Source organism: Miniopterus schreibersii (assembly GCF_964146895.1).
Source record: "Miniopterus schreibersii genome assembly, chromosome: 8".
Lineage (NCBI taxonomy): Eukaryota > Metazoa > Chordata > Mammalia > Chiroptera > Miniopteridae > Miniopterus > Miniopterus schreibersii.
The window spans coordinates 17248477-17390503 of record NC_138109.1 but is presented as its reverse complement, the minus strand read 5'-3'; the positions used below and the strand labels follow the sequence as shown (position 1 = coordinate 17390503).

Sequence of the window (142027 nt, the reverse complement as noted above, 5' to 3'; positions counted from 1 at the left end):
CCTCTCCAAGATGATAATAACCATAGCTCCCATTTGGAGCACGCACTATATATGGCAGTATTGGGCAGGGCACTTTTTAATCTTCCCAACAGCATTATGAGGGAGGCAGATGGGGAGACAAAGGCACAGGAGATTGGCAGGTGTCCCTTCAACATCCCCTATCCCCAGGCCAGCGCAGCCAGATGGAAATCTGGTCAACTCCTAGGAAACTCTCCCTCCCCCACCAGGAAACAAACTCTTCCTGGCCAGAGACCCCGCCCAAACCTTGATTTCATTGGACAGGAAGGGATCTCAGGGACTAGCTCTAGATTCCCCATCGTGCACGCATGCACACACACACACACACACACACACACTTCACACATGGGGAAATGGAGGCCCAGAGAGGGCAAAAACTGTCCAGGGACCCAACTCTACAGCCTCTCTGTTCAGATATCACTCTAAAAAAAATGGCTATAAAGTAAATCTCTAGATCCTACAACTCCCGCTCATACACCCCCATACATACACACACACACACACACACACACACACACACACACACACACACACACACACACACACACACCAGGGACAAAGGAAAGCAAGTCCTGAGATTCAGCAGCCACCAGACCCCCTCTTCCTCTCGGCTCCTCTTTGTGTGGGGCAAAGGGGGAGGGGGATGCCTGAATGAACCTCAGATTCCATGAGGGGAAAGGCAAAGGAGAAGGGGCCTCAGCTGGGGTCTGGCTGAAGCTCCTCCCCTCGGCTGGCTGCAGCCCCAAAACAGAGGCTGGCTGCCCACCAGGTCCCTGAGCACAGGCAACCAGGTACTCTCTCCCCCCACACACCCTAACCTCCCTCAACTTGGGGGCCTTCTAACCAGAGCTGCGCCCAGCAGAGGCAACCCTAACAGAGCTCACTCAAGGGTGTTACACAAAGGCACTCGGGGGCTTCCTCCCTTCTCTCCATTTCGGCTCTGGGGCCCCGAGGGGAAGGGTCTGGGGCTCCTTGGAGAAGTGCCCAGGAGTTAGCCGGAGCCAGACGGAGTGAGGCAGAGACTAGGACGCACAGAGACACACTGGACAGGCGGACAGGCGGACAGACCCCAAACTGTGGACAGACAATGACAGATGAAGAAGCCACAGACGGACAAAGACAGTTGGACAAACGAACGTACAGAGACATATATCAGACAAATACAAATGAACAAACTGAGCAGACGGGCAGGGGCGGACACACCGGCGGAGAGACCGCGGGAGGAACGGAGAAGGACCCGCCCATCACGGAGAGGTGCAGGGACCGGGCAGGCCACACAAAGAGTCAGGGCGTCCGGGGGACACGGGAAAGGCGCAGCCCCACGACGTCTCCACGCTGGGCGCGGTGGGGCCGCAACACCCACCCCCGCCCCGCACGCTGGGCCCCGTCTCCCCAGTTCCCGGCGAGCGCCTGCCGAGCGCGTGCCCCTCCCCCGCCCGTAACCCGAGCCCCGGAAAGCAGCTGTCGCCGTGGCCTGCGGGCACCGGCTGGAGTTTGGGGGGCGGGGAGGACCGAGTGACAGGGGGGCCGAGGGGCGAGGAGGCGGGGTGCGGGCCCAAAAAGACAAGTTTGGAGGAAGGAAAATGAGGAAAGTGTTCGGAGGAAGAAGACGGGACGAAAGTGCGCGGGCGGCGCGCGGCGCGCGGGCGGACTCACGCAGCTGAGCAGGGAGCAGGCGCCCAGGCAGGCCCCCATGGCGGCGGCGCGGGTCCGGGCGCGGGTCGGGGCGCGGCGGCGGGGCGCGGGCCGCGGGATCCCTTCGGGCTCCGGGCGCCCCGGCACGGCCCCGCCCCCGCCCCGATGCCCCGCCCCGGGCCCGCCCCACCTGCCCAGGCCGCTCCCCGCTTTCGGGCGGCGCGCGGGGCCCCGGGGACTCACCTAGCGCAGGTGCGCCGGGCGGGGCCTGTGGGCAAGGGGGTGGGGTGGCCGTTCCCGCGGCTGCGCGCCGCGCCCCCGGACTCGACCCTGGGAGCGCGTGTCCTGGTCCCAAGGGAGGGTTGGGAAACGCTAAGACCTGGGTTCGAGTTCCGATAGAGCCACAGTGTGACCGCGCAACGTTGCCCCCTGCAGGGGTCAGAAGTCAAGAGGCGGTCACCCCCGACTCCTCTGCGCGTGGCGTAGAGCCTCTGCCCAACACATGGATGTTGAAGGATGAATGATGGGATCAAGACACAGACAGGTCACTACCCCTCCCTGAGCCTCAGTTTCTCCACCTGTAAGGTTAGGATACCTACCTCACAGGGCTGTTAAAACGCATGGTAGATGCTTGACAAATGTGAGCTCCCTGCCATCCCTGTTTCATCTAAGACCCGGCCTCGCACCCTTTCAGCTGCCCTCCCCTCTATCCACCTGTGCCTCAAGCTCTACTGACTCCTTGCCCCCAGAGCCACCCTGTTCAGTGGCTCATCGCTCTGCAAAATGCCAAACCCTGGTCCCCTGCAAAGGAGGTCAGAGAGGGTGGGTGGGTCCATTCCTGGCAGACTGACCAGTCCCAAAGGGGTAGGTGGGAGGGACGCAGAAACGGGCTCTGTAATTATTCAAGATTCACTCTCCAGCCCTTCCCTCACTCAACGCTAGACAGGACAGTGTTAGGAAAGGAAATCTAGGCGCCACACAGATGGCCCCCCGGCTAAAGATCCTGCCTGACTGCATCCTTGGGTGACTCATGGTGCCAGGCTTAGCCATTAACTGTGCCAGCACTGTCCCGCAAAAACTCCCAACAGTTTCCCTCCTCCAAGCTTGTGCCCACACGATGTCCTTCCCTGTGAAAGTCCTTTTCCTCCTTAGCCCATTTCTGCCCTCTGAAACCTTGTTCACATCCCATATCTTCTGTGTGGAGAGAACATTCCCCCCCAACCCCACCCTGGCTCTGTGAGGAATGAACGTTCCAGCTTCCCTGTGTTTCTACAATATGAGCCTCACAAGTAAAACTGGAGCATGTACCAAACTCTTCTACCTACAGGGTCCCATTCAAGCCCCACGATAACCCGGGAAGTAAATTCATTTCCCACCTCACCCCAATTTACAGATGAGAAAACTGAGGCTCACGTAAAGTGGCGTGCCCACCTGTAAACTGAGTACTGGGTAAACATTGCCTGTGATTGTGTGGTTGCTAGTGTTGCTCAAGGTCACACAGCTCAGAAGGGCAGAACTAGAAGACCACCCTACCCGGCCTTGATCTCAAACCCAAGGCCTGTCCCTGACATCTCACTGCCTGTCTTGGAAAGCAGAGGTGACAATATCCAGTCCACCTCTTTTTTTTTCTTCTTTTTTTGGTCCAATAATATGTTCAGTCCTTCCCTAGTCCGAGGCCCTTAGGAGGCTTTGAGCTGCCCAGGGACTGCCTGAATCACCTCTGACATGAAGGCGGTAAATGCTGAATGAATGAATGAATGAATGAATGAATGAATGAATGAATGAATGAATGCCTGAACTTTTACCACAAGCCCAGTTTCCTCATCCTGCTGTGATTGACTGATGCTAAAATGGCCCCTACAAGGTTCCCTTCGACCCAGCAGTCTTCTGTGCCTGGAATGCCACCAAGCAGCCTCCTGCCTTCTCACAGCCTCCTACCTCAGAGTCAGCTGCCTTTTGACACTTCTGCCCCACGGGCCGAATTTTCCATTCCTCAACCCCTCCCTTTCCCGTGAGCTGGTCCAGCAGAAAGCACCTAAGACCAAGCTGAGCAACACCTGAGACTTGCTTCTCACACATGCTCTGCCATCCTGGGGGCCACTTCACCTCTCTGTACCTCCATCCCCTCCCCTGAAATGGGGGTGGTTTCCTGCTTAACCTCACCGCACAGGCAGTTATGTGAAAGGAGTGAGGGAGTAACTGGACTGCAAGTGTAAAGAAGACAGCCCCCCTCTGTTCTTAGATTGAAATTTTCCAGAACAGAGTGATGTACTGCCATTGTCCTGGCCTCACCCTGCCCAAGACCGAGGCGATGTAGGCTCTCATCCCCCCACCTTGGGTGACCCTGCATAGGGGCCAAACTGCTCTGCAGATACTCACTGTGTGGTCTTGTCCCGGTGACTCATCTTCATTTAGCCTCATGCTTCTCATCTGTAAAATGGAGATAATCGGTTTAGCTCCAGGTATCTCAGAGGACTTTTAGGGAGATGAAGTGAGGTGGTAGAGAAAGAAGCTTCATTTCTCTGTGTCCTGACCAGCCTTTCTCCCAGCTTTGAGCCTCCTGCATGGGGCCAGAATCACTGTCTCACACCTCCAAAGGCAAGATCACAGTCAGTAACTGTGTGTTCTTGGGAAGTCACCCAATCTCTCTTAGCCTCACTGAGGGTTGAGATTCAGGACCCCCAAAGCTCTTCCAACCATGCATTGCCATGAAAACTGTATCCATAGAGAGAAACATGCAGGGGTCATTTAGTCCATCCCCCTGTCCCCATCACCCGGCCCAGACAGATGCTCAGCTCTCCAGCACCCAAAGGAAGCAGGCTCTGGCTTCTTGGGCCAGTCACTCCAAGGGGCCTTTAATCTGCTCTCATTGGGCCTCAGTTTTCAAACCTGCAATATAGGTACAAGCCCCTGCTCAAGCCCCCAATGGCCCCCAATAACCCCAACCCATCCTTGCCCCATCCCTTCTCACCATCCTCCCGTCCATGGGGACTCAGATGCACTCTGGCTTTGAGCCTCCTGTCCCCTGGGCCTCACTCTCTGCACTGGCGTCCACTTCCCACTTCTGCCGCATTTACAGAGCAGGGCTGAAACTATCCCTTATGAATATGCATGTGGGATAATGAAGGCTTGGGATTGGGAGAACATCTGGGAGAGGTGTTCACAGAGTCAACATCCTCCCTCCACCTGACCTCTCCATACACAGCCCCCCATCAAGGCTGCCCTCCCTCCCAAAGGGTGCATGGGAGTTTGGGGCAAATATAATAAGAATATCCACAGCAAGCATTTTTAAGTGTTTACAACATGCCAGGCATCCTGCTAAGAGCATCTCCTGTAAGGTGTTTTTAAGGTGGGAACTATTTTCCCTGTTGAACAGATAAGAAAACTGATGCTCCAAGAAGTGAAGTAACTCACATATAAATCACATGTGGAATGTGCGCAGCGGTTACTTGCAGAGCGAGGATGGAACCCAGGTTCGATCAGGCTCCAGAGCTGGTACTCTGAACCCTATGCCCAGACGGACAGGGCCTAGCTGGGAGCCCGGAGCACACGGTCATGGGGCCACACCTGAACCTCATACTCCAGTACAGGAGCTCACCGTGGTCTTAGGTGACCAAGGCTTTGGGAAAGGACCCGAGTCCCAGAATTCACTTCGTCTGGAGAGTAGGGAGACAGGCAGACAAGTGTGTGCAAACGGTGCATGTTCATATGTGTGTGGACACGTGCCTGATGCATGTGTGAGCATAGGTGCACGCATACTGTGTATGTGCATGGATGTAAGCATGTGTGACAGGGGTGTCCCTGAGGCTGCCTGGTGTATGCACCGTTGGGCTGCTTTTGTTCTTTTTACAATCAACACTCAGAGAGGCCCACTGTGTGCCAGGCCCACTGTGTGGCGGGTGCTGGGGATGTGTGTGAACAGGCCAACACAGTCTCTGTCCTCTCGGAGCCACAGCTTAGCGGGCTTTATACCCATACGCAGCGATACTCTGCAAGGAATCTGTGGGAGATTTTCTTGGTGGGATGTGCTAGGAGGTGAGGAGGCTGTGGTGGATATGCAAAAGGTGGGACAGGTGGGGTGGGGAGCTGCAGGGGGGCCCCTGATGCCTGGCCAGAAATGAGGGGTGCAGAGTAAGTCAGGACCTGGCATGGGTTCCACTGGGTCACAGGTCTGAGGATTCTAAGAGGACTCTGGATGCTTCCCTCACAGACGTCGAGGGTCTGCCATGAATGCACATATGGACACTGTGCGTATGTAACTTTATGCACGTGTGCACGAGTGATTATGTGTGATGTGGATCCATGTGAATATGTGTGTAGAATGGACACGCGTGGATTGGGGGACATGGGTGAGTCATATGTGGTGTGTGCACATGGGGTTTTTGCATGTAGGGGACTGTGTGTGCATCGGGGCCTGTTACTGTAGGGGAGAAGGTTGAGAGAAGAGAGTGTCGTTTGGCCCAGGCCTCACATTCATAAGCCTCAAAATGCATCAAAAAATGAGATGGGTAGATGGAGGGATAAATAGATGAACAGACGGATGGGTGGATTTGGATAGATTGATGGATAGAAGGAAAGGAGGGTGGATAGAGGGGTGGATATGTGATAAAGCAAATATTGCAAAGCGTTCATTGTAGGTTCCAGGTGGTGCGGATGCGGGTGTTCACTGTACCATTCTTTCAGCCTTCTTGGGCGCTTGAAATTGTTCATAGTAAAATGTTAAGCAATGTAAACTCAAAGGAGGCTGGATGTCTAGGCCCAAAGAATCATGCACAAGAAGGAAAGAACAGAAAGCTCGCTGTGCAATTCTAAACTTATATCCCATCACCCACCACACAGTATTGTGAACTCATGTTCTTTATAATTCCTGTAATTACCCTTTGAATCCCTCAATTGCATTGCTTTTGTTTGTAAGTGTGTGTATGTGTGTTAAACATGTTAATTTTTAAAATAAAAACATGTAAAAATACCACAATTGTGACATTTCTTCATTTTTAACTGCTGGGATCCTCAAAAAACAGAACTGCCTTGGGCCTCTTTTGGCCTATAAGAGTCCCTGCTGTGTGAGGCATGCATGGAGTGTGCACGTATGTGCACATGTAAGGACATGTAGGTGGGTGAGTGAGGCTGACACTCATGTGAGAGCCCACCCCAGGAGCTCTGCCTCCTCCAAGCCCCCATAAGGCCAACACTGTTCCTGGAATGAGAGAATGTCTTAGGACTGAGGAAGGGCAGCCACTACCCCATGGCAGCCTTGGGGACCAAGAACTCTGTTATCTGAGGCTTGGACACGCTCAGGCCAAGCGGCGTCCCTGGGCCAGCAGCAGGAGTGTAGGCGGCTGAAACTGAGGTGTTTCCTGGAGGAAGGTGAGGCGAGGGCAGGGTGCCCAGAGCCCTGCTGCAGCCAAGGCCCCTCCTTTCCTCCCCACATGTGCATTGTCGCCTGTCTAACCATTCCTTCTCCCCTACCCAGTGCCTGTAGGCCCAAGCTGTCAGCACCTCCTCATTGCACAGACGGGGAAACTGAGGCCTAGAGAGAATGGACCTGCTCAAGCCACGCAGCAAGTCAGAGCAGTCAGAACTGAGATCCAGCCCAGGTTCTATTCTCTGTCCTCACTGCCAGCCACCTCTGCATCTCCTCCCTTAAGTCACCGCAGGAAGGGGTCCAGGCCCAGCAGACCCAGTAGGTGAGGCCCAGACTGCCCTCTGGCTTGTGTGGGTTACACACAGGATCCAGGGGGCCATGCAGGCATCAGAAACAGCACATGACTGAGAGGCAGGACCCAATCCCAGCTCTGCCCTGGACTCTGTCAGAGAGACCCCGGACAGCTCCCTGCCCCTCTCAGGGCCTCAGTTTCTCCATCTGTAAAATGTACGAGGTGAACTACAGCTGTGGCTTTTCCATAATGTTATGAAGCCGAACTCCCAAGCAAGTAAAAGAGCTGCTTCCCTGTCCTTACATCCCCCTCATCTGCCCTCCACCAAGAAGTTCCCCAAAGAGACTCCCACTCAATCGCAGGCCAGTGGATAAGTACAGTCTTCAGCACAGAACCAGGGCCCACGTCTGGCTGCATGGCCCCAGCCCAGGCTCTCCAAGCCTCAGTCTACTCCCCTGTAAAACGGGGGGTAACGATACCAACCTCATAGGGCTGTGTGAGGTTAAATGAGAGAATTATGTCCAATGCTTGGCACATAATAAATATATTAAAACTTCAAGGAACAGTGGCTGTTATTGGTAGTTAACCCCAGAGAAGAGCCACACATGGGCCCGCTGGCTTCACCATGATTCTTATCTGTTGTTTCGGACCCCAAAGCCAACGCATTTTGGCAGCTGCTACCCCAGATTCCTCAGTCTGTCTTTCTCCACAGCTGCTCCAGAACAGCTGGGTGTGCAGAAGCTGCTTCCAGGCCAGGCCAGGCCCTGGGGAGAGGAAGTGCAGGGCTCCCTGTAATCAGAGCCAGCCCAGTTTCATCTGGACAACCAAGCCCCCAGCAGGCCATCATTAGCTCCCCACACCTGCCCCGCCCCAGGCCCTGGGCTTGCTGCTGAAGCCCCAGAGAGAAGGCGGCAGGTATTTAGCCAGTCTCTCATTCCCAGGGCTGCTGGGTTCAGGGTGACACAAGCAGAAGGGAAGATCTGCTGGAAGCCAGGGGCCCCACCCCACCAGGCAGCATCAGCCCCACAGAGGAGAGATGTTGGCATTGAGAATCCTACAATGTTGGAGCTGAAGAAAGCTCAAAAACCACCTAATGTATATCCATACAATGGAGTATTATTCAGCCTTAAACAAAAAAGAGATTCTGACACATGCTACAACATGAATGAAACTCGAAGACACTATGCTCAGTGAAATGAGCCAGACACAAAAGGACAAATACTGTATGATTCACTTAGATGAAGTTCCTAGAGTAATAAAATCCATAGAGACAGAAAGTAGAATGGGGGTTTCAGGGCCTGGGGAGAACTGGAAATGGGGAGTTATTAAAAACAAAAACACCCAACTAATGCCCTGGCTGGTGTTGCTCAGTGGTTAGAGCATTGGTCCGCTCATCAGAGGGTTGCGGGTTCGATTCCCTTTCCACCGCACATACCTGGGTTGCAGGTTCCAATCCTGGCCCCAATCAGGGTTCATGTGGGAGGCAGCCAATTGATGTCTTTCTCTCTCACATCGATGTTTCTCTCTCCTTCTCTCCCCTCTTTTTCTCTCCCCCTCTCTCTCTCCCTTTCCTCCTACTACTGTACATATAAAAAAGTCTAAAAGGATATAAACAAAATTGAATTGTAAATGATTTTCTTTTCTTCATTATTAATGTATTGTCTGAACTTGTGTTTTTGGGTTTTTCTGTTAATCCTCACCTGAGGATATTTTTTCCATTGATTTTTAGAGAGAATGAATTTCCAATATTAACAAAAGTTGGAAGGACAGTCCAAGCAGAAGGAGAGGCAGGGGCAAAGGTGTCCATCGGTACAAATTTCTTATGGGCAGAACCAAGAGGCCTTGGGAAAGGTGGCTGCACTGACCTCTGCTCAACCCCCAGGATCTAGGGGAAGTGGGGGGGGAGAGGAAATGCCTGGTCTCTGGAAGGAGCTGGGGGCAGGGAGAAAGCCCTGGAATCCAGAAGAGGTGCTTATTAGTACCCTCAGAGGGGCCTCTCTCATCCAAGGTCGGAGAGGTTAGGCCAGGAAGTTAAGGGAGCCAGTGGGACAGCTTGGCTCAGGGCCAGGCCATCAAGGTTGGATGACCTTAATGACGCCAAAGTGCCTTTGCCACCACTGGGCCAGATCCCAGGACCTCTGATTCAGGGGTCAGCACTTCCAGTCCTCCACCCCAGCCCACCCTTGGTCCCCTTCCCCCTACCTGCCCAGCCCCCAGAAGCTGGATGATCATCAGGGTCCCAGGACCAATGAGAAGTTAGAGGCCCCAGCAGTGGGTCCCCCAGCTGCCCGCAGGGACGGAGAGATAATGACCTCTTGGCATTTATGGGCATAGGGTCTGGCCCTGCCCGGCTCAAGGGAAGAGGCCTAGATGTCTGCAAACCACTTGTGGAGTATTATATTGCCAATCTGGGTGCCTCTACTCCTTCACTCACCTGCTATCACTCTCCCTCCTTCATTCCTGCCCTCCTACCCACAACAGCTTTCTTTTTAGTCCTTGGTAAATCAAGATCGTTCTTGTCTCAGGGCCTTTGCACTGGCTGTCCTCTCTGCTTGCTGTGCTTATCCTCCAGGGAATGACCGCTTCTTTTCATTACGCATGTCTCAGCTCAAACACCACCTCCTGATCCAGGAAACACTAAGTGTCCTCCTCAGCTGGATGCAGAGCCAGCCCTTCTTGACCCCATGACCTTGCTTAATTTTTAGACTCTCTGGGTCAGAATCCCACCCCTATTATCTACTAGCTTGGGCAAGTCACTGAACCTCTCCGTGCCTCTATTTCCTTGCCTATAAAATGGGGATTATAGCAACACCTATGTCATTATGTTGCTGGAAGGTGTGAATGGAATGACACAGGACCTGGCACAGAGGAGAGCTCCATCCACGGTAGCCATTGTGACCATCCCTGTCCGCCCCCTCCAGCTCCCCTTGAGAGAAGGGACTGTGTCTGCTTGCTCATAGCTGCAACCTCAAGACGTAGAGGAGGTGGACTGTAGGCAGACAGGAGGCGTCCCCAGGCTGGGAGGGGAAGAGGGATGGAGCTGGTGGTGAGGGCCCTATGGATGGCAGCCACAGCCCAGAGGGGGACCTGCCAGAACAACCCCAAATGACAGTGTGACCCCCAACTCGGCAGAACGATATTGTGTCCTCCAGTATAACCCAGAAGTGGAGAGAGATAGCCCTGCAAAGGGAACAATAGTATTGCCAAGGTGACCCCTATGGACACATGACTGGGAAACAAACACATGGGCCCACCCACCTTAGCTCTACATAAATTCATCTCTCACCCCAATTCACGTACAACCCCGACTGAAGAAAAAGAAAGTTCTACTTGCCGTGGCCTGGCGAGCATACATAGTTTTTGCTCACTGCGTGACTTCTCTGAGCCTCAGTTCAGTCCTCTCAGTTTCACATTTCCCAGGATGCTGGTGCAGGTTTGTCCTAATAAAAAGCTCCTAAGGATTTGATATGCCATCTGGTTTAATCCTCCCAACACCCCTGCGAGATAAGGGCTACTATAACCTCTGCTTTACAGATAAGGAAACTGAGGCACAAAAAGATGTGAACCTGGTCTGAGCTTCAGTAGCTGACTGGAGCCCACCTCATCTAATCCCAGTCCCACTCTTTTCTCCACACAAACAAAGCAGGTAAGCAGAGAGCACAGAAATGTTTCCTAAAACCACAAAGACCTGTGTTGATGACGGGGCAGCAGGAAGGTGGGAGCCCTGGACAGAGCAGGGATGAGGCAGGATGTGACTCAGCACAGCCTAACCCAGGAGGGCCTTCACTGAGGGCTGTAGATCCTGAAGGGACAGAGAAGCCACGCTCTCAGGCCGGTTCAGCCACCCAGGGACTGCAGAAGGCTTGGGTCAAGTGCCAGCTCTGGCTCTGGCTCTCAGGGTGACCTGAACAAGTCCCTCTCCTCCCTGTGCCTGGGTTTTCCTGTCTGGCCCAAGTATAGATAAACCAAGGCTGGAGGCTCAGGGAGCTGACCACTCTCCCATGTGGGAGCTGTAGTGCCCTCTGGTGGACAAATTGGTGCATTCCTCCATCAGCTCAGAGTTGACCCACGGAACTGCCCCTCCTCCTCACTTCCTAGAGATTTTACTATTTCCCATTCTTCTTAGCCCATCTACACCTATTGTACCTGGACACCGACACATGGCATGCTTCTCCACATATCTCCCCAACTCTGTGCTCAGAACTCGATTTGTTGTCCGGTTGACTTTCTAGACTAAAAAAAGTGATGGACAAACTGTCAATAGTGCAGCCTAAACTCAAATACTGAAGCTGAAAGAAGTTTTAGTTTAATGAATACATTTGTAGAAGAGTAAAAAATCGTGCAACAGTACATTGTGGATCAGATTTAATGACAATAAATGTATTGGGAAAAGAGTTAGTAGACTGGAGTGCAACTCCATGTCAAATTTTTGTTCAATTACACCATAGGTTGACTACAGATACAAGAATTTGGCAAAAATTAACAAAAGGGTTCTGTGAGAACCAATTGATTAGATGGGATTTACAAGCAAGAATGTGTACATTGTGTTGTTATTTATAAATTGTGTGCTACACATTCTTTGGGTCAGTAAAGTTTATAATAAACATACGCACATCTATAATGTATACATTTGGATTTCTGAAGAACCAGCTGTCAAACATCTGCCAGCACAGCACGGGACAAATCCAAGTTTAATTGAGTCCTTTTCAAAGCAAATTTTTCTTGGAAAAGTCCTCTCCACTAGGCAAAGTCGTTTCAGGACAAAGTGACAGATGACCTCATGTTTCCATTGGGGACGCTCCCAGGACACAGCTCTGTGCTTTGGGATATGCCGCTTTCAACGATGACAATAAAACCAACGCACTCAGGGGCTTTGCGGCACTTTCCTTTGACGTTTTTCAATGTAAGTGCCTTAAATGAGGCCAGTGGACTTCAAGTAGCAGCAATTTCTCAGGCCAATTGAAGCAGAAGCGGGACTTCCCTGAAGGATGATGGTTTGGAAGAGCCATTGTGGCCATCTCCGGGAGCGCGCACAGCTCCCTTCTCCCTCCCCACATACCCTTTCATCGCTTCTTCATCTTTCTCTTCCCCTTCCCAGGACACAGCTCCCTGCTTCTGCCTTTCTGCAAGCAGCAGTGAAAGTCAAGGCAGCTGCTTCACCGGCCAGTTTACCCGGCTTTAGCTCGGGGACCAGCCAGAGCCACAACTCCCAGACAACGATCTGATTGGTCCGCTTGGATCAGGTAGGCATTCCTGGACCAATCAGCACGGCCAGGAGTTGGAGGGGCGTGGTCGCAGGCAGCGGCCTCAAGGACCACACTTAGCGCGGAGGAGTAACTCTGGGAGCACGGTGGGCAAGAACTGCGCAGGCGCGCCCCAGGGCTGTGCTGTTCAGGGAGGTCACACCTGCTGCCGGTTGGGTGCCCAGGACTCATTGACAGGACGGGTTTCTTTCATTCCCATCAGTGAGAAAGTCTTCTAGGTAACCCAAAACCATGTCCGTTATCCCGCCACGTCCACCATTGCCATGAAGATGCCTTAATTACATATTTGACAATTTTCTTTGTAAAAGATAAAGATATGTCTCTCCCTCAGACACCTTTTAAATATTGAGATAGTAATAAAAGACAATCATCTCTGTTCCTGCATTCTGGTGACCATCCAGGGCTCCCAGAGCTGTCATGGGTCCCAGTCGAGGTGATGCTGCAGCATAATCATCTTTTTCCTTCATTCCGAGAGGCCCTGAACTCTCGGGGAAAGGCCCGGGAACCATGGGGTCCACAGTGCCCCGTACAGGGCCACAGCAACAACAGACAGGGCAGCTCTCCGGAGCAGATGACCTGGGTTCATATTCCAGCTCCCTCGTTGGCTGTGTGATCTTAGGCAAGTGATTTACCTTTTCTGTGTCTCAGTTTCCTTATCTGTAAAATGGGGATAAATAACAGTACCAACTTCATGGCCCTCCATACTTCAGGTTTAGCATCCCAGGAGTCAACCAACTGAGGATCGAAACAGTATTTTCAATCAATAATTGGGAATTTTATATTTATGCTATTTTATATAAGGGGCTTGAGCATTCATGGATTTTGGTATCAGATTGGGTCCTGGAACCAATCCCCCACAGATTCTGAGAGGTAACTATAGATAAGTGTGTATTTATAAAGTTAGAACAGTGCTTGGCACATGGTAAATGTTCAACAAGTGTTCGGTATTATTACTATTATCATTATTGGCATTTACGCTCAGTTGCAGGCTGGCATGCAGAGTGGGCGAAGAGGCTGGCATTGCCCTCTCCTCTCCATAACCCATTCCCAAGCCGGCAGACAGGCTGCTGTGTGTACTGGAGAGGAGTTGTATGGAGTAGGAGGGTGGCCGAGAGCTGGCTGCCAGATCAGGGATGAGTGTAAAGGCATCATAATTCTCCTGATGGGGGCAGCTGGACCTTCCCAGCTGGAAGGGGCTCTGGCTCAGCACTCCTACTCTGAGCTCTGCAAAGCACCCAGAGGCCCTGGAATCTGGGGACCCAGGGTGGGACCACTGTGCCTTTGTGGGCAGTGGTACCTGCTCCCAGGAATTGGAAGGGCAACTGGAGAGGGGCTCTGCCTTTCCCCTTGCCAGAGCTGCTTGGATGCCCATTCCCCTCCACACCACCACTACCACCTTGCCCCTCTCCCAGGCTGCAAAAGAACAGGCGAGGGGGAGGCAGCCAGGCCTGTGCAGGCCCAGAGGTCCATTCAAGCACCAGGACCACACCCAGTAGGTTCCAGGCACGGCTTCCACTATCACAGCTCCTTTTTATTTGTTTCATCTCCTGGACTTTCAGCTAAGAATTGGTTTGAATTCTCTGGTGTAAAAATAGTTCTCAAACCACAGCACCCCCTCACCATACTTAGATGGGGAGACCACTCTAGGGGGCATTTGGTTGTCCCGGGTCACAGAGCCAGGCAAAGAGGGAGACTTGCCTGGGACCCTGTCTCCTGCTGCCCAGATGCATTTCCTTTTCCCTAAAGCTGCCTTTCAGATCTCCCCTTAGGCAGGGCCTGGGTAGGGGCTTCATGAAGGCCGAGGCAGGGGGCTGACTCAGGTTCAACCAACAAACTCGGTCAGACAAACTGGGGGCCTAGGCTGTGCCCCAGGAAGGGGACAGGGGCTGAATAAGGCACAGCACCTGCCCACAGCAAGCTCCCATCTGGGCCTGAATATGGGCAGAATGGGTCCCTCTGAATCTAACTCTAGACACCTCCTCCCTCACTTTAAGCTTATTTTCCCTGCCCATGAGCCCTCAATCTTACTCTCTGCCTTTTTCCTGAAGTTGCTACATCTCCCCCCATACACTCCTCCCTCCTATCCTAATTCTTCTGGGCTCTTCTCCTCTCCCTCTCACATTAGCTCTCTTATCTCACCCTGTTTCAAGGCCTAAGTCCTGGGGAAAGGCCAAGTGAGGAAGAAGATAGGACAGGGCAAGTGGCTTAGCAGGATGAGTTGCAATGCTCCTCCTCCCCAGGAGGGGGCGCACTACCACCTGCCATGACCCATCCCTCCCTGGAGCTCAGCCCTGTAGGTGTAACCCAGTTCCACAGCCAAGGACTAACATCTAATCTTTGCTGTCACATGGCAGAAGGCAGTATAAGTGATCCCCAGCTTCCAAACATGAAGGCCAGGTTCAGAGATGGGCAATGGTAGCTAGAGGCCTGGGGTCACACAGCAGCCAGCCTGAGCCTGGCTTCAAGTGCCTTTGAGTCAAAACTAACCTCCTCCTCCCGGTCCTGGGAGATCTGTTGTCCTGTGAGAGTGAGGAGCTACAGGCTGGGCTGCCTCTGAAACTACTAGGCCCAGGGACATCTTTTCTTGGGCCATTTATTCTTGAGTTCCCTCCCAAATTGGCCTTTCTCTTCCCAGGACCCTCATGTCCTGCTCCCAGCATCCTTTGCCTCAGCTAAGCCCTTGGTTTGGGATGGGGTCCCAAATAGTCCTGGCTGCCCTAGCCATACACCAGCCCTCAGATGGGTGCCTCAGTTCTGCCAGGGACTCAGGGAGCACTCCCTCCTCTCAGGAACTAAAGACAGCCCTGGGCCTCATATATGCCAGGCTCCACCCTAGGACTTGGTATGTTAGCTCACTGGAACTTCAGATGAGGCCACTGAGGCCCAGAGGGTAAGTGATCTATCTACCCGCACAGCTGGTAAGTGGTGAGGCACCACTTAACTTAAACTCAGGAAACCTGATTTCAAGGAGAGACCTTTTTTTTTAAAGCATACACATTTTATTTGATGTTAATATTTTTACATGGCATGGGGGTGGTTTCATAGGAAAGAAGATAGAATCCCAAAGAAACAGGTAGGCTTGGGGGTTTATATAGCAACTTTTTTCTGTTGTTAATCCTCACCTGAGGATATTTTTTCCATTGATTTTTAGAGAGAGCGGAAGGGAGGAAGGGGCGGGGAGAGCGAGAGAAACATCAATGTGAGAGAGACACATTGATCGGTTGCATCCCCCAACCAGGGCCGGGGGATAAATCTGCAACCCAGATATGTGCCCTTAACCGGAATCGAACCCTCAACCCTGGGTGCTCAGGTCAACTCTACCACTGAGCCACACCAGCCAGGGAAGAGAGAGAATTTTAACCACTGGTAGAGACCTAACAGGTCTCTAACTGTTAGACTAACAGGCAGTCCAGAATAATGACCATGTTTCCCCATCTCACTTGCAGCTAGATGTGGCCATGTGCCTAATTTCTGGCCAAGGGAGAGGAGGCTGGTGCAGCTGCCAGCTCACGCCTTTAACTGGGACAGGTGTGCCCCTCCCCGCTCCCCTTCCTGCTGGCCACGGGCATGGATGAGCAGACCAGGACGGCTGCCACAGCCTCCTAACCAGTCTCCAGTCCAGCCTCCACACACCAGCCAGAGAACTCTTCCCACAATACGAGTCAGATCATGATGCTCCGCTGCCCCAAGCCCTCAGTGACATGGCCTTCAGAAGGTGGGCAAGGTCTCTTCCTGTCTGATCTTAAACTATCTTCCCAGTCTCATCACTTGCCACATTTATCCTCTGCCCTAATTCCATACCAATCATCAGGAAAATCTCATTCTTCCTTAACAATCCTTTCTTCCTCTACCTCCCCAATTCCTCTTCCCACGCCTGGCAGACTCCTATGCACCCTTCAAGACCCAGCCTATAGGAATACCTTCTGTGTGAAGTCTTTCCAGATCCTCCTGGCAGACTGAGCAGCTCCCTCTGGGATACAGCCCTCTGGGATAGTAAGAGCCTCTCTGTATTGTCATGGTCTGTAGACGCATCCACCTCTCCCATCTCTGTAAGGGTGGGAACCAAGTCTGTGTCATCTGTTGGTTGTCAGTACCTTGCCAGGCACCAAGCCAGTGGCAGTCAAGTTCAATGAGTGATAGAAAGAGAATGTGTGTGTGTATGTGTGTGCGTATGTGCGCGTGTGCATGTTTCCTGACTTGGCTGGAGATCCAGGCCAAGGAGACAGGGAGGACATCTAGAAATAGCCTAGACTGGGCCCTAGACCAGGCCTGCTGCCCAGATAAACTGACCCTGAGAGAGGGGTTAGGGGCCCAGGGTGGCCGGGCAGAGACTAAGAGGTGTGGCTCAAGCAGGCTGTGACCCTGCTGCCCTCTGGGGTCTGCTGGCCAAGGCAGATGGGCCCTGCCTGACTGTTGCGGGCAGGCCTGGCACTCGAAACCTCAGTGACCTCAGTAACCAGTGAGTATTTCAGGCTGGGGCTGAGTGTCACCTGCTCCCTTGGCCCCACAGCTTATAGGGCAAAGGGGAGACTGCCAGTCTACCCACTGAGGAGGAGGCAGGGTTGGGCAGGAACACTGGAAAAGTTTATTCTCTCTCCATTCTGGCCCCACCTCACCCTCTTCCCCACTTGGAAGTTCTTTCCCTGAACCTTGAAGGATCAAAGAGACCATCTGGCCCAACCCCCTCCCATGGAGATGGGAACACTGAAAGGAAGAGACTGGGTCAAGGTCAAGGTCAAGGAGCAAGGCAGAGCAAAAACTATCACAGGGAAAGGCAATGTGGAACGGTGGTAAGCCACACAAGGTCTAGAGCTGGTCTTCCTGATCTACACCCTGGCTCTCAGCTGCATATTGGGGGTGGGGCCGATAGTGCCTGCCTCGCTGGATTATTGTCAGGATTATCCGAGTTATAAGAGAGTGGATTGCTAGGCCGGCCGGGCACCTGGTCAGTGCTGTATCGAAGTCGGCCGTTGTTTTCTGTACCAGACTTTGCCGCATGAACACCTGCAGTCTCGTTCCTTCCGACAGCCCTGAGAGGTAGACACAACTGGCCCCTGCACACAGAGGAGGAAATGGGCACAGAGAGGTCGACAGGCCAAGTTCACACAGCTGGTATCATGTCCCTCAACTGCGCTGGCAGTCTTCCACTTCCTCCTCCTTGCCACCGATTCATCACACGGAGAGGGGGACCGGAGAGCCAAGTGGAGAGCCAGCCCTTGGGCCCTGATGCCGCCCTGAGCTCCTCACCCCCACACTGGATGACTCCACGGCAAGGAGGACAGCTTTATCCATCTGAGATCACCCCTTTTGACTCTGACCCCATTCCTCTCATCTCTTGGTCTTCCCACCTCCCCTCCCCCTAAAAAGGGAACTCTCTCATCACAGGCTCCAGTCCTGGTGCCCCCAGTCCTTCCTGCAAACGGACCCTCCCCTTTCCTATCTAGTGCCTCTGTTTACTACAGAGCCCAGGGGTGCTTCCCCCCACCGCCTCCCAGCCGACCCCCAAATCCCAGGCCCCTAAAACAGCTCAAGCCAGCTAACAGCCTTGGCTCTGCAACTGCTTCCTGGAACACACCTGGCCCCAGACTCCTGAGGCCAAGATTCACTCTCTGCCAGGCCCCCTGCCGTGGCTTGCCAACTCTCCTCACCTAAGGACACACAGTGGTCACCTGGCCACACAACCAGCCTCAGCAGACCTCCTGGAAATGCCTGGATCTTGAGCAGGCTGGTCCTGCATGAAGCGCATTCTGGGGAGTGACTGTTGAACCACTGAGTCTAATTATACTTGACTTAACCTAATATAATTTGTATTCTTGCACAGGCAACATTTTCATTTGATAGAGAAGTGGTTTGGGGAATGAGCCAGAGGCAGCCCCAAGTCTGGGATCGGGTTCCCTAAAGAGAGCTGCCATTGAGAGCTGGCTTGGAGGTTCTAGTAGGGGAGCGCAGCGATTCATATACCCTTAACTGAAGAGTGGTCCTCTCCTCTGTCGGGGAAGGTTGTCCTCTTCATACGTGGAGCAGTGAGCGAGGAGGGGGACGCCCACCTAGCCAGCCAGATCAGCTGAATCAACAACCCTGGTGATCAGTGGGGTGACAGATGTTGCAGCCAGATCACCCTCACATTCTGAGAGCTACCATTGAGATTCAGGCTACACCTGTGCCCAGAAAGGCAGTTCTTGCTTGGGACTGAGGCAGGATAGTAAGAAGCTAGGAAAATTCCTTGGCAAGTGGAATGGGGAAACTGAGACAGAGAGCCGAACAAACTAGCCAAGCAATTTACAGCCAGATACAGAAGGTCACCAGAGCGGAAAGCCCCGGGTGCCTAGCGAGGGGCAAAATTGGCATCGGACCTTGCCCCCAGGGTGGCCTTTCCTCCTCTGGCAAATCACTGATCATGGGATTGGGACCATTCCATGATCTGTCCTCCCTAGAGATAACATCTAGGCCTCATTTGTATTTCAGCTCCAGGCCCAGAAAAGGAGCCAAACTAGGTGCTCAAAGCCAGGACCAGCTACAATAACTAATGACCCCTTGCCCTGGTACTGACCAGTTGGTGGAGACCACAGCCCTGAAAGAAACACGTGGAAAAGCTAATGAATATTCTATTGAGATCTCCCCTTAGACCTCCCTTAAACTCCCAGTCTTTAAAAACCCTCAAAATGAAGGACCCAGTGCCTTTCTTCCTCCCTTTTCCTTCCCCCCCAGGCGTTCATCTCCTAAACTCTAAGGGATCCCATGAGACTTGCAACCAGGAGGAGCAATGGGCAGTGGCAGCTGGTACCAGGCTAACCTCCTGAACTCGTTCCCAAGGGCCCCTTTTCTCTGCCTTTCCAGTGAGCTGACGGCAGCTCCACCTTGGCTCACTTCTTGCAGTGTTTCTAGAGAGCAAAGCAGCCCCGCCCAGGTCTCTCTTGTTACTTCTATCCCAAGCCCTTTCTTGTTTCACTGTCCCCAGCTTTTTTTTTTTTTTTTTAATATGTCTTTATTGATTTCAGAGAAAGAGGAAGGGAGAGGGAGAGATAGAAACACCAATGATGAAAGAGTCATTGATCACCTCCCTCCTGCATGCCCCCTGCTGGGGATCGAGCCCGCAACCCAGGCTTGTGCCCTGACTGGGAATCCAACTGCAATCTCCTGGATCCTAGGTTGATACTCAACTGATGAGCCACGCTGGCTGGGCTCACTGTCCCCAGCTTTAATAAACATACTCTTAAAATCACCTGCACTTGCGTTGTGAAATGTTTCCTGCGCGAAGTCAAGGACCCACACACTGCAGGCTGGCCCGAGGCAGACCCATTCTGAGCCCGACCTCCTTTCAGGTAACAGGACTACTTGGGGCCCACTACACAACGGAAATGGCCCAGTCTCGTGGCCCACGTGGATGGAGTGAAAAAGAGGACATGAGACAGGATACTTTGGCAGGAAGAAAGTTGAGAAGAGTAGCAGAATTCTCAAACAGAGAGAACACTGAAGAGGACAAGTGGCTTTCTTTGCTCTAGAGAGCCTGTTTGTCCACTCCACAAATCCGTGCCAGGCCCTGTACTAGGCCCCATAGACACAGCACAGAGCCACATGGACCCAGTCCTGGTGTAATAGGAAAGACAGACTCCGAAACCAAAGGATCCCATGAAAGCAGGATCAGTGCTAGATAAGGAAGGTGGGGCTCCCCCAGGAAGGGACAGTTAAGCTGAAAGTTGAAAAGTAACTAGGAGTTAGCCAAAGGAGCAGGGGCCAGGGAGGAAGAGTATTCTAGGCAAACGGCAAGTGGGAAACACGGTGCCCCTTCAAGGTGCTAAAAGGGTGGAGTGATTGCAGTGTGGAGAGTTTAAAGAAGTGGGCAGGGGCAGAGCCACAGGGCCATGGGACAAGGGATGGCAGTCTTGTGCTGAGGGTCATAGACAGCCAGAGAGGGAGACTGAGGAGAAACAATTCATCTTTGTATAGCACTCTCAGGTTAATCCTACCTGATCTTCCCAGAGTCCTTGGGAGGCTGGCTGGGTTTTTTGCAAATAAAGAAATTGAGACCCAAAGAGACTGTGACTTGCCCAAAGACACAGTGTATGTAAGTAAGAAAGGCAGGATTAAAATCCAAGCGAGTCTCACTCCAGAGGCCTGAAGCTAGAGAGGTGGATAGATTCCCCCATTCATTCATTCATTCATTCATTCATTCATTCACTCATTCATTCATTCTATTTATTCATGCAACATTCATTCATGCCTACTATCTGCCAGGTACTCTTTTTGGAGCAGGATTTCAGTAATAAAGTAAACCAATGAAACAGATAAGACAAGGCTGAAGAGCTGGGGCTTTATTCTGTCAGCGACAGGTGGGATAGGCAGTTTCCAGAAGGCAGAGGTGACTGCCCCCCACTCCGAGCTGCATCCCCTCTTCCCGGGTAGGGAGTGCCACTGGCTTCCTTTCCGGGAGTGTTCTGCCACAGGCCACAGCTTCTGAGAAGCAAACCACTATCTTTTTTGCCATCTTCTGTGCTCTCAGACCCACAGTATCTAGAACTCCTGCGGAACAAGGAAGTGATTTCCTAGCGACAGAAAGAACACTCCATTCACCCACTGTGGCTGCAGTCCCCCTGCATTGTCAGCTCGGGGAGGTGTGGACAGAAAAGGGGTTTTCTAGAGAGTAACCTCACAGGGTGATCTGATCATAAATTCCAAACTGGGCAGGTCATGTGGGTAGTCAGTCAGGTCCCAAGCCTCACTGCTTTAGTAAAAGGTTTATCTTTGCCTCAAGCAAGCCCTGCCCATTGCAGCTCTGCATCTAGGTTAATGCCTCCTTGAAATGCCCCCTTTGGGACCCTCATGCTACTGGGGGACCACCCTCTGACACCCCTACTCCTAAAGCATGACAACCCTCAAGAAAGCACATAATCTTAACTATTTGGTAATCCCATCCCCACCTCGCTTTCTCCCACCTTCATGTAATCTTCCTTATGTTCCCTCCTTAACTTCAAATGCACAAAAGAAACTGCAAACTTATTCTTGAAAGCATTTATCTCACAGTTTGTTGAAATCTTGCTTCCAGGCCTATCTTCTATTTGGCTCAAATAAATGTTTGTAAAACTTCTCTACAGGTTTGGATATTTCTTGTGTTGAGAGAGGGCAGGGGCCATGGCTCTCTTGTTTGTACTGGATCCCCACTGAGCCCAGCACAGTGCCTGGGCACAGGAGGTGCTCAATTAAGACTGGTGGAATAGATGAATTATTTAAAGAGAGAGAAAGGGAGAGATGAGGACCCAGAAGGCACTCAATGACCTCAGGGAGGGGGACATATACTTGGCTCATTGTGGTGCACCTTTGGGACAAATGCCCCGGGAAGGAAACTCAAAAGGGAGAAGGGGGGGATCACCATCCATTGAATATTAGTGTATGTTAGGCTTTCCATATGTTATCTCTTTTCATCCTCATAACAGCCTAGAGAAGTAGATGGCCTTCCTCCATCTGGGAGGGAGACTCAGAAGGGGGAAGGGACTTGCTTGGGTCTCTAGCTAGTAAGTAGCAGGCTGGGATTTAGAACCAGGCCTCTTTCCAAAGATACTGCTTCTGCACACACCAGGCACCAAGGGAGGATTGGGAAGGTGTGGAGAAACCTGATGATTCTGTGGCAGGCAGAGACACAGAGCCCCTCCACCACTACCAGCCAAAGAGAAAAATTTCAGGTTTCAGGTACTTGGGGGTGGGGTGGGGGTGGTCAGCATTCACAGACTGAGGCCCTAAAGGGGCAAAGGGGGCCTCCATGTCCCTGGGTCAGTGAAGCCTCCCACTCAGCTTCTTTGGCCTCTAAATCTGGCATCTCTCCCTGTGCCAGCAATACATCCCCCAGTGGAGGGAACAGCTGAAGATGCTGAGTAGGCCTCCCTCTCCCCCTCCCTATGGCCCCATGGATCACCCGGTGCTGCCGGCCCATCTCATTGGCTCTCTCCTGGTTACTCATCTCTCCTCTCCTCTATCTTCCCAGCCTGTGGTTGCCGTGGAAACAGAGACAGTGATATCACCATAGGGGCAAGGGCTGGGGAGATGCTGCTCTTGGCAGGGATTGGTCCTGCTGCCTGCCAGATGTTATATCCACATCTGGATCTGCCAAGGACAAGAAGGGGGGTAGAGAATGGGACAGGGTTCATATTCTCTTCCCTTGCCCCTCTCTCCCCAGATGTAGTGAGCATAACAGGGCAAGGAGGATGCAGGTAATTGGAGGAATGAGAAGACTGTACAAACTTAGGAAGCTGAGAGCCAGGTGGAAAGGAGATAGGGCGAAGCTTAGGAGTCAACTTTGGTGACTCAGGTCTGAGTGTGGTGGAGAGATGGGGGTAGGGCAGCTAGAACAGTGGGTCTCATGTTTGTCTAGAGTTCCTCAAGCACCATGCTGTTCAACATAGGCAGGGCCCAAAAGAGGGAGCAAAAGGGCTTTCTGGCAGTATCCCCCTAGACCCATCCCAAAGATCTCTATTGCCCATTCCTCACAGCTGCAGCAGTTTCTAATCCTGTCTCAGGAGTAAGAAATTGAGTTTTAGAGAAGCAAGGCTATCTGCCTTGGGTGGCCGGCAGGTGAGGGGTAGAGCTGTGACCAGGTCTTAGAACTCATGGAGATAGTAATCATAGCAGCAGCAGGAGTGAACATACCTTATTAAGCCTACCATGCTCTGCATTTCTTAAAATATTTTTTATTGATTTTTAGAAAGAGAAAGGGAGAGAGAACTAGAGATGGAAATATTGATGGGAGAGAAACATCGATCGGCTGCCTCCTGCACGCCCCCTACTGGGGATCAAGCCCGAAACCTGGGCATGTGCCCTGACTGGGATTCAACCAAAGACCTCTTGGTGCATGGGACCGTGCTCAGTCCACTGAGCCACACCAGTGGGACCATACTCAGCATTTTAAGTACATAATCTTGTTTGATTCCCCAAACACCTCTATTCGGTAAATACTGTCATTACCTCCATTTTCAAGATGAACGGGAGACTTAGAGAGGCTTAAGTGGATTGCCCACAGCCACAGAGCTAGAACCCAATGGAATTAGAATTGGAACTCAGATCTGTCAGCCCTAGATCTCCACCACTGCATTATAAAGACCTTGTAGGGAGACAGCTCTGGTTCCTGGGTTTCTAGCCACTCAGTCTTTGAGAGAGGAGGCCCTGTGTCTAAAGGCTGTGACCTTGAGTTAGAAATCATCCCACTCCCCTCCTCCCCGGGGAACCTGCTCCAGCAGTGAGGTCACCAGGGCTCCATGCCCAGCCCTGAGGCTTGTCCCTGCAGCTTTGGCAGAAATAGACCCCTGGGTCTTCTGGCAGGTGAACTATCCAAAATAACTGAGACCTTGGGGGAGAGGGCTCTTCCTCCCTGGCCTCCTTCCCAGACAGTCAGGGAAACGGAGGTAGGAGCAGATGTTCTCTGCTTCCACGTGGAGAAACAGAGGTCCAGCAAGTGGGGTCTGCCACACTGTAAGTGTGTGGCAGAGTTGGCAGGAGCCCAGGGCTCCTGGGCCTGCAGCTCCTACATGTCCCCCTAAGTTGTCCTCTGCTGCCTGAAGCTCAGGTGGTCACCACTCCCTTATGCAGGGCCTTCTATCAGGAATTTGCTTACAACTCGCTTCCTCTGGGAAGTCTCCCCTGAGCCCCTAGATCAGGCCAGGCCTCCCCTTAAAAGCCACCATGCTAGTTTTCTGTCTGCCCACCCAAAGGTGAGCTATGTGAGTATGTCTTATTCATGGTTGTCTCTCCAGAGCCTAACCCAGGGCCTGGCACAAAGTAGGTGCTTTAATAACTGAAATGAATGGCTCTCTAAGCTTTGGTTTGCTCATGTGTAAAACAGGGATAATAGTCTAACACCTACATCATGGGCTTTGTTTTAAAAGTTCAGTGAGACAATGTACTTAATTCCCTCAGCATGCAGTAAACATCAATACAACGTGGGTCTTACTATTAGTAACAGTGCTGCGTGAACAGTCAAGTGTCAACCACGCAAGAGCCTCCTTAAAGGGGGTGACTGACAGCTCCTGGGTGAGGAGAGGTTAGAGAAAGGGCAGCAGGTGGGGGCTGCAGCAGGCAGGCGAGGGACAGAATCTCTGAAGTGGGATGAGGGGTAAGAACCGCAGAGAATGCCGAGCTGCGCGCAGAGGTCAGAAAAGCCTGGAGCACCCGCGGCCGGCGCGTGGGGAGTTGGGCTGCGGGGCGGAGAGGCGCGCGGCAGACATTCCTCAGGGAGTGGCGAGCACACGTGGGGCGGGCATGGCGGTAGGGTCACGCTTTCGCGGGCAGGCGGAGGGCACAAAGGCAGCTCTGCTTCCGACGGTGCCCCTGGTGACTGTCCGGGCCACCAGGCAGAGGGGAGTGGCCGGAGAGCGCGGATTCTGGAGCCAGCTAAACCAGGCTTGCAATCTGGGCTCCAATTCACCCTCTCATTTTCTGCGACCTTGTCAGTTCCCCTCTTAGTCTCCTCACCTGTAAAATGAGGACCAAGATGCCTGTGCCGCGAAGTCAGCCAGAGCTTTCCCGGGGTGGGCATCAGACCAAGGGCGAGTTAGTTTCCTTTCTCCTCTAATACCGCCAAGCTAGGGAGGGACTGGGGGGGATAGAAGATGTCTGGGGCGTGGGCCCCATCTCTCCCGGGCACTGCGCCCCCAACTGCTTCCTTCTCAGATTCCAAAGAAGGCCTTGAGGCCAGGGAAGACGGCCCATCCTGCCAGCCCGGGGCAGGGACTCGGAGGCCAGGCACCCGCGCTGACGCAGGCTAGCCTGGCACCACTGCCGGCCCACTCCGCTTCAGCGGGCTGGGGGAGGGGCGGCCAGCCCCTGCAGGGTGAGCTGCCAGCCTGGGGCTTCCTATTTCTGGAGCGGGGGGGGGGGGGGGGGGGGGGGTCACGCCTCGTCACGTGACGCAGGGGCTATTTAAAGCGGCGGCACCGGCAGGCAGCCGCGGGTCCCGGAGTCCTTACACGCTAGCTTTATCTTTATCGCTTCTTTCTCAGCCTCGGCCAGCCTCACCATGGTGGACGCCTTCGCAGGCACCTGGAAGCTAGTGGAAAGCAAGAATTTCGATGACTACATGAAGTCCATCGGTGAGCAGGGCTCGGGATGCTGGGCAGGGAAGGGGCTGGCCGTGTGCCCAGCCGGGCGCAGCGCTCCCGCCCTGGCTGGTACCCTGCACGCCTGCTCCATCCCTCCTGGTCGAGGTTGGGGGGTAAGGGGACGCAGAGAAGGGGGCAGCCTGGGCTAGGGCATGCGAGGCCTGGGAGGGGGCTCTTATGGTCTGAACATGGTGAGAGGGATATCCAGGTAGCAAGGCTCAAGGAGGCAATTGTGCCTGCCGGTCCATGTGGGGTTGAGGTGCTTTTCGGGAAGAGGGGTATATGTTGTGGAGGGTTTGGATAAAAAGAGAGCATTGATCCAAGGTGAGAGGCTAGCTAGGGGAGGAAAAGAACAGGAGCCCGGGTGGTTTAGGAATTGGAAATGGTGAGCACAGAAAGGGAATGGTGTGGATAGGGAGTGTACTATGGCCTGCAGAAGGAGGTAATTCCCAGGAGGAGGGATGGGTAACCCCAGTGATGGGATAGGAGAGGTAGGAGCCCACACAGTTACAACAAACCCTGCTTCTCCATGTTGGTTTAGGAAAAAGGATTTCCCCTGGAGGATTCCCTTTCTCACCAGCCAGTCTCTGACCTTGTCCTGCAGTGGTGTGTACCAGGCTTTAGCCACTGTCAGTGAGCCTAGTGGTGAGGTGGGGCAAGAGGCCCCAACATCAGCTACAACCCAAGGTCTAGCCACTCAGTGGGAGGGGCCCGGTGGAGAAAGCCCTTGGACTTCCAGGGTGCAGCAATGGGGCTTGGAGCAAGGCCAAGACCTATTAAAGGCGGGTGGTGGGGTCTTTGTTCTAGGAGAGTGTGGTGCTGGGATGCAGAAGTGTAAAAATTCAAAGAATCTTATAGGCGAGGTCCTTGGAGATCCCCATACCTCGCTTAGTTCAACAGATGGGGAAACTGAGACCCAGAGAAAGTAGAAGCTTGTCATAAAAATTCCACAGCAGAGCAGAAAACCTAGATTTCTAGATCTGCAACCCAGATCAGTTCCCATATGGGCCCTGGGGGTGGGAGTGGTTGAAAATACTTATCTAATGATCAACCTCAGCCCTTCCCCTCCTGGTGCTGCCTCTTTGGAGAGTGTGATACCATGACCTGAAATTCCCCCAGCTATGAGGTTATCCTACATCTCCAGGCCGGGACTGGGAAAACTGGAATGTTAATCATAGTCAAGCTACGGACGTTCCATGCCTCCCTCCCAGGGAAGGTGGGCTGGATTTCGGCAGGTATTTGAAGAAGGGAGATAGATCCACTTTAGGCACCTCTCACCTCTGTTCCTAACTCTTTCCTGAAATAGGGACCACACTTGTAGGTTCTGAGGCCTGTCTTATCCTGGGCACTATGTCCAGTGAGTCCTGGGCAGCTGGACTGCCCAGGGTTAGTTCCTCCTCTCAAGCCTCCCACAGCAGGCATTCCAGTGGAAAACCTGGTCCCTGAAGTGAGCAGCAACATCCTTACCACCATTGCTCCCTTATTTTGCCCCAGCGTGGACTAGGGGGCTAAGAGTACATCCAATCTACTTTTCTTTTTCAATCCTCACCCAAGGGTATTTTTTTCCATTGCTTTCCAGAGAGTGGAGGGGGAGGGGGAGAGAAACAGAAACACTGATGTGAGAGAGACACATTGACTCGTTGCCTCCTGCTAGCACCCTGACCGGGGCCGAGATCAAGCCTGAGAGGTATGTGCCCCTGGCTGGAATTGAACCCAGAACCCTTCAGTTCGCAGGCCGATGCTCTAACCACTGGGCAACAGGCTCCGGCCGATCTGCTTTTGTTGTTGTACTGATAGAAAGGCCCTTCCTCAGGTCTCTCAGTAAGTAGCTTCAACTTCACGTCTAAGTAGAATCCACCTCTTCCCAAGTCTCCTAAACTCTGTCGGTCATTTCTTTCTCAGTTTTTCCTGGCTTAGTCCCTCCCTCCCTCTCCAGAAGATTCCTTCCTCAAACACTCCACTCCTCCAGGTAGGTCCTAGGCAAACAGAACTCCCTGTGCAGTGATAAGGCCCAGCTCTCTGCTGCCCAGTGGAACTGGCTTGACTCACTCTGACAGCAGGGGGTGAGACCAAAGTCCCTCACGGGCCAGGCAGGGTGGGCCAGCTACATGATAGCTGCTGAGAATGACTGTGCCCGTTGTTTTAGACCAAGGATTCTCCGGAGGCAAAGGCAGTACCAGTGATTGTGGACACACATCACAGGAGGCAGAATGGGCCAGGAATAACAAACAGTTCTGGAGCCTAGACTCTGACTTTAGGCAAGTTACTTCACTGTCTGAGGCTCTTTTGTAAGTGGGGCTAATAAAACCCACTGTTCAGGGCTGTTAGCATTTAGAGTACACTAACCCATGGAGGGCACGGGGTAAGTACCAAGCTGCCAACAAGCACTATGTAGCCAGGCATGTTGGGGGACTTTACTCACACCTCACCACACTGGGCTGTTCCTGCCTCGCCCCTGCCCTGGAGGACAGCTCAGCATAGGCTGCTGGGTGGCAGAAGGGCCAGGCAGTTATGAGGGGAGGTTGGAGGCAAAAGGACAGATCGCAGGAACACACCTTAGACTTTGCCTAAGAGCTCTTCGTTCAGCACTCTCTTGCAGGACACTGGCACCCAGGAAAGCTATGCTTGGGTCAGGAGGGGGCTCCCTATCCAGCCTTAGATTAACAGCCAGGAGACCTGGATTCGAGTCCTGACTGCACTACCACTTTAGGCCTCTTCTAAATCTGTACAGTGAGACAAACACACCCTTTGTCTACCTCCTAGATCTGGGATAAGAGACTTTGAAAATGTCTTGTTGCCATATATGGGGGACAAAAGCACCAGTGCATCTCAGGGTAGAAACTTCCAAAGGTAGACCTCTTATCCCAAGGCCTTGGAAGGCAAAATACACATTTTTTCCTTAGCATGTGGCCTGAAAGCTGCTCAGGTGCCCTGGAAGGAGCCTGGGCTCCAGCCCGAGAGGCTCTGTAGCTGAGCAGTTAAGTGAGCTCTGCAGTCAAACAATTCAGATTTGTGACCCTGGGCTTCAACTCTATCTCAATTTTTGCATCTGTAAAGTAGAGATAATACATCAACCCTTCAGGAAGACTGGAAGGATTGAATGAGATAACACATGTACAGTTCTTACCACACAGAAAGCACTTAGTAACATTCTAATCTCAGCTCTGCCAAGGGCCTGCTGTGGCATGCCTGTCCCTTAAGTCTCATCTGTCTAATGGGATCATTAGTGTCTCTTCACCACGTATGACTGAATAAAAAAAAATGACCATCCAAGTCTTGTAAAGGTCTCATCCTCTTCTTCCCTCTTTCCCACATCCGGCTTAAGAGTTGTTCATTGAGCTCCTTGTATCCTCTCTCTCTGCTTCAACTCATATTCTTATAACCTTCCCTCTGCCTTCAGGTGTGGGTTTTGCTACCAGGCAGGTGGCCAATATGACCAAGCCTACCACAATCATCGAAATAAATGGAGACACTATCACTATAAAAACACAAAGCACCTTCAAGAACACAGAAGTCAGCTTCAAGCTGGGGGTGGAGTTTGATGAGACAACAGCAGATGACAGGAAGTGCAAGGTGAGTCAAGACAGGGGGCATGGGATATGGAGGACATCGAGACCCTGAAAGGGAATGAGCTGGTAGTCTTATAGCCATTATTGCAGTGGGGAATTGAAATAAACAAGGGCCATAAAGTCTGTCATGCTGGAATGTTCCAGTGCTATATAAATGCATGTTATTCCTGTCCTCGTTTCCCTCCTCCATTCTTGGGAAGCATCTACCAGTTGCCTCTGGGAGTGGGCAGCAGAGCCAGTTCTTCTGACCTCAGTGTCTACTCCAGCTCTGGCTAGGTGACCTTGGGCATGGCATGCAATAACTCTGGGTTTCTTTCCCCTTCCATAGATGGGGGAGTGGTGTGGCCATGGCTGTTACCTCAAGTGCTTTAGGAATGATGCCCAGAAGTCAGGGCCCTCCACTGAGTTAGAGGTCATCCTGGCCTCCGGCAGCAAGGGAAGCAGCTGGGGACAAGCTGTGAATGAAACCTACTCAGATGCTTCCTCTTCCCCAACTTCTACCTCCTGGGCATGGCCAATGGCCCCGAGGAAGTATTTCTAATGCTGCCAGTCCACAGGCAGGACAAGCTGTGATCTGGATGGGGCATTGTCTTGGGTGTGTTTATAGTGTCTTCCAGCCAAGCCTTTGTCCACATCCTAAGGGCTATCACCCTGGCGTGGCTTTTTCTTGGCAGCTTGCCTCAGGCCTCCCCTGGGCTAGGCATGGAAGACAGAGGACTAAGCGGCTTTGGCCTCTACAGGGTGTCCCTACAGCAGTATCCCTCCACCAGACCCTATCATTCAGCCCCTCAGCTGTTTCCTCTTCCTCACAGCTGCCCCCAGGAAGGACAGGGGAGGGTCTGGTCCTTTCCCTGTGGAGGAAGCCAGAACCCAGCTCAGGATCACCGGAGGCTGGCAACAGAGCTGGGATGGTGCCCAAGGATGGCAGCCTACCTGGAAGGTGGCTGCCCCTACCATGCCTATACCTCCTTGAACTACCCTACCTTCTTGAGGGGCAAGAATCCCAACTAAACACAACAGTAGTTCTCTGGGATGCCTGGCTAAAAATAATTTGCTGAGTGGGCAAAAACTAAGGGAATGGGAATGAGTAGTAAGGTGGTGGTAAGGACACATAACTTGCCCCCCTCCCCCATCGCCAAACACATGTACACAACCTCAGATTCTCCTACCGCTCTCTGCTCATTCAGGGTCCATTAGCCTGGCCTAGACCCCCAAATTCCTAGAGGAGAGACCTGGGAGAGCTGCCAAGTGAGAACCAGCTGGTACAGGCTGGTAGCACCTGGAAGACTAAGTGGGCATTTGGCCAGGGCTGTGGAACACTCCAAGGGCACCCAGTCCCAGGACCTGGCAGTGCTGACCACTTTGTCAGCTGAAGGGGTGACATAATGTGGACCAAGAAGAGGGGTAGGAATACAGGGTGGGAAGTCTAATTTTCCAATACCCCCTATCCCCAAGGGTCTTTTAGACATTACATGTGATCACCACTAGGCTGGAGAGTCTCAGGACTCCTCACCAGTCTTTCACAGGAATATAGGTTGGTACATACCCCTTATATCTTAGGGGCACTGGGGCTGTGGCATCACCTAGAGTACGAGATAAATGCCTGTCTTGAACACTGGTGGTACTTCTCAGAGCCAGGCTCTCTGGCTCTACCATACTGCCCGCCTCTTCCTAATTGCCCAGCACCTGAAGGCCCTTCCCCCAGCCAGACAGTAGTGGAGCAGAGGCTGGAGGTGAGCTGGACATCCTGCAGGGAAAGGCTGGAGGTGGGCTGCCTGAGCTCTGGGCCTAGAACCATCATTAGTTTAGGCCAGAGGCTGAGTCCTCTGTGGCCCACTGACCAGACCCCATGCTGTCCCTCAGTTCTGGCTCAGATCACAGCTCAGGCCTCTACCCTGTTTCCACAGTCCACTGTGACACTGGATGGAGGCAAACTTGTCCATGTGCAGAAATGGGACGGGCAAGAAACAACACTTGTGCGAGAACTCACTGATGGAAAACTCATCCTGGTAAGACAAACAACTTTGGAGCCTTGCCTGGCCAGTTACTACTGCTGCCCCTTCAGCCAAGCCTGTTGTGAAGAGTCAAGGTTTTCCCCCGGCAGCACTGAAAGCTGGGACCATGGAGGATGGAGAACAGGTCGGGGTGGTGTTGGGTGGGAATTTTATGTGTAGTGCTTTGGACTTACACCTCAAGCCTAGGTTCAAATCTCAGCTAACAGGCTGTGAGACTTCAGACAAGTCACCTTTAAGTCCAAATGTAAAAAAGGTACTGGTAACACCAACCCCGGAGGGCTGCTGGGAAGTCTGAATGAGGCAGTGGACACAGAGCATCACTGACATGGAGAAGATGGCAGGTGCTCCACAGCCTTAGTTTTCTGTGTTGCTGCCTTGCCTCACCCCATAGAGGTAGATAGCAGGGCCAGATCTGATCCCAAGTCCCTAGGAAAAGGTTCCCACCTCCTATCACAGCATTCCCTTTTCCCTCTCCTCCCTAGGACTAGGCTGCCACATGTAAAGCCTTTGGGCAATAACAGGCTGGTGACCTGTGGGGCACTGACTGAGGGAATAGTCCGTCCTACCTCCTTTCAGCCCTGCCTACTCTCAGTGCTTTTCAAGCCTGGCCTGCAAGTACCTGCATACAGACTGGGTAGGAAGTGACAACTAGGCTGGCAGATCTGTCTGTTTAGGGGCAAACCTGGGGACTTCACTTAGAGAAGGTAGACTTGAGTGAACAGACCCAGGGGCAGAGATAGCAGCTGCCCTTGGTCTCCACCTCCTAATTCCATAGGGCCACAGGTTTTCACTTCCGTGTCTTCACGGCAGACCTTCCTGGGTAGTGTAACCTGCTCACTGCATTCTTGCACTCACACAGAGCAGGGTCCCTGCAGAGTTAAGAATGAGGTGCCCACCTCTGGTAGAAATGTGACATGCAGGACCAAATACTCACTGGGCAATCAGCTATGATGAGACCACAGGCTTGTCTCAACAATGCCAGGCTGGGTAGTGGTGGCTCAGGACTCTGGTCCTGGGACTACCCCAAGTTAGGGAAGGAGAGGAAGCTGGTGGTCTAGCACAGTCTTTCCCTAGAGTCTCTGGATATTTGTATTCACCTATTTGTCTACTACATGCCAGGCACCATCTTAGGCATTAAGGATGAGGGAGAAAAATGGTACAAGGGAAAGAGAAACACTGGGATCTTGACCAAGTTACTTCCTCTTTCAAAACTCATTTTCCCAAATCTCTAAAAGAGGGGTTATATGCATAACTTAAAGACCTCTGTTGTAAGTATTAGAAAAAAATATATGTCAAGCACTTGGCACATAGTAGGTAGTCAATAAATGAAGATTAGGATGAAGGCACAGGGCTCTCCCCATCAGAATGGAGTGCTTCCAATATGTTTGTTCCCACACCCCTACCCTAACCTGACTCTCTTTCCTTCCAGACACTCACCCATGGCAGTGCAGTCTGTACTCGCACTTACGAGAAAGAGGCATGACCTGCCCACTGCTTCACTGACTTCTCCTCTGCCAAACCTGATCCTCTGGCTAGCCCTGGACTCAGCACCAGACTGCCTCATTTTTTCCTCTGGCATTTTGTATAAATCCGCCTTGGTTGGGGAAATTCTTCTGGGGTCAAGTGCACCATCCTGGATTCAGTTCCAGTTCCCATTGTGTTTGTTTTTTTAACTGCGTCCCAAGAGTGCTCTGAGGTCAATAAAGCAGAGCCAAGGCCACCCAGTTGCCCTTTTGCCTTTGGTGACATGACTCTGGGAGTCTCAGTTTCAGTGTGTCAGAGTGGGCAGTGGGCAGAAATGCACACCTGCCTGAAAGTAACTCAGGAAGAAGCACTGGATGAGACTGAAATGGACAGTCTCGGGGACAGCGGTAGCTGACCACCTTACAGGTACAATAATGTAACAGCTGTACTACACCTTGCCTTTACTTCCTCTCCATGGCCAAATGAGCTAGTCCAACCTGGAATAATCAATCAGTGGCAGGGCTTCCCCAGGCTTGGCTACTGAACTATCACCTCCTCAGGCCCATCTGCATTAAATGCCCTCAGGATGGACAGTTGTTCTCTGTGCAATGCTGTGGTCTCTCTCCAGAATCAGGGATCAGGACAAAGGACCCAGGCTTATTCCATGGAAGTGGGAGAAAATGCCCACTGGCCAAGATGACTGCTGAGCTCCCACCTATGCCCAGGCCATTACTGAGTTATAAATTCTCAGTTGTTCTCTAATCAGCTCAGAGGGAAGAGGTCATCTGAACATTACAGAAGGGAGAGCTTATTAGTGATCTAAGAAGGCTGTGACTTGCTAGTACATATGGCTCTGTATCTCAGCCAGGCCTCTCTCCAAAGTCTAAGGTTACATATTGAATGTCCTTCTGTCAACTCATGTAGACTTGGTGACTTCTAAGTCTGTAAGTTACCTAGAAAGAGGTATTATAGCAATAAGAACTTTCAATAAGTTTAAAACCAAACACATTTCCATTTAGTGCCAGGCATTTAAGCAGAAACCTGAAGTGGAACCAATTGACTCACACAGTAGTAAACACGAAGTAAAGCAATGATCTTGGCTTGAGCTGTCTGGTTCAGTGGTCTGGCAGAATGTCATACACAAGCTCAGTCACTGCATACGATGGTTTTCTGGCTGCAGGCACTGGCTGTCACTTCTAGCACAGTAGAATCATTAGGGGGAACGGAAAGAGTGAGCACCACTTCTTACCATGTCCTCCCTCAGACTTCCAGGCTCCCTCCATCTGCCCAGTGTTGGATGTAGCAGAGATCACCCACCAATCAGCCCAGGGCAAACCAGCAGGGAGGGGTCACTCACTGTTCTCCAACCACAGCCAGACTCACCTCCACAGCAGTTAACTGTGGCTCTAGCCTGGACTCCTGTGCAGGAATCAGGCTCTGGCAGTGGCAGCTGGAGAGGGTAACAGGACCTCTGCTGAATGGAGGAAGTTGGGTGAATGGATGGATGAGCTGCAGGGATCACTTGCAAATGGACCAGGAGTGATAAGGAAACAACAACTCATTCAGGCAGATGCTTCTGACATCTAGCTCCCAGACCTGCCGGCGGCATGAAGAGGAAGCCATCTCCCATGGGAGAGAGTCATGGGGTGGGAGGCCATATTCTCACTACTGCGTCTTTCTAGGAACCAGGGCTGCAAGACACAAGGCCCCCGGTCCCTTCTCTCAACGCCCCCCTCTCCCCCGCACCCTCACTCCTTGTGCTTCTTCTTGTGCTTCTTCTTCTTCTTCTTCTTCTTTGCCGCCTTGCTGTCTTTGGATGTGTGCCTTGCCTTCTTGCCTGTGTCACTCTCAGAGTCTGAGCTGTCAGAGTCAGATGACTTCCTGTCTCTATGTTTCTTTTTCTTCTTTTCCTGAAAAGAAAAATTTAAAACTCAACACTGTCTGTGTATATTTGCTTTAAAAAATCATGACATGTAATTACTAGGGGACCACTTAACATTAATTCAAAAGAATATATTAAATCTTCAAGTATTAACAAGAAAAAATGCCCAAAGCAAGTAAAAGGATCAAATCATAATACAGTATGAATTCTAGATTCCAGTGTTTAACATACCATACAATGTGTATGTGTATATATGTACACACAACATATACATATACATACTTACATGTACCTGTATATATTTAAAATACACAGAAAAGGGAAAGCATACAAAGTGGTAACAAGTATTACCTTGGGAATGTACTGAATAGGGAAAGACAGGGGTCTTTCACTTCTTACTTCATATAATTCTGTCCAGTTTATTTTTTTAAACATTACTTTCATTTTTAAAAGCACAAATATTAAAGCTGAAAAGTCCTTAGAGATCACCTAGTCTATCTAGAGAAAGTGCCTCACATGCCCTAGGTCACAGAATAAGAGAATAGTAGATTTAGGACTCCTGACTCCCAGTCTGGTTTCTATTAGACTCTGCTGCCAGGATAAATAACTGCTACCAATTAGTAAGGCTCTACCTGCTGCTCTTGAATATTTATCATCTCTAACCTTCACAACAACCTTACAAGATTTTACTGATAAAGAAAAAAAGTTCAGAAAGAACTTTCTCAAAACTACCCACTACACCATGCTGCCAGAGTAATAGCACAAACTCATACAAAGGATGGGAGGCAGGTTCCCAGGCTTCTGCGGGGTGCTCTGGGCAGTTTTTAAGCTTTGCATATAAATCTTCTTGAATTGCAAATGTTTATATTGCCTTAGTAAGGTTTCTAAGAGGAAGAGATTATGGGAAGAGAAAGAAACAGAGCAGAAGAGGGTGAGGCTCCTGCTCCTATAAGCTTTCAACCAGCATCCTGAAAGCTGTGAGACTGCCTGTGATGCACCAAGTCTTAGGAATTGGCTGTGAGAAATGGTGGACAGAACACCAAACCAGACTTGAGCTCTGGCTTTGCCCCTTACCATTCTGTAACCTTGGGCACATTATTCCACCTTTACCACATTTCCTCAAATATAAAACAGAGATAAGAATAGCAGCAAAAAAATGAGGGGGAGGGGAGGGGGGGAGGGGAGAAGTCACATGGCTGCGGTTAAGATTTAATGAGACAGTATCTGTGGCCAGAGAAGTTGAAAGCCACTTGCCCCAGATTGCACAGGCAGGGTTCGGATCTGCATGTAGATCACGGGAGTGGAAACCTGAATTCTCCTCTGTAGCACACAGCCCCTCTTCCTATACAGTGCTGGGAGGCCTCGTGGTACGATGATCAAACAACAATTTTGGAATAAGATAGAAGTAAATTCAAATTCCAACTCTACCACTTACCAGCTATGTGTCTGGAAATAGAGACTTAACTTATTAAACCTTAGGCTTTTTTTCCAGTAAACTGCAAATAATAAATGCTACTTCAAAGGATGCTATGAGTATTAAACAAGATAAGTTCCAACTGTAGTACCTGATACATGGTAGACACTCAGGGGTAACTAGAAGTACTGTATTATTCTCACATTTCAGAGAACTCCCAGAATGTTCTGACAGTCTGGCTATGTATCTATGGCAGATAAGTCAAAGTTTTGAGAGATTAAACAGAAATTTTTTCTTGGAGTCTCCAATGAAGTAGAGAGAGGCCAAGCTTCCTAGGCCCACATTACCAAGCTACAGGAACCATGGCTGGGAGGAGCAGAGAGTTGGCAAATCAATGGTTTAGCTTATGGTACGCACCTTCCTGGGTGGCAAGATCATGAAAGCCCATCACAGACTATATGGCTTGGGACTCTCACCAGGTTCTGCCCCTTAGGTAAGGCAGGGTCCTGGGGAAGCAAACAAGTAAATGCAGAGAGTCTGGCACCTAATCCCCCCAAACCTGGCCCAGCCTGGAAAAATAAATGAGGAAGGAGAATAATAATACTTCCTTACATCCAAGTAGCACTCTAGTTTATCAAGCTTTCTGCATCCCTTATCTTTTTTTCTTTTTAAAATCCTCACCCAAGATATGCTCTCATTGATTCTAGAGAGAGAGGAAGGAGAAGAGGGGGAGGTGAAGAGGGAGAGAAAGAGAGCGAGAGAGAGAGAGAGAGAGAGAGAGAAACATCTATGTGAGAGATACATCAATTGGTTGACTCCCCCAATGCACTCCAACCAGGGATCAAACCCACAACCATTTTGGTATACAGGACAATGCCCCAAACAACTGCATCCCTTATCTTATAATAAAAATCTGGTAAGGTCAAAATTTGGAATTATTAGTCCCATTTTAGAAATAAGAAAACTGCAACTCAGAGAAGTACAGTGAGTCAACCTATACGCCGTGATGAGAATGTGGCACTTTCTTACTCAGAGTTTGGCATCATTTCCACTTTGCTCTCTCTCAAAAATGCAGGCTCAGGAGAAGGAAAGAGAAAAACAAATCACTTGAGAATCCTGACATTCTGGGACGTGTACTCTTACTTAGCAAGGAGGAATAATAGACCTCAAGATTGATGCAAAAGCTTTTCTGCAACCCGAGCAAAGAAAATCTAGTACTCCAGTAAATGGCATCATTTTCACTGCGTGTCTAACCTTGAGCTAGAGAACAAAGAACCATCACTTCAGAAGCTGTGGTTCAAAAGGAAAGTTGAGAGTTGGGGTGGAAGAAGATATACAGCCAGAGGTGAAACTAGCTTCTGGTCCCTCAACTGCACTCAAGGGGGAAGTGGAGAAGATAAAGGGTAAAGAAATGACCCATGGGTGTGAGGCCTTGGCAGACAGGCTAAGAGGGACATGAGCAAGAAGCCACTGCTCAAAACTGCTCTCTAGGACAAGCACATAACCCACCCATTTTCTCTACAGTTCTGAAACAGGATAGCAGCAAACCAGCGTAAGAGAAAAACAAAACCAAAAATTGAGAAAGGGGAATAACTGTGAAAGGGAAATAACAGCAGCTAACATTTCTAGATGCTGAACTAGGCACTTTTCACACATTCCTCATCTAACCTTCACAGCAAATCTATTAAGTGGGCATAATTATCCCTATATTTTCAGGAAAGAAAATTCTAACTTCAGAGAGGTTGACTGAGATAAAGTGACTTGCCCAAATGGTAGAACCTGTATTTGATTCAAGCTGGGTCCCAATGTGGATGTTCTTTTTAGCCCTGTCTAGATGATAGGCAGTACCTAACTTAGTGCTTCCCAACTAAAAGGCACTGATTTGGCCAGAAATCAAGCAAGCAAGGACTTACTATTTTTATTTATTCTTAAGAATTATTAAGAAATCATTATTTTCTTATTCTTGAGAAATGAATGATTATCAAGAGGAAATTTGATTCTCAGGGGTGAGCTTTTGGGAAATAGGATAGAGTAGCAATTTTTAACTGGTGTGCCACAGAATTTTAGTAATTATGTGTGCCATGAGATGAAAAAGGTTGAAAATTGCTGGGATAGTGGGTGATTCTTGGCTAGAAGTTGCCTATAAGGCATCAATTTACCACAGATTGGAAAAGGTAAGACCAGAAGAAAAAGTTTCATTAATCAACTCAAATATTTACTGAACTTTACTACCTACAAAGCCCTTTAGACACCTGTAGTTACATACAGCGTTGCTTAGGAGATGAGAACACATAGATTTTTTAATAGAATTCAGACAAATAAAGAGTACTATTTGCACTAGTAGTAGATGCAAAGTAAACACACTCATTGAGTGGAGCCTGGCACCATTCCTCCAAACTTAAGCCAACCTCATCAAACAAGGGAAATAACTCCTTACAATCATATAGTACATTTATTCAACAAATATTGGGTACCTTCTATGAGCCAGATATGTCTATTAATTTATTTGTCTTTTATAATAGTTGAATGAGGTCAGAAATTAGGAACCAGGAGCCTTCAAGGAACAATTTATCTAATCAAAGAGAAAGACTAATTAAGATACTAGGCAGTCCATGGAAGTGATGTAAGAAAAGTACAAAAAACATGCCAAGGACACACAAGGGAAAGAAATCAATTATGCCCAAGGAATTTGAGGATGGCTTCATGAAGGATACGTATGTGTTCTGTTCTTGAAGGATGAATATGGTTTTGGCAGGAGGAGTGGTGGATGGTAGTGTTGACGGAAGCAAGGACCTTTCAGCCAAAGGGAAGACAGAATAAGGCAAATGCCTGTGAGATCTTTCAAGAGTGACAATGATCCTGTGTGGCTTATTAACTATGCACTGGATCCCATCCCTTCTCTTCTACTCAACATTGGTCCAGGAATTGTCGCCTCTTTTTTGCATCAATTTTTCCCTCTTTACTGGCTCATTCCCACCAGTAAACAAACAAAAACCCTCTGGAATAATTTTAACCAGTTGTTACCCCACCACTCTACTGAAACAGCTCTTGTCAAAGTTACCCATGACCTTCAAACAGCCAAATCCATGGTAAATTCTTGGGCCTTATTTACCTGATCAGTTACATTCAACACAGTCCATCTTCCTTACAACACATTCCTCACTTCACTTGCACTACACTCTCTCACTTTTCCACCGACTTCCCTGGCTGCTCCTTTTGTCTTCTTTGCTGGTTCATCCTCGTCTCCTAATCTCTAAAAGTGGGAACACTCTGGGGCTCAAATCTTCAAACCCCTTCTCTTCCCTACATTTACTCTCCAGGTGATCTCATATATGAACTTAAATACCACCTATATGAAGATGACTCCCAAATTCATGTCTTTTTTAAGTGACGTATAATTGACTTAAAATATTATATTAGTTTCAGATGTATAATATAGTGATTCAATATTTATACATATTACAAAGTGATAACCCTGATAAGTTTAGTTACCTTCTGTCACCATACAAAGTTGTTATACTATTACTGACTATATTCTCTAAATTTATCTCTCCTACTTGAGCTTCTCCTTTAACTCTGAACTATACAATCACCTGCCTACTCTACACTTCCATGTCAAAATCTGATAGGCATCCCAACGCCTATGCCCTGCCCCCTCCTAAACCTACTCCCCTCCAGCTTTCCTTCCCATCTTCATATACAGCAACTCAAACCAAACCCCACTCCCATATTACTTCTGCATTCCTTCTCCTCTTAACTCAAATCTTCCAGTAAGTCATTCTTAGCTGTTCTCTTTCCTACCTCATACTCAATCACTCAACAAGTTCTGTGAGCTCTACCTTCAAAATAGAGCCACACTTCCATTCCCTTCTCACCACCCTCACCACTATTATTCCAGTCTAAGCTACCACCTTCTCCCCTGGATTATTAACATTGGTCATTAACTGTTCCCACCCTTGCTTTCTGACCACCTAGTTTACACATAGCAGCCAAAATAATTCTCTTAAAAGGTAAGTTACAACATGTCATCTCTCTAGTTAAAACTTCTAATGATACCCTGGCTGGTTTGGCTCAGTGGTTAGTGTTGGCCCACGGACTGAAGGGTCCCAGGTTTAATTCTGGCCAAGGGTGCATACCTCAGCTGCAGGCTCGATCCACAGCCCTGGTTGGGGCACATGCAGGAGGCAGCCAATCGATGTGTCTCTCTCACATCGATGTTTCTCTCTCTCCCCCTCACTTCCACTCTCTCTGAAAAACAATGGAAAAAATATCCTCAGGTGAGGATTTAAAAAACAAAAACAAAAAACCTCTAATGACATCCATCTACTCTAAGTGAAAGGTGAAGTCCTCATTTCTCCTAGATGGCCCTGGGCTTCCTCTTACTTCCTCTCTTCTCTTTCACTTCACTCCCGCCACACCAGCCTCCTTACTGTTCCTTAAACATGCCAACTTCACTCTCAACATCCGGCTATTGTACTTGCTGAAGTGCTTTGTCTCCACTTATGAGTAGCTTGCTTTCTCACTTCCTTCAAACATCCACTCAAATGGCACTTCAGGACAAAGGCCTGCCCTTACCACCATATCTAAAATGTCATCACCTATTCCACCTGCCCCCATTCCATTACTCCCTGTCTCTTATAACCAAATTAATTTTCTCCATAAAACTTATCACTACATGACATATTAGTATTATTTTGTATTTTGTTTAGCAGTTTATTGTCTGCGACCCCATTAGAATATAGGTACATGAAGATGGAGATTTTACCTGTTTTGTTCACTATTGTACCTGCTGTGACTAGACAGAGTTTGGCACACAGTAGATGCTCTTTTAATGAGTCAGGTTGGAATATAGTGTGTGTGGGAAGGGACTGTGAGAGATGATGCTGGGAAGTTGGACAGACTGTGAAGAGTCTTAAAGGAACTCAGACTTTATTCCATAGAAGGGGAATCACTGAAGGTTTTTACGCAGACCACACTGGACGACTCTCTGTGCTCAAGCAAAATGGGGCCAGGACTGGCAATCTCTCTCAGATGGGCACCAGAGATTCTCTGGACAACAGGTCAGAGCCAGCATGCAGCCAAGGGATCACATTCCTATTTCTGTTCTTCTATATATAGTTCAGCAGAAAGTAATTATAGTAGCCACATCAAAAGAAGAAAATTATATTCTGGATCAAATATAGCTAGACTTCACTATAATCAGTGGACAGCCTGATCCCCGAGGCACATGCTTCCTCACAATATAGTACTGATTCAGAAAGACCCATGACGGCACATGATAAGTGAGAGGCCAGCAAAGCACAGGCCACAGGCTCATGGAAAAATTATCCAGGGCTTCATTACAAAAACCTCTATTCGTATTTTGCCAACTACTTCACATCCCATTTCCATTTGCAAAACAGTTTCTTCTTGTTCTAATTATGCCCAACAAAAATGACTTAAAATTTCAGACAATGGAACAAAAACTGTCATTGTACCAAATTGGTATGTAGAACTAAACCAATGCATACTAGATTTTTGGACAAGGTCATGCATTCAACACATGCATACTTGATCAAAAGAACTGGGAGATAAAAAGAGTTGGGGAGCTCAGGCTAGAATTTCTCTTACTCCTGCCCCTGCTCCCTTCATTATTACTTACCAGCAGCAGGAGTCAGTCCCCATTACTCTCCAAACTGAGGGCAGGTCTCACTGAGTAATGGAACCTGAGGAGCTATAGATAGAGATTATGGAGCCTATCTATTCAAAGGCAGCTAGTGCATGCCTATTATGTGCCAGGCATTATTTGGAACAGGTGACATCCTTTCCTTATCCTGGGCTATTGGCTGGTTCCCCAACATGTCTAGCACCTTCTCCTGCCTTAGAGGCTTTACATTAGGCATTCTCTTTCACCAGACTGCAGAAAGAAGTGGGGCAATGAAGCAGTCATGTGAAGAAGCAGAGATGAGAACCCAATATTCTGTTCCTTTCTGATTCCAGTTCCAGCCATACTTCACTTCCTATCATTGGATTTCTATGAGATCTAATAATCCCCTTGGAGTATCTGTCCTTTGCCACCAGATATACTTTAACTGCTTATCATTCCCCTTGTGCTGTTAGCTGCTTGAGTATAGGTGCTATGTATGACTTTTATTTCACTGTAAGTGAGTTGTCCCTCATATATGCCTTCCACACACTAGGCATTACTGCTACCCACAATCCTATTCAGCAACACGGACTACGGAAGGCATTTCCCTTCAGATGAACCTCCTCGGTTCCACATTTGGCTGCCAGAGTCAACCTGTGCTGGAACAGGTATCAAATCTACCACTTTTACACACTCCAAAACATCCATTTCAGGTAGGAGTTTTTACTGATAAGGAAAGGCAACCTCCTGTTGGAATCAGATTTAAAGGGTAAAATGAAACAGAAAGGAGGCCTAGAATCTTGATTTACAGTTTTGAACAGAAATAGATCAAAAGATAACATCAAATGTTTGCTGAGGGTAGCTGCTGACAGGGCAAAAACTAGCAAAAAAAGGTTCCCTATGAGTCCTAACAACTCAAGCACCTAACACAATGCAAAACAGACCCATGTAAGGCACTCAATACATATTTGTTGAGTAAATAAATAATCAAGAGCTAAATGAATTAATGGATGAAGTGTGGTATACAGAAAAGAATATTGGGTTAGTAATCCCAATACTAAAGACCTGGGTTCCTATTTCAGCACCGTCTCTTATAGTTGTGTGACTTTAAGCGAGAGACATTTCTCTTAATCTCTATTTTCCTAATATGTAAAATTGTGGGATAACAATACCTACTCTGACTACCTCATAGAAATGTATGAGGATAAAACAAAAATATGAAAATATTTTATAAACTGTAAGTGCTAAACAGATATAAGGCATAAAAGATAAGGGATTAACAATGAGGTAAAAAGATAATGATGCTAGATGATATCTTGGAAGAAACAGTGAACATCAAAGGGGAAGTATTTTTGTTTTTATTTTAAATATATCTTTATTGATTTCAGAGAGAGGAGAGGGAGAGAGAGAGAAACATCAATGATGAGGGAGCCATTGATTGGCTGCCTCCTGCACACCCCCTACTGGGGACGAGCCTGCAACCCGGGCATATACCCTGACCTGGAACTGAACTTTGATCTCCTGGATCATACGTTGATGCTCAACTGCTGAGCCACACTGGCCGGGCAAGGGGGAAGTTTTAATGATTTCAAATCCCTAGATCACTTTTTTTTTAAATAATTTTTTTTTTTTTTTAACTGATTTCAGAGAGAGGAAGGGAGAGAAAGAGAGAGATAGGAACATCAAGGATGAGAGAGTCGAGAGTCGTTGATCAGCTGCCTCATGCACACCCCCTACTGGGGGGTCAAGCCCACAACCCAGGCATGTGCCTTGACCTGGAGTCAAACTGTGACCTCCTGGTTCATAGGTTGATGCTCAACCACTGAGCCATGTTGGTCAGGCTAGAACACTTTTTAAACAAAGCAGACTCATAAGTTAGAAGTTCATAAAATCTAGCTCTACTTTTAAAAAAGTAAAATTATCTGTTTGCAGACATGATCCTATATGCAGAAAATCCTAAAGATTCTACACAAAAAAACCTGTTAGAACTAATAAATGAGTTCAGCAAAGTTGCAGGATACAAAATCAACAACACTCCCCAAATCAGTTGCATTTCTATAAACTAACAATGAACAATTCAAAAAGGAAATTAAGAAAACAATTCCAACCCTGGCCGGCATGTGCCAGTGGTTAGCACACTGGCCAGCCCACCAAAGAATCACAGGTTTGATTCCCTGTCAAGAGCACGTACCTAGGTTTTGGGTTTGCTCGTGCCCCCCCGAGTTGGGGTGCATGCAAAAGGCAGCCAGTAGCAACCAGACAATGTGTCTCTCTCACATCGATATTTTTCTCTCTCTCTTCCCATCCCTTCCTCCCTTCCACTCTCTCTGAAAAGCAATGGAAAAAATATCCTCAGGTGAGGATTAAAAAAACCAATACAATTCCATTTACAATGGCATCAAAAAGAATAAAATACTTAGGAATAAACTTAACTAAGGAGGCAAAAAGACTTGTACTCTGAAAACTACAAAATGCTACTGAAAGAAATTAAGACAATACAAATAAATGAAAGAGAAACATTTGTATTCATGGATTGGTTAAGATGTCAATGCACAAAGCAAATCAATAGATTTGATATGACTATCAAAATCCCAGTGAGATTTTTGCAGAAATAAGAAATACATACTAAAATTCATGTGGCATCTTAAGGGGCCCCAATACCCAAAATAATCTTGAAAAAGAACAGAGTTGGAAAACTCACATTTCCTGATTTCAGAAGTTACTACAAAGTAAGAATAATCAAAAGTGTTGCACTAGTATAAAGACAGACATAGACCAATGGAATAGATTAGAGAGTGGATTCCAAGTCAAAGTTTGAGATACCTGTGGGATACTAGTTAGGGATATGGAAGTCATTGAGGCATCTACAGTCTTAGAAAGGACGTGATTACCCAGGGAGAGAATATACAGATCAATAAATTATTATTCATATATTTGGCTAATTCTTACAATAGTTAGAAGAGTTAAAATACACCCTTTTCCTCACCTAAATAATACTTACTTTGTAGATAATGCATACTGAGAGCAAGGACTTTATCATAGTTTTTGTATGCCTAGGTTTGCAATGCCTGGAACAAGCTGACTGCAACAAAAGTTTGCTAAAGCTTTAAACAAAACAAAACCCCAAAACTTAATAACTGGACAGAATTAGAAAAATACTACACAACATGAGAACCACTATTTCCTGACCAAACTATAACATAGTTTTTTCATTTCCTCTGTGTAGTAAGTGACAAATTACAAATGCAGTTTTTCTGCATCACAATGTCTGTTTTATGAATTCTTCTGCTGTAAGTAGTAGTGAGACAATGAGACAGACACTCATCCACCACTGGGTACAGATAAGGACTTTCTGGAATAAGTTTGGCAAAATGTATCAAAAGCCTTAAAGACTTAACTTAGTAATCTTATTTTGTAATGTATCCAAAGAAAACAATAAGACATGTGGCCAAAAGTTTAGGTTGGAAGTAATAAAAAAATATCCAACAATAGAAAAATTATTAAATAAAACATCACGTAGCGGCTCTTAAATCAAGTTTGAAGAACACATAAGACACCAGAAAATGCTTTTGGTAAGTAGAAACCTAATATTCTTTATATTTTTCAGTATTTCTAACATTTCTGTAAAAAGTACATTTTCATTTTAAAGCAGAAAACCCGTGATAAATAAAATCCAGATAGCACTCACCTTCTTTCTTTTTCTCGAATTCTTCGTAGGGTCAGGCTTGTCAAACTCTGCTGGCTTTGCCTCTTCCTCCTCACCCTCGTCAGGTATCAGAGAGTACTTGGTCCCACCTGGCTGCATGAAACAATCCTTTGCAAAGTGGCCTGCGAAGAAAATCGAAAATTGGAATGGCAGGGAGAACGGGGCGGTCTTCCCTCTCAGCGGGCAGGTCTTCCTCAGAGGCTCCTGCCCCTGCCCCTGCCCCTGCCCCTGCCCCTGCCCCTGCCCCTGCCCCTGCTCCTGCTCCTGGAAGGGGCTGACTGGTGCAGGAGGCATTATGAGCTTATTGAGAGCAGCTAGTGGATTCAGAGCAGATTTTCTGTCACCTCAGGATGGCGTTGCTCACTCAGCCAGAGCCAGACTAGCAGCTGGTCCTAAAGCTATGGGACACACTGGCTCTGCTTTGGAAATGGCAGTGGACACAAGGATGCAGGCTGGTGCTGCCCTCTATTAGCAATGAAGCTTAGTAATTTTTAAAGATCTATTTGGAACTTATTCCTAAGAGCAAAAGGTTGCTCCAGAGAGCACAATGCTTAGCAGAGGGAGCCAAGTGGCAGGTCAAGGCCCTGAAGCAAGATAGCTCTTAGGTAGCTGGCAGGAAGACAGCATCCAAGCTAACACATAGAGACAGGCACAGTCACCTAGGGGCACTCAACATTCACAGACTGTCAGGTCTGGCAAGGGCCTTAGAGATCATCAAATCCAACAATGCAATTGCAGAGGATACGGAAGTCCAGAGTAGAGAAGTAGCGCAAGGTCACGCAGATAGCAGCAGAGATAAAACTTACCTGGTGTCTTGTGCCTCCCTGCCCTACACTCTTTTTGCTGCACCAAAACCAACCACCTTTTAGCCCAGCCTTTGCTGACCAGGCCAAATTTCATCTCTCATTATTCTTCTCTGCCTCATATAATACCTGGTGGACACAAGCTGAAGGTACAAAGACCCTGAGCCTACAGTGCTATTGAGGGCCCCTTTAACATATGCTATAGAGCTGGTTTTGTCTGAGCTTACTGTAGACCCTATCTCAGGGGCACAGAGAATTGAGTAAAATCATCAAAAGCAGTATGCAAACTACTTTGTAACTCTGAATCCAGGAGCTGGATGGTGCCAGGAAGAACACAGCAGAATTTTCCAAATATCTTGAATGCTCCCACAATTCCCGAGGAAGTATTCTTTCTCTCAATTTTATTCTCCCTTCCTCCCTCTACATTCATGATAAATAGGAACTTAAACTCCACTTCAACCAGGGCACAAAGATGCTACCAGCAGTTGTAGAAAAATCAACAAGGCTAGGTAGATGCAAGGCTAGGGCGACGTGGTGACAAATTGAGGTCACTCTGAAAATGAGAAGTTGGCAATCCCTCTCATTACAGCTCCAACAAGGAAGTCAGGCTGAAAGAGCTCTTTAATATTTGAGTAAGACTGGAGGAAACCTGAGGAAACCGAGCTAAAAGGAAATGACTAGAGTGCCCCTTATTACTAAAAGGATACTACACCCAGAACTCCAAAGTTGAAGAAATGAGCAAGAAAGGGTTTAACTTGGATCCTTAAGGCATATACTTCTAAGTTGCTTAATTCTTGCAGCAGAACAATAATGGTCCTTGGAGATAAAATTTAGAGTGTTAATCATAATCCAACACTCTTACCTCCTGGCATAGTACCTGGGGCCTTGCCTAGGTAAGGGCATCAGCTGCAAAGGTGGGGGGAGAGGTAGTGATAGTATATATGGTATCACCACGAGGGACAGCAACAGGGCTAGCATTCAGAAAAGGAAACGGAAAAAGTAGTAAGTCATGAACTCTGATGTAAGTCTAGTAGGAGTAACAACATGAACAGGTGAGGCCATCACTTGGCTTAAAAACAGGGTGAACTAAACTCACTAGGCTGCTCATCGGGTAGATAAAGGGTCTGTCCACAAGGAGAGAAAAACTGAAATAGCAGAGGCTTCATCTTACCTTTACAGCCACACTTCTTGCAGGTAGTGTTCAGGACAGCCTCGAGGGTGATCTTCTGTCCAGTGTAATCCTGGAAGGACCGCCTCCGCCTCTCTTCTTGCCTGTAACGAAAAGGATACTGTGACTGTTGGCCCTCTTTAGAGATGTGGACAGAGATACTACAAGGCAATGCAGTATGTTAGGTTTTTTGTTTGTTTGTTTTTTTAAAATATATCTTTATTGATTTCAGAGAGAGGAAAGGGGAGGGAGAGGGAGAGATAGAAACATCAATGATGAGAAAGTCATTGATCGAGCCTGCAACCCAGGCATGTGCACTGATGGAGAGTCGAAACCCCAATCGCCTGGATCCTAGGTCGACGCTCAACCACTGAGCCACACCCAGCCAGGCAGTATGCTAGTTTTTTGTTTTGCTTTTGGCAGGTAGAAGGGAGAACGAAGGAAAAGTGTTGCGCATAAGCAGATGGGCAATAAAAGCAATGGCATGAAATAGACACTTTTTCATTTAGGACAAGGCTCTGAATTAATAATTATAAATGAAATTAGACTTTATCTCATTGATCACAGAGGATAGACATAATTATTCACCCTGCTAAGTCCCCTACAACCCTTATAAGATCACTCCCGGGTTTAAAAGACCTTCAAAGGCTTCCTGGAAAATCAAGTCTAAATTCCTTACGTTGGAGTTGGAGTCCTTTCACCATCTGCCTCTAACCTACTTTTCCAGCCTCATCTTTACTTGAACAATATGCTCTAGCCAAATCAGACTATTTTACCTTCTCCAGATGGTTCACTGCTTTTGCTCATGCAGCTCTCTCTCTAAAATGCTCTGCTTCTCTTCTTTACTCCCACTTCACCCAAACACTGCAAGGCTCAGCTGAATTACCACTTCTCCTTCTATCAGGTCTTCTCTGAGTCACTCAGTCAAAATTAATCTTTGTTCATATTCCCATAGCACATTAAGAAATTCTAAACTTGGGGGGGAGGGGAGATTAACCAAAGAACTTATATGCATATATACATAACCCATAGTCAGACAATGGTGCTGTGAAGACCTGGGGAGGAGGTAGGAACTGGGTGGAGGGGGTCAGTGGAGAGAAAAAAAGGGGACATCTATAATACTTTCAACAAAAATAAATTTTTAAAAAATTCTCAACTATTGACCAAGGTACAATATACATGAAGAAAAGTGTTTATAGCATACAGCTTGACTGATTTTCACAATTTGAAAATACCCAAGTAACCAGTACTGAGATAAAGAAACAGAACATTACCAGCATTTCAGAAGCCCCTCTAGTTACCATGCCTCCCCCAATGGTAACCACTATTCATTCTAATTTCTAATAACACAGATTAGTTTTACCTATTTTTGTAAATTATATAAATGAAATCACAGAATATGGAACCCTTCTGTGTCTGTTTTTCCCCCCCACTTGTTTGTGAGATCCATCCATATTGTTGTGTGTACAGTAGTTTGTTCTAACTTGCTGTATTTTGCTGTTGATGTAAAGTATCTGAGTAACTTCTATTATGAACAGTGCTTCTATGAACTTTCTAACACATGTCTTTCTGATTCAAGTCTAACTCTAAAACCTGAGTTCATTCCCCCATGCCATGCTTTTTTCCTGGGTGAACTCTAGAAATTGTTTATAACAAAAGTTATTGTTCAGCCACTTGGTTATTACTAGAAACAGTCTATACTCAGGGAGCCCTTTCCCTTCCCGATCCTTGTTTTGAGAAAGAGAGGTAGCTCTTTTATCTTACTTGTTTTCATATTTTACCCTTACAAGGGTGGCTTTAAGACATTTCACTGCTTCTTAATGAGCCTGTATAGCATATAATTATTTGGAGTAGAAGCAATTTATTACAATGCAATTGATAAGTGCCAGAATTAAATAACATTTCTGAACTGAGTTATAAAAGATTACTACTGTAAATGGAAAGTGTTTTGTCAATAACCAGCCCCACAAACATGTCAATATTTAGAGACTAAACTACAGATATATGAAAAACTCTGTAAGTCACATGCAACAGCTAGAAGCATCATGTGGTGAAAGGGGCATTAGCTTTAATGTCAGGGAGACCGAGATTAAAGATCCTAACCCACTATAATTTGCTATAAAACCACAGCCAAGTTATTACCAGGCATCAAGCTAGAAACTAGGGATACAAAGTAAAATGGAGGGAGCACCTACTTTGCAGGTTGTTACGAGAATCACATGCACTAATGTACATAAACTGCCTTGCATAATACCTGGTACATTGTATATATTCAATAAATATCACTTCCCTTCCTTAAACCCCCAAGACCCCTTTTCAACAGATTTTAAGGATCTAAGAACCCTTGGTTAGAAATCACTATCATAGTCAAGAAATACTTTGAGACAGATGAAAAATTCCCTGTATCACCAGACATTATCCTACATAAATAGAAAATCTTCCACTCCTAAACTAAAGGTCAGAAGAGCCCATGAAAGTAAGGTGTTGTGTTCAGAACACAGTGTATCCCAAGACACAGGCATCTAAACCCAACTGGAGTTGCTCCTAGATTACCCTCCCCTCCCATTTGGTCTTTTCCTTTTTCAGTCCCAGTGCTAGAAGAGTGGCAACTAACAGGTGAATACTTGTTGGCTGACTGGTTAACTTCTGTGCTAGGAGCTTTGCATGTTAGAAGTGTTGTCTGTAACACTTCATACCTCTAAAACCCAAAGATCATAGAGGTTATATAACTCATCTATTTCACAGTCTATAAATGGCAGGGTTTCCAGGTCAGCCTGATTCACTACAGCATTCCATGGTTTGAGAAGTAGGAAAATTTTAGCTTTTGCAAACTTTTTACCTACTCGATGATAACGTTGTTGGGGTCAAGGTCTTTTCCAGTCCCTTGGTTGACAACTTTCATGGAGAGGGATACTTTTATCCTATCATTTTTCATCTGAAAAAGACAAAAGCAAAGTCACCAAAAGCTCAAAGTACATCATTTAGACCGCTGGTCTAGAATTATCTGACTAAGAATTGAAGTATTCATCATCATAGCAAACACTGAACTCCAACAGCCAAGGTCCTGTGCTAAGAGCATTGATGGTACTAACAAACATAATAGGCAGATCTTATGGCAGAAGAATTTTTAGAAAATGATTTTCATCTCATTCTTGTCCCTCTTGGGGGGAAAGACAAAAATGGTTGTTCAGAAATCCAAGGCCTACCGAAGTAACCCAGCAGAAAGGAAAAGCTGTTTCTTTTAGGTAGGTTCAACATAATGATCAATGCAGAGATCGATGAGCCCAGAATGGGTTTTAGAACATTCCAGTAGCCTAGATGTCCTTTCGGACTTGGTCTAGAGGCTCTATACACATGAAGACAACTGTTAGCCACACTGGTCTTCTGCTTCCTCCAGCACTTGAACCCTTCTTCACTCCAGGGTCTTTACACTAGCTATTCTCTACCTAGAAAATCTTTATCCCAACTTTTCATGACTACTTCCCTTTCCTTTGGGTCCTAGCTCATATACCATCTCCTCAGAAAGCCTGTTCCTGAGGACTTTATCTAAATCTACTTATGATATTATTTGAACCCATTACAGCACTTACCACTATTTTCAGTTATTTTAACTTGTTTACTTTTTGTTTCCTCCAGTTATATTCTATGCGAACTCTATAACAGCTGGGATCATTTATGTCTGGTTCACTCTTGTATCCCTCAGACCTAGTGCATATGAAGCACTCAACTACTGTTGAATAATATCTCTTTCAGGCATCTCCCCTGCCATTTTCTGGTAGAAGGGCAGGCCTCAGTGTATGTTCGTATTTCTCCTGTGGTCTGCCCACACCCACAGCCCACATACCCTCAAGTGAGCTTCAGAACTTTCAGAGTCGTCCAGAGCTTTCTCACTTCCCTCATGTTGCATGGTGCCAGTTATTAGGAAAAGTGATTATAAATTCTATGTTCTTTTTTGTTTTGGTACAAACTGAAGTGTACCTGGCAAGAATTCTTTAACATCTGTGATAAAGAATATTAAAGCTAGTCCCATAGGTTAAGTGTCCTTCTCTCCTTTTGGTTCTTTACTTTTTTGGCTTTTCTTCACAACCACCATTTGGGTAAACTTCAGGGAGGGAAGTCTTATAAACATGCACTTGTTGCACCACACTTACTGTAGTTCACATTATTCCTTCTGAGTGTGTAGGAGAACCAGCCAGAAGGTTTATATTCAGGTCAGATTATGGTGGCAGGATTCAAAATAAGATTCTCAGTCACAGTTAACAATATATTCACACTGACCATCATAAATACCAAGAAAATCCCAGCTTTTCCTAATCCTTTCTAACCAGGTGAAAGTTGCACAGAACTTTACCTCTCGGCCTATAAGCTTCACCCACACTTTGTCTCCAACATCAACTATCTCAGAAGGCTTATCCACACGACAGGATGACATGTGAGTTCGATGGACCAAACCTGGGCACAAGAAAAAGAAAGAAAGCACAAGGCATGTCTGGTGTTATACTCTAAGTATACTCTAAATAACAAGGTAACAAAAAGATGGAAATTGGGAATTCATTGAAAAAAATGTTCATTAATTTAAAATTGCAAATTAAAACTATTTGAGCCCAGCCGGACGTGGCTTAGTGGTTGAGCGTCAACCTAGGATCCAGGCGATCGGGGTTCGATTCCCGGTCAGGGCACATGCCCGGGTTGCGGGCTCAATCCCCAGTCGGGGGCGTGCATGAGGCAGCCAATCAATGACTCTCTCATCATTGATGTTTCTATCTCTCTCTCTCTATCCCTTCCTCTCTCTGAAATCAATAAAAAATGTATATATATTAAAAAAAAGAAAAAGAAGAAATATTGTTAGGGCTAGTATAAATTTTTAGAAATCATTTAGCAATGGTTATCAAGAATGATAAAAAAATTTAATAAAATTAATTTTAAAATATGTAATAATTATTAAATAACTTAATGACACTTAATAAAATATTGACAACAGATATCCTTTTCCTGTCTGCTCAAGGTCCTTTCCTGAGTGAATACCTTCATTACATTCTAAAGTAATCTGGTCAGTCCATGTAATTTGATTGGAGCTGACCTAACCCCCAATTGTGGGCACATAACACAGGCTCAGTCAATCAAGGTACTTCATGCCCTGGCTGAGTAGCTCAGTTGGTTAGAGCATCATCCCAATACGCTAAGGTTTCGGGTTCAATCCCTGGTCAGGGCACATATAAGAATCAAGAAATGAACGCATAAATAAGTGGAACCGCAAATCAATGTTTCTCTCCCCCTCTCTCCCTTCTCTCCCAAAATAAAAATTTTAAAAAGGTACTTCAGCCTGGCTGGGCGTGGCTCAGTGGTTGAGCATCAACCTAGGATCCAGGAGATTGGGGTTCGATTCCTGGTCAGGGCACACACCCGCGTTGCGGGCTAGGCAGCTGATCAATGACTCTCTCTCTCATCATTGATGTTTCTATCTCTCTCTCTCTCCCCCCCTCCTTTCCTCTCTGAAATCAATAAAGATATATTTTTTTAAAAAAAAGGTACTTCACCCTGCTGGCCACAGCAATTCATTGGTTCACAGACAGACACAAGACACTAGCTAAATCAAATCATCTTTCTCAAGACTTTTGTCAGGATTATAAACTACAAAAAGTTATTAATGCCCATCTTTACCACCAGGTGGCAACAGTCAGCCAGAGGGAAGCAAAGAAGAGCATCAGTAACTAGAGACAGAGCCCTGAAGGTGTAAACTGAGCATTGATACAGACAGCTCTGGTGGAAGCTAGATTTATCCTGCACTCCCCCGCAAAACTAACAAAATGTGTTCTCACTTATGTTTCTGTCCCTTGCACCAAGAGTTCTAACTAATAATTAATTTGGCACAATCACTTCTGGGACTCTGTCCTAAGAAAACAATCTTATACATAGAAAAAGCTATATGCATCTGGGAAAGCAATCTACATCAAAATACACAATGTATTTTTTTTTAATCCTCACCTGAGGATATTTTTTCCATTGCTTTTCAGAGAGAGTGAAAAGGGGGAACATCAATGGGGGAGAGACACACTGACTGGTTGCCTCCCACACACGCCCAGTCTCAAGCCTCCAACAGAGGTCCATACGTGCTCTTGGCCAGAATCGAACCTAGGACCCTCCAGTCCACAGGCTGACGCTCTAACCACTGAGCCAAACTGGCTAGGGCGACACAATGTATTTTTAAGACAGAAAAAAATGAGAAACAACCTAATACCCAACAATAGGGTAATGGAAAATGAACTATAGGATAGTTACTTGATGGTCCGTATGTTCAAAAGATTACATAAAAATATGCCAATAATTCATTTTTAGTAAATATTTATTGAGTGCCTACTATGTGCCAAACACTATAGGCAACTAGTATTTTTTCATGTAAATAACAAAATACAACGTAAAGTTGTATAATGTAATTACAAATGCTTAAATTAGGTCTTTAAAATTACAAAAAATGCTATGAAATGCTATAACAATGGTTTAACTAGGATATTGAATTACAGGATTTTTTCTTTTATTTTCAAATGTTTTAGTCATGGAGAAAACTATATCTATTCTGAGGGAAATAGATAAAATTAACAACAATTTTGAATGAATATAAACCAGGACAAAGGAAAGAAAAAACTAATAGATCAAGCGAAGATTTATATCTACAATAACTGCCCTCCCTAAAGATTGTTGGGGAAATTAGTAACCTTTATTCTCTTTTTCTCAATCTCTCTCTCACACACATGCATTCACACAGGTGTCAGCACATGCCTACAAGTCAAAGTATTGGCCCTCTCTGTTCGGAGCTCCTACTGAAGCCACTGCTTTCTCTGACCATGGTCACTGGGCCTCACAAACCTACTCCAGCTGACTCTGGAGGTTGATAGCCTATCTCCCTGAATAACTCTGGGGCTCCAAAGTGTTTTATATACCCATTTTTAATTTTAGACCATCACATAATCTCCAAATTCAGTACATTTCAAGGAGTTCGGGGTTTTGCCTACCCCATGATGATATAATGAACAGACCAGCCTAACTGGAAAGTCTGGAGAGTAAACTCAGATGCCCTAGTCTCTAGCCCTAGAGGAAAGGGAAACCTTTCACTTTGGCATTTTTTGGCCACAACAGTCCTCTAATTCTAAAATTCACTTCTTTCCTCATTGCTAATGGAAGTTGTGAAGAAAATGAATGATGAACCTAATATACTTGAGAAGGTCTATTTATTGGAGTACCAAAACAAAAGAAAGAACGGCACTGACCATTTGTCCTTCTCCCACCTGATCTCAAAGGTTATTTTTCGGTCCGGTCATCACTAGCCACATAATTGTTTTAAGTTTAAATTTAAATAAACAACATTTTAAAAGTCAGTGGCTACTGTATTGGGACAGTACAGATGTGAAATAACACAAATATATTTAGTCTTTGTCCCCAGTCCCTGTACAGAACTCCTAAAGTTTTGAAATTTTCCCAGTGATAGAAGTGTCTTTTGTTATTCATAACAAGCCCCTTCTGATCACACCAGAGTTTACACTAATGACTCTGAGTGGGGCCTCTAGACAGTCCCTGGATGGGGATAGTCACCAGAATGACCAAGTGATTACAGAATTGGAACTTTCCGTCCCACAGCCCTCCAGAAAAGAAGGGGAAAGGCTGGAGATAGAGCTCTATAAAAATTCTTGAACAATGAAATTCAGAGAGCTTCAGGTTAGCAAACACATCAGATTGCTGGGAGAGTGGTATGCCAGAAAGGACAAAGAAGCTCAGCGTGCCCGACTTCCATAACCTGCCCTATGCATTTCTTCCATTGGGCTGTTTCTGACTGCATACTTTAAAATAAACGAGCAAACAGCCCAGCCAGGCATGGCTCAGCGGTTGAGCGTCAACCTAGGATACAGGCGATTAGGGTTCGATTCCCGATTGGGGCACATGCCCGGGTTGCAGGCTGCAGCTGATCAATGGTTCCCTCATCATTGATGTTTCTATCTCTCTCTCTCCCTCTCCCTTCCTCCCTCTGAAATCAATAAAGATATATTTTAAAAATAAAAAAAATAAACAAGCAAACATAAGAAAAGTTTTTCCTGAACTCTGTAGCAAATTATCAAACTTGTGGAGAGGGTTGTGGGACCCCCGATTCATAGCCAGCCAGTCAGAAATACAGGTGGCTTAGAACTTTCAACTGGCGTCTTATGGGAATGACACCCTTTAATTTATGGGACCCGTCAATAACTCCAGGTAGATAGTGTCAGAATTTAATTGTATTGTTAGACACCAAGTTGGTGCTGGGAGAACTGGAGAATTGGTTGATGTCAGAGACACATCAGAACAGAAACAAAACATTTCCATTATTGCAGGAAGTTCTATTGGTCAATACCATGAGAGGGGAAAGAAAATCTAGTTTAGATCTGAATACTGGGAAAGACCTTCAACTCAGTAGTAAAGAATTCTGAGAACAGAAGTCTGAGAAAAGTAGCTCAAATTAGTCTACCTTCCTGAATCAAAAATGTTAAAATCTGGACACCAGTTATTTCATAGCTCAGTCCTTTCAGGGTGGGACTTAATTATCTTCTCCTTTAAAAGTAGAGAATCTAAAATACACTGCAGGAAAGTCAACTGCTCAAGTTATCCAATAAACCTATAGAAGAGCCCAGGATTAGAACTCAAGAGTTTCCACCTAATTATTTGGCTCCCTCAGCTCTCCCTCCGAGGCTGGTCTCACTCAGCACAGCTGTCAAACTGACAGAATCACTCGTAAGCTGGCAGCCACAATCAGAGGCATCATCTGACAGGGCATGTACACAAGTGAGATGAAGACTGACTGATGGAAGGTGGCAGGCCTTTAATACTCACATAGTCCCCAAAGTGTCACATAAATGTTCAAGTAAGGATGTGGCTTTCAGATACTATCAGCTATGGCAAGTACACTAATAAGAAAACCTGTCTTCAGACCAAAGGAGGTGCAAGCCCTATAGGCACAGGGATGAGTTTCCACCTCATTAAATCTGAGTCAACATAAAATGAGAAATGTTATTACAGATTGTTTACTGCTAGCTTGGAAACTACTGGTAAGCCATTTATAATGCAAAAAATGCAATTTGCAGCATAGTATCTCCAAGGCTAGAGCGTATCTTTAATATCCAAAGATCAGCTGTTGGACTTTAAAAATTTTGTTTTAAAAATTGCAAAAAGTGTAAATTCCTCTTTGATGTGCATTTCTTCCTTAGCAAACTGAACTCCTCAGAGGTAACTAATGTTAACAATTTGCTGGATATTCTTCCAGACTCTCCTGAACACACAAGGGGTGGGCAAAAGGAGATTTACAGTTGTGAGTATATGAAACAGAGCTTATTCTTACATTATTATTATTATATTATTTATTTGTATTAAAACTGTAAACCTATTTTTGCCCACCCCTATACACAGTAATTTTTTTTTTTTAAATATATCTTCATTGATTTCAGAGAGAGGAAGGAAGAGAAGAGAAAGAGAGAGAGAGAGAGAGAGAGAGAGAGAGAGAGAGAGAGAAACATCAATGTGAGCAAAACACATCAATTGGTTGCCTCCCGTATGCACCCCGACCGGGGCTGGGAATGGAGCCTGCAACCGAGGTATAATGTGCTCTTGGCCAGAACTGAACCCGGGACCCTTCAGTCCATGGGCCGACGCTCTAACCACTGAGTCAAACTGGCTAGGGCAACCACACACACACTGTAACATCTTTGAAATCAGAATGGTTCTTATAATCAATAGTGTCTTACAATTGCCATCATCTATGTACCAGTGTGGTAGAATTGTATGAAAACTTTCCATTGACCTTTCCTGGTATAATGAGGAAGGCACCAGCATCCACGTATCTTAGTTATCATTCATCTGCATTGTCCACTGCATACATGTACATAATATCTAGTGCTATATAACAAACTAAATTCTCTGACGAATTGCTAAATTAAAGGGTAAGCACATGAAAAATGTTAATAGATATTGCCAAAGTCTGTATAACAATTTATGCTCCCAATAGTAAGTAAAACTATTGCTGGAAATACCCATTTCCAATACTGGGTATTAAGAGCAATTTTTAAAAATGTTTGTTAATCTCAAAGATCTTGAGTGTTTTAAATCATTTTTTTTTAATAAAGCTGTATTTATTTATTTATTTATTTATTTATTTATTTATTTATTTCAGAGAGAAAGGGAGACGGAGAGACAGAAACATCAATGATGAGAGAGTCATTGATCGGCTGCCTCCTGCACACCCCCCACTGGGGATCGAGCCCAAAACCTGGGCATGTGCCTGACTCGGAATCAAACCATGACCTCCTGGTTCATAGGTCAACATTCAATTACTGAGCCAAGCTGGCTGGGTGGGATTAACTTCTTTTTTATTCACTGTAATTCTCCAGAGATTGATTCAGATTGTTGTGTATCAATACTTCATTCTTACTCCTTTTTATTGCTGAGTAGTATTCCACTGTATGGATGTACCACTGTTTAAGTTATTTTTTAAATTAATACTGAGAATGAGCATCTTTTAAGATATTTATTGATCAACCGCTATTTTTTTCTCTTGTGAATTCTTTTCATATCCTTGGCCCCTTTTTCTACTTCCCCGCTTTTTTACGAGTCCTTTGTCATAGTACTACAAATTCTTTGTCTCAACTTAACTTTGCTTATAATTTTTGCAATAAAGTTTTTTACTTCTATGCCATCAAATATTATGATGTATTTTCTTCTAATAACATCTTTATAGTTGCATCTTTCCATTATAATCTTTCATTTATTTTAACACAAGAAATTAGCAAGCTGTCTTTGGATTCACTAGCTGTGTGATGCAGTAGAGAGCCCATGAGGCTAGAAATCAGGAGGATTGGGCTCTAGTCCTGGCTGTGCCATTACCTAGCTAAAACACTCTGAGTAGGCTACCAGTCTGTAAAACTTGCCTTTTCTACTTACCACAATTGTTTTGAGAAACAAATAAGATTATAGATGTAAAAGAGATTCTCCAAAAATGTTCAATGAATGTCTATCAATGTATGAAGAAAATTTAAAGTATTATATGTATATATATATTTGTATTGGGTCACAGGTGAAATCTGGGGAATAGCTGGTTCCCAAAGTCAAGCCAAGTAGCTATACTCCAATCCTCCCTACAAGTCAAAGAGCACCATTCTTCTGAGTTAAAACCTGCTAAAAATTAACTGTCATCACTTGTCTGTATTCATTATATCTCTACACAAAAACAAAACTACTGCCTAAAAATATAGAGCCTATACATAGGATGTGGTGGGGGTGACAGCAAAGATAGTGGACTGGGAAGGCTGAATTTCAAGTTATAGGTTCCCACCTTGCTTCCGACAGCCTGGGATTTTGATAAAGGCGCCATAGTCTGTCACCATAGCAACCTATAAAGACAAAGAAGAAAAAAGAATCAATGTCACACAAATGAGTCTCTCTTCTGTAGCATTTAACCTAATCTCCTTGAATTTCTACTTGATATTGACTGCCTCTGTGTGCTGCAAAACTGCCTAACAGTGATGTTCTGTCAAACGTTCTTTCCATTCTTTTTAAAATTTAGACTGACAAGTATGTGTGAACCCATTAAAAACATTGGTGTGCCCGGCAGGTGTGGCTCAGTGCTTGAGCGTGGACCCAGGAACCTGGAGGCTGTGGTTCGATTCCTGGTTAGGGCACATGCCCAGGTTTCAGGCTCGATCCCCAGTGGGGGGGGTGCAGGAGGCAGCCAACTGATGATTCTCTCTCATCATTGATGTTACCATCTCTCCCTTTCCCTTCCTCTCTCTGAAATAAATAAAAAACATATTTTTTTAAAAAAATTGGTGAGATTGCCTGGCCTGGCGTGGCTCAGTGGTTGAGCATCGACCTGGGATCCAGGTGATCGGGGTTCGATTCCAGGGGAAGGGCACATGCCCAGGTTGTGGGCTCGATCAATGACTCCCTCATCATTGATGTTTCTATCTCTCTCTCCCCCTCTCCTTTCCTCTCTGAAATCAATAAAGATATATTTAAAAAAAAAAATTGGTGAGATTGGACTACTGTCAGACGGTATGACAGTACCTAGGAATGCCCAAACCCCCACATCTATTGAAATCTCCAAAGTAGTTCATGAACAAAAGGAACAACCAGCAGAAAATCAAGTAATAAAGTTACACTTTATACTAGCTGGGACTGAGGCCTCTAATCCCAATACAGAGAACTCTAACAATATGGGATAAATCATGTAGGACATTCCTTTTTCCTAAACATCAAATCAAACCAGACCATACAGCCTGCTCTAGTTCACTTCAAACCAGAGTCTGAGTTTTATCAAGACAATGAGAGAAAAAGCCAATACATAGACATCTGACAAAAACTGAAAAGATATAATCAGAAAGAGAAAAGAGTTGTCCTCAAGTCTTATGCAAAGTTGACCTAAGGAGGGGTTAGACACAGGGATGGGGTACCTTTTTCCTTCCAAGGGCTATTTGGATATTTACAACATCATTCTCAGGCCATACAAAATTATCAACTTAAAAATTAGCCTGCTATATTTGGTCAAACATTTAATTAACTCACCTCTAACATGATGGCTGGAGCTGCTTCTCTTTGGTGAGACCTTGGCAGGGCCAGACCAAATTATTTCACAGGCTGTATAAGGGTGATGTTACTCACCCCTGGGTTAGAGGTTTGATCAGTCTATGTACTGTGTAACATGTAATAGCAACGAAAGGCCCAGATCCCTTGCCAGATAAATCATTATTCCAGACTACCTCTATCTCCTCCTGTCTTTCTTCTAGCCCACCCCCCTCACCTGTGGATTGGGATTAAAGTTGTCACTACATACTACATTTACCCTAAATTCATCATTATTTTTATAAAATATTCAATGCAGTCTTACACATATAAACTTTACTCTTCTCAGTGACTTTAATTAGTTGTTCACTGTCTCAGCTCCACCACAACTACAAGGGGATGGAATAAGTGTACTGCTATTCACTAACATATAATGAATATTCACTACATGCAAAACACTATTCAAAGTGCTTTACATAATCCTCATGACACCATATGATGTCAGTACTATAATTATGCTCTGTAATAGATGACAAAACTAACGCATGGAGAAACTAAATAACCTGATCGATGTTCAAAGCTAGTAAGTAGCAGTACCGGGATCTGAACCCAGGGAATCTTAACTACACTAGAGCTGCTCATGGGTTTTCTTTAACTATAAAATTCTAACAGTCGAAAGCAATGTGACAGTTGAAAGCTTATCTGTTCCTGGCAACAGTCTTAAGAAGTACACTTCATGTTGCAGATGAGGTGCAATAGCGGAGGTGTAGAAAGAGCACAGGCTTTGGAGTGAAAGATGTATCATCTAATCCCAGCTCTCCCACTTCTTACCCATTGGATCTTGAATACAACTTGCCTTTCAGGGTCTAAGTTCCTGTTGTACTCACTTTGCTGCTGCAGATAACGAATGATACACATAAAGCACTGGGCACTGGTATCTGGGAACCAATGTACATTCAATAAATTTTAGCTTTTTAATAATTTACAGTCCAAGACACTGAAGCACAAAAAGGTAGTGACCAGTGGAAAGGCACACAACTAACTTAGATAAAAGGTAGACACAGATCCTAGGTCCCTTGACTCCTAGTCCAGTGTCTCCTACTTCACCAAATAGCTTCACTACTCACTTCAATGTTAGGATAATAACAGATTAAAATCTCCATTCTCCTCATTTGTAATGGAGATATTGGGACAGAGCACTTGAACCATCTAAGATAGAGCATAAGAATGGGTTAAGAACCAAAAGTTCAAAACTCCTGTTTTACACTGATGAACATGAACATGCTATGCTGGGATATGGACTGGACAGTCCCAAAAAAACAATATGATCAGGGAGATACTAGCATTTAAAATCAAAACAAGGTGGAACTGGAGGAAAGGACCTTAGAGATCAGCTGGCCTAATCCTGTGATTTTTCAAATGAGAAAAGTGAAGATCAGAGACATGAAGAACTTACCTAAGTTCACAAAACAACTTATTCCCTGTAAAACAGGACCATATGGATAAAAAAGGTGACTTTAAATTTTTAATTACAATAAAGGCAAATTCCCTCTTTCTGAACCAACCAAAGGCACTTTGGCTTTTGTTTCAGGGTTCTAAAAACAAGGCTAAGATATCTCATATTGTATAACATTATTAAAAGGCATAACACTCTAACAAACTTAAAAGTAGCATCTGGAAATTGGAGCCCAAATCACCTTGCTGTTGTAAATTAAGACAATCTCACTTTTCAATCCTGAAGCTCTAGTGTCACATTATGATCTTCTGAGAAAATATTATAACAGACCTTAATTTGGCCTCTCCCAAAAGGAAAGGTTAATGTGCTCCAGAATGGATGCACTCAACCATTCAGTTAGGAAAAGGCATTTGTGCCTATTTCCAGTGCCAGGTGTTTCCATCACTGTGTTCTCCTAGGGTGCAGAGTTGAAATTAACAGAATGGCACCTGCTATAGATGATCACACCGTCTGCCCTGGTGTCCCCAGAATAATTAGTCAAATAACTCAGGGGGGAAAAATTCAGTAATTATCTGAACTAAACGCAGGGCTTGGGTAAAATGAATTTCCATCTTCAGATTAGAGGTTGTGTTGGCCTTGAAACTAGTTATCTCCATAATGTAAATGAGGAATTTGAGGCTCAGAGATATGTTACTTGTGCAAACTCACAAGTACTTTGATTTCCAGTCCAATGCAATTTCCACCTTACCAATACCAATCTCCTCTCAGCATATTTTCCCCCCAAATACAAGGAACATTTATTTAGAAAGTCACAGAGGCAGAAAAAGTGAGATAGCTGGGCTGAGCAGGCTCAGGAAACAAGTTACAGAGGCAAAAGAAGGGCCCTTGGAGCTTAGAAATAATAGACTTGCTAATGGACTGGAGAGGGAGGAAAAAATCAAGATCAAATCAAGAAGAAAAATCAAAGATGATGCCCAGATTTCTAGTGTGGTTTCTAGTGTCTAGATTTCTAAATAGACAGTGGTTCATTTGCTGATATGGGAAAGACTAGAAGAAATGTGGTAAGAAAATAAAAAATTCCGTGTAAAATGTAAATCAGAGATGCTGTGAGGTATCCAAATGAAGATATCAAGTATGCAGCTAGAAGTCTGGAGCATAGAAGGGGTACAGGTGATAGCCAGATGCTCCACTAGCCCTTCCCGTTAAATGCTCAAGATCGTTTCAAATGGACAGGAGTTCTAAACCCAGCTGCTTTTCACCCTCAATCTATGCTTACCATAAATGCTAAGTTTTCAAAGCCAAAAGAATATACCTCTCCTTGGAAAATAGTGTAGAGAGCAGGCAAGTTCTCCATGGTCTCAGGTCTTCCTGAATTCATCCTTAATGTTCTATGGCTCCTCCATATCTCTTCTGCTAAAGCTAATTCAAGTGTCCTGTCACAAAGAAATAAGACAGACAACAATTTGAAAGACATCTGCATTAATGAAGAAAAAGTACAGACAATCCACAGCTATTCTCTACAGAGTAATAACACAGATTTAACACCATGTTCTTTTATCCAAATCTCTTTTGTCTACTCTAATTGTGGGGAGTTTTGGAAACCTTGATTTTATTTCTTTTCAATTTGATACTTACCCAAGGCCATCAGTCTGCTGTTTTGTTTCTTGTTTTTTTAAATTGCTATTGGTATTCTTTTGCCAAGGAAAGGTGTGTGTGTTGTTGTTTTTTGGGGGGGGGGGGGGGTGTAAATGGATCTTTAAAAAACACACACAAAACAATAGTAGTAGTAGGAGCTAACATTTATCAAGCACTTACTATGCCTAGGCACTGTGCTAAGCACTAGGCATCCAACATCTCATTTAACCCTCAAAAGTCTCAAGATACAGGTTTTATTATTATCATATTATATAGATGAGAAAACGAAGGCTTCCAGAGGTCAAATTATTATGCCTATATCAAAAAGCCGGGGAATGGTGGAGTCAAACTCTGGCTGACACCAGAGTCCACACTTTTAACCACTATGCTTACTTCTGATAAAATTAAACACATAAGCTCATTTTAAAAGTTCAGACAATACATTAATAATGAAGAAAAAAATCATTTATAATTCAATTTTGTTTATATCCTTTTAGACCTTTTTATACATACAGTGGTTTTTTAAAAATGGAATCATGAAATCATTAATCATCAATTAACAGCCATTTTAATATATTTTAGCAATTCTTATATACACACACTTTTTTTTTCAATCCTCACCCAAGGATATTTTTCCATTGATTTTTAGATAGAGTAGAAGGGAGGGAGGGAAGGAGGAAAGGGGAGATAGAGAAAGAAACACCAATGTGAGGGAGACACACTGACTGGTTGCCTCTCTCACTGCCCCGGCTGGGGCCAGGTATGAACCTTCAACCCAGGTATGTGCCCTTGACCAAGAATCAAAGCCCAGACCCTTCGGTCCCAGGATGACACTCTAACCACTGGGCGACACTGGCCAGGGCCACACATATCTTTTTTTAATGCCTACATAATAACTCATTGTTAGATATACCAAATTTACCTATTTACGAATCATATTAAAATACAGATTGCAATTCTGAAGTGGTACCTGAGATTGTATATTTCTAATAAGCTTCCAAGTGATACTGATGCTGCCTTGGTAACAAGTCTTACTGCTGTGGAGCTGAATGGAAACTTCCTTGGAGGTACTCTCACTCAGCCTCCTGGTTTTGTTTTGCTTTTTTAAACCTTTTTTTAAAAAATATATCTTTATTGATTTCAGAGAGACGAAGGGAAAAGGAGAGAAAGAGATAGAAACATCAATGATGAGGGAGTCACTGATCAGCTGCCTCCAGCACACCGCCTACTGGGGATTGAGCCTGCAACCCGGGCATGTGCCCTGACCCAGAATTAAACAACTATCTCCTGGATCACAGTTGGATGCTCAACCGCTTAGCAACACCGGCTGGCCAGCCTCCTGGCTTTAACTTTAAAAAACACACACACATATCTCTATTGACTGCAGAGAGAGGAAGGGAGAGGGAGAGAGATAGAAACATCAATGATTATAGTTATCATTGATCAACTGCCTCCTGCACACCCCTGACTGGGGATCAAGCCTGCAACTTGGGCATGTGCCCTGACCCGGAATCAAACCGTGATCTCCTGGATCGTAGGTCGATGCTCAACCACCAAGCCATGCCCGGTCCAGCAAGCTTACTGGTTTTAAACAGAAAGGAAACTAGCAATCTAGTTACTCTTAACTATGTCCCTTTACTCTGCTGGATAAATCACTGCTACAGAACTGCTAGCAGTTCTGTCCTCAGTTCTCTTTTTTCCTCCCAATTACACTAGACACCAATAAGACTTGACACTATTTTCCTTAGGTTTTCATAAGCAATACTTTCTTCACTCCTCAACCTCCAGTGCAACCCCTCACTTTCAGATGACTTCAAGGTCCTACTTTTGAAGTTTTCCTGATTTATAATCACAATCGATTAACTAAACTACCTCACTTGAAACAGAAATGAAAGAAAATTCTGTCAGCCTTCCAAATTCTAGTTCCAGTATCATCCCAAGGCCCAGGAGTTCCATAAGACAACCTTGTATCCTTATCATAAACTTGCCCTTTTCTGGGTAGGTCAGAGGTGGGTATTAGTACTTTAACTAATAGCACATAGATAGAATGCAGGCAGATTTGTCAGTTCTTATGAAATGGCTGATAAACAACTTAAATCCAAGTTATCACAGCTTGGTTGGATCCTTCCTTCCACTTCTCAGCTATGCAGTCTCAACTCTAGTCCTTCCCTTCCCTCTGCCCAGCATCCCTCACATCACATCCTAGAACAGAGGGTTTTTTTAAACATATCTTTATTGATTTCAGAGAAAGGAAGGGAGAGGGAGAGAGATAGAAACATCAATGATAAGAGACATCATTGATTGGCTGCCTCCTGCATGCCCCTGACTGGGGATGGAGCCTGCAACCTGGGCTGTGCCCTGACCTGGAATGGAACCACAATCTCCTGAGCCACTCCTGGCCGGGCAGAACAGAGGTTATTAACTTGAGGTCAATGGCTCTATCAAAAAACCTTAATTATCCCCCCAATTCTTAGAGCATTAGTGAGGTACAGAATCCACAGAGGCATCAGCAGGAGGACAGCTAAATTAAGCTCAAATATCTTAGTCTCATCTGTTCCTCCCCACAAAAAGGTTGTGGAAAGAGCAATAAAAGTGGGAACAATCAAGTTGTTTCTTGCTGATTTCTGCTGTGATAAGAATATGAACAGCTAAGTTTAAAACTCTCCTGTTTGCTCCTTCTGTAGAACGGTAGCCTGAGAAATCCTATGCAATTCTTTAAGAAGGAAACTAGCAGCAGTTGTGAGGGAAAGCCTGAAATGTAACAATACAGGTTTACAATTCAGGAGAGTAGAGGGTTGCCATTTTTTAAAATGGGATTTAAATTTTATTTTTCATATTATGTTCTATAGAGATTTAGGGTTCTATGGCGGTTATTCAAAAGCTCCTTAGGTAATTCAAGTTTATTTTTTAAAAGTCAATTCTGAACCATTTATGGACCATAGGTTTCAAGAAGGCCAAAGACATGGTTCTAGGCCAACCAACTGGAAAATAACCTATCAAAGGTGCAAGGAGCAGAATCCCAAAGAAACCAGAATTGGGGGAGGTTCCAGTCAGAGCATTTGGGAAGCTAGGAACCTCTCCTCGAAAATCAGGCAGAGGTCAATTATTGCTGATTCCCACTCGCCCTCCCAGACTTGGGTGGGCCATGGTAGCAAGTAGTAGTGGAAGTTACAGGAGGAGCAACTATTCTTAACAGTGTATTCTGCTTTGATCCAGCTTACCTATTAAGCTTCTATGAAAGATTTCATTTGGGGAGGGGAAGTTATTCTGCTTTAAAAAATGTTTATAAAACTTTGAAATACAGTCTAATCAGATAGGACCACATCTGTAGCCTTAAAAGAGCAAGTAAATTGACAAGGATTGAGATACACCACTTGATACACCTTGCAATAGTTCTGGGAACAGAAAGTCTTCCTTAAGTACTTCATTTTACTTGCATATTTTAATACACAGGAAAGCAATAGGGACCCAAATACCGGGCACTCCCTTCCCAAAGCAAGGGGCAGAGCAAGAAAAGTATAATGTGGGGATAGGTGGTATATAGCAAGGGAATGGTGGCCCAGAGTGAGGTCAAAGCCTATGTTGGGTGAGGAGGAAATCTGCAAAGAAGAGTGACCCAATGTGGGGAGGAGCAGGGTGATGAGGTAACCTACACATTGGTTAGTCTAGAATGGGGAATCAGTGCCCAAGCATGGAGAAGCAGGGCCTGAGGATTAGCAATAGTAAGGCAATGTTAATTTTCTGATTTTAGTAGTTACATTGTGGTTGTATAGAACTTCCCTGTTTGTAGGAAAACTAAAGTATTCAGGGGTGATGGGGCATCAGGTCAGCAACTTAACACAGACCACTTCCTGGCTTCTGAGACAGCATTCCTCTGATTCCGCTCTCTAGCTCTTTCCTCTCTCTCCTGTAGGCTCATGCTCCTGTTGTTGGCCATTAAATGTTGGAATTACTCAAGGTTCTAACTTAGATGATCTTACACCTATGGCTCAATTACCACCAAATACAAGTTACTCCGAGATTTATATTTCCAACAAAAATCTCTTTCCTGTGTTCCAAAGCCGTATTTCTTTTCTTTTTTAATCCTCGCCTGAGGATATTTTTCCCATTGCTTTTCAGAGAGTAGAAGGGAGAGAGAGGGAGACAGAGAGAGACAGAGGGATGTGAGAGAGATACATGGATTGGTTGCCTCCTGCAGGCGCTGGGACCAAGGTCAGGGATCCAGTCTGCAACAGAGATATGTGCCCTTGATCAGAATCAAATCTGAGACCCTTCAGTCCATGGGCGGACACTCTAACCACTGAGCCAGGCCAGCTAGGGCCCAAAGCCAGATTTCAAAATGCCTCCTAGATGTCAAGAATGACCTCTCCCTTGCCCTACCCAAAAAAAGAACTACCCAGTTGCCATAAGCCAGAAACCTAGAAGTTACACTTAAGTCCTCTCTTTTCACTCCCTGAATCCAATCCATCACCAAGTCCTACTGATTTTTCCTCCTATGTATCTCTAGAATCTGTCCAACTCTGCAGTTCCACCAATATCTCAGTCCTCACTGCCAACAGCTCTCAGCTAAACGCATCTTACTCTCCTCCATCTATTCACACTATTGAGCCGTTGAGGGATCATGCCCTTTCCCCCATCACACCACTCACTCCCCCCCCCATCAAAAATAAACCAACAAGGCAGGGCTGGCCTGGCTCAGCGGTTGAGCATCCATCGACCTGTGATCCAGGAGGTCGAGGTTGGCTTCCCAGCCAGGGCACAGGCCGGGGTGGAAGGCTCGATCCCCAGTAGGGGGCGTGCAGCAGGTAGCCGATCAATGACTCTCATTGATGTTTCTCTATCTCCCTCTCCCTTCCTCTCTCTGAAATCAATAAAGAAATGTTTTTAAATAAATAAATAAACAAACACCAACAAAAACACTCATCAGTCTTCTGGTAAAAGCTACAAAGTCCTGCAAGGCCTGACCTCTACTCACCTCCAGCTTCATCCTGTACCCCACTCCCCTTCATTCTCTTCCTACTGGCCCCACCGGCCTCTGTGGGGTTTTTTTAGTCATTTTCCTCCCTTTGTCACAGGGCCTCTGCACCGAGGTTCTACATGGAATAGTCTGCCTTCCTCTCTTCACCCACCTAATTAGAATTTTCCCTTCAGGCATCTTTTCCTCAGAGAAGCCTCCCTGCTTATTTCAGGCACTCAGAACATCAGGTGCCTCTCCAAGGTCGCACTTATTTTACATTTCTTAGTGAGATACTTTGTTTAACATTTATTTTCCCCACCAGACTCAAACCCCTGAGGTCAGGGCCATGTTTGGTTCACAATGTATCCTCAATGCTTTGCACAATAAATATCAGTTGGACCACTAAGGAGAAGGCCTAGTTCCCAGGTACGAATCCAAATTTCTCAACAAGACTGTGCTCTCTGGACAGTCAGGAGTCGGACAATTCCTTCATCTCTGTCTCTCACAGGGGCACAGAGCAGGCCCTGATAAAAGGCTGGCAGAAACAAGTCGGCCTCCTCAGACAGGACCCTAGTGGAGGCTGGGAGACAGGGCTTTCCTCCCCCGGGGCGCCCGGCACCCGGCTGGACACAGTAGGTGCTCGCTGAAATCAGCCGTCGAGGGCCCCAGGCGGCCACAGACACCCCAAAGGTCCGCTCCAGCCTCGAGAGGGAGCCGAGGCTACCACATAGCCGAGCTGGGACAGCTGGGCCCGCCTCTGCCCCTTGCAATCAAAACTTCAGCTGAGAAGGACCAGGTTCACGCCACAAAACCAAGGCACCGCCTCCAGATCCCGCGGCCGCCCGCCCCCGACCTCCCTCAGACTTACTCGGCTTCAGCTCCAGGTCTCCCGGCCGCTGCATTGCGCGAAACGCCAAAACCCCGTTAGCGGGTTCCACCCACAAGACACAGCGCGTCCAGGCGGGACTCCAGCTCCATCCACCAATCCTGGAATCGTACTCTCGTGACATCAGAAAGATCTGACCAATAACAGGAGATCTTTTGTAGGGGCGCTGAGGGAGTATTGGGAGCCGATTGGTTTCTCCAAACCGGATGTTCTAGGGAAGGGCTAAGCCGGAACCAATCGTGCGGTGCGTGGGGGTATCGGCGCGGTCCGTGGCGGCGCTGAGGAGAGCGGCTACCGCCATGATAGAACAACAGAAGCGTAAGGGTCCAGAGTTGCCGCTGGTTCCAGTCAAGAGGCAGCGCCATGAGTTGCTGTTGGGAGCGGCGGGGTCGGGCTCCGGAGCGGGACAGCAGCAGGCGGCGCCGGGAGCTTTGCTGCAAGCGGTGAGTGAAGGAGCAGGCGGCCTTCGGCCCTCAGCTCATCTTCCTGTCTCCAGTGAGCCCTGCACCGGGTGATCCCGCACCGGCCCTTTCAGCGCACTGCGGGGCGGAACGGGAATCGCTACCTAGAGTTAAGGCAGAAAAACACTGAAAGCGGCCGACATCCTACGGATATTCCACCCGTTTCCCTGTATGACGCCCGTTTTCAGCGTCTTGATCTCCCTGTGAAGTTGTGGTAGAATTAAAGTTAAGGACCTTGAGCTCAAAATCAAGAGCGAGGTTTTCGCATCCTAAATCTTCAGGGATTCGGCATAGGATAAACATTCAGAAAAGTGTGAAGAGTGGATGGGAGGGTGATGAGTAATTGAATGAATGAATGAATGAGGAAAGGAAGGACATTAATGGCACTGGATCGCTTTGGGACTTTGGGCAAGTTCCTTTCCCCTTTACTTCTCTGCACTATTAACAACAACTGAAGAATAGTTAACATTCATTGAGTGGTTTTATTTTAAATGAAAACTCCATTAATCTTGGTAACAGCCTAAGAGCTAGGAACTGTTATTCCATTTTGTGGATGGGAAAACAAAGTCTTATCTAGTAGTGGTAGAAACAGATCTTAAACCCAGAACCTAGGGTTTTTAACATTTTTTGTAAGCTAGAGGTAGTGATCACACCTCTCCTTCTGTTAGGCTCAGATAAAGAAATACGTGTCTTCTCAACTCCTCAAGGAGCAAGTCAGCAAATCTGGCTGGCACTGTGTTCATAATGTATATCCGCAATTGCTGCTATTTTTACCACCCCCATCACTAGCTCCTGATAGCTATTATTATCTCTCCAGGCATTATTGGCAGTAGGGTCCTAACTGACATTCCTATTTCTACTCTTGTATGGTCAGCCTATTCTCAGTCCAGCAGCCAGAGGAATTCTAAACATCCAGTTATGTTACCCTCTGCCGAAAACTTTTGGAGACTTTCTACTTCACTCACTGTAAAACCAAAATCCTTACAATCTTTTGCCATGTTTGCCTTTACCTCTCTGATCTACCAGTTTTCCATTGCTCACACTTGCTCCAGTCCCACTGGTTTCCATGCTCCTCTACAAGATAGAGTACTTTGCATTTGCTGCTCCTCTACTAGAATACTCTTCCAAATGTTCGTATGGTTTACACACTCAGCTCTTCCAAATCTTTGCGCAAATATCACTTTTTTAGTGAGGGTTTTCTGATCTGCTTTAAATTACAATACCCTGTATTCATTAACCCACATTGCTTTGTTTTTCTTCATAGCACATACCACCGTCTGTATGTTTTACTTGTTTTCTCTCTCTTCCTCTTTCTATCCCTGGTTCCTACTAGAATGCAAACTCCATTTATTTTGCCAGTGCCTACAACAGTGCCTGGCACATAGTATTTTTTACATAATGAATAAGCTAGAAACTACTGAAGAGATTTGGGGATTATTGATAATGTACTTGTTCATCTATCTGACAAGTATGAATATCAGCCCAAGTTCCAGCATATTGCCCCGGCCTAGACTTAATGTCAAGACCATAATCAAAAGGACTTTCCCCAATAATCTGTACCCTGCAGGGTTGTTGGGAAGCTCAGTTCAATCATTCATTCATTAAATGAGCTGGAGATTGGGAAAATAGTGTTGAATGACACCGGCAGGATCCCTGCATTCACAGAGCTTTTCTAGTGGGGAAAAAGATAAAATGTGTAAACAAATACATAAGGAGAGTAATTTCAGTAATGGTAAGTGCTGTGAGGGGATATAGTAGAGTTCATGGAATAAAGAGGGAAGGTTGGGTGCTGCTTGAGTTTGAGTGGTCAAGGAAAGACTTGATAAACAGGAAACAATTGAAAAGAGCCAAACAGGAAAATCTAATGGAAGAGGATTTCTGTTGGGGGCAACAAATATAAAGATCCTGAGGCAGAAATGAGTTTAACATGTTTGAGCAATTAAAAGTTGGCTATGGGGCAGGAGCAGAGTGACAGGAAAGTTGCTAATGCAGGGAGACACTGGAAACTTCAGCAGGAGAGTATCAAATTGGAGACATAAGTTGTGTGAGAAGAGTTGCAATTCTCTAGATCAGGAGAAATCCACTCATTCATGGCTTTCCTTGTCTTTTCCTTACACCCACTCCCCTATTTTTCAGCTTCCTTTGCCAGTATTTGATGATTGTCTCTTTTTTGTTTAGGGGCCTCCAAGGTGTTCCTCCCTTCAAGCCCCAATCATGCTTCTCTCAGGACATGAAGGGGAAGTGTACTGCTGCAAGTTTCACCCCAATGGATCCACCTTAGCATCCGCAGGATTTGACCGACTTATATGTAAGGCATACTTTTTGAATCTGGAATAATCGCTCTCTGCCAAATAGTGATTATATCTTAAAACTTTTGGTGCCACGGAAGGTATCATTCTGATTTGGTCACATAACAAACTACATGGCTAATGTGCTAAAATAGGGTCGTGAAAATGCTGAGTGACCTTGGTTGTAGAACTTGGGGTCCGTGTGGTAAATACAGAAGCAATTATGTATTTGAAAAGTGAGTTCCTCTAGTTTGAGAATATCTTCCTCATGGAAGTGAATCTTGAGCTGATTTAGCAAGATAAGAATTCTGGGCTTAACTGGTTAATGGGAGCAATAAGGAGAGAGGTAACTTTTCTTTTCCCCAAAGGTGAAAGGCCCTCCTCTTTGTTCACTCTCAGAATCATAGCATATGGGAAGGAAGGGGGGGGTATCTTAAAGTGGCAACTCACTTGGATAATCTACCTACCTGTACATCATTAGGATCTGCTACCAGATTCTCAGCTCCTAGTCAGGAACACCATTTTTGAGAAATAAGTAGAAAAAATCACTTTGGGAGATCATGAGAAAAAGCAAAAAAGAAGGTAATAGAAGCCTCTGACTTTATTTCTTCTGGCATCATTTACTGCATTGTGAGATGAAATGAGCCCTTTGCCTCTTTGCTTATAACTCTGTACCTCAGGGTGGATGAGAACTGTCTGTTTTGATTTAGATGTTCTAGCTCTATGATCCTTAAATGTTCTGGTGGCCATGCATCTGGAAGGCTTAGGCATCTTTGCAGAACATCCATAACTGCTGTATATATGTACCTTATGTACAGAGTTGCTCCTTAATAATTCTCATTAAAGTTTACTCCTTGCTAGAGCAAGCTTACTAAGGATAGCAACTGTGTCTATTCATTTACCTCGTTTTATTCTAGCACCTGGCATGTTATAGGTGCTTACTACATGTGGATTGAGTAAGTGTAATATAAAGTCACTGCCATGTCACCTTGAAGTCATTTGTGGATTCCTAGATTTTCCAAAAGTGCTGCCATTTTGCAATCTACTTATATTCATAGGAGACAAGCAATAGTGAGTGTTAGCTTTTTAAATATTATAGGGGGAAAATTTAAGATTTAAAAAATTGTATTAACTAACTTTTTTACATTATAAAATACAAAAGTATTGCATTATTTTTGTTAGTGTCAGGAAAATTGGTCCAACTGGTAGAACCAATAGTGTTCCAAGGGAGTATTATTTCAGAACTGTTGTTCTGGTAAATTCATAAGTACCCTTTCCGTGGCCAGTAATAAATTTCCTTTTGCCTGGCAATGCTCACAGAACCCCTGTCTCCCTAACAGTGTTGTGGAATGTCTATGGCGACTGTGATAACTATGCAACATTGAAGGGACACAGTGGAGCAGTGATGGAGCTGCATTATAACACAGATGGCAGGTGAGTATTCTGCATAGTGGAATGACAGCTGCTGCTTACACTAATTCTCCTTGGCATCCTTTTGCGTTTTATCCTTGAGTTTTCTCCCTCATGAGACCATGCTATCAAAAACCGCTGCATTTGGGCAATTGCTTTATTCTGTCACTGTCACTCCGAATAAGGTGTTTATTGTTCCATGTAGGCATTTATAAATACATCGTCTCTATCCTCTAACATATCAGCATCTCAGACAAATTTGTTTTCTTAAGGCATAAAACAATAATTTTTATATGTAGAAATTAGCTATTTTTATTATAAAAGTAAAAAAATATTATTTTGAAAAACCCAAAAAACAGAACCATGAAAAAATAGCCCCTATTCCTACCCTCCAGCGACAATCTCTGTTAATATTTTTCTCAAGCCTTTTTCCTACTCAAAACTGGTTTTTACTTATACATTAGAACTATGTTTACGATATTGTCTGCTGTTTTTTTCCTTAACATTATTCACCTAACATATCTGTTTGTCATACTATTTATTATAAACATTTTAATGATTGCATAACTTTAGGATAACTATAGATAATATATAAATATGTTTCTAGAAGGTAATTAATTCCATTAGGTATTTCAGTAAATACTCATTGTTTTACACCTCCGACCTCTAAAACATTAGGGTTCCTTGAATCAACTGGTACATAGCCTTGTATACATTTTCCTATTAATATTTGAGTAAAGAAAGCCTTATAAAATAACTATAACTTAAGAATTATCCTCAGAGCCCGGCTGTGCGTGGGCTCAGCGGTTGAGCATTGACCTGGGATCCAGGCGATCGGGGTTCGATTCCCAGTCAGGGCACATGCCCGGGTTGCGGGCTCGATCAATGACTCTCTCATCATTGATGTTTCTGTCTGTCTCCCCCTCTCCTTTCCTCTCTCTGAAATCAATAAAGATATATTTTTTAAAAAAGAAAAAAAGAATTATCCTTAGAGACAAAATAAAAACTGATTTTTAGGGAAAGGGTCGGAGTTGCTGAGCCATTGGGTTACGAATTGCTAGTCTCTTACTTCAGCAAGGAGTGATTAAACATTTCCAAGTGGGAGGATGTCTTATGTATAAAGTGTTGTCTATCGCAGAGGAGGAAAAGATTGAGAAAACCGCTGTATTAAATGTGTAATATATTATGAGGACTGATAGAAGGAATTTTTTTTTTTTTTTTTCTTCTAGTGTAGACCTTGTAATTGGGGTCTAAAGCACTAGTAGGATTTGGTAGGTAGGGAGAGGCAGGCATTTCATCATCACATACCAGACTGTCAGAGGACAACATGTCAGTCATCTTAAAGAGTTCGATACATTTTGGTAAGAGGGAAAGATAAATTGCTGGTGTTTATATTCACTCCTTTTCTCTTCCTCTTACCTTCTAGTATGCTCTTCTCAGCATCCACAGATAAAACTGTGGCAGTGTGGGATAGTGAAACAGGCGAGAGGGTTAAAAGGCTGAAAGGACATACTTCCTTTGTGAATTCCTGTTATCCAGCCAGGAGGGGGCCCCAGCTTGTCTGCACGGGCAGTGATGATGGTACAGTTAAGGTGAGTGTTGATCTCTCTGAGTGTTGCAATTTCTGAGGTGACACACTGTGAACCTTATCTTGCCTTACCCTCTCTGCTATACCCTCCTCTCCACAGATTTGTTTTAGTAGCAGTCATTTCCCAAAACAGACACTTTAAGTCTCTTATAGAATAATATTAGAACCAAATCAAACCATTGTGACTTGGAATAAGATGAACCACCTGAATTGGATTCTTGGCTCAGCTGTTGATTTAATTGTGTGATCTTAGGCAGTTTGCTTTTCTTATCCTCCGTTTCTCAATCTTTAGAATGGTGATAGTAGTATACATGTCTTACATGGCTGTTGTGAAATTAGCATATAAAAATATTAGTACATGGTTTAGTAACACATAATGGGATCTTAAAGGTCATTTAGTCCAGTGATTTCCAACCTGTGTGCATATCAGAATCACTCAAAGAACCTCTTTAAAAAAAAATACCCAGCCCTAACCGGGTTGCTTAGTGGTTAAAGCGTCAGCCCTCGGACTGAAGGGTCCAGGTTTGATTCTAGCCAAGGGAACGTACCTCGGTTGCAGGCTCGCCCCGGTTTTGGGTGCATGCAGGAGGCAACCAATCAGTGTGTCTCTCTCACATTGATGTTTCTCTCTCTCTCTCCCTTCCACTCTACAAAAAAGCAATGGAAAAAATATCCTCGGGTAAGGATTAAAAAAATACCCAGATTCTGGTTCAGTAAGTCTGAAGTGAGACCCTTTTTTTTTTAATCTCAGCCAGGCAGTTTACAACTCTCCATTAGCCTTCACTTCCTACTTGTATAGAGCCTGAAGATGAGAGTGTAGGGCCTTCTCAGGTCTTCTCTGAGCATGTGCCCAGCCATGGGCATGCAAATGACCTTTTAGAGTCCCAGGAACATGTCAGAGCTTTTCAAAGTTTGCCTTGTTTTCCAAATTGCCTCTTTTCCCCACTTTCCTCCCCAGCTAGCTATTTGGTTGTCTTTTGTTTGCTCCAACCATTACCCCTTGCTTCAGCCAGCAGAGGCTAATAATGTATTTGCCTGTAAATGGTTTGGACAACTACCTCTGCCCTGGTGGGAGAGTTCCAAGTTAGGAAAAATGAAGGAAACCCCTTTGAGCTCATCCTTCAGGTAAAAACAACCACAGATCTTTAAAAATAAGGATTAAGGTCCATTCTGTTCCCTTCTACACTAGGAACCTCTACTGGGAATATAGACTGCTGTCTTTAAAGGTATTACTGAGTTAGGGGATGGAGGCAGGGTAAGATAAAACACTACAAAACTCTTCCTAAGACTCAAGTGGGTTTTTTCCTCATTAAGTGTTTCCTGATTGCTATAAACTTTTGATTAGTTTCTAGGGTTCTGATAAAGTTGATTCTGCTAGTGTTTTTTTGCTAGGTAATTCTCTGCTTTTGTAGAGAGAGAGTCTTTTAACATTCCCCACTCTGCCGTTTTTGCTGATGTAGCTTCCTCTGTGTGTGTGTTTCCACACACACACACATTGTGAGTTGCAGCCTACTAATAAGGTAGGATCTACTGTTTGTACACACTGGTCTAATATCCTTGCTGTGCTAAGGACATAGAACTGAACAGGTAGAGGATTTCCACCCTAAGGGCATGTTGATTAACTATGTTTATTTAAATTTTTCTGAAAATATAACCAAAGTGATTTTAATCATCTTCAGATGATTTCATCAATCTTCAGATATGCTGGCAAAATTATGGTCACTTCTCACCATGTTACTAGGATACCCAGAAAAGTTTCTGAACAGGCCTCTATTAGAGATGGGTTCACCCCCACAAAGTCCTTGGGCTAAGGGGTGTACTAGGCAATTACTTCTTGGAGTGCTGTTGCTATAGACTCTCCTGTTCTTCTGCTTCAGCTTTGGGACATCCGGAAGAAAGCAGCCATCCAGACATTTCAGAATACCTACCAGGTGTTAGCTGTAACCTTCAATGATACAAGTGACCAGATTATTTCTGGTGGAATAGACAATGATATCAAGGTATGTTTGGTGTTTATGTTACATTTCCCTTTCACTACGTTTACTCATACAGGTGAATCTTTTCAAGCTCCTGAGATTGTGGTAGCTTTTACTTAATACCAATGAAAAGGAAAATAGTAATTTAGATCTTGTTGTCTTTCTGACCTATTCTCATTGATTTCCTAAGTCAAGGGTTTCCCATATAAATGCATCTAACACATAGTGCTTACTTTGTGTCAGGCATTGTACTTAGAGCTTTATGTTATTAATTCACTTAGTAATTCACAACAACCCTATGAAATAACTATATTAATGCCATTTTATAAATGAACAACTGAGCCAAGAGAGATCCAGCAACTTAATCCAAGGTTATATAGCTAGTAGTGATGGACCTCAGAGAGTTTGTTTCCAGAGTCATGCTCTTAATATCTATGGTAAATCCCCTGAAGATTTTCCTATACTCACTCTCTTTAATTCCTTTTTCCCTTTCATTCCTCAGTTCTATGTCTCCTGACCACTCCTCAGCAGGTTGGCTTCAGCCTTCATTGTTTCATTGACACTGTTCTATGATCTCTAAATCCAGTAAATCCTTTTAGTCCTTTCTTTCTTTTTTCTTCAAAAACTGGCTGTGACACATACTCTCCTATCACTCTGGCATATCCTTCCCAAATACCTCTTTGAGCTTTTCTCTCTATGCATTCTTTAAATACCATTATTCTCACCCTGACCAGTGTTGCTCAGTGGTTAGCATCGGCCTGCGCACCGCAGGGTCACAGGTTCAATTCCTGGTCAATGGCACATACCTGGGTTGCAGGTTCGATCTTCAGCCCTAATCCAGGCTCTTGCAGGAGGCAACCAATCGATGTGTCTGTCTATCTCTTTCTCTCTCTCTCTCTCCCCCTCTCCTCCCCTCCCTTTTATCCCTCCCACTCCATATGAAATCAATGGATTAACCCCCCCAAAAAATAGGTAAATAAATACCATTATTCTCCACGGTTATTTCCTAGGTGCTCTTTTCACTATATACCTTTTCCGTGGAAAATTCTCATCTACTTCCATGACTTTGTCATCTCTGTGCTGATGACTTTATATTCCCAGACCAGATCTTTAGCTTCAGACCCCTGTATACAACCAGATACTCAGTATCCCCCACTTGGATGTCTTATAAGTACTTCAAAATTCACCATTTCAAAAATTCAACTGTCCATCCCTTTTCCACCATATAATTAACTATATGGAAAGTGTGGAATTAGAACATGGGAACTTAATTAGATCATCCCAGAGTGAGGTTTGGAAACTCACATTAGAATCACTAGAGGACCTCTTATACACAAAGTAGGTTAGTGTCATTAAGTTATGGTAACTTTTATACTTTTAAACTTACTACTAGTATTTAAATTTATATACAGTGAAATTCTTTTAGTGTACAGTTCTATGAATTTTAATGCTTGCGTAGATTTGTGCAACTACCACAAACGGTATAGAACAATTTCCATCACTCCCCAAAATTTCACAGTGCTCCCCTCTGTCACATTGTCTCCACATCCCTAACTGCTACCAACCATTGATCTGTTCTTTGTCCTACAGTTCCTTTTTTAGAATATCATGTGCAGTAAATGGAATCATTACATATGTAACCTTTGGTACCTTGAGCACTTGTTTGACAAATCACTATACTCCCTCACTAGATTCGGAGGTGATCCTCAAAGAGCCAGGTTTTTGTTTGCTTTAGTCTTTTAGCTAGCGCCACCTATTCTAAGAAAGGGGAACAAATAGGGAACAGGAGCCCCTTTTAAAATTGGAGGGGAACTGCAGCTGGGCGTGGCTCAGCGGTTGAGCATCGACCTAGGATCCAGGAGATCAGGGTTCGATTCCTGGTCAGGGCACATGCCCGGGTTGCGGGCTGCAGCCGATCAATGACTTTCTCATCATCGATGTTTCTACCTCTCTCTCTTTCCCTCCCTTCCTCTCTCTGAAATCAATAAAGATATCTTTAAAAATAAATAAATAAAGTAAAATCGGAGGGGAACAACTTCTGTGTGTGTTTGTGAACAAATATGCTGTTCCTGCCAACCTTTTGGGATTGTCTTTCTGGGTATAGATTGGAGAATCAGGAAAATGAGTAAAAAAAGAACGTGTGCCACTGCTTGATGGCTTAAAGGTCCAGCTGTAAATTCTTTGGCATTTCTTGTGATCCTGAACTCTAGAATGGGAGTTTAGTGGATAGTTTTCTTTTTTGCTGTTGTTGCTTTTAATGTAGTTGTAAGGGGTTAGAACCGGTCCTCGTCGATTTCCTAGCCTTTGCTTTCATCCTTCAGTTATCTGGGCCAGAAGCATTTTTCTGGAATGCACATCTGACCAACTCATTCCACTACTCTGAACCTTTTTGTGGCTGCCCAGTGAGGAAGATCAAGTCCGAGCCAGGCATTCAAAACCTTTCATGAACTGGCTTTTGCCTGCCTACCTCTCAAGCATTGTCTGTTGCCTTTCTTTGCCAAGTTCTCTACAATCCAGAAATCTCTCCATGCTTCTCTGCTTTCAAACACATTACTTTTGCCTGGGAATACCCTTCTGCTTTGTCTAAGTGAAAAATACCTCTTTCTTCTTTCATACCCTGCCCAAGTGCTTCATTCTCTGTGAAACCTTCCATTTCTCATTCCCATCCCTGTGCCACAAGAGAGTTAATCCCTCTGCCCTCTTTGCTATTGCACCTTGTACAGGCCTCTCACCACTTATTTATATGTCTGTTTTCCCTACTAAGATGAAAGTTCCTTGAGAGCAGCAGGGATTATGTCTTTTTAATGTCCAAGGGCCTGCTACTAATGAGATGTCCAAGCATTCACTGAACAGTCGATTAGGACATTTGCAAAATAATTTGCTTAAATTAGTGCCCGACTCGCTCTTTCTAGTGCATATCCCACATGCGGGCCCTGAGGGGGAAAGTCTGGAAATAGCACCCAAGTTCAGTGAGGGATGGTGAATTGCATTCTCTTTTAGTTATTATAAAGCTAAAGATTTCAACAGTGCCTTCTCTGAAGAAAAGGAACAATAGCTTGAATTTTAAAAGTCAGCCATTTTAAGCTTTCCTGATTATTGAGCCAACACACATCTTGACCAAAAAAATGATTGTATATAAAGTGTGTTGGATTCCACACATGAATGAGCTATTGATGGAGAAGTGGAGTTGTCTGCATTGTGTACTGCTTTGACGTACAACACCGAACTCATTTCTAGATGAGGAAAGTTCCTTGCTTAAAGAGACAGCAGTTTTTTTTCACTTAGAAAAATTATATGACAGTATTAAATCAGATTTGGGGGAAATTTTGTATAATACCAATGACCTTAACAAAATTGCTATTCTTTTTCTATATGACATTCCAGACCTTTTTTTTTGGCTTTAATATATTTTTCACATTATTATAGTCTATATAAATATAAATACTGTTTTGTATTTTTTATATTTGCTTAATAGTTCACATTTTTACATTTGGTCTTCAGAGTTATTTTTAGGAGTTGCTTAATGATAGCTACCAGTTATTGAAGGCCTTCTGTCTTCCAAGTATATATATGCTAAGCATTCTATTTGTCATCTTCATAACACCATTTACCAAGAAGTAAATGTTGTTATTCCCATTTTACAGGCCAGAAACAGGCTCAGAAAGGGTTAGTCACCAATAACAACTCATTCTTTTCTTTTTTTTTTTTTATCTTTATTGATTTCAGAGACAGGAAAGGAGGGGGAGAGAGAGATAGAAACATCAATGATGAGAGAGCCATTGATCTTGATCAGGTGCCTCCTGTACACCCCCTGCTAGGGATCGAGCACGCAACCTGGGCATGTGCCCTGACCAGGAATTGAACCCCGATCGCCTGGATGCTAGGTTGACGCGCCCAGCCGGGCTCCAATAACAACTCTTAAGGAGCGAAGACTAGTTCAGTCTGACCCTAAATTTCTACTCTTTCCACTCTGCTATCCTACCTCTCGTATGAGAATTCATAGTGTTGCAATGTGTTTATGAGCCGTAACTTAATAAACCATATATTTTTTCTGTTTGACATTAGGTTTTTTCCAGCTGAAATGTTTCTCTTACCTTTCCTACCCAGGAAACAGTGAATATGCATTTTATTTTTCTTTTAATAAATATGCTTTTCCATAATTTGTATGTGTGTATATACATATGACATTAAATGAAAAATTTAAGTCTCTGTCTTTGCGTATTATCTTGTTATATACATTTTACATACAACCGTGCCTTATTTATATAACATGTTTACTTGTTTTTGTGTAGTTATAATAGTTTATTTTTAATTGCTAAGAATCATAGTTGAAGCATTTTAAATGTATTTTGTTATGATTTGAAAATAGCTTCTATAAATTCCAGTATTTTTTGTTGAAGTTTATCTTAATATTCGACCTTCATTTGTTTGTATCTGTCTAGTCAAATATAGTAACTTTGGCTCTCTTTTTTTATTATTTATTTATTTATTTATTTATTTATTTATTTATTTATTTATTTATAATTTATCTATTGACTTCAGAGAGAAGAAGGGAGAGAGAAACAGAAACATCAATAATGAGAGAGTCATTGGTTGGCTGCCTCGTGCACACCCCCTACTGGCGATCAAGCCCGCAACCTGGGCATGTGCCCTGACCGGGAATTGAACCGCGATCTCCTGGATCATATGTCGATGCTCAACCACTGAGCCACGCCAGTTGGGCTTGACTTCCTTTTTAGAAAGAGGAGAGTTTTTCCTCTTTGATAGAAAGCCTATATTTTGTGATAAAGTAATTATTGGTCCAGAGTCAGATTAAGAAGGGATACCAATTTCTCCAGGCAATTGACTCTTCAATAATTCTGTTTCTTTGCTGTTCACAACTTGATTTCTGAGAGCACCTTTTTGTTTTGCAGGTCTGGGACCTGCGCCAAAACAAGCTGACCTACACCATGAGAGGCCATGCAGATTCAGTGACTGGCCTGAGTTTAAGTTCTGAAGGCTCTTATCTCTTGTCCAATGCAATGGACAATACAGGTACTTTAGAAAGGAAAGCATTCCAAATGCCCAGTCACTGTGGACCCTAAGGAAAGTGGGCATTGGGTGCTAGAAATGTGTGCTGGGATAAATGAAGGTCCAAGGAAAGAGTCAAGACGGCTCACAGATTTTCACCAGGGCAATTAGGAGAACATGTAATAGAAAAAGCTTTAGAAAAGATGGTCAAGAAGCCAGGATTCTAGTCCCAGATCTGCCACCTAATCCCTGAGCAACTTTGCACATCACACTTCTCAACATCAGTTTCTACACTGATGAAAAAGAAGAGTGGACTTTACTTCTAAGGCCCATTTTAGCTCTGGTATGCTATGAATCCAAGGCTATATGGATTCAAGCATGATTCAAGAAACTCGATAATTTTATTGAAAAAGATGAGAGACTGGAGATCCATCCAAGGCAGTTCTCAGGCATTTTCAGAAAACACCATCTTGGATAATCAGTAGACCTATTGAATCTCAGTTGTGCTCTTTCTGCCATTCTGTCTTCCTTCCCCACTCAAAACCATTAGTGTGACAAGAGGCCTTCATTAAAGTATCCCAACATTCTGAATTTACACAGACACACTTTTTTCTTTGCTTGTTTTTGAGTTTGTTTGTTTTTGGGTTGGAGAATGGGTGTAGCAGAAAAGGAGGATGACTTAATATTTTTGAAAATACTCCTCTGGTACACAAATTCATGGGTTTATTGGGAGCTAAAGTGTTTTCACCAACATTTTGTAATGAAAGCAGTGCCTAGCACTCAATGGGTGCTCAGTATGAATGAATGAACATTCTTTACCTTCTGACTGTATTTTCAGCTTTATAGCAAACTTTTATGCATAGCTTTGCCTTTTTATGCCTCTCTGACTTCAAGGATTGTTCTTTTTTTCCACACTCAAAATGATAGCTATAGCTACTACTCACTCTGGGTATTTATACATGTATCCTGATTTTAGTGGATTTACCACTGACTGATTCTAGCATTGTTCACAGTAAGGAAAAATGAGATTCCCTAAAGGGTTATTAAGAAGAAGGATTTCCTGCCAGTTTTGCTCAGTGGTTAGAGCAGACTGAAGGGTCTCAGGTTTGATTCAGGTCAAGGGCATGTACCTCAGTTGCAGGCTCAATCCCCAGCTCCAGTCGGGGCACATGCAGAAGGCAACTAATCGATGTCTCTCTCACGTCGATGTTTCTCTCTCTCTCCCTCCCCCTTCCACTCTCTGAAAAGCAATGGAAAAAATATCCTCAGGTGAGGGTTTAAAAAAGAGAGAATTTCTTGTTACGGCTGTATAATAAAATTACAAATTTTTTATTTTTGTTTATTGCTGCCAATCTTTTAGATCTCTTTCACATATATCATCTTACTTGATCCTTAAAATACCCGTGCTAATACCTTCTTACAGGGAGGCCAAAACACAAAGATCTCACTACTTATCTGATATTACCCATCATATATATAGTAGAGTTAAAATTAAAATCAAAGCTCACTTTATGATACTTTGTACAGTACTCTTTTGATGTATATATTTGACCTTGTTCAAGTTTAACCTTCCAGGTGCCCCTCTGAGCAAAATTAGAAAAGGCTAGTCCTGAGTTTGATTTTTATAGATTGAATGTCACAGTAGTCAATGATGGTTAGATTGTCATGTCGAAGCTTTGCTAAATGTAACTCTTTGGGTTGGCAGAGGAATCATTTGCAAAACATGTCGTTGAAATTAGTGTTACCCCAACTACTCTCCGTTGCAGATCCCTAGCAGTGTTTGACGTTCCCCTCCTCTCAGCTCAGCTTTCCTTTGTGCTCGTGGGCCCAGTGAGTGGGACTTGAGCACATTTTATTCCTCTTAGAAAAAGGAAAGAGCCCTACTGGGTAGCAGTGCACTGTGCTGACTTCCTCCCCAGGAAATAGCGTCTCTTTGACATGGTCCTGATTTCAGCTGGGCTCTCAGGAGGCCCCTTGCTGACAACTGTTTTGTTTGGTTTATTTGAATTTGCAGTGCGAGTCTGGGATGTCCGGCCATTTGCTCCCAAGGAGAGATGTGTAAAGATATTTCAAGGAAATGTGCACAACTTTGAAAAGGTGAGTTCTGCACAGCAAAGGAGTTCGTCCATTTGATTCAAAGAAGCATTTAAGATGGTGCTAAGGTGCAGTATCTACATAAATCATTATGTTGTACACCTAAAACTAATACAATGTTAGGTCAGTTTTATCTCATTTTAAATTTAAAGAGATCAGTAGCTCTACTAAGAAGGGGCTGCATTCCAGTAATACTTTTCTCCATCAAAACTGTACTTGCTAGAAATAAAACATAGAAGGAAGGATAGGGTAGAAGGCAATCACATAGATAGGTGGTGATGGGGCCACCCTTCAGTTTAGGGCTTCCAACTTCAACAGGACACTCCTATCCTTTTAATTCCTTGGTAACTTTGACCCTCTTAGGTTAGTGTTCCAAATGGGACCCAGGCTCCCATTGCTGTGACCCAGACGACCTCACTCATCCTCCCAGCAATCAGCTGTTAGAGCCCTAAGAATACATCTCTCTCAGAAAGCACCATGGCCCAAGTTCTGAGAGTCAGAAATTTTTTTCTAAACTCTCAAATCCCAGGTCAGCTCTTAAAAGCAGCTTTTCCCCAAGATAATTTGATAATAGAGACTAATGGTTTTCTTTTGAGATCCCATTGAGATTGTTTCACTTTATAAATCAAATCTTATTTTTTGTTGGATTTGGTTCCTTTTTTTCCTTTTCCTTCAAGATAAAATGAAAGACCTTTTCATGAGGATCAAGGTAAATGGAGCAAAGGGAGACTCCATTTGTAGGTAGAACAAAATTTTGTTGCCAAGTGCACTCTAATTTACTAGGAATTAAGCATTTTCTACAGTTTTTATATGGTGTGAAATTATAAAGCATGCCATCTTGGGTCACAGAATATAAAATAATTGCTGATCACCTTTCTGGGGAAAATAATTAAAATTCTACTTAAGACATTTAAAGTCTCTCAGTGACTCCATCATAAAGGGGGGTTTGGTACATTACTGGATTCATTGGATTCCTGCTTATTCATCATTTTAGAATCTTCTGAGATGTTCTTGGTCGCCTGATGGAAGCAAGATAGCAGCTGGCTCAGCCGACAGGTAAGGATTACTGGGCATGTGGTAAAGAATGACAGAGCTATGCTGGTACCTTTTCATGTTTAATACATTAAGTGTGGATACCAAGCTAGAGTAGACATAGGGGTACAGCTGTACTCAGAGATGAAGCCGTGTGCACTATGTAGGGTTTAAAGTTTATGTCGGACAAACACATCATTTCGACCCTCTTTGGATACACTTTAGACCTGGAGGGTAAACAATTTCTTTGATTCTGTTGAATTCCCTTTGCCATCATAATAAAATTCAGACTCGTAATCTGACTCCAGTTTTTTTCATCAGATTCTTCTGCCATGCTTCAGTTTATTTACATACTTACTGTGTACTTTCCTCACCCACCATCACCACAGTACTTCACTCACACGGAACCTTCCCTGTTCTACATCCCTTGTGCCTCCAGGCTTCTCACTCGTAGTTCCTCTTCTCTATTATTCAAACTCCTATATCTCTCTAGTAATCAATCACCTCTCTCTGTTATGCCTACAAACTTTTCACAACCCTCTTTCTCCCTTACCTTGCAGGCATAACTAATTTCCCTTTGTTTTATGCTGTCACACTTTGTACACCTAACCCCTATTAGCATTTATTATACCTTACAGTAAGTGGGGCACCCTCAGTACATTATTTGCTCGTAGAGGTCAGAGAATGAGTCTTAGTCACCTCTGAACCCAGGGCAGTGTTTGACCTATTCTAAGCACTTAGTGAATATTATATGAACGAATTCCTAGCTCAAGGATGGCAGTCAGGTATTACTCTGCATGTGGTGATCTGTACTTGGGAGGGAGTCAGAGGTTGAATAGTCAGAGGTCCCCAGGCTGTTGGGCCCCAGATGTGGAATGGTAAAGAGTGAGGACGCCCTCTGAGGACAAACTCTGGATCCTAGGTCGATGCCCAATCAATGAGCCATCTTTCTCCCCCTTTAGAGATTTTCCTACTCCCTTGCTAAAGTAGGCACCATCCTATAAACATGAAGCCTTTCCTGGACTAGCTTGGGCTTTCCACATGTTCCAGGATCTTCTCCTATTTGGGGCCCTAGCACAGCCATAGAGAAACCTCATTTTGGTGTGTCCCACAACTTTATATTTGTGAACATACTTGAAGGTTTGCTTCTTTTTTTATGGCAAGTTTAATGCCAGGGAAAACGAAGAAGTATTCAGCTATTTTCTGGAGTGAAAAGGAGTCCAGGTGAAACAGTGCTACATTGATGGTTTGAGTCCTGGTGGTTTAGAGAGCTGCCTTAAAGAGGGAATGTAAGAGATTTTCAGTTGTCAGGTTACTAAAGATCTTAAGCAGGCCCACAGCATAAGGTGTCTTGCATTCTGACAGAGTAAGAAGCATTCTAAGTATTTTTACATTACTTTCAGCAGAGAGATTGTATCTTTCCTATGTCATTAAGCTTTTTAAAAATATATATATATCTATATTAATTTCAGAGAGAGGAAGGGAGAGAGAAAGTTGAAACATCAATGATGAGAGTCGTCATTGATCGGCTGCCTCCTGCACGCCTCCAACTGGGGATCGAGCCCACAACCCAGGCATGTGCCCTGACTGGGAATCAAACCTCCATCTCCTGGATTTTAGGTTGATTCCCAATCACTGAGCCATGCCTGGCCGGGCTGTAATTAAGCTTTTCAATGATATTTGCCTAAGCTTTTCTTCTGAGCAGTTTGTTTTTGACATTCATTGGCCCTGACTTTCAACGTCCCCTCTTCCCTCTTTCCCTGGAGGCATGGCTCTGGTTTGGGGAAAGTCTGCTTGTCTACCTGCTGGGGGTTGGCCACATTTCACAGGCCTCCTCACCAATTAGCCCAAAGTTAGCAAGCAGCTCTGTTACATAAAGAGCCTGGTTCCTGCCCAGCCTTGCCATGCCAAAGTAACAAGAGGACATGGAACCCCTCTAAATTTAGCATCTAATTGGCAGCCGTGGAGAGTGAGGCCTTGAAGTAAACCTTTGGAGATCTGGTGTTCTGCTGGCCTTTGTGTACCTGGGAAATGTAACCTTCCTTCTCAGAAAACTGCTTTGCAACTTGTCCTGGGTTTGGCAAATTTCCCCTCTATACTTGCAAACCATCTGCCTACTCATGTTCAGACTCGAAACCCTTCAAAAGTCCCAGCACAGACCATGGGAACACAGGCCAGTTTTTCTACTATGAGTGATTTAATTAACCTTTTGATTTCATGTGACTGTATTTTGATACATTGATAACTAATGTATTTGTCATAGCAATAGCTATCGTTAATTGTGTGTGTTATCTTATTATTTCTCTCAACCAAGTTGTGAGATCAATATTGTCTCCATCCTTACACCTAAGGAAAGAGACGCTCAGAGAAAAATAAATAATTGTATAAAGTTACTTAGCTATTAAATAGCTGCACCGAGACTTAAACCCAGGTCTTTCTGACTCCAGAGCTCATACACTTCTTCACCATGCCACGTCATCCTTAGCTGGATTAATGGGGACAGTTATTTGTACATGGCAGGAAAAAAGACAGTAGGGAGAGCATGAGCATCAGAGGCAAGGAGTCTATAGACAGATGGGCTCCTGCTTCTCTTCCGTCTTGCTTGGAACTTTTATTTAGTTCCTATGAAGCCAGCTCTTGAGAACTAAACAGTATAATTATGAAGGTCTTGTTTATTTGCATTTTAGACCAAAAGTGTTTACTGTCACATCAGAACTAGGCATTTTATAATCAAATACTGTGAGTTGTACCCTTTTAGGTGTTGACAGAACAAAACAAATGTGTAAATTTGTATAACCTGTTTGAAAACCACAAACCCTTTAAATTTACCAAGAGATTATTTTTGCATGTTCATATAAAGATAATATCTCTGTTTTACCTTCAGCTTCAAATGACCCAAGCAGGGTTGAGGGTCAAAGGAACTTCTTTATTGGGAGCTGGGGGAATGAGGTGTTTGAGGGTGGTAAGAGAAAGAAGAATACTGGAATATATTAAGAGTTCTAATTTCAGTTCTGCCACTGATGAACTGTGTCACCTTGGAAAAGTCACTGTACCATAATTTTCTTATCTGTTAAATGAGGTTAGACTAGCTGATTTCTATGGGCCCTTTCCTATGCTAGTATTCTTTCTGCTTATGAATTCAGTGCAAGATTTGGGTCAAGTGTATATTTGGGTTATATTTATATAGCACAAATTTCCTGTTCCTTCTCTGGCTCTGTGATTTGAATATTATACTAAAAGTTCAGGTGCCTCTCAACCTAGGCTCCCAATCTACCATGAATTGAGTTACCTTTAAGACATTCCCGCCCAGCCAGGTGTGGCTCAGCCGTTGAGCATCAACCTAGGATCCAGGAGATCGGGGTTCGATTCCTCATCAGGGCACATGCCCGGGTTGCAGGCTAAGCAGCCAATCAATGACTCTCTCATCATTGATGTTTCCATCTCTCTCTCTCCCCCTCCTTTCCTCTCTCTGAAATCAATAAAGATATGGTTTTAAAAAAAAAAAAAAAAAAAAAGATATTCCTGGATGCATATGACGGTAACTACAGTCTAATTATATGGGGTGCTTTTTGCAGATTTCTGTATGTGGTCGGTAGGAAAAACTGTCTTTCTCTTCCATGTTCTTTCCTATTTCATAACCTTGTGTTTGAAAATAGAAGTAATGTTTATATATTTTTTTGCTATTCCGATTTCTCCACTCAGTTGTTCAAGGGCAGATCTATATGCCTTATTCAAAATCTGCATTTCTAGTTTCTAAAAGTCAGAAAACAGTTCAGTAAATATGGGGCGAATAAATAAATTGTTGCTTCCATTTTCCTTAAAAAGCCATGCTTCTCCCATTTCCTCAGCTCTGAAAGGCCTTAGCTTTGTTCTTCATGATACCTTGCAGGTTTGTGTATGTGTGGGATACCACAAGCAGGCGGATTTTGTATAAGCTACCCGGCCATGCTGGCTCCATCAATGAAGTAGCTTTCCACCCTGACGAGCCCATCAGTAAGTCTTTCCTGACTATGGGGAAAGGGTAACTATGGAATGTCCCAAAGGACCCTGAGAATACAGAGGCAGAGTTGGGCGTCTGTTTTCTGTGAATGTTCATGCAAACATTCTTTATGGGTATTGACAGTCTCACTATGTTCTAAGTGGTGAGGGTAAGAGCAGTGTTTCATTTTATAACTTAACTCACATTTTATTGGCTAGCCAGTCATTTTGTAAACTAAGTAATAAGCCTTGGATTTAGGGAGATACAAGCTCATTTACAAAATGACTAGCACAGACATTGATTTTTCTTTTCTAGAATGACTGAGATGGTCTTTTTCTTAGGGTTTGACTGACAAGAGGCATCAGGATTTAGAGCCTGATAATGTAATGTATTTCCCGTAGCACAGTCCACCCTTGTCGTTTTGAGAGGAGGTGGATTGAAAAGCCCAGCTAGTTTCCTATGAATCGTGTTTAGGGGGAGGGGGATTTAAGCTAAATCCAGTTGTTCTTTTATACCAAAATTGGCTCTTGAAATAAGAGCTCTTGAACACCAAGTCTCCTTGAGCCTTCATTATTTCCAGTTATTCTATGTTCTTTCACCTCAGTTCTCTCAGCATCCAGTGACAAGAGACTGTATATGGGGGAGATTCAGTGAAAATACGGAATGAAGGACTCCAAGGCTGCTTGACCTCAGACTGCATGAGTGGCACCAAGTGGTGCCCAGGCCAGCATCTTCCTTTCAGATGAAGATCAAGAAATCAGGAGGAGGTGCCCCTGGTCCAGCAACCACGTGTGTCTCATTTCACCCGGATGAGTGATTAAGGCAAGCTTACGAAGGCCTCTAAAAACCACCTGCCAGATTTCAGGGACTGTTTGGTTTTTTCCTCTTTACTTTCTTTTTGTTTTTTTAATATTTCTTCTAAGGGACAGACATTGGTTGGTTTGTAGCTTCCTGTTTTCTCATCCAGACTGAAGACGGAATGTGACTGAAATTTGTTGGGGATTTTTTTTAATTCAGTAACCAGCTTGTATATTTTCTTTCTGTGTTTCTCTGAGTCATTTTGTATTAAAAGCCAAATAGATGCCTTTTTACAAGAGCCATGTAGATTGGGCTTATTGCTGTCTTTTCTTTGATGCTTGACCACTATAAATCTGAGCAGGACATGATATGGACGGGTGATACAATCCAGTTAAAACTCCCAAGAAGCTCTTTACTGGGATATTCTGGGCTTTCCCCCCTTTTTTGTGTTTCTGTGTTTACTCCCATGAAAATGACAAGGAATAATTATCGGTAACAAATTCTGCTCTTCTATTAGACACAAAGCAGTGAAGAGGTGATGAATAAGGTCTGAGAGAACCTTGTTTACTTTAATGAACAGGGTCTCTCTGCCTCCTGCCAAAAATCACTTTGCTGAGCAGTGGTTCCTACACTCAGGGTTCCTGCAGCGGGCAGATTTGGGGCAGTCTCAGCTGGCAGAACAACATTGGCTGGAAGGCTGCACCAAACTCAGAAGGAATAGGAGAAAGTTTTGGTGTAACTGGGTCATGACATTGAGCCTTATTTATGATTCCACCTACTTGTCTCTCCTTCCTAAATGGACAGTGGTAGTAAGAAATGCTAGTAACTGTCTTCCACCCCTAAGAGAGGTTACTGTCTCCCTGGATCACCAGGGGACTATGCTGAGCACATAGGCCAGCACTCATGGATTTTACCCGAGGAGTGTGTCTTTTCTCAGTCTTGTATCTCAACACAGAGGTCTTCATGCCTCCAACCTGTTCTAACATGTTTGATTTTATAATTTTAGCTCAAAAAATATTGAATCACTTGTGTATCTTAAGTTATAAGAGAGAGGGGATGGTCTTAAGTGAGCACATGTCCAATATTTAACTCATTAATGAAGGAGGAGCCAGCAGGATGGTAAAGCTGTCAGAGCAACTCACTGTGCCTGGGAGAGTTGAGGAAGCTTCACACATTATGTGATTATGCTTAGATTGGGACTTTGAGTGGGGCTTTACCAGGTGGACAAGGAACATGTGCATTGAACATCAGCATCTTTAGAGGTGGGGAGCAGCAGGTAGTAAAGTTGCAGAGTAAGTAGGAACAGAATCCTGGAGAGTTTGTACTTCATGAACTTGATCCTATATGTTGAGGTTTCCTAAAATATATTCCACAGAACACTGTTTCCCAGGTATGTTAGAAACATTGGGCCATAAGATTCCATTCTCAAATATATTTGAAAAAGCCCAGGTTAAAAAGTGAGGCAGGTTTCTTTACTGTAGGACTGCTTAGAGACAGTAGAAGTCATAAAGTCATACTTTAGTATACAAAGTATAGTGGGATCTTCAGAGGGAATGGTGACTCAGATTTCAGGCCTGGGCAGTAATTATATGTGTGGTTATGCCTTTAACCAGAAGAGGTTCCGCCAAAGGTGTTTTGCAAGCTACTCTTCACATTTCTCGCACTAGCACAGGTTACCTCCTAATCCCTTTAAGGTCCACATACCTCACAATTAGTCCAGTACCCTCCACTCACCCATCTTTCTTGACTTGGGCCAAAACATGGCTTGAACCTTGACATTGCACTTTTAAAAGCCTAATAATAATGCCTTGAGCCCGGCCGGGCATGGCTCAGCGGTTGAGCGTCAACCTAGGATGCAGGCGATCAGGGTTCAATTCCTGGTCAGGGCACATGCCTGGGCTGCAGGCTAGGCAGCCGATCAGTGACTCTCTCATCATTGATGTTTCTGTCTCTCTCCCTCTCCTTTCCTCTCTCTGAAATCAATAAAGATATATTTATAAAATAAAATAAAATAATAAAATAAAATAAAATAATGCCTTAAGAAGGTAACAGTGATTGGGTAGAATGAGGGCCCTGGAGACTGCAAGGGCTTTCGTCTGACCTTAGCCTCTTCACTCCTGCCAAGTACCTTCAAAAGCTGGGCAGAGGCCATTAGCAGGAAATAGCAGCACCACTTAGAATCTGAAGGAAATAGAGGCCCTAGCCTGGGGAATCAAGATTTGAGTATAAAATATCCCCAGAAGGTACAAATTGTATTCTCACTTTGGGAGAGAGATACTGCTCCCAAATGAGTAATGGCATCTCTAGTTTTCAGTTAATTTCCCTTTATGACTTCCACCTTCTCTAGCACTTAATACTGTTGGCACTTAAAAGAGCCAGATCTTTTTTTTTCCACTGGGTGGTTGAGTTTTGTGTGCTGAATTATTAGGGAGGTGGATTTGGACAGGTCAGAGCTCTTGTCAGAGTTGCTTCACAGTGACACTACAAAGTTATTTGTTTCTCAAAGATAGACCTGGAGTCTGCTGCTTGTTAATATCGCCAGGTGTGTGGATGGGAAACAGGTGTGAGAGAGCTCTGGGTAATTTTGGGCTGCAGGCAGTTGAGCCTGAGGGAAAAGCTGTCAGGCCATTTGAGTTAGGACAGGATTGCTCCTTCCAAGAGATTTTAGGGCTTGACAGCTGTGTCCCAGGACAGAAGGAGGAGCCAGACTTTAAAGACAGCCTCTATTCCTATGGAACCAAATGAAACCAAGTCTGAGTTTTGAGCCTACTCTCTGGTCAGTTGTCTCTGTACCTCAGACCCATGGTGATCTTTCTCCCAAAAAGCTCTGGATGGGCACCCACCCTGTCTGCATCAAGCCCTGAGCTATCCCAAACTCTCCTTCTGGGCTTCAACTTCTTTTCCTCACTTGCCTCTGAAACACACCTAGACTTAGATTCTTCTTTAACTTATATCCTTTAGAGCAGTTCTTAACTGGGCAATTTTGCCACCCAAAGGACATTTGGCAGTGTCTGGAGATACTTTTCATTGTCACCACTGAAGAGATGCTATGCACAACTAGTGAGTAGAGGCCAAAGGTGCTCAAAGAATTAGGTACTCCAGAATGTTGTTAGTGGTGCTGTTGAGAAACCCTCTTCGAGAACAGTGATTCTCAAAGTGTGGTCTCTGGAACAGCAGCATCAGCATCATCTGAGAACTTGCTAAAAATACAAATTTTAAAGCCCCACCTGAGACTTATTGAATCAGAAACTTTGGGGAAAGGAGATATTCAGCCATCTTTTAACGAGTCCTCCAGGCTATTTTGATGCAAGTTTGAGAACCACTGCTCTTCAGACTCAGAAAGTTTTCATCTTTCCTAGGAAAGCCACAGAGGCTCCTCCTGTTTATCCATTAATAGGTGTCTTTAACTATTGAGCTGTTCTTTCTGCTTCGTGCTACATGCATTACCTCACTTGATTGTCACATACGGGTCAACAGGTTTAAAGAGAAGTAACACCCAAGATCAACCAACTGGGAAATGGCAAAGCCAGGATGTAAACTCAGCTAGAGCTCTTACCCCATCACCATGATGTAGGCCTTAGTGGCTTTCAGCCTTAGAATGCACATGGAATCACCTAGGGAGCCTTTAAAAAACCAGATGCTTAGATCATGCCCCAGACCAATGAAATCCGAGTCCCTGGGGTAAAAATCAGTATTTTTTAAAGCTTCCTCAAGTAATTGCATTGTGCAGTCAAGGTTGAGGACACTGGTGTTAGCCAATGCTGACTGGCCTTCCTTCAATGCCCCAAATATAGCATCCAAGGTGCTAGGGCTGGAAAGGGCCTTAGGTCGTCTAGGCCAACCTCCTTTTACAGAAGAAGAGACTGAGCTTAGATACAGTTTTCCCAGGGTCACATGCTAATATAAATTAGTGGCTTTGCTTATTCAGGGAGCATTTATTCCCCAACCCTCTGTGGCCAGTTATTCTGGGCTCAGAATACAGAAATGACAAGTCCCAGCCTCTTTGGGGTTCACAGGGCAGAATGGTGGGAGAAAAAAATTAGGGCTTCTCAAAGTTCTCCATTAAGTGTCCTTAATGACAGAAGAGAATGAACAGGAGCAGGAGGAGGGACTCCTGAAATTAATAACTTTGAAATTTTAGCATGAATTTGTAAAATGTATGATTTTCCCCCTCTACTTTTTTTTTTTTAAAAAACTTCAAACATAATTATCTATATACAGATAGCCCCCGACACAATAGTTCAACTTAACTGTTTTCCACTTTACAATGGTACAAAAGCAAAATGCATTCAGAAGAAACTATTCTTCAAATTTTGAATTATGATCTTTTCCTGGGCTAGCAATATGCAGTATGATACTCTCATGATGGTGGGCAGTGGCAGGGACCCACAGCTCCCAAACAGCCACGAAGGTAAACAGCTGATGCTCCACAGTGTAATATTAAATGCATTTTTTACTTATGATATTTTCAACTTACAGTGGGTTTATTGGGATATAACCCCATCGTAAGTGGAGCATCTATACGTTCCATCTAGATTCAATAGTCTCTTGTCTCACATATACACACACATATATACAATTTTCAGACTGTTGAAAGTAAGATGGTGACATAATTCTTTACTCCCAAATATACCTAAATACTCCAGCCAGTATCTCCTAAGAACATCCTCTTTTATAACCACAATACCATTACCATACCTAAAAATATTAACAGGGATTCATAATACCATTTAATGATCATGTTAAAATTTTCTCAGTATCAAAAATGTCCTCATAGCTTTCTATCTGGAATCAACCAAGGCATGCATTTGGCTATTCTGTCTCTTAATCTGAAATAGTCCCCCTACCTTTTTTTCCGGTGAAATTAACTCAATGTATATGGTTCTGTGTGCTGTTTCATAAAAATGGTTGTGCTTGTTTTACGTTAATGTTTTAAATCACTGAGCACCCAGTAGAATTGACACTCCAGAAAAATGTACCACATTTATTTGTGCTTTGTGTCTTGTCATGTACATGTTTTAGTAACAATAAATAAGCAATTCAAATACAGTCTAATACATACTGTCAAGAGTTATCCCTACAAACTAGGAGGCAGTGCCTAAGGAGCTGTTAGAGAAAATTTTACTAAGGAAATGACACTAAAAGTGAGTCCTACAGGAGGATTGGAAATTGGGGAGAAGGGAAGGATCTGGGAGGGGGGTAAGTACAGTCTCGGAGTGGAAAAAACAAGGATGAGCACAGATCAAATCTGGTGTATTCTAAAGTGATACAGCACGCAGTGGTAACAGCATGCTGGGGGAGCAATAGATGAGTTAGGAACCTTGAAAAGTGTTGGAGCCTGATTACAAAGGGTCTTGAAAGCCAGGCTGGCAGCTGTGGGTTTCATCTTATGAAAAGGGAGCCAGCAGAGTTTCTTGGTTGTGGTCAGAGGACCACACCTGAGGGTGCTTTGGCTCTGAGTACCCACTGAGAAGATCATTGTGGGGAACAGTTGTGGGAACTAGGGAAGACAGGTGAGATCACTGTCTTTAAACATCAAAAGGCTACCTTGGAAAAGAAAACACATCCTGGGAGGCCTCAAAGTTCAGAGCTGAGACAAAGTGTAAGAAGGCAGATGTACACTCAGCAGAGAAAGCAACTGAATCAGAGCCGTCCATACAGCATGGTACCACCTTCCTCCCCTCTGGAGGTGTGCAGGCGGAAGCTGGGTGACCATTTGGCAGGAATGCCTGTGTGGTATTGCTTTAGATGGTTAGAGCTGCTCATCAGAGTCCCCAAGGAGTATATTTTTAAAATACCCATAATCAGGCCCCACCTCCAGAGATTTCGCCTGAGTCGGGCTGGTGTGGGGCCGATTCAGATGCAGGTCTGCCCACTAACATTTAGGAGCCACGCAATTAGAGGACCTCTGTGGTCTTTTCCAGCTCTACTGTTTTATGTATTTTCATAGATGCCATTTTCCTCAGACTCTAAGATGGTGATTTTAGGATTCAATGAGTTGTTTGCCTGTGAGAGGGCGCCTGGATGAGGACTTCTGGGAAATGATAAGTGATGGGGAGCCAGCAGGGAGTCGAGAATCCTATGAGTGCATCTGGGACCTGCTGGAGGGACCAGGCCTGAGCTGCCTTCCTATCCCCAGTTGGCCCTTGGACAAGCCCAGTGCAGCATAATAAAAGCCCTGTGGAGTGTGGCACCAATTGGACAGGACCGCTTGCCATCTCTCAATGTCCTCAGCTCTGCTGGCCTGAGGGCAAACTTTAACTGAAAGTCCATGTGGCCTCCGAGAACTAGTGCAAAGGGAGATCTGTCTTGGTGTCAGGGACAGTCACCTGATGTGGAGGCAGTCTAGTGGGACTGAACCCTGAAGCTGTGGCTCTACGCTAACTCCAGGTAGTTATTGCCAGAATTGAATTGAGTTGCTGGACAACCAGCTGGCGTGAGAGAATTGGTTGGTGTCAGAAAACACCCTCAGAAACTATAATTAATGGGCACATTCCGTCCTCTAACTTGAAAGAAGGAGAAATAGGTTTTACATTTTAGCTATCTGATGAGTGAACTTTCTCAGAAGCTTTCCGTGTTTTAACCCCTAGAGGGACTGATTCAAACACTGACTAGCCCTGGTTTAGGCCAAGGGAGGAGCTTCTTAACCACCACCCACGAATCTCAGCACTTCAGTAGCTCCTACTCTGCCTCTTTAGAGCTGACCTTAGAGCTGACCGTGATTCTGCCTTCCACTCAGGGAATGTGGTGTGTTCTGAATCATGTGTTCTGTATCATCTGTCATTTATTACTAAGTTCTGCTTCATTTCCCCCACAACCTTTCCCTAGTTGAGGGCTTAGTCATCCTTCGTGTTGACTACTACAAGCCCCTCGTGACATCCCCAGCTCCTAACCCCCTCCAACTTCTTGTCAAAGACTAGTCCATCTGTTCCTATAATTAGATCACCCTCCCCCTTAGAACTCTGGACCCTCAGGTGATAAAGAGGGCACAAGATACACTGGGGCCTGGGGCTGGGAAGATCATCCATTCACCACATATTTGCTTACCCCTGACGTGATCTGAGCCCTGTGGGATATAGAGATAATTTATAACACAGTCACTGTCCACGTAGAGCTCACAGTCTATTGGGGGAAATAAACAAAATCAGACAAGTACAGTAAATCTCAGTAAAAGCTATAATAAAGGTATCACAGGCCACATGTGAGCCCAAAGGAAGGGCACTTCCCCCAGATCACAGTGTTGTGGAAGATCTCTGGGAGGAAGTGACAATTGAGCTGAGATTTGAAATTTAAATGGCAATTCTTCAGGCAAGAATTTGGATGGGAGATGTGGTGTAGACAGAAAGAACATATGCAAAGCATGGAAGTGAGAGAGGGCATGGTGTGTGCGTGGTCCATCAGGCCAAGACTTGTAATAGGTGGGAATAACCCAGGGGCAGAGACTAGTTCTGCTGAGGTCAGGCCATCCCTGGTCCCACAGGACAGACTTAAGAGTGAGTCAGCCAGGCCTTGGAACAGTTGTCACAGGCAGGATAGAGCCTAAAACCTTGCAAGGGCTGATCACAGCCCCAGTGGAACCTACTGTTATTATAAGGATTAATATACATGTCAAGTGCCTAGCTTAGAAAGAGCACCCAATAAGTGGTAGCTGTTATTGTTAGTATTATTGAATTGCATTGATAGTGTCACAGAGGCAACTGGCAGAGGCTGTATCTGGAAGAGGCCCCAAAGAGGATCTGGTAGAGAACTGGTACATCTGGGCTGATCCCTTGGGGGCTGATTGTTATTCTTTTGTGGGAAATAGACTCTTTGGAGAATCTGATGAAAGCTGTGGACCCTCTCCCCAGAAAAAGGCACATCTGCTCCTGTGAAGCTTTGCATATTATTTCACGGACTTCACAGGCTCCTGGAAGCCTGTCTAGTCATGGAACCTGGTTGGACACAGCTGCTACTTGCCCAAGCATGGCTGAGAAAAGTTCCCACTATTATCTCAGCTTGTTATTCCAAGTGAAAACCTCAGCACATGTTGTTTCAATTCTATGAGAATCTTGTGTGCTTTAAAATACCAAGCAGCATGCTAAGGAATGGGTGAAGGAGGGAGACCGATGAAGAGACCATATTAATAGTCCAGGGAGAAGATAGGGCTGGCTTTAGTCATGCAAGGCCCTCCCTGTGCTTGGTTTAACACTCTGCTGTGTCATCATTCTTAATTTTTTAACAAGGGGCCTTGCATTTTTATTTTGCTCTGGACCCTACAAATCATGTAGCCAGGTCCTAGGAGTAGATAATAATGCATTTGAGTGCTTACTGTGTAAGCAGCTTACAAGTGGCAGTGCTAAGACTGGAGCCCAGGCGTTTTGGGTCCAAACCGTGGTCTTAATCTATATCATACTGCCTTCTGAGTAAGAGGGCTAGTGAGAGGGGAGAGGAAGGGCAAGAATGAGAAATGTTCTGCCAGGGCATCTTGTTTTAATGACAATTCCTCACTAGACTGTTCTTTCAGTGAGTACAGAAACTGGTGCATCCTCTTATTTCCAGTGGAGAGCCTGGCACATAGTAGGTGCTTCATAGATACTAGCTGGAAGGTACAGTTCACAGATCAGATGGGATAGAGAAGCCTGGAGGAAGGATGAGGGATTCTCACCAGAGTGATGCTAATCACCAAGATGACTCCAGGAAGTTAGGTGTAGCCCTGGCCGGGTGGCACAGTTGGTTGGAGCATCCTTCCATACACCAAAAGGCTGTGGGTTCAATTCCCGGTCAGGGCACATACCTAGGTTTCAGGTCAGTCTGGGTGGGTAATGGAGGCAATCTATCAATGTTTCTCTTTCTTCCTCCTCCCCCCTCTCTCTTTCTCTCTCCCCTTCCTTTCCTCTCTACAATTTATATATATATATATATATATATATATATATATATATATATATATATATATATATCCTTGGGTGAGGATTAAAAAAAAAAGAAGGTAGGTGTGAGGCAGGGATGATTAAATGGATTTGGGATATGTTTGAGAGTTGAGTGCTTTTGTGGGGCATCTTGGAGAAGGCACTCTTCTGCTGGCAAGCCCTTCCTCACTCCCGTCCCCACTGCTACCTGGGTTAGGGGCTGGAAGCCTGACCGGGAAGCTCGCTCAGGGAGTTCTGAAAAAGCAGGGCTCATTTCTGGATCCCAGGGCTCCTGGGCATGGATGTGCAGTCAGGGCCCAATAAATGCCAGTAGAAGAAAATAGGGAAGGAAGAACATGTGACCAGGCATTCAGGAGGGAAACTGGGATGAGGAGAAGATCTGGGAACTGGAGTGGAAGTAGAGGGCCAAGGCTTGAGCCCAGAGACCCTAAAGACAGGATGGACAGAGGGGTGCTCCAGCACCCTCGGGGGGCCAGGCACAGGGCTAAGGGCTTTGTTCACAGAAACACACTTCATCTTCGTGGCAACACTGAAGCAGACATTATCATTCTTACTTTGTTTAAGAAAACTGAGGCTCGGCCCAGCGGGCGTGGCTCAGCCGTTCAGCATCGACCTATGATCCATCCAGGAGATCGCCATTGGATTCTGGTCAGGGCACATGCCGGGGTTGCGGGCTCGATCCCCCGTGGGGGGCGTACAGGAGGCAGCCGATCAACGACTATCTCTCATCATTGACGTTTCTCTCTCTCCCTCTCCCTTCCTCTCTTTGAAATCAATAAAGACATATTTAAAAGAAAACTGAGGCCCAGAGAGGTGATGTGATTTGCCCAAGGTCACACAGAGTGAGCAAGCAGTGAAGTCAGGGTTTGACCCAGGGCTATCAGCCCCGAAGCCTGCACTTTTCCCCCTTCACTCCCTGCCTCTCTCCCTCAACTCTCCACTTCCCTGCCCCTTTCCACCTCCCCTCTGCTCCCGGGGCCGCCCCGCCCCACCTCTCCCCTCCCTCCCTCTCAGCGGCGGCGGCGGCAGCGGCGGAGCCACGTGGTGGGGCCGGGAAGCCGCGGCCGCGGAGCGCCCAGGCGGCTGCCCCAGCTGGGCAGTGCTGCTCCGCGCTGCGCCGCGCTCGGTGCCTGCGCTCCCCGGGTGCCCGCGCTCCCCGCCCCGCGCTCCCCGCCAGCCGCCCCGGGGCAGGAGGCGCGCCTGGCAGCCGGCGGGTCAGACAAAGAAGGTGCGGCGCGGCTGAGCCAGCGCGCGGGTGGACCGACCATGGACTCAGAGCGCAGGCGGCCCGCCCCAGCCCTGAGGACCCGGCGCTCCCGGGCCCGGCCCTAGGCGCCCGGCCGCGCCGCCCGGGGCGCCCAGCGGGAAGAACGCGGAGACCGCGCGGTGCGGAGGAGGCGGCGGACGGCCTGCGCGGCCCCTGGAGCCATGGGCAAGTGCAGCGGGCGCTGCACGCTCGTCGCCTTCTGCTGCCTGCAGCTGGTGAGCGCCTCGCTCCCGGGCGGCCAGAGCAGGGTGGGGCGCGGCGGGGCGGGGTCCCTGGGCGTGCGGGTGGGGTGCTGTGTCTGTGTGCGTGTGGTGCGAGTGCCCGGGTGGGGGGTGGTCTGGAGTCTCTGAGTGGACGGGCGGAGCCTGCTCCCGCTGGCCGTGCTGTCTCTTTGTGTGCGCTCCTCGCCGGCGCTCCCCAGTCCGGAGCGCGCCCTGTGTGCGAGTCCCCGGCCCGCCCCGCGCCCCGGGCTCCACGCGTCTGGCCCACACAGTACCAGTGGCCTCCTGTTGGGAGGTGCGCTGTGGGACTGGGGCTGGGGGTGTCCGGGGCTGGTTTGTGGGTCCTTGGAGGTCCCTGCCGCGTGTTTTCCTCTAAGTCACTCGTTTGCATGGGTCTCGCTTCCTCTGGGTTTCTGCCTCTGGTCTCCGCCCCTGCGAGTGTTTCTCACAAAGTCTCTGCTCCTGTGCGCGTCTCTTTCCGGCTTTTTCTTTGGTATGGCTCTACATCTCCGACCATTTCTGGTCCATGTTCATCTGTGTGTGTTGGGATCTTGTTGGGATCTTAAGACTCCAAGAACCGTCCGCTCCTTTGTGCTGTTTCTGCCTCTCTTCATCCCCCTGACGGAGCAGGCCTGGGAATGGAGAGGCACCTTCCAGGAAAGGATCACAAGGAGCTGCCAGGTACCGGTCTGACAAACCAGGTGCTCCCCCTCCTCCTTGCTTTGGCTGTGACCACCGTGGCATGGGTGTTCCATCAGTCATCAGTTCCACCAGAGCACCAGGGTTGAGGACAGACAGAGCAGCTCCTGTCTCTCTGGGCTGGCACTGAAGGAGGTGGGGATACCTGGGTGCTCTGGGGAGGATGGGAGCATCTGAAGGCACTGTGCCTAACCCCAGCCCAGGTTAGGTTCTTGTCGCAGGTTCTTGTCTCAGGGAGGCTAGTGGAATGAATTCAGGAGCTGAAGGGAACCGACTCTCCAATTCAGGCTCTCGCAGGTGGATTTGGGAAGGTGGTTAAGGAGAGGCCAGGGTCTTCTGCCTACCCTAGAACTGAGGCCCAACAACAAGGGGTTTCTGCGTGGGAAAAGTTCAAGTTTGAGTGTGAGTTTTACCTGCCTCCGTGACCTGGTTTCCACCCTTCCTGTACCCTCGCCCCTCTCCACCATAGGCGCATACAGGAATACAGAGTGAAGCTTTGAGCCTGGATGTACAGACCTCCTCATTCATCCTGCTTCTCACTTCTTGCCCCAAACTTGCCATCCTCAGACCTGCCCTCTTGGGCAGTGGTAGAAACGGCCCAGCCTAGAAGATCGCAGTCCTGCTCCCAGCTGTGGCATGCAGGCAGGAGACTTCCCCTCACTGGGCTGCTTTGGTCTGCCCCTCTGTAAATTGCTCATCCTTGAGGGTTGCAGAGGCGATTAATTAAGATCAAGTAGAATGGAAACTCCAGAAGGGCAGAAATGATCGGTTTTGTTCCCTGCTGAATCCCCAGCAGCTGGAACAGTGCCTGGCACTCCATTAATATTTGTAAAATAGATGAATGAATCTGTTATTTTGGCACCTCCAGGCTCACAGGAGAAACACCCTTCTTTATCTGCTTTGAGGAACATAAAATGCCAAGAAGTGCTGAAACTATTCAGAGGACTCTTTTTTCTGTATTTGTTCATTTTTAAATTTTAAACTAGGACTTTTTATTAGAAAAAAGTAATATCACATATTGTAAAAATGAATAAATAATCAAACAGAGCAGAACATAAAGGTAAGATTCGTTCTCTGCTTAGTTCCACACCCTGAAGATAAGCACTATTAATAGCTTTCCCATGCTCATTCTGTTGATGATAATAATAGTTAGCTTTAGGGAGCACCTGCTTGGTGCTGGGTACCCTTGTAAGCACTTTTCCAAGTATTAACTCATTAAATCCTCATAATGAACCTCTAAAGGAACTTACCCAAAGTTCTACAGTTAGGAGCCAGGCTTTGCAGCCAGGCAGCCGACCAGCATCTTCCATTGCCTTCTTAATTATAAAATCAGTAGTTCTGGCCCCGATTAAGTCAGGGGTCCCTTGGGGGTGGTTACTACTCTCTAGAGAGAGATGAAGGTGGTAGATGGAGGTAGTCTCCCTGACTCCCACTCACCTGCCTTCATAGCGCTCACCAGCTAAGCTAAAACACCCTTCCACATAGAGGGTTCACAGCTCATGGGGTTCTGGAGTTAGACGTGACCTGGCTGGGATTCTGAATCTCCTATGTCTGCTGGGTGGCTTTGGGCAGCTTGTGAGGGTTACATGAGATAATTTGGGGAGGCACTCAGAAGAGGGACTTGAAAATTGGTTTCTTGGCTCTGTTGCTCTGTCTGAGGTGATTGCACAGTGGGTCCCTTCAGTTGTCACCCCCAGGAGCCTCTGCTCCCTGGCAGCTTCCATAATGTGCTGCTAGATACTGGAATTCACCAGCCTGACAGTATCCCAGGGAAAAGGGAGCCTGTTTTCTCTCACCCAGTGGAAAGGGGCAGAGAAGGAAGAGGCTGTTAGTTTCTCAACTGACAACTTTACAAGAGGAACAGTGTCGTTTTCCTTGTTTTGAACGGGGTTTGATCATTACAATAAAACAGGCCAGTTCTAAACACTCCTCTGCAGCTGGGGTAGACTGGCTTTGGGTGAGGGAGTAGGGTGTGAGGGTGTACTGGAGAGTAGGAGAAGCAGGTGGGGGCTGTACCATTCAGGTGAACAAGTATAGGGACAAGGCTCTGGGATTTGATAGGGATCAGACTTGGGTGTGAGTCCTAACTGTCACTTTCTAGCTGTGTGATCTTAGGCAAGTTGCTTACCCTCGCTGAGCCAGTTTTGTCATCTGCTAAGTAGGGTTGTTGTAAGGATTAAATGCTTATAATGAACTTAGCACTGTGCCACAACAGATTCAATAAACCTTAGCTTTTTATTGTTACTATCTTAATGATGTATATACCATGGGATGCTTCCCTGGAGTTGTGGCCCAAACATCCAGGTGCCCCTCTGCACTCTTCCTTTGTGGGAAACGGCAAGTATTGGGCCCTGAGCTGAGAGTCAGGAGGCCTGGATTCAAGCCCAGCTCTGCCACAGACATCATGTATACCTGGGCAAGTCTTTTTCCCACTACAAGCCTCAGTTTTTCCATTTGTAAAATGGGAAGAACCGTTAGTCTGTGTCTCTAGGGTCCTGCCAGTTCTGCCCATCAGTGACTCTGGGATGTGGTCTGGGCTGGCCTGGAGGTTTTGGTGCATCTCAATCTGGTTCCATTCTGTAGAATATCTTGGATCCCTTGCTTTCCTGGCTCCTACTTGACATATTGTCTTGACATTATTAATGCTATTCACTCCCTAATTTTCATGCATTTCCCTTTTCCTTCCCCTGTCCAGACCCTGCCCTTCTTTTCTAGTCTTCCTCTTTCCTGAAACCTTACAGGCCAGTCTGTTCTTCCCGTAAGAGGATGAACCAAGGAGATTTGCCCAAGGGAGTCATCATCAATTTCTTCATCATCGCCATTATTACTCCCATTTCTGGAGTCCTGTGCTAAGCACTTTATATGCATTACCTCATTTAACCAAATGAGCTTACATATGTAAAGTGCTTGGCAAAGTGCCCGGTACATGTTAAATGATCGATATTAGCTATTTTACTGTTTTTATCCTTCTAACTGTTATTCCCCACAATGGAAGAGACATTATTACCCCATTTTTCAGATGAGGAAAGTGAGGCTCAGAGAAGGGATAAAGTTTGCCTGCGATCACTAACAGTGACAGCTAGTCAGTGACAGAAGCAGGATGCGAGCACTCTTCTGCCTGAGCAGAGAGCCACCCCCTCTCCGCCCTGGACCACTCTGCAGCTCACATTTCGGCAGTGTGTGACCTCCCACAGGTCTGTTCATTGCTTCAAGCCTCAGTTGTGTCATCTGAAAATGAAACTGAGAATGTTTCAATAGGATCATGCACATGCCTGGCACTGGGAGCCTGGGAGTGCTCAAATACATCACTGCTGTGCCTGTTCTTGTCCCACCTGTGTGACCTTGGACACATGCATTCACTCCTCTGGACCCCAGCTTTCTTCCTCTGTCAAAGAGAGTCATCCCTACCTCTCAGAGTTATGAAAGGGACTTAGCCAGTGCCATATACATAGTAGGGACTCAGAAAGACATCAGTTTCATTCTCTTCCCTTCTGGAACGCACTTTGCTTTCTTGAAGGTGGTGGGTGAGGGCGGAAATATGTAGCTTCCTGCTGAGCTGCGAGTAATGGTGTGAAACATGGTCAACCTGATTGATGTCGTTATTAGCGATAGTGATGGTGAAGACCGGAGGGAGACGGCGCCTGGGGGTGGGGGCGGGCGGGCTGCGCTCTGAAGCAGCTGCTTCTGCCAGCTCATGGCTTCCTGGGGAGCATCTGGCTTTGCTGTGGGTGCTTCAGGTCCTTGAGCCAGGCTTTGGAGTCAGGAGCATGAAACTGTCCAAGCCACTGACCCCTATAGACAGGTGGGGGGGGGGGGTAATCACCTCCCTTTTGCAGATGAACAGGCTGAGGTTAGACAGCTCTCAAGACCCTTATGATGTTGGCAGAGCAGGGTGGAATGGAGAAGGGGGCCTCTGTGGGATGGGGGTGGCCCTGGTTCTGCTCCTTTGCAGGGGTGGGTGAGTGGGTGATTTTGCGATAAGCTCCCCATAAATGGCAGCTGCTCTAAAATCTGGCACAGGGGTTAGGAGCAATATCTCTTGGGTCAGACAGTCATTGCTGCCTTGCTTTGTGACTTCCAGAAAGTCCCTTACCCTCTCTGAGCCTCTGACTCTCCTATAAAGTAGTCAGAACAGCAACTCCTACCCCGTGGCAGTTTGGGGGATTCCATGAGACAGTGTCCAAACAGCACGTGCCTGGCTGAGGGGATGTGCTCCCTGTGGTTAGCTCTTATTTGCCTTGAGACTTGAACAGGTCGCTTCTGCCCCCATCTCTGTCTGGATTAGAGATTTGCTGATCAGAGTCATGCCTGTAAGTTCTTCAGGTCTTAGTTTCTTTATAAGGAAACTATGGTTCAGTGGAAATAATAATGACAGCAGCAGCAATAATAGTAATAATAATAATAAACAACTTCCTTTTTTGTTTGGTGTCTGCTATGAGCCAGGTGCTGTGCTAAGCACTTTGTATACCTGTCCCTTGTTACTATCTGGCTTATTCATGGCCACCACCCTGTCCCCATTTCTACTCATCCCAAGGCCTGTGTAGGGTTTAAGGAAAGTGATGCAGGTTGAGAAAAAGTTCCCCCCAAAACAAATTAACCTGTATTGAAGACTTATCAGCCCTCATAACAACCCTTACGAGGTAGGTATGGTTTTTATACCCACTTACTGATGGGCATACTGAGGCTCAGAAGAATGAAGTGACTTGTTGCCAAGGAAATAAGATACAGTCTAGGCCTCAGGTGATTGATCAGGGGGAAAGGATTTGAGGACAGTTGTAAAATCTGAACCAAGCTCTAATCATTGCAGTCCCCTTTCCTCTAGTGTCAGGGAGGGGTGGGTACTGGGAGAGCAGGCTGAGACCAGAGATGTGTTTTTTCAAAAATAGTTCTAGTCCACAGGGAGTGCAGCTGGCTTTGGTCTGGGGAATCCCAGTCCCAGTGCCCTTGGCTTCCCTTCTTGATCAGGAGAGGGAGAGGAATGGTGATTTGGAGACAGGGAGACTCTCAGGCAGCAAAGCAAGCCTTCCTGAGACACATGCTTCTGCCAATAAGCACCAAGGTTTTAGAAGAGCTGTATCTGTGGTTGCAGGTTCTACTGGGTTGCCCTGGCCTCCTGACCCCTGCCTCTCAAAGCAGCTAGCAAATCCTGGGGCAGGGAGGTTGACTGGAAAGAGCTTGGGCTTTGGGGTCAGGCTGGGATTTGAGTTTTATCTCTGCCTTTTTGTAGCTGGGTGACCTTGGGAAGACACTTAACCTCTCTGAGCTTCACCTGCATTTCTCTAAATCAGGATAGTAATAATCTTTTATTATTATTATTATTATTATTAGTAGTAGTAGTAGTAGTAGTACTGATTTTGGGGGGGGGGGAGAAATATCTATTTGTTGTTCCATTTACTTATGCATTCATTAGTTGCTTCTTGTATGTGCCCTGACTGGAGATCAAACCCATAACCTTGGCGTATCAGGACAATGCTCTAACCAGGTGAGCTACCCAGCCAGGCAGGATGGTAATAATCTGCCTCAAAGAGTTGACAGAGGCTCCTTTGAGGTAAGATATGCTGAGAAGGAGCTCACAAAGAATTCACACTGTTGAATGCACTGGAAATGAGAAAGCAGGTTCTATGATTCTGAATTCTGTGGGGTAGGAAATAGGACATGTCTCCTTTTTCAACCAGTAAAAGGCCCAAGTTGGAGCAGAAGTTCTGTTAAATCTTGTGGCCTTGGACCTGACTGTCCCTTGGTCTTCTCTTCTGTAATATGGGGACTATAGTGAGGGTGACCTGAGATAATGCAGGGAGAGCTCTGGGCACAGAGCCCGGTGCTCACTCAGAGGGAATCAGAGAGAAAAGTTTGACCCTCTCTGTCCCCCTCTGTAAAGGGAGAAGGTTGGACTCCAGCTGTGAGTCATCAATGAGTCTGTCCTTTCCCAGAGAGAGATCAGAGCTGCTGCCACAGTGGCCCACCTTGCTGCAGGCTCTGGGAAGAGGAGACTGCCTTTGATGGCCTTCTCCAGGCTTTGCACCTGGCTGTCAGATTGTCAGGGACTCAGGCGACATCTTCCCTCTTTCTGTTTGAATAAGTGTTTATACTGTCCCCATCCCAAATGCCCACATAGCATGCTTGGTTGTAAAATGAAGTGTCAGACCACAGAGGTTGAGAGCAGGAGATTCTGACCCATCATTAATCCCTAGTCACCACCGGTGAGTTTTCTGAACTCCAGAAAAACTAAACACCATTGGGTCAGAGAGTAAGCATTGTCTCCAGCTAACCCTACCTGGAGTTACAGTCAGCAGATACTTGTGAAGAACCCACAAAGTGCTGGGCACAATCCTAAGTGCTGATTCACCTTAAGGTACAAAACATGCCCTCAGCTGCAAGCCAGAATCCCCTGGTTCTCAAACTCACTTGCTGTGCAAACTTGAGCTGGCCCTGCATCTCTCTGAGCCTTATTTTCACCAGTCTGACACTGGGGCATGGAGGAGAGTGTAACAGTGGTTTTCGAACTACAGAGGCCCTGCAGTGGCAGACTGACAATCAGGTGATGAGTTCCCTGTCCCTGGCAGTGATTAAGAATTATTATATACGTTGGATGACCACTTGGACATGGATCCAGGTCCCTTGGAGCCACCAGATGTGGTTCTGGGTCCTGAGAGGACAGTGACGATACTACAAAATGGTACCTAGTACAAATAATTAAAATTGTGAGCATTTTTGTGCTCTTCCATGAGCCTTTGCCTTAAGCATGCTCCACCCCCTCCCACCCCAAATCACAGAACCTGGCACAGGAAGTAGGGAATGGGAGTCTATAGGCACTTTTCCTCCCTTGATGGTTCTGGTTACCCCTTGCCCTAGAAGGGGAGGCAGCCCTGGGGTTTTCAGGGTAGGGGTGGTTCCTAAGCCTCTTTTTGCGGGGAGGGAGGATAAGTTCTGAAGCCCCAACCTGAACCAGAGATGCGGGTTTTCAATTACACAATTAAATGCACAATTAGGCATAATTACCAGTGCTCAGAGCCTGAGACTGCTCATAATAGGCGTGTAATCTACTGCAGCCTCTGTTTATACTACTCAGTGCGCTCCCTAATGATGCCAGGATGCCTTCACACTGCACTGTTGCCATGGAGATGAGCCTGCCACCACCATCCAGGGCTGACAAATGGTGTTCTGGTCCGGATCCCTGGATTGCTTCTGAGGCCTCTGCAGCCAGCCCTGGAGTGGAGGGGCCAGCCAGGTGGGCCAGGCAGGTGAGTCAGTCCTCCCTGCCCTCTGACACACCTCACTGGTTTAAGCGAGCCTTGGAGCCACCAGGGAGGACAGGAGAGGGGCGCTTCAGCCTCTCCCCACCTCCTAGAGTCCTCAGTCCTTGAGTAGGATGGCCCAGGTGCTGTGAAAGGTCTGTGGTCATCTGTGCAAGCTGAGATCTGGACAGGGGCTGGATCCCTCAGAGGCCTGAGTCTGTGGTGACCTGGCTCTGGGACCTTGGACAAGCCCTCACACCTCTTTGGGGCTTTGTTTCCCCTTGTGTGAAATGAACTCAGGCTCTCTGCACGAGGTGTGGTCTAATAGAGGAGATTTATTGAGCACTTATGCACACTGCCTACTGTTGGAACGGCTTCACCTGTAGAGGCTCATTCACCCTCGCTACACCCTTATGTAGTAGACACAGTTTTACAGAAGCAGAGCCTGAGGCTGCAGGCAGTGCTGGAGCTGGGGTACAAACCCAGGCAGCCAGACTGTAGGCCCCACTCCTACCCTCTAACATATGGCCTCACACACGTCATCTCACATCTCCCTCGCAGCAGCCCCAGAGGTAGGTGGGCTGTGATTATCCCCATTTCCTAGACGAGGGCTCTGGAGCTCAGAGAACTGAAGTCATTTGCTGAAAGTCACACAGCAAGACAGTGGCAGAGCGGGTTCTGGCAAATGCCAAAGCCAGGGTTCCTAACTTTGTCCTCTTAGTGGAAGTCATGGAGGGGTAAAAAGATTTCCTTCCACAGACACATACCAAGGATCCCCTTTATCCCACCTGCCTGGCCCCAGGCGCTGAGGAGGCCCACCCAGCACTTGGCTTTGACCTTGAAGGAAATTTGGGCCTCATTCTAACTCCATCAACCCGCCCTTACCTTGGTCATGAGAAACAGAGCCCGTTATACTCATTTCCCCCCACATGTCTCTGTTGCTCAGCACGTTATTATGGACACTAACTATGTGCCAGCTCTTGGGGATGGCAGTGGAGAAGCAAGACTGGAGTACAGTCAGATGGGCCCGAGTTCAAACCCTGCCACTTAATAATGATTTGGAGCAAGCTGCTTGACCCATGCCTTTGTTTCTTCATCTGTTAAGAAGGTACCAAGCTCTACTTGCAGTGTCATTGACAGTATTAGCAATCACAGCTACCACTTGCCAAATGCTTACTATATGCCAGGCACTCAGCTAAGGCCATTATATTCCCTCGGTGAACCTTCAGAACATATAGTGTGTCGTTCCCATTGAACAGATGAAGCAACTGAGGCTCAAGAAGCTCAAGGGCCTTGCCCAGGGCCAGTGAGTGGCTAAGCAGGCATCAGCGTTCAGTGCCCCTGCTCTTCCCCCCCAGGTGTCCCGCCAGCGTGGAGGTGTGAGTGTTCCTCCTGCCACTTCCCTGGAGCCCCCAGCTGCTTGGCCAGTTCTTAGAGAATGAGGCATCTGGGTGAAAGGGCATTCTGAGGGTGACAGTGCCCGCCTGGCCCAGCTCAGGGTTCTGTCTAGCTGGATGGTTCCCATTGACATCTGACGTGTGGGTTTTCTGAGAGGGGCCTGTCAGGCATTACCTTCGTCCCTACTTTCTACAGCCCAGAAAACTAGGATTTGCCCAAGACCACAGTGCAAGTCAGTGGCAGAGTTGGGACTGGGACCCAAAGCCAATTTAGGACACTTCTTGTAACCTCTGTTTTAACCCCTACCCTCTCTTTTGGAGAGAGGGGCTTGGGGGCTTTGGTGTGTATGTTGTTTCTTTGTATGCATTCGGAACGGCACACAGCTCCATGCCTAAGCATTTGTGGGGCAGACACTGGCACGTAGAAATTTGTGGATCAATAAACATCCCTTCCCGCTTCCTCCCTCTTCATTTATTCATGAACTCTGAACTCCTTGGCTCCAGAGAAACTGCCTGGAAGAAAGCAATTAGAGCATAATTAGAACCACTCCTATTGTCAACTCTCAGCGGGAAGGGAAGTGGGGCTGCTAGGGTGAGGGGATGGCCCTGGGAGTTCCCTCCAGCCCCAACTCCCAGCTGCCCATTGAGCTTCTGCTGCCCCTGTGGAGCTCGGCCTCCCTGGAGTCCTGGGCACCACCCACCTTCTGCAGGGAATGAGGACCTTCTCCCCAGAGGCATTCAAGCGCTCGATAAGGCTGGGAAGGAGGGCTTTCTGCCTGGCATACTAAGTTAGAATAGATGATTTCCAAGTCCCTTCCATGCTGAGCTTCTTGGGTGCTCCCTGCCAGGGATCCTGGGGTGGGCATTGCCGGAAAACTAAGACGCTCGTGGCTCCTACTTTCTAGAAAACATTCCTTTGTCAGGTTGTAGTGAAGGAAGACTACAGTGACAATAGGAAATGTAAGTTACTGGGAGGAAGAAATTTACCAGATGGGACTGCATTCGTGGCCGCATAATTAGTAGTAATAATTACAGTATCAGCAGCCAATGTGTTTCTGACCCTATAGCCACTGCTCTACCCCACCAAATGCCCCACCGGCAGAGAAAGGTCACCCAGGAGCCGCGTGCCTCCCTTCTCTCGGAGAAAGGGAGACAGATGTAGGGAGGTGTCAGGTGCTGTTTCTCACTTCAGATGCCTTTCCTCAATTATGCAGGAACCCTAGGAGGTAGATACTAATATCTCCGATGTCCAGGTGAGGAAACTGAGGCTCAGGAAGTGACAAAGCCTGCCCAAGATTACACAGTGTCAGTGCGGGACTCGAGCCCAGGCCTTTTGGGCTCTAGAACCCTCATGCTTTGTACCCCACCAGGTTTGAGGGCACAGTTTGCTCTCTTTTGAGCTTCAGTTTGGTCCTGAGTTGGTCTGAACTTCCTTGTCAGGCTGTTTAATGTGCCCTCTGCATCCATGTCCTGGTGGAAGGTAACACATTGAATTTTCTTTTTCTCACTCTGTGTCAGCTGAGGAGAGAGTGGGAGCGCCCTGCCACTGATCTGGGTCACCACCCCAGACAGGAGTTACTGCCCCCAGAACCAGCCTTGGCAAAGAAAGTGAAGCCCTGGCAGATGAGGGTCTCTCTTGAGAGAGGGTCACCATGGATACAGGAGCCCCTGCTGTCACCAAGGAGATAGCCCCCCAGCCTTTAGGCTGTGACAGGGAGGATGTGGCTTCATGAAGGAAAACTGTCACCTAAGGCCAAAATGGACAGAGGAGAGGATGGAGGCTAGATACAGTCAGAGAAGGATTGTGGAGTCAGTGGGGCTCCATCCTGGGAATGGGGATCCTAGGAACAACCGGGCTTCCTTCTTCCCTTACCCTGTCCCACCTGAGGGGAGGTTGCCATGATAACCAGTTCCCCTTCACTGACTCTCTGTAAGGAGCTGTCCCCTTTCTTCCAGTGACAGGTGGTTACCCTGGCAGCAGACTCTGTGCCCAGCAGGGGTCTCCAGCTTCCCAGCATGTGAAGATAGATCATTCTGCCGCACACAGCAGCTCTGTCCAGTTAGAGGTGAAAGTTCACACGGGGCCAACTTTCAGATGAGGGCCTTTTATTAGCCCCTCACCAGACTGCCCAGTGATCACAGTCGGGTGCTGTTCTGAGAGAATTAGTGGTCTAGCCAGCGGGACACTGGGCTGTCCAGCTGGCCTGCCCTCCAACCTAACACTCACCACCTCCAGTCCCTGAGCTCGGGCCACATTGATGCAAGCACGCCAGCAGCACCTCGCACCTCAGGGCCTTTGCATATGCTGTTCGGGCCTCTGGAATTCCTTTCCCCTCTTTAAGGCCAGCTAAGCCATTATTTCCTTTTTGGAGCTTCTCTGTACTCCTGCAGCCCTACCTACACATTGATGTCTTCATTCAGGCTCTGGCAACACCTTGCCCCCACCACCTCCATTACTGCAACACCACACTGCGGGCTCCGTGGTGTGGGAGGCACAGTCCCTGCCCCTGCGGGCTCAGGTGCTCTCAGTGATTGAGCTGGGGTAGGGCCAGTGCTGTACAGAAGATGGTGAAGGATCTGGGTGTTACAGAGAGGGCTTCTTAGACATGGTGGTCCGTGTGGAGTTGAAGGGTCTGCAAACAAAGCACGAACCCTTGCGCAGACCTCATTGCGTTTACTCCTCGCTGCAGCCCTACCAGGCAGAAACTGTCATCCCTGTTTTACAGATGAGCAAATGGGACCCAAGAGGGGAATTCACTGGGCCGCAGTCAGCAAGCACGTGGCAGAGCTGTGGTTTGCCCGGATGCCAACACTAAATCCTGAGCTCTGTCTATCCCCCTGTGCTGCCACAGAGCCCAGGCACCTGTGTGGCCTGAGACTCTGCTTTGGGAGCTTGTCTCCAGTGAAGATTGACCAGTTTCCTCATGACAGACCCCAGATTCCCCTGTCCAGTCAGCCCCAAGCCCACTTTCAGTACCTACCAGGCTTCTCTCGAGGACAGCCTGGGTGGCTGGCGTGTGCACCTCCAGGCCCCAGGAACAAAAGCAGCCTATGTGGGAAAGGGCAGGTGTGGGTGTTACCTACACATGTGTCCAGACCTGTGTATGAGGCCCCTGCCCAGAAGGAAGCCAGAAGTAGGAATGCTGGCTGCAGTTAGAAGATGCTGTCTTCCAGCACAGAACCTTAAGGAGGCAGAGAAATTTAAGTTCACAGCCTGACCTTCCAGACCATTGTGTCTAGGTAAGAGCATAGGACATAGTGTATTTAAGAGTTTGTCAGCTTGGTTTATAGCTTAAATACTTAGACACTCTTGGCTTAGCCCTGAAGACCCCCAGTGTTAGAAGGGTATGGAGTTGGTGTGGGGTGCAGGTGCCTGATCAGCTTTGGGCGATTCCAACTGCTCCAGCCTGTCACTACCTGTCTGTTATCAGTCGCCCCATGTGCCATCTGAGTAGGCTGCTGTCCCCAAGCTGCTACTAGCTGTTGCCATCCCCAAGACAGGCCACCTGGGACTCAGGGATCCCCCACTAAAGTGAGAGGCTGTCTCGGGCCCATCCTGGGCATTACACCGTGTTTGTCAGCTGTGACGGGCTAGGCTGGTTGGCCCCTGAGGTCGGATGGGACAGGAGGAGGATAGGGGGCATGGTTTATCAAGGCCTGCACCAGGTGATGTTGAGACATCCTGTTTCTGCTATTCCCTAGGAGTGTGAGTGCATTCAAGTTGCTCAGCCTCTCTGAGCTGAGTTTTTCTGTCTGTAAAATGCCTCTTAGGGCTACTGAGCAAACTCAATGAGAGAATCCATGCAAAGCACTCAGCATAGCACCTGGCACTTAGCCAAGGCTTAGGATGTGGTAGCTGCTGTAATTACGGCTAACAGGAATCACGGCTAACAGGAATCACGATCAGGCTCTTGGAGGGTGGTGCTTGTAGAATGCACACAGTCATGACTGTGTGCTGAGTAGGAAGCTCCAGGACAGAGCATCCTGGAATTTGGAAGCCAGGAAGATCCCCAGAGAATATCCCTCCAACCCTTTGTTTGAACAGACAGGGTCACAGAGGCCCAGGGAGGCAGTGGGGCCTTTTGGGTCCAATCCAACTGTTCTAGGAAGTGGGCTGATGCCATTTCTGGAAAGGATCACAGTTGTGTGTGTGATTTCAGACAAAAATACCCCGAACAAAAATAAATACTCCCAGGTGGGTGGGAGTGGTCTGCTCCTCTGCTCAGTTCTGGGCAGCCGTGGCCAAGAGTCTGCAGCTAGAACCACTCCCCATGGTCTCAATGTTTCCAGGCAGAGCTGGTGAGAAAGCAGTGGCAAAGGGGCCCATCAGTCCAGGAGGTGCCACTAAATAAGTCATAATGCTGCGTACATTCCCAGGAGATGGGACTCAAACTCCACTCTGACACCTGGTGCCCTCAAGAAAGGGCCTCACTCTCCCCTTCTGGAAAATGGGGACCCCGCTCCCCTAGCAGTATAGTAAGTCTGTTCCTCAGGGACCCTGGGGCCAGAAAACCTGGTTCAAACCTCGTCAGCTGTGCGACCTTGGGCAGTTTCTCTTCTTTATGCTTCAGTTTCCTATGTGTGAAGCCAGGATGATCTCAGTCTCTACCTGGCATGTTTTCTGTGAGGATTAAATGAATCAAAGCCTGCTAAGCATTCGAGAGCTACTTGGGATATAATAAGCGTTAGCTATTATCTCTTAGTGTCTTTCTAGGGATAACATGAAATGCCACCTGTAAAGTGCTATGCTCAGCGTATGCACGTAGTAGGCACTTATGAATCATTTCTTGCTTTTCCTTCCTCCTGTGAACCCCAGGCCTGGAGATCAGGCAGGGGGCCCAGCCCCTAGGAGGGGCCCTCCCTCCACCCTCGCTGCCACAGCCCACCTCTCCCTCCAACAGGCCCTGGCCGGGGGCCAGGCAGCTATCGCAGGAGGCAGCTCCACTCCCTCTTCCCAGCCCCTCCGCCCTCCCTTTAGTGTTCAGCCAGCCTGGGGGCTGCAGTATCTTTTAAGAGCCTGGGCTCGGGTCTGACCCACCAAGGTTGTCACAGCTCTGCCCCCTCTCCAGCTCTGAGATCTCGGGCTGTGCTCCCCCGTCTCTAAGACAGGTGCGGTGACCCATCCCTCACTCGGGGTTGAGGGCTAAATGAGATGGCGCCTGCGAAGGGCTTGACACAAAGCCTGACAGGGTAAGTGCGCACAAAATATTAGCCACCATTATTAATACTAGTGTTAAAATTCAGAGCCAGGCATTTGGAAGGGAAACACTTCAGCGCAGTCCTCTAGGGGGGAGGGGGGTACCTGCTCAGGGGCCAGGGCTGGACCCTGCACAGGGCCTCTCCTGCACCCCTTCTTACTGCCCTGGCTCCCACAGGCCCCAGATGACCCCTCCCCTGGCCCTTTTGGGCTAGACCAGAACAGAGCCCCGCCCCCCCCAGACCTGGTGGATTACCAGGAGAGGAAGAGGGGGACAGGACTGAGGGATGACACTCCTTCCATTCATTTATTCCTTTGTGCACAGAGGAATCAGAGCAGGAGGCCTGCACTCCCAGACAGACCTGTCGCACACTGGAGAGTAAGGGCTGTGCAGAGGGAGGACACCAGGCCGGCCTCCATCTCTGAACCCCAGCGTCTTTATCTGTCCAGTGGGGCTAATCGTCCCACGTTCCGGTGGTGGCATAAATCACAAACGGAGCTGTGAGGGCCTGTTTTGTTGTTGGTAGCTGCTGTGATTCTCCACGGGAAGGAGAAGCGGGGAAGCTGGGATGGGAGCCAAGGCTGGGAGGGGAATGGAAGGGGAATCCCGAAGCCCTGGGGAGGGGCTCCTGGCGCCCACCACTGTTGCTAGGCAGACTTCCCACCTGGCCTTTAGTCGGGTGGAAGCCAGAAGGGGTTGCTGTTGCCGTAGCAGTGAGGCTGGTTTCCATCAGTATTTTCTTCCTGGGAGCTTCAGTACAGGAGGTGCCACTAAATAAGTCGGGGAATTGGGGTTTTTTTCCTCCTCTGTCTCTATCAAGTCCCATCAAGAGTGGCTCAGCCCAGAGAAAGGACCTCCCAACTCCTTTCCAGATGTTGATTAGGAGCACTTGACCCGATACCTCCAGTGTGATGCTTGACCCAAGGAGGTACTCGGGGCTTGGTGCCCCCTCTCCAACTGTAAGCTGTTTTCCTGCTCAGCCTCCGACCCTGCCATGTTGGCATCTGGCCACAGGACACAGAAGCCCTTCCAGCCCTTCTCTCTGTTGCCCTGCTCCCTCTCATTTCCCCTGCCCCAGCCACAGGGATCTTTCCTGGGCCCTTCTACTTGCCAAGCTCCCTCCCACCACAGGAGCTTTGCACATGCCCTTTCCTCCTCCTCAGCCTTCTTCCCTCGCTAACCCCTCTCCTTCCAGATCACTTCCTCTCGAAAGTCTGCCTAGACCACTTCCATCATAGCTCTCATTCTTGGCACTTAATACAACAGTAATTTTGCTTTGTGTGTGTGTGTAGCAGGGGTGTGTTTGGTTTTCTCTCTCCCCACCTCCCACTGAATATAATATAAGCTCCATGAGGACAAGAGCTGCGTCTGGGATATTTCCCCTCCTCCTCCGCCTCCTCCTTGTCCTCCGCCTCCTTCTTTACTGAGGTATGATTCACACACCATAAAATTCACCATTTTAGCCTGGCTTAGCGGTTGAGCATCGACCTAGGATCCAGGCGATCGCGGTTCGCTTCCCTGTCAGGGCACATGCCCAGGTTGCGGGCTTGATCCCCAGTCGGGCGTGCAGGAGGCAGCTGATCAGTGACTCTCATCATTGATGTTTCTGTCTCTCTCCCTCTCCCTTCCTCTCTCTGAAATCAATAAAGATATATATATTTTTTAATTTCACCATTTTAAAGTGTAAAAGTCAGTGGCTTCTAGTATGTTCACAGAGTACGTGCAACCATCACCACCATCTAACTCCAGAACATTTTCATACCTCCAAAAACAACCTCACATCCATTAGCAGTCACACCCCATTTTCCCTCCTGCCAGCCCTTGACTGCCACTAATCTACTTTCTGTCTCTCTGGATTTGCCTATTCTGGACATCTTAAGGAGGTGGAATCATACAACATGTGGTCCTTTGTGACTAGCTTCTTTCACTTAGCATAATGTTTTTAAGATTCATTCATGTTGTAGCATGTATCAGTACTTCATTCATTTTTATGGCTAATACTATTCCATGTGTGGACATACCACATTTTGTTTACCCATTAATCAGTTGACGAACATTGAGTGTCCATTTTTTGGCCACTGTGAGTACTGCTGTGCAAACTCAGTTCAATTCTCAGGCATATACCTAGGAATGAAATTGCTGGGCCATATTATAACCATGTTTAATTTTTGAGGAGCCAGCCTGTTTTCCACAGTGGTTGCACCATTTTATATTTCTACCAGCAATGCATGAGGGTTCCACTTTCTCCACATCCTCACCAAAACTTGTCATTATCTGTCTTTTTTATTTTAGCCACCCTCACGGGCATAAAGTAGTATCTGTGGTTTTGATTTGCGTTTCCCTAATGACTAATGATGTTGAGCATCTGTTCATGTGCTTTTTGGCCATTTGTATATCATTGGAGAAATGTCTATTCAAATCCTTTTCCCATTTTTAGTTCGGTTGTTTATCACTTTATTGTTGAATAGTAAAGGGTTCTTATGTAGTCTGGATCCTAGACCCTTATGACACCTATGATTTGCAAATATTTTCTCCCATTGTATGAGTTGGCTTTCCACTTTCTTGATAGTATCCTTTGATGTTTAAAAGGTTTTGATTTTGATGATGTCCAATTTATCTAGTTTTTCTTTGGCTGCTTGCGCTTTTGGTGTCCTCTCTAAGAATGCCTATTGCAAGGTCACTCAGATTTATGCCAATGGTTTCTTCTGAGTTTTATAGTTTTAGCTCTTACATTAAGTCTGTGATCCATTTTGAGTTAGTTTTTGTATATGGTGTGAGGTAGGAGTCCAACTCCATTCTTTTGCATATGGATATCTAGGTTTCCCAGCACAATTTGTTGAAAAGACCTGCTTTCTTCATTGAATGATCTTGGCACCATTGTTGAAAATCAATTAACTCTAAATACATGGGTTTATTTTTGGCTTCTCAATTCTGTTCCATTAATCTATATACCTACCTTACGTCTATATCACACTGTCTTTTTTCTTTTTAAAAAAAAAAAAGTCTTTATTGATTTCAGAGACAGGAAAGTGAGGGAGAAAGACAGACAGAAGCATCAATGGTGAGAGAGTCATTGATCGGCTGCCTCCTGCACGCCCCTACTGGGGATCGAGCCTGCAACCCGGGCATGTGCCCTGACCGGGAATTGAACTGCAATTTTCTGGATCCTAGGTCAATGCTCAACCGCTGAGCCACGCCTCCTGGGTCATACCACACTGTCTTGATTACTGTAGTGCCACCATAAGTTTTAAAATCAAGAAGTATAAGTTCTCCAGTTTTGTTCTTTTTCAGGGTTATTTTGGCTATTCTGGATCTCTTGCATTTCTGTATGAATTTTAGGGCCAACTAATCCATTTCTGGAAAAAAAAAAGTTAGTTGGAATTTTGACAGAGATTGTATTGAATCTATAAGATCAATTTGGAAGTATTACCATCTTAACAATGTTAAGTCTTCCAATCCATGAACACTGGATGCCTTTTCATTTAATTTTTTCAACAACATTTTATAGTTTTCAGTGTATGAATCTTTTGCCTCTTTATTTGTTTTGTTTTGATGCTATTGTAAATGGAATTTTCTTAATTCAATTTTGGATTGTTCATTGCTGGTGTATAGAAGTACAACTGATTTTTGTATATTGATCTTAGATCTTGCTACATTGCTGATCTAATTTAGTAGCCCTAAATTTTTTTATAGATTCTTTAGGGTTTTCTACATACAAGATCATGTCATCTGCATGTAGATCTAGTTTTATTTCTTCCTTTCCAGCCCAGATGCCTCTGATTGATTTCTTTTTCTTGCCTAATTGTACTAGCTAGGACTTTCCATGCAATGTTGGATAGAAGTGAGGAGAGCAGACATTCTTGCCTTGTTCCTGAATTTAGGGGGAACTTGTTCGGACTTTCACCAATAAGTATAATGTCAGCTGTGGGTTTTTCATACATGTCCTTAACCAGGTTGAAAAAGTTCCCTTCTGTTCTCATTTTGTAGGGTGTTTATATCCTGAAAGGGGCTGTGTCTGTTTTTGCTTTGTTTGCCATTGTATCTCCAGTGTATAGTATTGTAACTGACGTTCAATAAATGAGGCGAGAATAAAGGTCTACTGATGGCCGATAGAGCCAGTCTTCTCAAGACCCTTCCTACAGCTGTCCATGTCCCTGACCTCTGGCTTGGATCCTTTCTCCTCACTCCTCTCAGCCTTACCGTGGCCTTGACCCACAGACTTAAGTTTAAGTATAAACTATCCCCATTTCAGGTGAGAAAAAAGCCTTAACCATGCTGAGTGGCTTACTAGCCGTGTGGCCTGTAAGTGGTGGAGACAGGATTGGTACCCAGCCTTACAGCATCTCAGGTTGCAGTTCCTGTACCTGCCAAGTTGGGGGGAGGGGGAATAAAAGCCCCAGGATATAGATACCATGCATCTGTGTAGAGCATCAATACTATCCTGATTTCCTGGGAAATGGAAGAAGGCTCTAATTCAGAGTAGAATACTGAATACGTTTTCTTTTCAGATAAAACAAACTCACAGAAGAGCCCCCTCTTGCAGCTGTTGGGGATGTTCAGGTGGGAGGGAGGTGGGGCCTGAACGTTGCTGAGCTGCTGCTCTTGGCCCAGTGGGAACAGTGTGAGCCCTGGGGGGTCTCCCCTCTGAGGGGAGAGCTTGATGGTTCCATGATCTCAGTTACCCTGTTGGATCCACCCTTAACCCAGGAGGCAAAAAGGGTAGGGATTACAATTCCCATTTTACAGATGCGGAAACGGAGGCCCTAAAAGGTCATGGGATTTGCCCAAGGTCTTAGCAACATAATTCTGAGTCAGACAGGCTGTTGCAGACCCACATCAGAGCTCAGTACAGAAAAGCCAGAGTCGGGCGGAATGGAAAGTCACGAGTATTTGGCACAGCAGCATCTCGTCTGGTATCTGTTGGAGTGGCTCTGCTGCAGGCAAGGGATGGCCACTGTCAGAGGCTGGCCCGGCATGCAGGAGCCCCAGGTCAGCTTCAAGGGAGCTTTTTGAGGGAGCCCTGAGGCCCAGCAAACTGTGCCCTGACATGAGAGCTTTCCACGGTGCTGTGAAGCAGCCAGGCCACCCTGCTTGAGGAGAGCAAAAGGGCTGCGGGAAAGACTCTGGCTGTTTTGTCTCATTAGCAAGGAAGAAAGGCCTCCAGAAAAAAAATGAAAGAAACCTTCCCCAAAGGAAGGAGGCGGGAATGAGAAAGCTTCAGCACAGGCTGAGCTAGGTCAGAACACAGGCCTCCAGGAGCACAGGGAGGAGAGTGGCATGGGAGCTGGGAGGATTGGACTCAGAGTTGATGACAGTGACATTTGCCAGGTGGCCCTTGTGTGCCAAGCGCCATATTTTGCATCCCTTAATGTCAACTCTGAAAGGTAGGTTTCAATCTTTTCCTTGTTATAGATGAGGAAGCTGGAGGTCACGTGGCTAGTAAATGATGGATTTGAACACAACACATCTCAGCGTCACCGGTCGCACTAGCAGACTCACTGGGAGGGTTGCCAGTCTCAGCAGTAAGAGAGTCAGGCCTTGGTGGGGACACTGCAGGGGCCCAGCAGCTATTTGTGGACCAGAAGAGCTGATGGGGAAATGTCGGGGGGGGGGGGGCCAGGTTTCAGAGCCCACAGGTGTGTTTGAATCCTGCCTCTGCCACATACCCGCTCTATGACCTAGAGTATATTACTTTGCTCCCTGGCCCTCTGTTTCCACATTAGGAAATGACACCACTCAAGAGTTGAGAGGATTAAGTGAAGTGGACCATGCCGGTCCCCGAAGGGAACTCCTTGCTCCCTGGGCTTGTGCAACGCTGCCACTTGAAGTCCAGTGCAAGGGGTGCCATGAATACTTGGTGGGCAGAGCAAGGGGCCGGATGGGGGTGGGGTAGCCCTGCCTGGCCTCAAAGGCACCTGCACACCAAAGACAAAGACAGCTGTTGTCTTTTCTCCTTCAGAACATGAGTCCTCAGTGGAGGAATCTCCACTGTGGGTGACATCATCGCAGCTAACATGGCTTTTTACCCCTGGCTCTAGGCCAGCCAGTGGTCTGAGCACTTAACACATATTCCCTCATTTAGGCTTCACAACAGCCCCACGAGATAGGTACTATTATCATTATCTCCATTTTATAGATGGAGAAGTTAAAGCACAGAGAGGTTAAGTGACTTGCTGAAGGTCACACAGCTAATGTGTTAAAGGTAGCTTCAAGCCCAGATAGTCTGACTCCAAGGCCACACTTTTAACCACAACACTGTACAGCTTCTCAAGGAACAAGCGGCAAGAATCTGACCTTGGTATGAAACCAAGGACTTAACAATTATCCTAATAATGTGGGCACAGTACTTTACAGTTTAAAAATAAAAAGCACATTAGAGTATATAAATTGCTTTCATGGTTGTGATCTTATTTGAGCTCTAATTTCTCTGCAAAGAAGACAGGAAATCATTATCCTGTTTTTGCCAGTGAGAAATTAAGGTCCAGAAGGGAAAGTGACTTGTTCAATTAATGATAATTTACTGAGCACTTACTATATGCAAAGTCCTTTACTCACATTGCCTCACTGAATCCTCACACAACCCTAGATATTAGTCGTAGTATTCCCATTTTGTAGATGAGGAAACTGAGGCTCCAGGAAGTGACTTTCCCAGGTCCCAAAGCAAGTAAGTGAGAGCTGGGACTTCACCCCAGGTCTGCCAGACCCCCAGAGCCTGAGCGTTTAACTACTGGACTCAGGCCTCAGTCCCATGCTGAGCAGATGTTTTCTGTCCACCTTCTGGTTTTTCCCACCCAGTTCCATCCTTATAGCCACTCCTGAAATTCTCAATGCCTCCTTCATTAATTCTCCCTGCCTAAGTGCCTGCTCCTTTAAGATGCTTTCTGCCATGAGTTTTTGGCTTAATTATATGGTGTCATTCATGGTACCTAATGGGGAGATCTGATTAATCACCTTTATATTTCTCCAAATGTCCATTTGTCGGTAGCTGGCATCTTCTGGCAGAGCCTGGTTTTTGCTGGGTTTCTCCGCCCGGCTTGTCTTCCCCTCCTTCCATCCCTGCCTGAAATGCTCCTCTTGGAGGGTGCCCTCTTCCCAGGCCTTCACTGCCCACTCCAGAGCCTGCTGGGGTCTCAACTTCTGAGGCCTGGGACTGGGGATGCCCCAACAGTTTGGACTTGGGGACAGAGGCAGTGGGCGTCGCCAGGAAGGTGGGAGTCCTGGGAGAGTGGGACCCTGAGCAGGGAAGGCCTCAGATCTCTACCAGATGTGCCACCTCCAGCCCATCTTCCCCTCCTCACCTCAGCCAGAGCCCTGGGTCTTCCCCACCTTGCCAGCCCTAGGCCCCCAAGTCATCCACACCCTGCCACATCTGGGGTGACCAACTTGTCCCAGTTTGCCCAGGACTTTTGGATTTTCTCCTTTAAAGTGATGCACCCTAAGGAAATGCACAGTCCCAGGCAAACCGGGACAGTTGGGCACCTCACTTACACCTCAGGGTTTTGTCCATGCTCATTTGTGCCCTATTAATTTCTTCTTTGTTTTCTTATAAAAGTATTATCCCTCAATGTAAAACCTCACAGAAATATCTCAATGCCTCAGTCCCACTCTCCAGAGTTAACAATTTAAAGGTTGTTTCTTTTTCTTTCTTCTGCACAAAAAGGATCGCACTACTCCAGCTCATAAGCTGCAGCCCTTCACGCCGCCCAGTTCGGCCTTCTTTCCACACCCATTATAATGGCTGGGTTGTCCCATTATGTGGAGTTTCCTTCATTCATTGTGGGTCCTTCTGACGGACATCCAGAGGCTTCCCAGTGTTTCATTATTATAGTCAGTTCAAGGCCAAAGTTACATATCACCTTCTCTGTAAGCCCTCCCTTGACCTTCCAGGTGGTTTCAGGTTTTTTCTTATTACTGTCATTACTGTAATAATAATAGTTAGCATTTATGGAGCGCTTACTGTGTCAGGCACTTGGCATATATATTTCATTTAATTATCACACCAACTCCAGGGATTGTGGAGACCATTATCCCCATTTTACAGATGGGGAGACTGAGGCTTGTCTGCATAATAAACCCAAGCAGCCTGTTTCCAGAGCGCCCCCACGGTCCCATTACCCTAAGCTGCCTCCCATGGGTGCACTGGAGTGGGGGGCGCAGGGCAGATGCTCCCTGCTCCCCGCTGTACATCAGCACAAGGCAAAGCCCAGAGGTGTGATGAAAAGCCAAAGCCAGTGGCCTCCAGCTTCCAATCCACTTCCTGCCAGAATCCAGAAATTAGCGGGGGAAGGGCCTGGGTGGAGGAGGGTGGCATAGTAGCCATAGATCCAAGGTACGGTCTCTACTGAGCTCCAGCTGACGTTTTCTGGGTGTGTAGGAGGGGTCTGCCTGCAGGCAGAAAGCAAGGAACTCTAGGAATGGAGATTGGGAGTTGGTGGGGACAGGGCAGGACCTGGACATGATGGAGAAGACCCCTCAGTCCTCTCAACACCTATGTGAAGCAGGCATCCTGTCCCCACTCTTTGGGGGGGGAGACTGAGTCACAGAGAGTCACTGGCCTGAAGGCCCTTCTGTGCACTTCCCACCCAGCCTCCCAATGTACTGCCTGTGGGTTTGGACCAGATGGTGCATGAGGAGATCAGCCGTAGGAGATGGAGGGACGCTTTGATTTTTTTAGACTGACCTTGGTATCACCCTGGGCTGCTAGGCCTGGGGGTTTATGCAAATTAATGTAGATATATGCTAATTAGACCACTACCAATCCCCTCTTTTTAATGGAGCTGCCAGCTTAGAGGTGCAGTGGGATAGATCTGCCCAGAAGGGGCCTGAGGAGCCCCCCAGCTGGCGATGGGTCAGCAGTCACGGGAGGGGGGTTGCCATGGAGACTGAGGCCAAGCCCTAGTGACTACCTCCTGACAGGACCAGGGCTGGCCAGAGCAGCCCTCTGAGCCGGTCCTGGGCTCCCTAACAGCTCCAAGCTTGTCTCCCAGGACTAATTACCTGGAAGGTGGTGACCAGCTGCTCCCTGGCTCCGCAGGCCCCACTGAGGTAGAGGACTGGGCCACAGCAGGAGGGTGTGAGGACAGACAGATGGCAGTCTGGGGGCTTGGGGGATGGGGGCTGTCCTGGGGGCTTGGGGAATGGGGGCTGTCCTGAGGAAGAGGGAGCAGGACTGTAAGGAGTGAAATTCCCAAATGCCAGGTCATGCAGACAGGCTCCCGAGCAAGTCTCAGGGAGCCATGTGGTACAGAAGAGTGAGGGCTTGGCCCCAAACCTCAGCTCTTTTGTGTGTCCTTGGTCAGCCGTGCAGTTCTCTGGGCCTTGTCTATCAGTGGGATAGGCGTAAGAGATGTGATGTGAGTATGAAGGGTAGTATACAATAGGTGCTCAATAAATGATTCTACAATTCTAAGACCCATTGAGAAGGGGTATTAATCTCCAGAGAGAATTTGTTTTGTTTTCTAATGGAAAAGAATTTTCCCTCTTCTTGTCCCTCTTCTGCTTCCCCTGCTGTCTGGGCTGGGGCCGATGTCCTAGTGTCTGCACTGAAGAGGGAACAGGCAGGACTGTCATCCATGAGGACAGGAGCTGGGCTGTCTCTATTCACCGCTGAGTTCTCAGCACTTAGCACACAAAAGGCACTTGAGAACTGTTTGTAGAATGACTGAATGAACAGATGTGAAGTGCTCAGAACAGTGTCTGGCACTAATTGAAGATTAATAAGTGTGAGCTGTTACATCACTGCCCACAGGAGGCTGGGCTGGGTGATTGAGGGGCCCTTGATCCAGAGCAGGCTCTGCCCCACCTCCACTCTGTCCCTGCCTATCCCCTGTCTCCGGAGAGATGGCTGGCAAGTGGGAAGAGCGGTGGGTGTAGAGACAAGGACTCAGATCTCGGCTCTGCTACTTCCCGTCTGAGTGATTTCAGGAGGCTCTGGTGACCGCTCTGAGGCCCCTCTGTAAAAGGGGGAACTTCATATCGAGGCAGCTGCATTAGGACTGTGGGGAGAGGGCTCCCTTGTCTGGTAGAACCTAGAGGAAGGTGATGTTGGGTCTGGGTCCCGCGAGGCGGGGGAAGCAGGGCTTTGATGACTCAGGCAGAACCTGGGGCCAGAAGAACCAGCTTCTGGGGGGAAAGTGCCTTCTGGCTCTCAGCAGGGGTCCCAGGACCCCAAGGCCAGTCCCCTGCAGGCAGGCAGGCTGCAGCACCACCAGGCCGAGATAGCGATAGGGAGCTACAGAGGCCCCCATGTACAGATGAGAACACTGAGGCCCAGAGGAGGACACCTGCTCAGGGTCCCACACACATTCACGTCAGAGGCGACCTCAGATCCGCCGAGCCACTCTAGCGCCTCTTTTACGTGGTCTAAGTGATGAATCAACATTTAAAAACATTGTTTCAAAAAGTATAATGTAAAAAAATTTCAGAAATATAGAAGTGTGTACATTTAAAAGTAAAAGTCTCCGCATCTCCCTGTTCCCACTCCCTAGAGAGAACTTCTCATGATCATTTGTTGTATTTCCCCAGCTCTTGACTCTGCATTTGCAGTCACACACATTTCCTCTCTCTCCCTCTCCCTCCCTCTCCCTCTCTCTCTCTCCCTCTCTCTCCCTCTCTCCCTCTCTCTCCCTCTCTCCCTCTCCCTCTCTCTCTCTCTCTCTCTCTCTCTCTTTCTCTCTCGGCTTTTTTTTTTTTTTTTACACAAATGGAATCATATTGTTTTGCAGCTTGTTTTATTTCACTTAACAGTTATTGCCTTGGCCATTTTCCAGCAGGATCCAAGCTGGGACAGAGAGAAGCAGAAGGGCTGCAGGAGCCCTGGAAAACAAAGGGAGTGGGGGGGAAGACGGATAGGAAGGAGTCCCCACAGATCACTGCACACGGTGGATGGGAAACCTGGCAGAGAAGCCCCCATCATCAGCTCCCAGAAGACTGTGGTATCAGTCTCTAGACTTGAGCTCCCTGAGGCAGGAGCCACACCAGCTTGTTCATGGCCACATACCCTGCACAGGGCCTGGCACATAGTAGGTGCTCAAGAAACATTTGTTCAATGAATTGAGTCCCTGTGAAATCCATCTTCCCTGGTCCTGACAAAGACTACCTGGTCTCGATAACTGTACTCCTTTCAATCTCTCTTTGGGTGTTTATTTCAACTCAGACTCAAATGGACCTTAGAGATGGGGACAGAGCTCAGGGAGAGGGAGAAGACCCTCCCCTTAGACAAGTCACTGTCCCCTTCTGCTGTCAGTTTGCTCACCTTCCTAATGAGAGGGTTGGACCAGCAGATCTCCAGGGGTCCTTTCAGCTCTGCAGTCTGTGGCTTCAATCCTACTCCCTCATTTCATGGATGAGGGGCCGAGTCAAGTTTAATTTTGTCAGCTGCCTCAGAAATCCATTGGGAAAACGGGGGCTTGAGTTTGGGGATGCAGAAAAGCCTATCGCCATATACCAAGCACCAACTGTGTGCCAGGCCCTGGGCTGAGAGCTTTACATGCACTGTTTGAATCCTTAGGACATTTTCCTAGGCTCAGAGAGGGGGAGTAACTCGCCCAAGGTCACACCACGGCTGAGCAGGGGATGGAGCTCAGGTCTGCCTGGTCCCAAATGGGGAAATCTTCACAGCTCAGCCCTCTGGTAACTAAAGTCAATAAAAGAGATAGTACCTGGCTTGGACCAAGCCATTCTCGGGGAACTTCAGGGGCCTCTCCCTCATCCCTTCTCAAACAGCCTGACTTCTGTGTCTAAGTCCATGGCGACATGACTGGAATTTTGGCCAGGAAAGCAGTTGACTTGCAGAATTGGCTGGCTAGGGCCTGGATGCAAGAGACTCCTGATGGGTTTTGTGGCCCCAAGCCCACCCCCCTCCCTGCCCTCTCCCCCAGCCAGCTTCCTGGGGCTGGGGTGGGCTCATGTCCATTATTCATCCCCTGCCCCCCACGCCACACCCCCCACCTGGTGTTGGGCTCCAGGGGTTGGCGTCTAGACAGACAAGAGCATCCTACTGAGAACAGAGGCAGCCCTGACTCGGGGCTGCAGGTTCCCATGGCAACCGCATCCCCCTCAGCTGGCAGCCCAATAAATAAATAATCAGGGTGGGGGTGGGGAGCTAAGGGCAAGGGGAGGGGCAGCCTGGGAGCTTCTTGGAGGTTTCACTCTGGAAAGAGAGGGGCGGGTTAGGCTTGAAAGGGAGGGGCTGGCAGTTGCAATGGCCAGGTGAGAGAAGACAGTGGAGGGAGAAAAGTGGCCGGGTGTGTAAGAGATTCAGCAGATCAGACAGCCGGGGCTTGATGACAGGCCGGGCATGGAGGTGAGGGAGCAGGAGGGAGACCTGGACCTAAAGTTTAGCTTCCTAGCTCATGCAGCTGGACACACCGTGGGACCCAAAAACACTGGGAAGGGACCAGGTTTGGGCGTATTAAGTTCATGATGAGTCATCCATCAGATAGTTGGTTATAAAGGGGCTGGAGGCTGAAACATGAGCAGGTGGTCACTGAAGCTTGGGTCGACATGTGTTTGCTGGGACAAGTGGAGCATGAAGAAGGGCTGAATGTAGCCCTGAGGTCCTTTGATATTGAGGGGCCTGAGTGCAGGGTAGGATGAGCTGCTCTGGAATCGGGAGTGGCCAGGGCGGGTGGAGAGTGAGTTTAAATTTGGCACCTACAGTGTGCCAGGCATGGCCCTCACCACTAGACATACAGCAGCGAACATCTCAGACAGAAATCCCTGCTCTCGTGGAGTTTGCCCAAGACCCAGCAGGAAGGTGGCCTATCCAGGGTTGCCTATGGTCAGTGTCAGACTCTCAATTAGAACCACACCTCTTAACTCCCAGGCCACTGCCAACTGGGAAAGGTTGTGTGTTGGTGCCAAGATGAGACAGATGGCAGAGAAAGGCAGAGTGGTTGCCTTGCTCTGCCACCAACCAGCTGTGTGACCTTGGGCAAGTCGCGTCCCCTCTCTGAGCCTCATGGTCTCTTTCTGCAAAGTGAGATAATGATCTCAGCTCTGCCTTTCTGCCTAGGAGTATCAAGTGAGAGATGCACTTGGAACACTCTTTACAACCTGCAGAGCCTTGGGAGGAGAGTCGCCAAAAAGAGGCAGGCTGGCGCCAGGTGGGTGGGTGCCAGGGTGGAGCCCACAGCTTCCTGGGTCTCTGCCCAGCCTTGCCATCTGTGTGGTAGCATCAGCTCCACCTTCTCTTCTCCTTACTCTCCCTGCCAGGAAAAAAGCTTCTAGGATCTTTTCGCTTTATCAGAATCTTCCCTCTCCCTCCCCAGCCGGACCCTCTTCTCTCCCCTTCTGTTTTAGTCAGGACTCTTGGTTGCAAGTGACAGAAATCACAAGAACAGGGAGAGACCATTAGTTTTAGGCATGGCTGGATCCCCAGACCTAAAACGATGTCACCAGGGACACTCCCCCTGCCTGTTCATCTTCTTCCCTCACTCTCTGTCCCTTAGCTTTTTTTGCTTTTTTTTAAATATGTTTTTATTAATTTCAGAGAGGAAAGGAGAGGAAGAGAGAGATTGCAACATCAGTGATGAGAGTCATTGATCGGCTGCCTCCTGCACGTCCCCTACTGGGCATCGCACAACCTGGGCATGTGCCCTGACTGGGAATTGAACTGTGACCTCCTGGTTCATAGGTCAATGCTCAACCACTGAGCTATACCGGCTGGGCTGTCCCTTAGCTTTAGTGACTCTCAGGAGCAGGGCACACAGTGAGTGCCCATCCCTGAACAGATCACTGTGTCGATTATTTGGTTAGGCCTAGGTCACAGCCCACTATTGAAGTTAGAAGTGGCCTCAGCCCCACCCAAGCCACTGAGTGTCTGGGAGGCAGCTTCCAAAACAAAGAGATGGGTTCTGTCACCAGAAGAAGGGATATTGGTCAGTCAATATCAATAGGTACCCTTGGCACCTTTGTTCCTAAGTGCATCAGCTGGAAGATTGAGCTAGGGGCTGTTGAAAAGAGAATGTTGATTGTGTCCTGTATCAGTTAGCTTTTGCTGCATAACAAATCACTCCAAAATGTAGTAGTCTAAAAGAACCATTTTATTCAGCTCATGATTCGCTGGGTCGGCTGGGAGATTCTTTTGGTCTAGATTGCCTGTCTGTGGTCAGCTGGTGGGTTGGCTGGCATGTCAGTGAGTTAGCATGGCCTCACTCTGATGGTTGAATGGCTGTTGGCTGGGGTGCCTCAGAGCCCCTCCATGTAGCCTCTCGTTCTCCAGCAGGTCAGCTCTGGCTCTTTAACAAGGTGTTCTCTGTGTTACAGTGTAGCAAGTGTGAGCAAGCTACAATGCACAAGCATTTTTCAAGCCTTCACTTGCTTGGCATCTACTTAAGTCCCATTGGGCAAAGCAAGTCACATGACCAAGTAAAGAGCTAGTGCGGGAGGGCACTGCCACAGAGCATTGAAACAGAAGAAGAATTTGAGGCCAGTTTTGCAATCTACTACAGCTCCCTCAGGAAAGGAGAGTAAAACAAAATCCCTTTTTCTGTGGACTGTGGATCCCATAGGCCAGGGCAACCTCCAGATAGGGGGCTTTGGAAGAGGTGACTCAGACCCACGGGCTTTCCTTGGGCCTCCAGGGTGAGGGCTCAGGCCTTGGGCAGAGCTGGGGGAGGAGTCTGGATCCTGACTTCAGCTGAGAGCCTCACATCAGGAAGGTGCCAGTGGCTAGGGCCTCTTGGCACGGAGGCAGGTGTACTGAACCCTGGCTTCCATCTCCCTTCAGCCCACCCCAAAGTCATGATCAGGGCTCAGTCCCTCACCCCCCCCAAACTTGCCCCCACCTCCCAGCATCCCTTTGGTGCTGTGGGACTGGGATGGCTTTAAGATTTGTGCGCAATCAGGCCATGGTGCCTCATCACCATGATAACTGATGTCACGTCCACAGGGTCAAGGAGGAGTCCCTGACCTTCCCTTTTAGGGGGTGCGTGTGGCCTCAGTCTGCTCTTTCCCACAGGTGGCTGCGCTGGAGCGGCAGATCTTTGACTTCCTGGGCTACCAGTGGGCTCCCATCCTAGCCAACTTCCTGCACATCATGGCGGTCATCCTGGGCATCTTTGGCACGGTGCAGTACCGCTCCCGGTACCTCATTCTGGTATGGCTCACCTGGCCCCTCCCAAGCCGCCCTTCTCCTTACCCCCACACCTCCCCCGTTCCTCCAGCCAGAACTGGCCCCACTCGGGCACCCAGACCCCTGCCCTGTCTTGCCTCCAGCCCTGTGGGTGAATGCCCAAATCCCAATGCTTCTTTGTTCAGCGGAGACAAGGTTGGTATTTTTCCTAGGGAAAAAATCCAGCTATTAACGTGATACATCATTTGGTGAGTGCCTGCCATGTATCGGGCACTCTGCTGAGAGTTTTGATGCTTTATTGGATCTTTACAACAGCTCTGCGAGGCGTATCGAACCGTCTCCATTTTCTAGATGAGGAAATGAGTCTCAGAAAGGTCACGATGCTTCCTAAGGTCACACAGCTAGTAAGTGGCAGAGCCAGGACTAGAGCATCAGATCCAGAGTGAAGGCTCCGGCCACATCCCCCGCTGCCTCAGGAGCCCTGTCTAGCTTAGTTTCTCAGGTTGCCTCAGGAAAGCTGGGCTTTTGTCCTTGGTGTTCATCAAGAATATGGTCGAGAGTGGCTCTGAGGTCAGTGCCTGTGTGCCCATCCCCAGGGTGGATTGCATCCGTGGCTCCTTCCTCCTGCTTCCCTTTTCTAGGTCCTGGTCCTTGATGGTCTCTGTTAAACTCCTGTTTTCAGTTCACCTTTGTCCCCTGCTCTTAATCTGTGACCCACTTACATACCTTTCTTGAGGAAAAGGCTTTTTGGTAGATTTACAATAGAAATGCTTGACACCTGCCATAACAATGACATGCAGTGTCCTGCTAGCCCCACAGCCCACTCCACTCATTCCAGGACTTCTCCCACCTCCCACAGGCTCAGCTCCCAGGGGCCAGGAGAACAGGGTCCCTCCAGAGTCTCCTCTTATCTTCAGAACTTCTCTCCAGTTCTGAAGAAGCCCCAGGCACCAGGGTAACATCAGTGTCTTCCAGGTGGTGGCCACTGGAATCGGAGACCTAAGGCTTGGATGGAAATGGCCAGCTCCTCTCCAGCTCTTTGCCATGTCCAGTGGCTGTTGTTCTCTGCTGATTGGATAGGATCAGCTACCCAGGAACTTGGGTTTGAGTGCCAGCCCTACCTCTTTCTAGCTGTGTGATCTTGGAAAAAAAGACCCTCTCTAGGCCTTAAATTAGTTATCTCTGAAGCGAGGACAATACCTTCCCTGCAGGGCTGTTGTAAAGACCGGGTAGGTATAAAAATGATTTGTTAACTATTCTCAGTGCTCTGTGAGTAACATATTGTCATAACTTCCCCTGCAAAAGTCTCCTCAGTCCATTAGCTCTGTGTCTGTGGACATGCTCCAACCCCACTCCCCAGGCCCCACCCTGACCCCACCTCTGCTTTCCCCAGTATGCAGCCTGGCTGGTGCTTTGGGTTGGCTGGAATGCGTTTATCATCTGCTTCTACCTGGAGGTTGGACAGCTGTCCCAGGTAAGCCTCAGGCCTGGCAGTGCCAGAGGGCAGAGCCTGACCCTCCCCCTACCCCCAACCCTAAGGGCTCCCATGGTGGTGTGGGTCTGGGGCATCATTTCTTTTTGGGGTTTTTGGGGGGGAGGCATTATCTCTTGAAGAAACTTCCCTCTACACATCCAAATAATCTGTGTTTCCATCCCTCACCCCACATTTTTGTTTTGGGCCCCCTCTGCACTTCTCAGACACAGATGGTGATGGAGCAGATAAGGGTGAAGATCAGTCCGTGTGAAGATGGGCTGGGGTCCCAGTTGATAACAAGCTCAGTAGAAACCAACAGTATATGGTGGCCCAGAAAACTACTCTTAGGCCCCATGTGTGTTCAGTGCAAAGGGGGTGAAAATCCTATGCACTTTGTACTGTTTAGACACAAAGATTTGAGTCCAGTGCTGATCAATATTTTTCAGAAGAAAAAGAGATTAGGTAGAGTTTGTTCAGGAAAAATTGACTAGACCATGGCACATGGAGAAATATGGAAGAAAGTGGGAGTATTTAACTTCAAGAAGAGTAAGCCCAGAGGGCACAACTTCCATTTTTAGATATTATGAAGGCAACATACATGAATGAGAGCATTTGGCTTTGTAGTTTGAACACCTACTAGATTCAAATCCCAGCTGTCAAGGTCACAGTAGCTCTCTGATCTTGCGCAAGTGTCTTACCCTCTCTGAACTTCAGCTCCTCATTAAGTGCAGATAAAAGCAACCCCAACTTCCTTTGGTTGCTGAGGGGATAAAGCAAGATCACACATCTCAGTGCTTGGCACCCGGTCAGCATGCATTGGATATTTGTTAGCGGCTGTATGATTGAATGGATTGATAAACACATGGATGCACATCATCAATAACAACTTCTGGTCTAGGCCAGCCCCTTCTCCATTTCAAATGAGGAGACTAAGGACCAAAGAGGGAAGAGGTTTGCCCCGGGTCTCACATAGGGAGAGCATTGGAGAGGCTGAACGGGCCATGAAAGGACCTGTATTGAAGATTTTACCAATGGCTGGAAAACTGTACATGGTCACTGTTAATGTTCCTTCCAGCCCAGAAATTCTGGGGTTCTTGTGGGTCAGTACCAGCCCCTTCCATCGCTTTGGAGAGCGAGGTCTGCATGGTCAACAAGCGCCACCTACTGGCCAAATGTAGATCTGCAGATACTCTTCCCACCCCCACCCCCATGCCCTCCGCAAATCAAGTTATGGGAGGAGGCTGCTGTAATAGTCCAGATGTAAAATAGGCTTTATATACAGTCTCCTGGGACCTGGGGAGGTTTCCCGCACTCCAGCTCAGTATCCTAGGCCCCTCTGCCCCCAGGACCGGGACTTCATCATGACCTTCAACACATCCCTGCACCGCTCCTGGTGGATGGAGAACGGGCCAGGCTGCCTGGTGACACCTGTCCTGAACTCCCGCCTGGCCCTGGAGGACCACCATGTTATCTCTGTGACTGGCTGCCTGCTTGACTATCCCTACATTGAAGCCCTCAGCAGTGCCCTGCAGATCTTCCTGGCTGTAAGTCTTCCTGTCCCCCCAACTCACAATACTACCAAAAGTGGAACCTGTAAACCCCTTTGTTTAGCCCTAGTTAAAAAGGTCTTCCAGCCTGTCTGTGCTTCTGCCTGGCTCTGTTTCCATATCCTGTACCTCCTCCCCTCACCCCTGCCCCAGCCCCCATTCAGAGAGTGAGCAGATTTAATGAATAGGATGAGGCAACAGACCATGAGTCAGTCCTGGGTTTAAATTTCCAGTATACCCATTGTGTGACCTTGGACAAGTCACTTGCCATCTCCGAGCTTGTTTCCTTACTCAATGACAGTATCAACCAAAAGGAGTTATAAGAATACAGTAAAAATGGCTCCAAGATAGTAATAGCTCTCATTTCTAGAAGGGCCAGCCCTGCCCAAGGCGCTTTACACATATGAAGTCATATAACTCTATTTCCTCTTAACAAGCCAGTAAGGTATTGCCCAGATCCAACTGGGGAAACTGAGGCTCAAAGAGGTAAAAGAATTACTTGTCTAAAGTCACACTCCCAGAACAGAGACTGGAACCAGGTATGTTTGACTTTAAGGCCCAGTCATTAACTTGAAGTTGTGGGATTGCCTGCAGCTTAGCACACCGGTCCCTGGGGTCCGGGTAGGCAGGGCAGGCAGAGGGTGGAGGAAGAGTTTTCCCTCTCCTCGTGCCCTTCCTCCCTCAGCTGTTCGGCTTCGTGTTCGCCTGCTACGTGAGCAAAGTGTTCCTGGAGGAGGAGGACAGCTGTGAGTGTGCGGCGCCCCTAGGGAAGCGGGAGAGCCGGGCTGCGGGCCACCCCGCGCCTTCAGCACCCTGGACAGGGACCCGAGCGGCCTCGTCGGGAGGGAGCCTCGGGTCCGCCCCTCGTGGAGGGGAGGGGGGGAGGTTTGCACAGCGAGCCCATTCTGGGCTAGGGCCCAGATGTCCAGGTGCCCAGTCCTTGGCCCCAGCACCACCCCCTGCCCACCCCTCTTAGGCCCGGCCCCTTGGAGGGGCTCCACGAGGCTAGTTCCTGCCAGGACCATCCATTCCCAGCGTTTACTCCCCACTCCAGTCTCCTCCCCTTAAGTGGCTGGAGCCCTGACCCCAAGAGCCTTCTCCCCTAAGGATGCCCCCCCATCTTCTTAGGGCCTTAGGCCAGGTCGGGTCCCAGCGAGCCCCTCGGCGTCCCCGCCCGCATAGGCCCACCCCTCAGGATCCCGCAGCAAAGCCCCGCCCCTAAGGCCGCCGGTGGCCTGCCCCTCGGATTCCTTCCTTTCAAAGCCCAGCCTCCTGTTCCTTGCCCGTCCCAGGCCCATTCCTAACCACGTGCCACCTCCACTTCGCAGTTGACTTCATCGGTGGTTTTGACTCCTACGGATACCAGGCGCCCCAGAAGACATCGCATTTACAACTGCAGCCTCTGTACACGTGGGTCATGGCGCCAGGCGGGGTGGGGTGGGGAACGAGGAGTTAGTGTCGGGAGAAGGGGGATGAGAGGTGGGAAGAGCAGTCTGATCTCTCTGCTCCCCCATTTTGGGGTCCGCTTTCCTAACCTGCCTTTGTTTCCTGCAGGTCCGGGTAGCTTCTGCCCCGCGCCCACCCCGGCGCCGCGTGCTTTGTGGCTGGACTGACGGCTGCTGCCCAGAGCTCGGGCTAAGGCGCAGGCGCGCCCCCTGGTGGCTCGCGGGTCGACTGCAGCTTGCGCGGCTCGATCCGGGTCTGCAGCGGACTTGGACTTGGCCCTTCGCAGCCTGGACTTCAGGGGTGGGGCGGGGTGGGGCGAGGGAGGGGAATCTCGGGGTTTGTATTTTTTTTATCTCAGCCTTGGCTTGCGCTGGGGCCTCCCTCCCTTCTCCAGCCTCTCCCTTTCAACCTTCACCCAGCATCCTGTCCACTGTCCAGAGAGGAAGGGCAAGATGGACAGACTCACCCCATCTCACCACTCATTCACCAGCTCTGAGGAAAGTTACCGAGAACTAGGAGCAGGAGGCCTGGGTTCTAATCACAGCTCCATCACTTACTTTCTGTGTGACATCTGGCAAGGCCCTTGCCCTCTGGTCCTCAGTTTCCCCACCTCAAATAATTAAAATAATCCCTTAGCAGATTGAGCTCTTTCTAGCCTTCTCTCTCATTTGACTCTCAGTTCCCTGGGTTAGGCTGGCATTACAATCCCCATTTTGCAGATAAGGAAACTGAGGCCCAGAGATGTAAAGCGATTTGCTTTGAGGCCACACCGCTAGGCCTTTGGTGGAGGCGGGCCTTGAACACAGTGTACTTTCTGTAGTTTCAGCCTCTAAAACCCAGTGTCTGGTCTCTGAATTTCATTTTCAAGACCCTTTCCAGCTCGGATATTCTAGAACCACATTTACACATCACTACTACCACTTACCAATGCCTCTCTTAAAGCAATACACCTGTTCTCTTTTTGGGAACCAGACATACGAAGCCCAGAGCCCTGAATTCAGCCTGACCCACAGGGAAGCCTTCCTAGACTCGGCTTCTGTCCACCCTTGGCAAACCTTTCAAACTCTCTCCAGGAAACAGGACCTACAACTCAGTCATCACCTCCCTTCCACATCCCTGAAGCTGCTGCACTCATGGTTCCCTACCCCCTCAGCAACTCCACCAACCCCTGACAGCTCCATCCACCTCACCAGTTGGAAGACCTGTGGTTTAAGAGTGGAAAAGGGTTGGTCAGCTCTGCGTGATCACCAGTGCTCACAGATCACTAGCATTTATGACTACTCCAGTGTCCAGGAGTTCTGAAGAGGCAGACTGGGGCTGTGGGGGTCAGGAGGGCCAGCACCCTTCCTTGAGAGCAAGTAGACATGAGAAGTCATTCTCCCCTCCTTCCACAGACATCCCCGAGCACCCTGCACCCTGTGCCCTGGCTGGTGAGTCCAAGGGCAGGAGAATCAGGCCTCAGCTTCCCAGTCTGAAATAGGAGTGGCCCTGGGTAAGGAAGGGTGGGAGTCATCAGGGAACTGGAGGGAAGTGCAGATGGTTTGCACCCCTGAGCCTGTCCATGGTAACCACTTTGTTCTACACTCTCCACTCTCCAATCTAGTATTTCCTACTGTCTAAAGCCAAAATATCCTGAGCTAAGACTGCACTCCACCATCCCAAGTGCAGTTCTGTGCCAAGGAACTAGCCCCAGGAATTCCTCTAGTGACCACAGGCACCAAGGTCCTAGATGGTCAGCCCAGTTAGCTGATGGGGACAGCTCAAGATGGGGACAGTTCCCTTCAGGCCTTGCTGCTGCCCCACCACTTGGCCACCAGCCCTTCCTTCTCCCACCCCAGGCAGCTGTCATCTCACCTCCACTCCCCCAACCCCCTTTCTACTCAAGGGGTTTAGCCACTGGTGCTTTGAAGCCTTTTGTTTTTATAAGATGTTTTTTGCAAGGAGACCAAGTTCTCACTGGGACCTTGCAAGGCAGGGAGTGTTCCCCTGGTTTCTGTGCAGGTGGGTTGATTAAAGACGGTGTTTTCTTCTCTATCTTCCTGTCCTCCTGCCCTGTGAGTCAGCAGGGCCCCTGCAGGAGGGTGGGCAGGGGCTGGGAGGCAATGTCATTGTCACTATCAAATGTTCCTGGGGCACTGGCCTGTGCCTCTGACTGGCTGTGTGGCTTTGGGCAACTTACTCTCCCTCTCTTTTCTGGTCCATAAAATGCAGAGGTGGGATTGAATCTGGGTTCCTGGGGCTTCCCAATCCCTTGGAGAGTTTCTATTTATTTTTCTGATTAAGTTCATTTTCAGCTTATGCTTCCAAATATCCTTCAATTTTTGACTCTGCCCTCTTCCTGACAATTCAGTTCCTGTCCTGGAATCAGCTGGCAGACAGTGCTTTAGAAAGAGATTCCTGTGCCCCACCTGGGGCAACCTGGATCCTTTCTGGAGATACACCAGAATCAGTATTTTGAATTTTTAAAATGTACTTACTTTTGTGAACAGGTAATATATATGTATGGTACAGAATTTAGAAAGTTGCCAGAATTCTCTCATTTTTTATATCTTTCCAAAGATAGTCAATTCTTTTAAAAATTATACAAAATTTTTTTATTTTTTTTGCTTTTTCACACAAATGGCAACATATTCCACTCACTTCAACTCCCTGCTTTTTTCACTTTCTGAATCTTGGAAATCTTTCCAGTAATATATGCATAGCGGCCTCTCATCCTTCCACAGTGATTTGGTAGTATTGGGGGTTTTGTAGAGATCCCCAGGTGATCCTGATGCAGGTAGGGACTGAGAACCAGGGGTGCTATGTAAGGATGCCCCAGGTGCATTGTGCAAACCTCTGTGAGCCATTTCTGGTTGTGGGGTCCAGAGGAAACAGTCACAGACACTGCCTATAAGGAGCTTACGGTCTAGAGGGGAGCCCACAGCATGGGCAGGCAGAAGAGTGAACGCTGCTGGCGGGTGGTCAGTACTGAGGACGGTGTAGAGGGAAAGGCGATTGTTAACAGGAGCGCAGGAGAGGGGATCCGAGTCTCCTGGGGGCAACAGCATGAGCGAAGCCTGGAGGGAGGACACATGGTGTCTGGAGTGAGACTAGCCAGAGGCTGACTGGCTGGAGGAAGCTTCCATGGGGAATGGATTCGTTTCCTATTGCTGTCAGACTACCACAGCTTTAGTGTCTTAAAACAATACAAATATATTATCTTACAGAAGTTCACCGTGGGTATCACTGGGCTGGAATCAGGATGTCGAGGGTACATTTCTGGAGGCTGTAGGGCAGAGTCCATTCCCTGCCTTTTCTAGCTGCTAGAGGCTGCCCTCATTTCTTGGCTCCTGGCCACCTTTCCTCCGTCTTAAGCCAGCAGTGTCGCATCTCTGACCCTCCATCACATGTCTCTACCCACAGCCAGGAAAGGCTCTCCACTTTTAAGGTCACGCCATTAGATTGGGCCCACCCACGTAGTCCAGGAAGACCTCCCCTTCTCAAAGCCCTTAATCACATCTGCAAAAGTCCTTTTTTTAAAAAATATTTATTTTTATTATTTTTTAAAATATGTCTTTATTGATTTCAGAGAGAGGAAGGGAGAGGGAGAGAGAAAGAGAGAAACATCAATGATGGAGTCATTGATCGGCTGCCTCCTGCACCCCGCAACTGGGGATGGGGCCCACAACCCGGGCATGTGCCCTGACCCGGAATCGAACCGCAATCTCCTGGATCCTAGGTCGATGCTCAACTGCTGAGCCACACCCGGCCGGGCAAAAAAATTGATTGATTTTTAGAGAGAGGTAAGAGCGGAGAGAAACATCAATCTGCTGCTCTGCCCATTTATGCATCGTTGGTTGGTTGCTGTATGTGCCCTGGCCCGGGGTTGAACCTGCAACCCTGGTGCATCAGGGTGACGTTCCAACCACCTGAACCACCCTGCCAGGGCTGCAGAAGTCCCTTTGCCATGTGACATTCACAGGCTCCAGGAGTTGGGATGTGGACAACTTTGGGGGCCATTCTGCCTTCCACGGGGCAGTTGTTCCCAGGAATCACAGCTTTGAATGTCGAACCGGGGCACATCAGCCTGACGTGGTGGCTGTTGCAGGATTTCGAACAGAAGCTGCCCATCAGCTGTCCCTGGGAGAGAACGGGTAGGGCTGGAAAGGCGTTGGAGGAGGGGCGCAGGAAGCAGTGTTCTTTCTGGAAGAGGCCTGGGGTTTTCCACTTCCCTGTGTGTGTGTGTGAGACTGGGGATATGTGTGTGACCATGAACTCTGTGTAAACATGGGAGGGCTAGTGCAGCCATGAAGAGCATGAAACACAGAAGTCGGGCATACCTGGGGCAAAATGTATCCCTGGAACCTGTCAAGCTGGTCTTCCCACCAAGCCCAGCGAAGCTCCCCCAGCTCCTGCCACCCTGGGGCCATCTCCCAGCAACCTCTGCACATTAGAATAATCCAGATAGGACAGACCATCTTCAATAACTGCTCAGTCATACAGGTGCCCAAGGCATTCTTTGAAGCAATAGAATATAAATTCCCTGAGGTGCACTTGACAAGCACAATAGTCTCCTAGGATTTATAGACCTACTAGTGTTTTCTTTAACATGTTGGAATTGGGTCTTGCAGTTTCCAAACAGATTAGAAATAAGGGAGGGCCTGATGCCAAGGCCTTGTTGCTTTATATGATTCATTACCACACAGGCAAGGCCCAGGCAGTGTTTCTCAAACTTGCAGATATAAGAATCCCTTAAATTCAGATTTCTGAGCCTGATCCAAGACTCACTGAACACAACATCTGGGCAATGGCTGGAATCTGGGTTTTTAATAAGTGGCCCCAGGCGATCCAGGTTTGGACAAGTAATTCTAGGCCCAGGTAAAGAGTCATGCAAACAGTTTTGAAGCTTCCTTTAAGCCAAAGTCGCGGAGGCCCCACTAAAATATGCTTGTCAGCTCCCTCATATCAGCTAGGTTTTAGTTATCTTCCCAAAGCTCAATTTCATTTGTCACAATTTTTTTAATGGGTTATGCATTTCAAAGTCTGATCAACTCTTGAACTTAAACGTTGACATAACTTCACAAGTTAGTTTGGGCAAAGGCAGAACCATGCTCTGTTACCTGGAGGTGAGTGCAGCTCCAATTTGCCCCCAAGGCCACCGGAGCTGGGGGCCACGCCCTGCCCTAAGCCTGGGTTCCAGTGACTCAGCACTTCCCCTCTCAGCAGGCCCTGGAACCAGACTGGGCAGGCCCTGGCCTACTGGAGCTGCAGAGAGAGCCCGCGGCTGGGTGTCCAATACCTAAATAATTCCTCCTCTGCCCCACCCGCCTGGCACATGGGGTAACTCCTCCCACCCCTGGCCTAGGTGCCTTCATTGGTGAAATCAGAGGGCTAAACTTTGCACGATGAATTCTTTCCTGCTGACATTCTGAGAAAGGGCTTCTCAACCCTAAAGTACTTGGGATGCCTTTTTGAAATACACATTCCTGGGCTCCACTTACATACTACCAGGTTCTAATTCACTGGGACCCAAGCACTGGAATTACTCCTTCCAGGTGTACTTATTAAGCACCTGCTATGTGCCAAGAATTGGGGATACAACAGTGAACAAGACAGAAAGTAATCCCTGCTCTCAGGGAGGCTATCTATTGGGAGGAAACACAAACCAGCAAAATCTATGGTATATCAGTCAAGTGTCAGGGAGCAAAACAGGGCAGGGAAGGGAGTGCAGGATAGGAATCAATTCCAGTTTTAAACCGGACTTCGGGTCAGTTAGGGAAGGTCTCACTGAGAATAATTTTTTAATAAAAAAGACCTGAAGGTTAGGTAGAAAGCAAAGGAAACAGCAAGTGCAAAGGCCCTGAGGTGGGAGTACTCGTAACTATTGGAGGGAAGCAAGGAGGCCAGTGTGATTTAAAGCAAGGTAGGGGGAGAATGGTGGGAGATAAAGTCAGAGATGGGGAGTGGGGAGGCATGTCAGACACTATTGGACTTAAAGGACATCAGCTTTTAATCTGAATGAGATGGGAAACCACTGGAAGAACAGAACATAGCACTGGGGGAAATCCCTTTGAATACTATGTGGAGAATAGACTATAGGAAGTCAGGGCTGACAGAGGGAGACCAGGTCAGATGCCTTTAGATAATCCAGATGAGAGATACTGGTGTTTCAGTCAGGTGGCAGCGGTGGAGGACATGAGAAACAGCTGGATTCCAATCTGTCTGTGGGTGAGACCAACAGGATTTGCTGGTAGATTGCATGTGGGATGTGAGTGAGACCAAAAGTGTCTCTGGACATTGCCGAATGTCTTCAGAGCAACATCACCCCCACGGTTCTACACAGAGGAAATAAAGTAAGTGAAGTCATCAAGGAGGACGAGTGAGACTTTGGGTAAAGCATTTACCTTGGGCCTCATTTTTCCCATCTGTAAAATGGCATAACATTTCACAGTGTTGTTGTGATAATTAATGAGAACTCCTGTAAAGCACCCGACACATAGGAGGCCCCCAATAAACGTTAGTTCCTTTACAGAGCAGTACAAGAATGACAGTCCCTGACCCCCAGTCTCCCCAACCATGGGCAACTTCCAAGACTGATCTTGAGGCTCCAAACCCGGGCCTCCATGTCCTCTGCCCATGAAATGGCATTAGGGTGAAGAAACAGAACACTGATTAATTATTAATTTGTTTCTCATTTGCCAAAACAGCTGTCCCAGCCCCATGGAGCAGAACTCACCACATAACTTTCTGGGTAGTTGGTGATCCCAGCCCAGAACAGAGACTCTTCTGTGGGCTCGAGCAACCTCTCCCCACTTACACATGGGATGGTCCTCTGGCTTTCAGAAATACCACAGCAGCACAAGGACCCGATTCTGCCACCACAGACTCCCAAATATCAGATTAAGAATCACAAATCAGTGGGGGATTTGTGAGAGAGCAGGGACTCCCAAGCCCCCAACACCATCCCTCAACGCCAGCACCAAAAGTCCTGCGGCTACGGTGCCGGGCACAGGGCTAGTGGTTTCCCATACCCCGCTGGCTCATTCACGGGTACTGTCACCGTTTCATCGAGAACGAAACTGAGGTTCAAACAGTGATGGCACCTACCAAGGACACTGACTTCCAAACTCTCTCCATCCAGCTGAACACACCCTGTATGCATCTGTGTCCACCTTCTTGGTATCCTGGCCTTGTGTCCCGCGAGGGTCCTAGATTGACTGGGGGTCTGGGAGGAGGATGGGAAGTAAAGCCTGGGGGCCCAGCAGGAGGGGAAAAGTCAACATTAATGAATCCTTGCAATGTGCCAGACTTACCGACTCTCTTAATCCCCACAGCGACCTGTAAAGCAGCCACTGTGTTCCCATTTCAGAGATGAGGAAACTGAGGCATAGAGAAATGAAGATTTCACAGGTGGTAAAGTGGGGAGACAGTGCCTGAGTGTTGAGCACCTGGCCGGGCCCTTTTCATCAGTGGTATTGTTCACTCTCCCCCACCATGTCCAGCAGAGGAGCAGCCCCGTTTTCCCGTTGCTATCTCTTCCTTGTTTTCATAATCTAACACCTTGCTGACCAGCTATTTCAAGCCAGAACTTACCCATGTGGCCGTCTACTTTGGTCAGCAAGGTGTTTAAAATTACTTAAATTAATGTAAGTGCAGACACGAGTTATCTCGTGACCGGTCAGCAAGGCGTTTAATCTCGCTCCTGAGTGTTACTCTCGCTCCCTCCATCAGAACACTGAGGAACCCGCTGTCACAGCGACACCTGCCGGCTGGTGCTGCATCTGCGAGGCCTCCAGACACCTAACCTGGGAGGAAAGCACCCCTCCCTGCCAGCGAGCCAGTGACCCAGGCACCCTACAGTCCATGTCCTCCTGAATGCCTGGCCATCCTACTGCCCAGCCAGTGCTCCCCCCTGCTTTCTTGGTCATAGTAGAGAGGTCCTGGGCTCTGAAGTTAGACAGACTAGGGTTTGTGTCTTATAATTTTTCAGAAGCTCAGTAGCTTCATTTGTAAAATGTCTCACCAGGCAGGGTTCTATGAGAATCACAGGTGGTAGTAAACGGAAAATATGAAATGTGAGCTCCCTTCCCCTAGCCTCCAGGCACTTGTGTCTGAGGGAGGAATATTTGGAAACAG

At 46.9% G+C, this 142027-nt stretch overlaps 5 protein-coding genes across 12 annotated transcripts in view; 3 read left to right on the top strand and 2 right to left on the bottom strand.

Annotated features, from left to right (window-relative positions):
* SERINC2 (serine incorporator 2) overlaps nucleotides 1-1792 on the bottom strand; it is a 17769-nt gene extending 15977 nt beyond the window's left edge. The window contains exon 1 of the mRNA XM_081143590.1: nucleotides 1675-1792. Within this exon, the coding sequence (XP_080999716.1) occupies nucleotides 1675-1713 (39 nt within the window). The 5' untranslated portion in view covers nucleotides 1714-1792. The remainder of the gene's footprint in view (nucleotides 1-1674) is intronic.
* Nucleotides 1793-24591: 22799 nt separating this feature from the next.
* FABP3 (fatty acid binding protein 3) lies at nucleotides 24592-33679 on the top strand. 5 transcript variants are annotated; one of them, XM_081143597.1, is made up of 6 exons: nucleotides 24592-24671; nucleotides 25229-25388; nucleotides 25558-25647; nucleotides 29057-29229; nucleotides 31133-31234; nucleotides 32670-33679. In XM_081143597.1, the coding sequence occupies exons 3-6, from the start codon at nucleotides 25575-25577 to the stop codon at nucleotides 32721-32723; spliced, it is 402 nt and encodes a 133-aa protein (XP_080999723.1). In that variant the 5' UTR covers nucleotides 24592-24671; nucleotides 25229-25388; nucleotides 25558-25574; the 3' UTR covers nucleotides 32724-33679. The 5 variants fall into 5 exon arrangements, with proteins under 5 accessions (XP_080999723.1, XP_080999721.1, XP_080999722.1 ...); XM_081143596.1 differs by having other exon boundaries at nucleotides 24633-24707; XM_081143595.1 differs by lacking the exon at nucleotides 25229-25388 and having other exon boundaries at nucleotides 24603-24671.
* Nucleotides 33680-34452: 773 nt separating this feature from the next.
* Nucleotides 34453-68879, bottom strand: ZCCHC17 (zinc finger CCHC-type containing 17; the record flags this gene model as incomplete). Of its 2 annotated transcripts, XM_081143591.1 has the most annotated exons (8): nucleotides 68790-68879; nucleotides 62642-62762; nucleotides 58648-58705; nucleotides 51655-51755; nucleotides 50147-50238; nucleotides 47307-47407; nucleotides 45315-45454; nucleotides 34453-34614 (listed from the first exon to the last, which is right to left on the bottom strand). In XM_081143591.1, exons 2-8 carry the CDS (start codon nucleotides 62705-62707, stop codon nucleotides 34453-34455), a joined length of 720 nt encoding a protein of 239 aa, XP_080999717.1. In that variant the 5' UTR covers nucleotides 62708-62762; nucleotides 68790-68879. The 2 variants fall into 2 exon arrangements, with proteins under 2 accessions (XP_080999717.1, XP_080999718.1); XM_081143592.1 differs by lacking the exon at nucleotides 58648-58705 and having other exon boundaries at nucleotides 68790-68844.
* Nucleotides 68880-69031: 152 nt separating this feature from the next.
* Nucleotides 69032-89741, top strand: SNRNP40 (small nuclear ribonucleoprotein U5 subunit 40). 2 transcript variants are annotated; one of them, XM_081144778.1, is made up of 10 exons: nucleotides 69032-69250; nucleotides 71447-71576; nucleotides 72897-72990; nucleotides 74393-74558; nucleotides 76432-76554; nucleotides 81444-81564; nucleotides 83555-83637; nucleotides 84629-84690; nucleotides 88556-88659; nucleotides 89250-89741. In XM_081144778.1, the coding sequence occupies exons 1-10, from the start codon at nucleotides 69107-69109 to the stop codon at nucleotides 89297-89299; spliced, it is 1077 nt and encodes a 358-aa protein (XP_081000904.1). In that variant the 5' UTR covers nucleotides 69032-69106; the 3' UTR covers nucleotides 89300-89741. The 2 variants fall into 2 exon arrangements, with proteins under 2 accessions (XP_081000904.1, XP_081000905.1); XM_081144779.1 differs by lacking the exon at nucleotides 88556-88659 and having other exon boundaries at nucleotides 69055-69250; nucleotides 89250-89354.
* Nucleotides 89742-99374: 9633 nt separating this feature from the next.
* Nucleotides 99375-135946, top strand: NKAIN1 (sodium/potassium transporting ATPase interacting 1). 2 transcript variants are annotated; one of them, XM_081144817.1, is made up of 8 exons: nucleotides 99375-99834; nucleotides 107609-107780; nucleotides 129332-129469; nucleotides 130839-130919; nucleotides 132266-132463; nucleotides 133152-133212; nucleotides 133795-133876; nucleotides 134021-135946. In XM_081144817.1, exons 2-8 carry the CDS (start codon nucleotides 107631-107633, stop codon nucleotides 134028-134030), a joined length of 720 nt encoding a protein of 239 aa, XP_081000943.1. In that variant the 5' UTR covers nucleotides 99375-99834; nucleotides 107609-107630; the 3' UTR covers nucleotides 134031-135946. The 2 variants fall into 2 exon arrangements, with proteins under 2 accessions (XP_081000943.1, XP_081000944.1); XM_081144818.1 differs by lacking the exon at nucleotides 107609-107780.
* The last annotated feature ends 6081 nt before the right edge of the window (nucleotides 135947-142027 follow it).

Excerpts from the sequence above, each read along its gene's own strand:
- FABP3 (XM_081143594.1), top strand. The coding sequence starts at position 25,038 with ATGAGGACCAAGATGCCTGTGCCGCGAAGTCAGCCAGAGCTTTCCCGG. Across the intron at positions 25,087-25,557 it reads TCAGCCAGAGCTTTCCCGGG|CCTCGGCCAGCCTCACCATG; the intron begins GTGGGCATCAGA and ends CTTCTTTCTCAG. Across the intron at positions 25,648-29,056 it reads TGACTACATGAAGTCCATCG|GTGTGGGTTTTGCTACCAGG; the intron begins GTGAGCAGGGCT and ends CTCTGCCTTCAG.
- SNRNP40 (XM_081144778.1), top strand. The coding sequence starts at position 69,107 with ATGATAGAACAACAGAAGCGTAAGGGTCCAGAGTTGCCGCTGGTTCCA. Across the intron at positions 72,991-74,392 it reads CATTATAACACAGATGGCAG|TATGCTCTTCTCAGCATCCA; the intron begins GTGAGTATTCTG and ends CTTACCTTCTAG. Across the intron at positions 88,660-89,249 it reads CCACCCTGACGAGCCCATCA|TTCTCTCAGCATCCAGTGAC; the intron begins GTAAGTCTTTCC and ends CTTTCACCTCAG.
- NKAIN1 (XM_081144817.1), top strand. The coding sequence starts at position 107,631 with ATGCCTTCACACTGCACTGTTGCCATGGAGATGAGCCTGCCACCACCA. Across the intron at positions 130,920-132,265 it reads AGGTTGGACAGCTGTCCCAG|GACCGGGACTTCATCATGAC; the intron begins GTAAGCCTCAGG and ends CTCTGCCCCCAG. Across the intron at positions 133,213-133,794 it reads CCTGGAGGAGGAGGACAGCT|TTGACTTCATCGGTGGTTTT; the intron begins GTGAGTGTGCGG and ends TCCACTTCGCAG.